Source organism: Amblyraja radiata, chromosome 22, assembly GCF_010909765.2.
Source record: "Amblyraja radiata isolate CabotCenter1 chromosome 22, sAmbRad1.1.pri, whole genome shotgun sequence".
Classification (NCBI taxonomy): domain Eukaryota; kingdom Metazoa; phylum Chordata; class Chondrichthyes; order Rajiformes; family Rajidae; genus Amblyraja; species Amblyraja radiata.
Genome location: NC_045977.1, coordinates 14,493,325 through 14,599,303, shown reverse-complemented (window position 1 = coordinate 14,599,303; position 105,979 = coordinate 14,493,325). Strand labels below are relative to the sequence as shown.

The following is a 105,979-nucleotide window of genomic DNA, read 5'->3' as shown; positions in this document are numbered from 1 at the left end:
AGGTCCCCGCATCTTACAAGAAGGCCGGCCTGGGCCATGGTCTAAAAAGACTCATGTTTGAATACCGGGCCTTCGAGCTTTCACCAGTTCTGCTGGTGGGTGCGTAGGGGTGCTGTCTTTGGCTGTAGTGTTTGTTGGAGTCCATTTTATTAGTCCAGTAGGTTCTTTTGTTCCTGCACCCCTTGCACACTTGTCTTTCCTTCTGCGGACCCCTCTTCCAGGTCAGCCCAGGACTGACCCGCAGTGCTCCCCTCTGATGAGGTAGCAGCACTGTGCAGCCCTTCAAGAGGTACAGCTGTGGGTTTATCATAGGGCCCACAGTGACCCGACTCCATCTCCCGGAGTCTGTCACATTGGAGCAAATGCTCCACACACCGTTCCATCCGGCTCCAGCGCTCTCGGTCGCTGGCCGCCCGCGGTTGTTCAAAGTCGGACTCCTCTGAGTCCACGACCTTGTTTGTTTTTGTGTCTAGCCTTTCCGCCCGGCTGCGTGGATCTGGCCGGTGCGGAGGCGACATCGGGCACAGCTGATCCCACTATCGGTGATCCGAGTGCCGCTGGCTGCTGCTGGCTGCCCGCTGCTCCGCGGTCCTCCCTCACCAGCTTTGTCCTTACTGCCGTGGAGTGGATCTGGCCGGTGCGGAGGCGACATTGGGCACAGCTGATCCCATCTAGCCCACCAGCTTTGTCGCAGCCCGTTGGTTTCTCCACCTGTAATTGGCATGGTAAAAACACAAAAAGACCGCAGCTCTTATCTGCAGGTCCAGGTTTAAATTGTCGCTACGGGGGAACGTCGTTCCACCCCGTCTCCTGCCGTTTTCGACTTGTCCAAAAAGTCGACGGCCCCATTTGAATAGTCTCCCGCCCGGCCGTGGTGTTCTGGCCAACGCGGGACCAAACGTCAGCACAGCTGATCCCTTACGGGGCTTGTGCCTTCAGCTGCTGCTGGCTCCCGCAACTTCGCGGTCCTCCCCAGCCAGCTTCACTCGCAGCACTTGTGGACACTATTTTGTCCAGCTTCCCCCCCTGTGTAAAAACAGCACGGGGACAAAAACTACCGCAGAGTAAATCACTTACCTGCAGGTCGCGGTTTCAAACTTACCGCTGCGGGGGACACTCCACCCCGCCTGTCGTTTTGCAAGCGTGAAGCAATATGACACGCATGCGTCCTGGCGGGGTTCTTCACGTAGTCACTCACGTGACTCCGAAGTAAAATCAACGTTGCGGGGGAACAGTTTGTGTTAATAAATTATAATTCTGAAAATGAGGAGAAGATTTTTACCAAAGAACTTTTATTTTTACGAGGATGTTTCCGTAACCGGCTTCCGTCTCCGCAATAATATCTTTGCTCCGCTATGGGATCTTTGGTGCGGAGACGGAAGCCGGTTACGGAAATGGGGCCGAAAATCACCCATGAATCTGCCCATGACCTTACCACGTCTTTTTCGTTGAGTGGGCTATCTTGCTTGCTATAGGATCTTTGGTCCTGACCTCCCATCTACCTCATTGGAGACCTTCGAACTATCTTTAATCGGACTTTACTGGACTTTATCTTGCACTAAACGTTATAATCTTTATCCTGTATCTGTACACTGTTGACGGCTTGATTGTAATCATGTATAGTCTTTTTGCTGACTGGATAGCATGCAACAAAAATGCTTTTCACTGTACCACGGTACATGTGACAATAATAAACTAAACTAATAATGCTATCAATTTGTTATTTTGTGGTTAAATGTATTTACCAATTTTGATACCAGAACCTATCCCTCTATTTTCCTTCGATGTAAATATTTGAGTTACTTTGTTTCAACTACTATGTTTTTCTGGACATTAACCTTCATGTAAGTCGAAATGTCACTGTATTAGGTGGTTTGTGTTTGTGTTCCAAGGCTGCAACAAACCTTTGTAATGACATTAATTGCCAGCCTGTGATTTTCCTTTTACTGCATCTGGAACCACGTTTTCTTCTGATTTATAACCATTGCGCCGTGAATCATTGTGCGCTTTGCAAAATTTTAATGTTGTCACCAAGGCAGAAGACAAAATTGAAATTAAAGAGCTAAATGTTTCAGTCTGAAATTTTAATTGGCTTCAGTGAAAATTGTAAATTATCCCCAGTGTGTAGGAAAGTGCCAGTGTAAGGGGATAGCTGGTTGGATCGGAGGTGGGCCGAAGGGCCTGTTTCCGTGGTATCCCTAAACTAAACTAAATGCTGTCAGTTCTCTGGAAACTTCATTCGCAGGATTTTCTTCTGTGTTAACGTATTTCAGTTGCACAACATTAGTAACTCCCAATGCTCTTTCCATTGGCAGATCGTCTTTGTCCAAATCCAACTCTCCGGTTTCTTTGGCTCTATCATCTAGCGGAATGCTTTCACAATTGTCGCTGTTCCACTTGGAAAGTGTGAATCCTCCCTTATTGCAAAGAGAAGTCAGATGTTCTACTGGTAGAATTGCTTCCTGCTCAGTAGACATGGATTTTAAGCAATCATCCTTGTAGAAATTATTCTTTAAATAGATTCTTCTTTCATGAAATTTACTATTCTCGCCAAACCCGAGTTCAAATTCTGGGTACGTTGCTCTGCCATACGACGATTATTCGGCAGATTAACACTTTCTTGTTTGAAGGGTAGTGACAAGACTGCCTCGAGGCTGTTGCCTTACTTCAGGGACCGGCCGATCATCGCCAAATACGAAGGGCTGAAGGCCCTGCTGCTCCACACTTTCGGTCTCAGTCGCAGAGACATAGCGGAGAAGATACTGCACATGGACAGTGTCGGTGATCGGCGGCCATCCACCATCATGGCCAAGATGTTGGCCCTGATGGTCGGGCACCGCCCATGTCTGCTCTTCAAACAGGCGTTCCTGGAGCAGATACCTGACGAAGTCCAACTAATGCTCGCCGGAGCTGATTTCAGCGACCTCCAGTACCTTGCGGAGAGAGCCGATGAATTGTGGGCACACAGACGGCGGGACATTTGTGCTTTCATCCGCTCCCGTCACGGCGCGGGTGCAACCAAGACGACATCGGGAGGAAGAAGCCCAGCCCAGCGCCTAAGAAGCATCGCCGCTTCCAGTGGTTTACAGCCAACGTCGTTGGTGCTACTACCTACCATCAGTGCTACGGACCCGAAGCCCGAAGATGCCGGAGCCTCTGCTCGTTTCAGGGAAATTCCACGTCCGATCGTCCATAGAGGCGAACGCGATCAGCCCAAACGAACACCTCTACGTCCGTGATAGCCACTCCGGCCACTGTTTCCTGGTGGACTCTGGTGCCATTGCCAGCATCCTGCCTCCGAGTACCCAAGATACTCGCGTCGGTAAGGTAGGACCCGTCCTCTCGGTTGTTAACGGGAGCGACATTCGCACTTACGGTACGCGGACACTGGACTTAAATTTAGACTCCCACCCGTATAGGTGGAAGTTCACCATTGCTGAAGTCGCCCAACCGATCCTGGGGGCCGATTTCTTGCGCGCGTTCTCCCTGTTAGTCGATGTGCGAGGCGGGCGCATGGTCCCTGTGTCGGAACTGTGCCCTGCCAAGCCGCGTAATCCGTCCACGCCCCTACAGCAACTTGACGAGGTAGCTGAGATCCAGCAACCTTTCGCAGCCCTGCTCGCCGAATTCCCAGGGTTGCTCACGCCCTGGTTCGACGGGGCCACGTCCCGTCTTGGCGTGGTCCACCACATTGCCACCGAGGGTCCACCAGTACAGCCCGTGCGCGCCGCCTCCCGCCCGATAAACTGCACATCTGCAAAAGTTTTTATAGATATGTGAAAAGAAAGAGATTAGTTAAAACAAATGTAGGTCCCTTGCAGTCAGAAACAGGTGAGTTGATCATGGGGAACAAGGATATGGCGGACCAATTGAATAACTACTTTGGTTCCGTCTTCACTAAGGAAGACATAAATAATCTGCCGGAAATAGCAGGGGACCGCGGGTCAAAGGAGTTGGAGGAATTGAGTGAAATCCAGGTTAGCCGAGAAGTGGTGTTGGGTAAATTGAATGGATTAAAGGCCGATAAATCCCCAGGGCCAGATAGGCTGCATCCCAGAGTACTTAAGGAAGTAGCTCCAGAAATAGTGGATGCATTAGTAATAATCTTTCAAAACTCTTTAGATTCTGGAGTAGTTCCTGAGGATTGGTGGGTAGCAAACGTAACCCCACTTTTTAAGAAGGGAGGGAGAGAGAAAACGGGGAATTACAGACCAGTTAGTCTAACATCGGTAGTGGGGAAACTGCTAGAGTCAGTTATTAAAGATGGGATAGCAGCACATTTGGAAAGTGGTGAAATCATTGGACAAAGTCAGCATGGATTTACAAAAGGTAAATCATGTCTGACGAATCTTATAGAATTTTTCGAGGATGTAACTAGTAGCGTGGATAGGGGAGAACCAGTGGATGTGGTGTATCTGGACTTCCAGAAGGCTTTCGACAAGGTCCCACATAAGAGATTAGTATACAAACTTAAAGGACACGGCATTGGGGGTTCAGTATTGATGTGGATAGAGAACTGGCTGGCAAACAGGAAGCAAAGAGTAGGAGTAAACGGGTCCTTTTCACAATGGCAGGCAGTGACTAGTGGGGTACCGCAAGGCTCAGTGCTGGGACCCCAGCTATTTACAATATATATTAATTATCTGGATGAGGGAATTGAAGGCAATACCTCCAAGTTTGCGGATGACACTAAGCTGGGGGGCAGTGTTAGCTGTGAGGAGGATGCTAGGAGACTGCAAGGTGACTTGGATAGGCTGGGTGAGTGGGCAAATGTTTGGCAGATGCAGTATAATGTGGATAAATGTGAGGTTATCCATTTTGGTGGCAAAAACAGGAAAGCAGACTATTATCTAAATGGTGGCCGACTAGGAAAAGGGGAGATGCAGCGAGACCTGGGTGTCATGGTACACCAGTCATTGAAAGTAGGCATGCAGGTGCAGCAGGCAGTGAAGAAAGCGAATGGTATGTTAGCTTTCATAGCAAAAGGATTTGAGTATAGGAGCAGGGAGGTTCTACTGCGGTTGTACAGGGTCTTGGTGAGACCACACCTGGAGTATTGCGTACAGTTTTGGTCTCCAAATCTGAGGAAGGACATTATTGCCATAGAGGGAGTGCAGAGAAGGTTCACCAGACTGATTCCTGGGATGTCAGGACTGTCTTATGAAGAAAGACTGGATAGACTTGGTTTATACTCTCTAGAATTTAGGAGATTGAGAGGGGATCTTATAGAAACTTACAAAATTCTTAAGGGGTTGGACAGGCTAGATGCAGGAAGATTGCTCCCGATGTTGGGGAAGTCCAGGACAAGGGGTCACAGCTTAAGGATAAGGGGGAAATCCTTTAAAACCGAGATGAGAAGAACTTTTTTCACACAGAGAGTGGTGAATCTCTGGAACTCTCTGCCACAGAGGGTAGTCGAGGCCAGTTCATTGGCTATATTTAAGAGGGAGTTAGATGTGGCCCTTGTGGCTAAGGGGATCAGAGGGTATGGAGAGAAGGCATGTACGGGATACTGAGTTGGATGATCAGCCATGATCATATTGAATGGCGGTGCAGGCTCGAAGGGCCGAATGGCCTACTCCTGCACCTAATTTTTATGTTTCTATGTTTCCAGCTTATGTAAGACATGGGGATTGTCTGGCGGTCGGATAGCCCTTGGGCTTCCTCGCTGCACATGGTGCCCAAAGCGTCCAGGGGTTGGAGACCTTGCGGTGATTACAGACGTTTAAACGCGGTAACCACAGCAGATCGGTACCCAGTCCCAAACATCCAGGATTTCTCGACTCATCTGGAGGGCGCAACCTTTTTCTCGACGGTCGACCTTATTCGCGGGTATAATCAAATTCCAGTCCATCCCGACGAGGTCCCTAAGACGGCCACCATCACCCCTTTCGGCCTTTTCAAATGGCTAAGAATGCCCTTTGGCCCGAAGAACGCTGCTCAGGCGTTCCAACGGCTAACGGATCAGGTCGGTCGGGGTTTGCCGTTCATATTAATCTACCTCAATGATATTCTGGTGGCCAGCAGCTCGCAGGCAGAGCACGTTAGGCACCTCCGCCTGCTTTTTGAATGGCTGCGCGACCACGGGTTGGTGATCAACCCCGTGAAGTGCCAGTTCGGATTGCGTTCCATTTCCTTTTTGGGTCACAGCATCACCTGCCACGGTGCACAGCTGCTGCCCGAGAAGGTCGACGCTATCCGTCGCTTCCCGAGGCCTCTATCTGTCAAGGGCCTACAGGAGTTTATCGGAATGGTTAATTTCTACCGCCGATTCGTCCCGTCAGCAGCCGCCATTGTGCGCCCATTGTTCCAATGCCTGGCCGGTAAGGCTAAGGACCTGATCTGGTCCAAGGAGGTGGAGAAGGCGTTCGAGGGGGCTAAGACAGCATTGGTCAACGCCACTATGCTGGAACACCCAAGGGCATCAGCCCAAACGGCCCTCACCGTGGACGCATCCGACGTCGCAGTAGGTGCCGTCCTCAAACAACGAGTAGGTAGCCGCTGGGTGCCATTAGCATTTTTCAGCAGGCAGCAGCAAGCCCCCGAATTTAAGTATAGCGCTTTCGATCGGGAACTGCTCACGCTCTACCTAGCGATCCGCCATTTCTGTTACTTCCTAGAGGGGCGCGCGTTCACCACATTCACGGACCACAATCCGCTCACGTTCGCTTTGATCAAGGTGTCCGATCCCTGGTCTGCCAGGCAACAGAGGCACCTCGCCTACATTTCCACATTCACATCTGATATTCGGCATGTGGCGGGGAAGCTGAACGTTGTGGCTGACGCGTTGTCCCGTCCGGCAGCACCCAATGTCTCCGCTTTAAGTCTAGGCGTGGATTATGAGGAGCTGGCTGCTGCCCAGCAGGTAGATGCCGGTATGGAGGTTTACCGCAATGCTGAATCAGGACAAGCTGGCTAAGGTGCCCTGTGGCGCCGCCGGCGTGTGGGTCCTTTGCGATGTCTCCACGGGCAAAGCCTGCCCCATTGTCCCGGTTGCCTGGAGGCGTTGGATTTTCGACACCATCCACAGCCTAGCGCACCCGTCCATTCGCGCCACCTCTGCCTTGGTTGTGGCCAAGTTCGTCTGGCATGGGTTACGGAAGCAGGTTGCAGCATGGGCCCTTCTTGCATCCCCTGCCAGACTTCCAAGGAACAGAGACATGTGCGCCCGCCCGTGCAGGATTTCGCTGTCCCGGACGGCAGGTTCCTGCACATCCATGTCGACGTGGTGGGTCCCTTGCCGTGTTCGCGCGGGGCTACTCGCCTACTGACTATCGTGGACAGGTTTACCAGGTGGGCGGAGGCGATACCGTTAACGGACATCTGACATTGGATCGCTCGTTTCGGGGTTCCTTCCGATATCACAACTGATCGAGGGGCCCAGTTCACGTCTTCCCTGTGGAGTGGTATAGCGCAGCTGTATGGCGCGAAGCTGCACCAGACCACCGCGTATCACCCAGTGTCCACCAGTTTGGTTGAGCATTTCCACAGGCACCTCAAGTCGGCGTTGAAAGCTCGACTCACTGGCCCAGATTGGGCCGACCAGTTACCTTGGGTTGCCTAGGTATCAGAACCACGCCTTTGGAGGACCTCAACGCCTCCTCAGCTGAGCTGGTTTACGGCTCGGTTTTGCGAGTACCTGGGGATTTTCTGCCCATTCCCGGGATCAGGATGTCCCGGCTTGGGCAGTGTTAGCTGACCTTCGCGAGTGGGCGCGCGCTTTGGTATGGATCAGGATGTCCTGGCATGGTTCGTCCGCGGTGCATGTGCCTACTATGTTACGGGATTGTGCTTATGTTTTCCTTTGTAGGGATGCTCACCGCTCGCCGTTACAGCGGGTGTACGCAGGTCCGTACAGGGTGCTGAGGACTGGTGCCTCGACGTTTACGTTGGACATGGGTGGCAAGGAGGAGTACGTCTCCGTGAGCCGCCTTAAGCCAGCACACGTCGACGAGGATAGCCCGGTGGCGGTGGCCACTCCGCGGCGTAGAGGATGTCCACCGGCCGTTGTGCCGCCCTCTGCACCTGTTATCCCCGGTTATGTTTCACCGGTGCCCTCTGTTATGCCCATCCCTCGTTCACGTTCTTCGCGTCCCTCCGGTTCTGTTTTGCCAGCCCCCACTGTTATGCTCGCCTCGGACCATGCGTTCCGGTCGAACCATCCGCTTACCCGTGCGTTTCCGTACCGCGGATTCTGGGGGGGGGAGGGCATGTAGCAGCGCCTGCTGGCACCGCAGGTATTGAACCCAGCGTTCGGAAGCTGCGGTCACGTGACTCGGGAGGGGCTGCTAGTTTTGGCGCGGTTTTGGTTTTGCGCGGCAGTTCAGTGCTGACCACCGTTGGGGCCAGACGTGTTGCGAGAGCCTGTGACCTGAGAAGTGATTTTCTGAATAAAAATACGTTTGAAAACTCAGTTGTCTTTCTTGCGACCGCTAAAAGTTGTCGTTTCGGTTCGAGACCCTTCTTCGGACTGATGTGGTGGGGGGTGTGGGGGGGGGGCAGGGAGAAGAAAGGAAGAGGCGGGGCAGGGAGAAGAAAGGAAGAGGCGGAGACAGTAGGCTGTGGGAGAGCTGGGGAGGGGAGGGGAAGGAGGGAAAAAGCAAGGACTACCTGAAATTGGAGAAGTCAATGTTCATCGCGCTGGGGTGAAAACTACCCAAGCGAAATATGAGGTGCTGCTCCTCCAATTTGCGGTGAGACTCACTCTGGCCATGGAGGAGACCCAGGACAGAAAGGTCGTTCATTTACCCTATCTAGTTCTCTCATGATCTTTCTATGCCTCTACAAGATCACCCTCAGCCTCCCGTTCACTAAGAATTAAAGTCCAAACCAGCTCAACCTCTCCCAAAAGCTCAGGCCCTCGAATCCTGGCAACATCCTGGTAAATCTCTGCATCCTTTCTAGCTTTCCTCTGCCTTATTATTGCATCTTTTTTACTGACAAACACTCTACATCGTTACTATTCCAACTCAGATAGCCACTATTTTCCTCAAATGTGCGTAATGTTTACGCCTCCTCTTTACCATTCTCCCTGAATATTTTTTAACAATCGAGCATCCGTTCCTATTAAAGCACATGGTTCTTCACGGCCAATACTAAATAAATGATAGGTTGTTTGTGGGCTGCGCCTTGAAACTGACAAACAAACACAAACTCAAGTTGAAATAGACCCCAGACAGCAATTAAATTATACTGGTCGTCTAAAATAATTTCTGATCTTAAAGGCGCAGGTTATTTTTTAACATAGTTTATAGGCAATATACTAGCTCCTCTATTATCTTTGGGTTATAGTCTACCTTAACAGCGGAATTTTTTTTTTCATCTCGAGTCTTGTGATTATGAAATTTATGATCTAATTGAAGCAATGTTTACGATCAACAAGTATTTTAATGTGCTGTTTGCAATGTAATATCATGGATGTAATGTGTTTTTTGGCTCTTGAGACCATTTTATGATTTTTTGATCTTAATAATTTACCCATTGAAAAAGATTCTGAGCGTGCATTAAACATTCGTGGTATCTGCATTGAACGAACTGAAAGTGAAGACTTTACGACGAGATGCCTGCCTGAAGGCGCGACTGGCACGATTTCAGGAAACAACGATGGAAACTTGTTGTAGAGGTAATTTCATGTGTATGTTTCCGTCTGCGGTTTAAATTACAAGCTGAGAAGGAGGAGAATTAATGTTGGCTCCCGGTTTCGATTTGCCTCTTTTATTTGTCCAGTGTTACTTGCATGTTTTGTGCTCTCTATCGCTCTGTAGGTGGCAGTTGTTAACTGACAACGAAGCAAGGGGGACGAACGACACATTTCTGATTTTAGGAGAGAAAGGAAAGAAAATAAGGTGTATGGAGAAAGCAGGGCTGCATGAACCACAGTGAGGACAAAAGACCTGAGACTGTGAACAGGCAAGTGCATTCTTATATCACTGTTAATAGAAAGAAAGGGGTCAAATTGGGCGTGTTTGTGCGACTCCGGGTAGTTTTATTTTTGCATTGAACGAGATGTAGAGAAAGGGGGGGGGGTTTAAAAAAACAAAAGTTTGTGGCTGCAAAGAGGTGGCCTGGGGAAGTTGCAGCGGGTGCTGGTCCAGGAGAGGGTCGCTCACTCACTCACTCCTTCCTGGGCCTGAAAGATTCCTCCACACTCCCCGCCGAAAAGCTGGAGCCTAATTTTATTTTAAAAGAGAGAAAGGCCGTGGGTGAGCAGGGAGCCTGGGCCTCGGGTTGTGGGATGCGGTGGGTGCCGGGGAGGGAGGTGCCTGGTGCCGCTGCTCCGGCCCATGGGCTGGAACAACATGTATAATATATCAATATGTATTTGTGAGTACGTTTGTATGTGTGTATATACACGAACCACTGAACATTTTTGTTCTCTCCCGTCTATTATATTGTTTACAGAGGACTATGTTTACATATTCTGTTGTGCTGCTGTAAGTAAGAATGTCATTGTTCTTCTTGACCACAGATATGGAACTCCGCTCTAATATCTTTGCCCTTGATTCTCGACACTTGCCCAGCCATCGACTGCTGTGCAACCCAGTGACATTGCCGCTGAGCTCGGTTAAAATATACATTTTAACCTGTGCATATTTACATTGTGCTCCTTAAAAAAAATGAAGACACGCAAGTCCTCCCCCCACACACCCCCCACACACACACACACACAAACAAGAAATGCAAATTCACGTTTTTGCATCTTGTGTTTGTTGCTTAAATGTGATTTGAAATGAACCCCAACCGTGGCTTTTTAAAGCAGTTCATTTTTTGTAGGTAATGACTGAATAAGCCTGTGGGATAGGATGTGGGAGTGTGGTATATCTAGATTTTCAAGACACACTTAATAAACAATCAGCACAAGGTGTCACCTCATAACAACAGGGTGGGGGTAATATATAGACGGAACGTTATACATAGAGGTAAGATTGATTAGTAAAAGCAGAAGAGGAATGGATGGTGTACAAGTTGGCAGAGAGTGGTGCCACAGGGGTGTACTGGATCCTGGACCATTCACAGAGTAATTTTAATGACTGATGCTAAAGCAGGGTATACGGAGTTGTTACACTATATGTTTTCATTTAAGTTTGTGACAATACAGAGTTGGGTGGGAAAGAGGTGATGTAAAGAGATATTGACAGTGGCTAGAAAGCAGTCGATAGAGCATTGTAGAGGTAGGAAGAATGGCAAAAACGATTTTTAGAAACATGGTATGAAGCTTGTAAATACTATTGCTTGATGGGCTAGCAAATTATATGGATCAAATTAACATTTGGGTCCAGCAATAGAACCAGAAAATGTTGGAAATGCTCAGTAGGTTTGGTGGTGTCTGCAGAACATGAACAGTATAGCGTGCAGCTGGGAATGCAAATTGTAGAATGGCCTTTACTGCAAGACTGTAAGAAGGTCATGCTGCAATGGTTACAGGACTATTTTTTGAGATCATACTTCAGTGCTATGAATTTCTTCCTCAAGAAGGATTAATTTGCCTTGATGATAGTGCAGCTGTCGAATGATTGTTGGGATGACAGAATTGGCGCAAGAGGAGTGATTCAAGGGGTTGGTCGGTATTAGAAGAATGGTCTCATTGAGATGTCCAAGATTCAGAATTTACCTTGTGACTAGTGGTGTGCCTCAGGGTTCAGTGTTGGGCCCATTATTGATTGTCATCTAGATCAATGATTTGGATGGGGACGTACAAGGCATGATTAGTAAGTTTGTAGATTACGCTAAAGTGGGTGGTAGTGTAGATAGTGAAGATGGTTGTCAAAATTTGCAGCAGGATCGTGATCGGCTGAGCAGGTGGGCTGAAGAATGGTTGATGGAGTTTAATACAGAGAAGTGCGAGGTGTTGCATTTTGGGAAGTCTAACATGGGCAGGACCTACACAGTGAATGGCAGGGCTCTGGGGAGTGTGGCAGAGCAGAGGGATCTGGGAGTGTAGGTACATAGTTCCTTGTGGCCTTTCTTGAAAGTAGCATCACAGGTAGACAGGGTAGTGAAGAATGGCCAGCATCAAGCAGTGAATAGAGTTTAGAAATGGGAAGGTCATGTTATGGTTGTACACATCGGTGAGCTCACATTTAGTATATTGTGTTCACATTTGAATTTGTCCCTGAGCCACTTGATAGATAAAGAGGTAGATTTTAAAGACCACCCCAAAGGGGGGTGGGATAGTGAGTCACAGGTTGAGAAAATATATTCCATACTCTATGGCTTTGCCAAATGATACGGGGCCAGAAACTAAGAGCAAAGGTACTGAAGTATTGTAAGCCAGGAGGTGGTTAGTGAGAAAGGGAAGGTGAGGTCAATCTATGGTACTTTATTGTTACATGTACTGAAGTACAGTGAAATTCATTTTTGTATACAGTTCAGTACAAGTATCACTATACATTAGCACTGAGCTACATCTTCGATAAGCATCTCAGAGACAGTATAAGTGTATGGCAGTATTTAATTGAGACAGTATACAGAGTCGCCAGATTTGGCACCATTTTCAAGTCCCAGTTGTTATAGGTATAGAGTTCTTAACCTGACCATGAAGGCCTGTTGTCCTGGTGGTGTTGCAGGGTCTACCTGGCCAAGCATAGCCATTGGTGTTATACACCACCGCTCTGTGCCTTTGCAGCCCGTGTCCGGTCCACGTTCTAAGGCTCTTGGAGGGGTGCCCGGTCCAACCGAGCCCGAGGCCTGCCCCTCCATAGAGGCACCGCATTGCCTCCCACACCAGGTCTGTTTAATGGCCCTCTGTCCAACTCTGACTCCCTCCTCTCTGGTCCATGGAGTGAGCATTGAAAACCAGGATGAGAAATTTGGCATTGGTATGCGGGTCAGTGTTCACAGGAGCATTGAATGAACACAACTTGGTGCTAGTTTGGCTACAGACACTGGAACTTCTAGGAGCTCAAACTTATTAGTGATGCAAGATGTATCCTGCATCAGTGTGGCACTTTAGCATTAATAATAGTTATAGCAGGTGTGCTTTAAATGAGTTCAATTCCTGTCTGCTTTCATCCTGACAGGATGTTAATGTTATCTTGCAATCAAACATTTATCCTTGATGTTTGTTCAGAGAAGTGTATGTTTTTTATAAGCCTTTATTCCTTTACTGTATAATTACTGTCGCATGCACTGCTATACTGTGGAAAAACTCTTGTGTGCTTTCCTGACGTATCATGCTGGTAGTGCAAAATAGGGTAAGGATACGGTGCAGAATATAGTGTTGCAGCTATAGAGAAAGTGAAGATAAACCAAGTGCAAGGGCTGTAACGAGGTAGATTGGAAGAATAGTTCTCATACCAAGCAATGATGCATCCCGATAGCGTGCTTTCTTTAGTGAATGTGGAGAAATTGATGTAGTTGGAGACATGCTGACTTTCCTTAGTCTGATGTACAGAAAGGCCACATCAAGACTTTAATAGATGAGGTTGGAGGTGCATGCAAGCCTCTGTGTCACCTGGATGGGCTGATGGGATCCCTGAATGGAGATGACAGAGGAGATGTAGGGATAGTGCATCTTCTGCAGTTTTAAGGCAAAGTGCCTTGTGTGGGGTAGGTGGTGAGTGAACCAATGAATCACCGAGGGAGTGGTCTCAGTTGAAAGCAGAAAGGGGTGAGGATGGGAATATGTGACTGGTGGAATTTTGGATAATTAAGTGTTGGAGGCTGGCACGGTGAAAGGTAAGGATCTAGAGAAACTCCATATGTGTTTTGCCTGGAGGGAGATGGATGGTGGTAGTGTACAGTGTGATCGCTGGTCGATGCAGTCTTGGTGGGTCTGTTCCCATGCTGTATCTCTAAAGAAAAGGAGGTGAAAGTTCCATTGTGAAAGTAATGGAGTTTTCATTGGAACATAGTTATGATTTAAAGAGATGATGATAAGGTAGATGATGGGGTGGATTATGTATAAACACTGCTGTAATTTCTACATGGTGTAGTGTAACCAAAATGTATAAAAATGGTCTATCATAAAATCTGACAATGTACACTTTAACCACGTGTGATTTTTTTTTTCTATTACAAGTCTCAAATTGTGGAGTACAGAGGCAAATAAATAAAAATGGGTCTTTGTCCCAAATATTATGGAGGGCGCTGTATATAGTCGCAAAGGGCTTGAGCTTGCTGAACTGTATTATATCTTGGAATGCAATACTGCATAACATTTGCAGGATACTTTACATCAAGAATAATTTGTAAGTGCATGATTTTTAAAAATCAATTCGCTGTTTTTTTCTGGAGTTTATTGTGAGGCAGGTTTCAAACTAGGAGGAGGACTAGCAAGAAGTCAATGATTAGAAGCATTTCGGAAGGAGGTGTCAGTTTTATGACGTGATAGTATTGATCGGTGCCATCATTTAATGCATATTGTAAGGACAAAGGCTCTGTTCTGCTAATGAAATCTTTTTTCTTCTTCTGGATTTAATGGATCCCCTTAATTGTCTGGCATGTCACAATGATGATCACTAAAAGACGTTTTACTTCAATTTTGTGTTTTGCGAATCTGGGAATTCGGCATCAACTATGAAAAAGCTTTTGTGATGTGCTAACATGGCTGGAACTCGAGAGGACTCATAATTAACAGGATCGACTGCTGGAAGTGGTTGGGTAGCAGGAATGAACTGTCGGGATGCTAATCAGAACATTTACTATAATTTTTTGTATTGAAGATTGAAGCTGCAAATGGGGATGTAAGATTTGAGTTTCTTGGTCAGTGGCAAGAGACGGCAGTATCTCAACAAAGGTTTGTGACTGGTTAACTTGAATATGAACAGAAATCTGGTCAGATTCTGATTAGCACTGGGAAGGCTGCAGAGGAGATTTGCCAAAATGTTGCCAGGAATTGGATGACCACTGTGCACAACACCTATGTTCATAATAGCAGAATTAGGCCATTCGGCCCATCAAGTTACTCCACCATTCAATCATGGCTGATCTCTCTTTCCCTCTCAACTCCATTCTCCTGCCTTCTCCCCATAACCCCTGGCACCTGTCTGCAAGAGTTACTTTTAACTTTCTTTTGCTTGCATTATTTAACACTCTATCCCACCCATACTCTGACTTATCTTTTCACCTGCATTGTTACAGTGAGGCTCAATGTAAGTTTGAGGATCAGCACCACATCTTCCATTTTGAGTACATTTGATAAACTCATTATCAAATAGACTCAGTATCTATTTTACTGCTGTCATCCAACTATGAGTTTGGTTCAGCATTTCCCTCTTCATTACGGCAGTCTGACGCATTGGAATGTATCCACACAGTCGTGCTGTTAGCAAACCAATGATGTAAAAGAAACGTAAACATTCTCAGCCATTAACCCATTTTACCTGGAACAGCTATTCCCTTTGTCATAACCATGCCTCCTGTCTCCTTCTCTTAGATCTTTTAAACTACCTATTTTATCTCTTATCCCTAATTCTGAATGTTAACTTTTTTTCTCTTTCCATAGATCCTGCCTGACTAGCCGATTGTCTCAATTTATATCAGATTTTCAGCATTTTTTTGATTTTCACTAATTCTTGTTTGAACCTATTTTCCTTTTGATTTACGTTCATTTGTCTTATGTGTGTGAGGAGATTAGTTTTACAAACTGCTTTAAATAAAGACTGTGTTGCACAATTGGAAGCCAATAAAGATAATTATTGTTCTGTGATATTTATTTCCTGTAACAGGTAACATAATCTTTTTGATAAATGATATCTGCACTGTATTAACAGCTCATAGTTTTACTGGCCTGCTGGTGGTCTCTAGCATTTTCATTTGATTTATTTTGTTATCTGTAAATGACATGAACTTAGAAAGATATTTGCTTATTCTAGTCTAGATGACATTTTGCATTATGATTAAGAACTTATTGCAATATATTCTCTCTTTCTGGGGTATTTTTTAAATATTGCACATTATAAAGGGCAGCAAAGTGACAATGTTAATAGAGCTATTGCTTCACAATGCCAGAGACCTAATTCATCCTGACTGTGGGTGATGACTATGTGCTGTTTACATATTCTTCCTGAGACTGGGTTAGTTTTCCCCGGAGTTCTCCAATGATGCATAGGCTAGTAGGTCAATTAGCCAATGTAAATTGCCCTTGGTATATGGGTGAGTGGTAGAATATGGGGGTCATTGATGAGCTTATGAGGAGAATAAAGAATAGGATTAATGTAGGATTAGTGTAAATGGGTAGTTGATGTAGACTAGGTGGACTGTAGAACCTGTTTCAGTTCCATATGACTATATATTCCTTGTCTTGAAAAAGATTTGAATGGTGAAGAGCTATGATGTGTACATCCGATTTTGATTAATTTGGATAATGAGTTTATACATTAAGAGATGAGGGATTTCATCTACAAGTTTAAGATGGAAACGCTCGAGTGATTCTCCTTGTGGCAAAGAAAATCATGAGATTTAATGGAGGTATACAAGTCCTCCCCAGGATACGGCTGGGTTCCTCCTGTGAACTGTTCTTAATCCGAACAGTTCGCGAGTTGGGAAAGCAGCTGCTAGCTGAGTTTCCACATGGCAGAACACACCCGCAGCCCTACAAAAGCCAGCAAATCCATCTTGCTGGTCTCCCAAATGCTTGCTCGAATGTATGAACTGGGCAAAAATTGGCAGTTTGAAGATGGATAGAACACCGTTGTACTGTATGTTGTACTGTACTGTAACAATTCTAACTCTCCAAGTAGAACAGATGAATGTATAGATGTAAGAATTTTCATAGTTGTATATTATTAACATACTTGTGATATCAACATGCTGCCAGCATGTCAAAATATGTAATACATCTTTTCCAGTGCATTCAGTGCAGTGGAACCGTGCCTCTGGTTCTGTTAATACCAATCCCTCTTGGACACAAATGAAAAACAATCTATTATTGTTTGGTTTTGATTTGGTGATCAATTTCTGTCTCTGTTCCTATTTGTTTAAATCATATATATCAGAATTTGGGAAAGGATCCTTCATCTATTGCTTTGTAATGAATGGTAAAAAATGTCTTGCCATTGATTGTACAAAGTAAGTTGAATGCTATACTACCCTGTCAGATGTAAGGTTATCCAAAGTCATGCTTTATTCAGTGAAGGTGGAGTCATGTCTCTTCAGATCTTTTCCACCATCACTGAGTGACGTTGAAGTCAGATAGTACCTTAAAACATAGCATATGTTGAAATTTTTTTTATTTAGTTCAGCTTTTGTTTTAGCATTCTGATGTAGCTGGGCTACATCAATTTATAAATCACTGATGATGTGTTACATTGATTAAGGGTTATTGTTCTTCATTTGAAAGAATTGGTCAAGAAGGACTCTGTCTCTTCTATATTTCTACATTAGTAGAATTTATGAAATGCACGGGATAAATTGTCTCTAATCTTGGACAACCCATGAATTATTTTCAAAGTTTGATGCTTATTTTGCTGCTTCAGAATATTTTCAGTATATATTACTTGAAAACATGTGCAGACCAGTTGCTTGGAGTATTCCAGAAAATATTCAATCTCTCGTTTCTATAGTCTGGGATTTCCCACTTGTTTTTAAAGGATATTTATCGTACTAAGATGAGTATGATGACCTGACTCCATGTTTGGTAGCACTTGCATCCACCATAATGAAGTGCTTGAAGAACTTAATTATGGCGTGGATCAACTCATGCCACAGAAATTACCCAGGACTGCTTCAATTTGCCTAGTGTCACAATGGGTCAACAACAGATGCTATCTCACAGGTTGCTATTCATTGACCACAGCTCGATATCCAACACCACTACCCCTTCCAAACTCCTCACCAGGTTTTGTGACCTGGGCTTCTGTACCTCCATTTGTGACAGAATCCTTGACATTATCATTGACAGACTTCAAATAGTGTGGATTGGTAACAACACTGTCTCCTCACTGACCATTGATGCATGTATACTTCAAAGCAATATGCCTAGCCTCTTTCTCTACTCTCTTTACACCCATGACTGTGGCTAAGTGCAGCTCCAACGCCATCTACAAGTTCACCGATGATCCAACTGTTCTTGGCCAAATCATGGGTTCAGGAAAATAGTAAAATACCTGGTTGAGTGGTGCTGCAACAACAACCTTTTGCTCAATATCAATAAAACCAAGGACCCACCGTGGAATTCAGAATGAGGAAGTTTGGAGACCACCCATGGAGGTTGGCAATGGAGAGGGTTAGCAGATTCCTGGGTGTTAACATTTTGGATAATCCATCCTAGGCCCAGCTCATAGATGTAATCATGATGAAGGTGCATCAGCACTACTATTTTCTTATAAATTTAAAGTGATTTAGTATGTCACTGAATATTCTAACAAACTTTTACAGTTGTACTGCAGAAAGTATCCTTGTGGGTTTTATGATGGAATAGTACTCAATTTCAATGACTTCAATACATAAGCAGAAAGTTTGTGTTGTTGTTATGGGTTATACAAGCACGTTTGTATTTAAGTTAAGCTTCTTAAAGTCTTGAGCAAATTTTTGTGTGATTTATTGTCTCTCTTTCCACTTTAGAATCTGCATTGTTGGAGGAAGTGGGCATGGAGGATAACATGACCAATGTTTCCAAGGACAGGAGTAATAGGTGGGAGAAAATACAGGAAGGATTACAATTTATCCAGTGAGTATGATAACTTTCAGATTCATGGTACAGTTCTTTGAAGTATTGGATCAAACTGTTTGTCACTTGATGTACTGTAGCATTCTGTACTTGAATAGTGATTATATATGTTGCTGCTTTTGTTTGGCAGCAGAGCTAGCAGAATGTTAGCTATTTTCTATTATATTTAAATAATTATTATTTTCTATTATGCATGACATCTAGGAGCAAGGCTTCAGGCTACTTCAATGTCCTGGGAAATTTGAGTGATCAATAGTTGACAGTGCTGCTGGTGTTGTTAAATTTTCAATAAAGCTTAAAACATAAATGTGAAAATAATATTCAGTCAATAATATTCACTCAGTCATATAGTTACTAATCAGTGTGCCCAAATTTGGCTTGTGATCAAATCTGAATATTTGGAATAAATAGGACATTTAACTACATGGTATTGTCCCAAATCATAAGGTCAATTAGAAACATAGAAAACTTGGTGCAGGATAAGGCCATTCGGCCCTTCGAGCCATTCAATAGGATCATGGCTGATCATCTAAAATCAGTACCCCGTTCTTGTTTTTTCACCATATTCTTTGATACCTTTAGCCCTAAGAGTTAAATCTAACTCTCTCTTGAAAACATCCAGTGAATTGGCCTCCACTGCCTACTGTGGAGAATTCCACAGATTAACAACTCTCTGGGTGAAGACGTTTTTTCTCATCTCAATCCTAAATGGCCTCCCCCTTATACATAAACTGTGACCCCTGGATCTGGACTCTACTAACATCGGGAACATTTTTCCTGCATCTAGCCTGTCCAATCCTTTAAGAATTGTATGTGTTTCAAAAAGATTCCCGATCATCCTTCTAAATCCCAGTGAATACAAGCCCAGTTGACCTGTTCTTTCATCATATGCAGTTCCGCTATCTCGGGAATTAACCTGGTGAACCTATGCGGCACTCCCTCAATAGCAATAATGTCCTTCCTCAAATTAGGCGACCAAAATTGCACACAATTGCAGTCTCACCAGGGCCCTGTACAACTGAGTAGGACCTCTTTGCTGCTAAACTCAAATCATCTCGCAATGACGAACAAAATGTCATTAGCTTTCTTCACTGCCTGCTATACCTGCATGCTTCCTTTCAGTGACTGATGTACAAGCACACCCAGGTCTCGTTGCACCTCCCGTTTCCTAATCTAATACCATTCAGATGATAATCTGCCTTCCTGTTCTTGCCACCAAAGTGGATAACCTCACATTTATCCACATTATACTGCATCTGCCATGCATTTGTCCACTCACCCAGCCTATCCAAGTCACCCTGCAGCCTCATAGCATCCTCATCGCAGCTCACACCTCCACCCAGCTTTGTGTCATCCGCAAACTTGGAGATGTCGCATTTAATTATCTTGTCTAATATACTTGGTTGTTAATATTGTTTCATGTGCCATCATGCTTCCTTTTCCTATGGAGTACTGTTATCAGAACCAATTACATAAAACCAACATTATCAAGACTGAAAGCTTCTTGTATAATGAAATATTACATCGCAGGTAGTCATGAAGCTATGCTCTAATTATTTAGAACTATGCCATATTTAACATTCACTTTGTTGTTATTAAATGGTATTTTATATTCCACATCATTTACGAGTATCAGAATTTGGCAGAAAATCCTTTTTGTTTGGCATGCAATGTTAGGAAACAAGATAATTTAGAAATGACAGGGCAAAAAAGCACGTGTAAATTAACAATGAAAAACAAAATAAATGGATGTGGCTCTAATTATTATGTAATATGTGGCAAACTATTTTATTGAAGTGGGATATTATGTTTAATATTTAAACAGAACAATTTTTTTGCTTGTTAATCAAGCAATTTTATGCATTAAATGTGTTTTCTATCCAATCCGATTACTAGTGCGCACTATTGTCAACGTTCCTTTATTGACATTTATATTGTGTCTTGAGCTATATTGGAAGTTGAGATGAATTGATCCTCGATGGAATTTTATTGTCAATGGAAGATTGTGTTCTTTATTGCAAAGAATAATTTTAGAGAACTACTTGTGTGCAATGATGATAAAATAAACAAGACACACATTATCTATGTGTATAGTTAAACATGGAAAAGAAGTAGGTGCAGTAGGATTTGCTCTGCTGTTCCTTGATGCTACTTAGCTACTCGATGAGATGCACAGCATTTGTGTACAATGAAATTAAATTGTTACCCCTAGCCGGTTGCTACTAAACTCAGGATAAAAAAGTTTACTGTTTAAAAATTGTCATGAAAATGTTTTACCCCATTTGGGTGCAGAGTCTTATCTTTCAAATTTTAATTGTCATTTGTCTGCTTTTAATCTCTCAATGCCACATTTTGTCTCTTTCACTTTCTGTATGTGATTTTTACATTGAATTAAATATTCTTCCTAGTTATGACTTAATTAAACAATAAAGACTCTAGACTTTTTTAAAGACAAAGTGAGAGAGAAAGAAATAGCGAAAATGTTGCGTGTTCTAATCCTAAACAATCCTGCTTCTTTGTGAGAAGGACATGCACTAATAATAGTGGGTGTAACTTCTCAAATTATGTTGGCTGCAGCATGCCTAAAGGGCCTGTCCCACTTGGCCATCATTTACGCGACAGGCTGGTAGTCAAGCGTGTCTTCATGCGTCCGCACAGCCGTCTGGAGCGCGTGATGTCATTTGAAGATAGACACAAAATGCAAGAGTAATTCAGCAGGACCGGCAGCATCTCTGGAGAGAAGGAATGGATGATGTTTCGGGTCAAGACACTTTTTCAGTCTGAAGAAAGGTCCCGACCTGAAACGTCACCCATTGCTTCTCTCCAGAGATGCTGCCGGTCCCGCTGAGTTACTCCTGCATTTTATATCTCCAATTGTCTTGGCCCCGCTCTGGGAGTAGGAGTGGGGGCGGATCCGGATCCGCAACGGCCGTGAGCCCCAGGTCGAGCTCGGCGATCGCTTGCCTGCTTCTGCTGCTGTTGGAGGTGAGACGTTGTGCCGCGCCAGGGTGTCCCACTTGGCCGTCATTTACTCGACAGGCCGGTGGGGCGCGAAGATTTCGTGCAGAATAAAATCCTGGAGCGTTGCGCGACACCGCGCGCAACTCCGCACTCCTCCGCGCCACTCCATGTGCCCGTCCCGCGCTACCCACACGCTACCAGGTCGCGTAAATGGCATGCAAATGATGGCCCTTAAGAGTCAGTGCTGTTTGTTTCCTGATACAAAATGTATGTTCCTTTTATATTTTAATACATATATAAAAATATACCTACTAATATCTATTTTAGTATAATAATGCATGTTATTGAACTCCAATAGTAGAATAATGAATTTCCAAAACTTCTTCATTTCTACCTTTTGTATACATTGAAAATTATATTGTCACCAAACATCCTTCCCAATCCCAGCTGTAATTACTATTGAATGACTGTGTTCTTTCCTTTCCCTCCCTTTCCGCTTTGAATCACTTTTGAAGCCACCTTGTGCTTGCAGTAGTTGTGTCGCAAAAAGATCACACCTGGGGTATTGTGTGCAGTTTTGGTCTCCAAATTTGAGGAAGGACATTCTTGCTATTCAGGGAGTGCAGCGTAGGTTCACAAGGTTAATTCCTAGGATGGCGGGACTGTCATGTTGAAAGAATGGAGCGGCTAGGCTTGTATACTCTGGAATTTAGAAGGATGGGAGTGGATCTTATTGAAACATATAAGATTATTAAGGGTTTGGACACGCTAGATGCAGGAAACATGTTCCCGATGTTGGGGGAGTCTAGACCCAGGGGCCACAGTTTAAGAATAAGGGGTAAGCCATTTAGAACGGAGATGAGGAAAAACTTTTTCACGCAGAGGGTTGTGAATCTGTGGAATTCTCTGCCTCAGAAGGCAGTGGAGGCCAATTCTCTGTATGCTCTCAAGAGAGAGTTGGATAGAGCTCTTAAAGATAGCGGCATCAGGGTATATGAGGGAAAGGCAGGAACGCGGCACTGAGTGTGGATGATCAGTCATGATCACAGTGAATGGCTCGAAGGTCCGAATGCTCTACTCCTGCATCTATTGTCTATTGTTTATTGTCATCAGGTTTACTGTGTGCGTGAGGTAAATATTCAACAGCGTTAATAATAAAATTGCAATTAAAGTAATTGAGACCAATGTTCAGATTGCCGGTGAGTAACCAAAGTTTGCCAGTCATACACCACTGGGAGTACATTGTTTTGTTCTCGCAATGTGTTCCTGGGTGCAACCTTCCAACAAGTGGAATGCAGAACAATGAGGCTCTGCTTGCTGCTTGATCTGTTGAGTTACTCCAGAATGGTGTATTTTCTGTTTCTTTGGTGCTTAAAGGCAAACTATTATATTTGTTATGTTATTATTGTTAGATAGTGTTCAATTGTCTTCACAGAGTATTATTTTTCCAAATTTCGTAGAAATGGCTTTTTTTTATAGCGTCTTTCATGTCCTGAGAACACTGCCACATATTTTACAATGAATGGAAGTACTTCAAGCACTGCTGTCATGTAGGAACATGAAAATGAGGAATTAAATTAAAAAAAAAGATACTCCCTGTTTGCGAACATTTATTCTCTCTTAGATTATTTTAAAATATGTAATATTATAGATCATGTGTGCATGTACAGTTGGAATGGTTAATGAAAGCTAACAATTTACCCTTTTTGATAGAAATTATTAAAGGTGGAAGCTTGGAGAAATTATATTTTAGATTTTGGCAAAATATTTAAATGATATAAATGATTCATTCATAACGTCGGAATGCCAAGAACAAGAACAAGAATGCAAATGGATGGCTTTGAATAGAGCTTTGTTGACGTGGCATGGAGTTATTAAAGGAGTGCCAAAGGGTTCAGTGCTGGGACTATTGCTGTTAACAATTATAGGTCTTTTGGATGGGAGACTGAAACAGAACTGGGTTAAATTTGTAAATGAACCTGGATTGGTATGGATATAAAACTGTGGGGATGAGATGAACCAAATGAAAGGGATCTGAGGTATATTGGAAAGAAATACTTTTCAGTGGCAAATAGAAATTAGACCAACATGGGAAAGTATGTGGGGAATTATATAAATGCTCGTGAGCGGCAGTATCACAGGGAACATTAAAATCAATAGTGCAGATTGTTTGGAATGACAGTGACTTCTTAATCAAATCTTGTTGCATGTGAAAAATTCAACACATACTCAGTTTGTACAAGGTATTGTCATAACTAGAATAGTGTACAATGCTGGTGATTATACTGCAAAATCCAGGTTTTACTTTTTGAAATGGTGCAGGAAAGGGTAAACTGATTGATATTTGTATTTAGGATTTGTACTTTGTTCTAAGGAATTGACTGAACAGGAGATGCCACTTGAATATTGATATTCAATAAGACTGATAAGACTTATAAGACTATAAGACTGATAAACGGACTTTGCCCCCCTGCCAAAGTATCGCGCACCAACCACCAACCTGGACACACTGCAGCAGAGCCACTGCCGATCGGAACGCCTGTTGATGTTTAGTAGAGAGTAGAGTGTTTAATTTCTTCATGATATATGTATTTTTATTTCTATTTATTTTTTACTGCACACTGATTGAGCAACGTTTTTTTGTTTCCTCTGGGTATGTGAGTACTTAGGAAAATGACAATAAATATATACTATACTATAATATTGAAGCATGGGGCTTTCATGTACTGAAACAAATGAAAATGTGACATGTCTAGAGGAAAGAAATGTACAGATATAGATTAACTACCTGGAAGAGGATTAGAATAATCAATCCAAGGAGACTGTAAAAGCATTTTAAAGGGGAAGTGGATAAAGAAGTGGTGCAGCGGTAGAGTTGCTGCCTTACAGCACCAGAGAGCCGGGTTCCATCCTGACTATGTATGGGTGCTGTCTGTACGGAGTTTGTAGGTTCTCCCGTGATCTGCGTGGGTTTTCTCCAGGAGCTCCGAATTACTCCCACATTCCAAAGACGTACAGGTTTGTAGGGTAATTGGCTTGGTAAAATTGTCCCTAGTGTGTGTAAGATAGTGTTAGTGTGCGGGGATCGCTGGTTGGCACGGACTCGGTGGGCCAAAGGGCCTGTTTCCATGCTGTATCTCAAAACAAAGCAAAACTCAAATGAGCAGTGTTATTTTTAATGAGGTCAAATGACTGCAGTTTCTTGCCTCAGCCTGTATTTTCCTATATGATGACTTGTCTGAATCAGTTACATGACTGCATTTAATTTGAATAATTGTTGAACTTTAGGAATTTTAGAGCTTTAGAACTTTACTCTTGGAAAATAAGGGTTTTTTTGTAAATAATAAATAATAATAATACATTTATTTGTATAGCACATTTAAAAACAACTCGCGTTGACCAAAGTGCTTCACATCAGTGCAGATACTAATTTGATTATACAACGGTAGACAGACCCAACAATACATACATAAACTGTTTACAGTGCCCCCTCAGAGGGGCTCAAAAATGCTAGGGAGTAGTAATAGGTTTTGAATCGTGATTTAAATGAGTCGATGGTGGGTGCATTTCTGATGTGGAACGGGATGCTATTCCACAGTCTAGGTGCTGCAACCGCAAAAGTGCGGTCACCCCTGAGCTTAAACCTAGACCACGGGATAGTCAGTAGCCCCAAGTCGGCTGACCTGAGGGACCTGGAGGTAGAATGGTGGGTTAGAAGATTTTTGATATGGGGGGGGTGGGGTGTGGGGGGGGGGGGGGGGGTGGGGTGGGGTGGTGGGTGGGGGGGGGGGGGTGGGGGGGGGGGGTGGGGGGGGTGGGGGGGTGGGGGGGGGGGGGGACAAGCCCGTTAAGGGCTTTGTATATGTATAAGAGGAGCTTGAAGTTGATTCTGTACTGTACTGGGAGCCAGTGGAGAGAGGCCAGGATCGGGGTGATGTGGTCCCTTTTATGGGTACCCGTCAGAAGTCTTGCTGTTTTGGACCAATTGCAGGCGGGACAGGGATGATTGGCTAATGCCAGTGTATAGGGAGTTGCAGTAGTCAAGGCGGGAAGATGAATGCGGGATGATTTTTTCAAGGTCGTTGAATTTGAGGAATGATTTGATTTTAGCTACTGTACGAAGCTGGAAGAAACCAGCTTTTACCACAGAGTTGACTTGCTTGTCAAACTTCAATGTGGAGTCAAATATCACAACAAGGTTTTTGACGTGCGGTTTGACGAAGGAGGTTAGGCTTCCAAGGCTGCCTGTTATCGTTTTGATGGAGTCGGAGGGCAGAGTAGGATGACCTCCGACTTGCTCTCGTTAAGTTGGAGGAAGTTCTGTGCCATCCAACATTTTAAGTCATCAAGGCAGTGCATGAGGCTGTTTAAATTAGACCAGTTGTTGGGTTTCAGGGGGAGATAGAGCTGTGTATCATCTGCATAGCAGTGGAAAGAAATGCCATGCCTTTGGATGACTTGGTCGAGGGGGAGCATATACAGAGAGAAGAGAATGGGGCCTAGGATGGAGCCTTTTGGAACCCTGCAGAAAAGGCTAGCTGGGGAAGAGAAAGAATTGCCTATGTTAGTAGAGAAACTCCTATTTTTTAAGTAGGAAACGAACCAGCTCAGGGCAATACCATCAACTCCAACCCCGTACCGGAGACGGTCAATTAGGATGGTGTGGTCCACTGTATCAAACGCTGCACTGAGGCCGAGAAGGAGCAGGATTGCACAGTCGCTGGAGTCGATGGCAAGAAGGAGGTCGTTGTGTACCTTCAACAAGGCAGACTCTATGCTGTGGTGGGCCCTGAAACCTGATTGGAAACTTTCCAGTATTGAATTTTGGTGTAGATTAGGCATTAGTTGGTCTAGAATTACCTTTTCAAGGACTTTTGAGAGGAAAGGCAGTTTGGAAATAGGTCTGTAGTTACTAGGTAAGGTGGGGTCTAGGTTAGGTTTTTTTCAGGAGGGGCTGGTCCACTGCGTGCTTGAAACAGATTGGAACAGTACCAGTGGCCAGAGAACTGTTGATGATCGAGAGGATACTAGGACCGACTATTGCAAAGACATCCTTCCGAAGGGCAGTGGGAACAATGTCAAGGGGGCAGGTTGCAGGTTTCATAGTGGAGACAAGCTTTACAAGGGAGGATAGAGTAACGGGTCGGAAGAAGTCTAATTTAGAAGAACAGATCAAAGAGACAGCTAGGTCACAGGTGGGATGGGGAAATATTCGTTCTTATGTTCTCAACTTCACTGGTGAAAAAAGTAGAGAATTCTTCGCACTTGGCAGGGGACCCAGCTAAGCTGGTACTGGGGGTGGGACATATGAGAGAGATAATAGTACTAAATAGGACCTTGGAATTTGGAGCGTTTTTGGAAATAGGGTTGGAAAAGTATTGTATTCTCGCAAACTTTACTGCTTCCCGGTATTTGAGAAGATTGTTTCTCAGAAATTTGAAGGAAATTTGAAGCTTATCACATTGTAACACTGCTCAGCGTTGTAATTTAATATTTTAGTCTATAGGGTGATTTCACGAAAGGTCACTGGAGCGTAGATCCGCACCCACGTGACCGAAAATTTTAACTGGAGTACATGCGTCACTTCCGGTACATGTTAGTGAATGGGAAAACACGCACTTTCACACCCGTTAAAAACATCGAAAACGGCCCGTTTTTGAGCAGCAATTAACTGTACCAGTCGAGGTGACCGTGAGGAACAGTGACCTAAATTTACAGTTAAAAAAAAGATAGAAACTAAGGTAAATTCAAGAGGGAGCTGAAGGTGTAAATACAGCGGAAGTGCTAGCGGACATTTGCTGTGGAGATTTAAAGATCGAAAATATCGGGAATTATCGCGTTTGCTCGCTGCATTTCATCAAAAGTGGCATTATTGACTTTTTATCTTTATTCATTTGTTATATGAAAAGTATTAAAAGTTAAAAATCCGTCAGTAAAATTGCAAAATCGCCCATGGTTCTCAGGTGGGTTTTAACATGCAAAATGAAAACGCTTCTGAAGCTCCATTTACCATTTAAATAATCGTAAACTATCAATGCGTTTTGAAATAAATTTTACTGAGATGCAAGCTAAGGAATGGGAACGCCATGCACGTGCAACAAGAAGAGAGTATTAAAGCAGATTTGGTTGCAGCTCAAGCATCTATAGGTCTGCAAGTTGATGGCGTTCTTGTGCACATTGTCTATCCTGCTCACAGTGGGTGCCCAAGCAGGATTGTTGACATCATTCCATGCTGCAGGCTTGCCTGTTATTAGATGATAAATAAATAAATAAGTAGTTTGGGTGATTGTGCAGGCTTTAAACAAGAAACATTGAGAAATATATTTTGGCAAATAATAAAATGTCCTGCTTTTGTCCAACTAACAGCGGACAATTATCCCATTTATCAATTTATTTCAAAACGCATTGATAGTTTACGATTATTTAAATGGTAAATGGAGCTTCAGAAGCGTTTTCATTTTGCATGTTAAAACCCACCTGAGAACCATGGGCGATTTTGCAATTTTACTGACGGATTTTTAACTTTTAATACTTTTCATATAACAAATGAATAAAGATAATGTCAATAATGCCACTTTTGATGAAAAGCAGCGAGCAAACGCGATAATTCCCGATATTTTCGATCTTTAAATCTCCACGGCAAATGTCCGCTAGCACTTCCGCTGTATTTACACCTTCAGCTCCCTCTTGAATTTACCTTAGTTTCTATCTTTTTTTTGGACTGTAAATTTAGGTAGCTGTTCCTCACGGTCACCCCGACTGGCACAGTTAATTGCTGCTCAAACACGGGCCGTTTTCGATGCTTTTAACGGGTGTGAAAGTGCGTGTTTTCCCATTCATTAACATGTACCGGAAGTGACGCATGTACTCCAGTTAAAATCTTCGGTCACGTGGGTGCGGATCTACGCTCCAGTGACCTTTCGTGAAATCACCCTATATACTTGTATGCATGATAAACAGACTTAAAGAGAAAAATCTCAATGGTCTGGAATGTCCAGGCAATGGTGAGCCACCCACTTTGTCTTCTTCTCTTCCTATCAGGTCTGTAATTACCTGGAACTGATCTTGTGGCAGCTTTGTGAAAGAAGCTGGCTGTCATGTGGTCAGCCAGGGCTTGTGCACTGATGCTCTCTCCTCATGAATGGGTATCTCATGAAAATACATAAACAAGTCTGAGAATAAATGCTTTCTTGGCAAAGGCACAGCCCCAGGCTGAATCTGCCAGACCTATAATATAATGGGAATGTTATAAGTGTCTCTGACGTTCAACGGAATTGAAGAATGGGCTTGTAGTTTTACTGGTAATTCGAGTTTCACTGTACCTTAATTGGTACACGTGACAATAAACTGACCTTTGAGCATTGTCGGAGTGCAGACAAAATATAGCACCATATGTGTGTCCTGTGGATATTGGTATTAGTTTATTATTATCGCATGACCTGAGGCCTTGCAGTGCATAAGCCCTGGTTGGGCACACTTCAGCTAGCTTCTTTCAGGAAGCTTTGGTTTGCATGCTATCTATTAATTCAGAGCATACTATACATGAGTACAATTAAGCCATACACAAGTACAACAGGTAGTGCAGAGAAAAATAGAAGAGTGCAGAAAATAGTGATACAGCAGGGTAACAATACAATAACAGGAAAAAGGCCAGTATCTGTAATGAAGGTAGGTTGGAAAGTTAAGGCTACCTCTTAACTTACGGGAGGACTGTTCAGTGGTCTGATAACAGAGGTAGGCATCTGTTCCTCAATTTGGTTGTACGTGCTTTTAAGTTTTTGTATCTCCTGCCTGACGGGAGAGGGGAGAAGAGAGAATGACTGGGGTGAAAAGGGTTCTGGATTATGTTTTCAAGAAGGAACTGCAGATGCTGGAAGATCGAAGGTACACAAAATTGCTGGAGAAACTCAGCGGGTGCAGCAGCAGCATCTATGGTGCGAAGGAAATAGGCGACGTTTCGGGCCGAAACCTTTCTTCAGACTGATGGGGGGTGGGGGGGAGAAGGAAGGAAAAGGGGAGGAGGAGGAGCCCGAGGGCGGGCGGATGGGAGGGTGGGAGGAGACAGCTAGAGGGTTGAGGAAGGGGAGGAGACAGCAAGGACTAGCAAAATTGGGAGAATTCAATGTTAATGCCATCTGGACGCAAGGTCCCCAGACGGAATATGAGGTGCTGTTCCTCCAATTTCCGCTGTTGCTCACTCTGGCAATGGAAGAGACCCAGGACAGAGAGGTCGGATTGGGAATGGGAGGGGGAGTTGAAGTGCTGAGCCACTGGGAGGTCAGGTTGGTTATTGCGGACTGAGCGGAGGTGTTCGGCGAAACGATCGCCCAACCTCTGCTTAGTCTCCCCGATGTAAATCAGCTGACATCTAGAGCAGCGGATGCAGTAGATGAGGTTGGAGGAGATACAGGTGAACCTTTGTCGCACCTGGAACGACTGCTTGGGTCCTTGAATGGAGTCGAGGGGGGAGGTGAAGGGACAGGTGTTGCATTTCTTGCGGTTGCAACGGAAAACGGAAAAATTCTGGATTATGTTTGCTGTTTTCCTGAGGTAGTGTGAAATATAGATTGAGTTTATGGTTGGAAGTCTGGTTTGCGTGATGGACTGGGCTACATCCACAACTCTGGAATTTCTTCCCGTCTTGGGAAAATGGTTCCCAAACTAAGTTGCGCTGCAACTCAATAGGGTCCTTTCTATGATGCATCTGTAGAAGTTGGTAAGAGTTGTTTGAGAAGTGCCAAACTTCCTGAGTCTCCTGAAGAAGTAAAGGCATTCGATTTTTGATTTTAGACTTTGGAGAAAAGATGCAACGTGGAAATAGGCCCTTTGGACCATCGAGTTTGTGCTGACCAGTAATCAGCCTGTAATCACTATCCCACATACTAGAGACAATTTACATTTTCTACCAAAGCCAATTAACATACAAACCTATATGTCTTTGGAGCGTGGGAGGAAACCGGAGCACCTGGAGAAAACCTATCCGGTCACAGGAAGAACGTGCAAACTCAGTACAGACAGCACCCATAGTCAGGATCGAACCCTGGTCTCCGGTGCTATAAGGCAGCAACCTAACTGCTGCATCGCTGTTGAAGTTCACAACCATTTCCACTTCAGCACGATCAGTACTGATTGGAGCATGTATTCCACCATGCTTCCTAAAGTCAATAACTAGCTTTTTTGACTTCCTAACATTGAGGGAGAGGTTAGGATAGGATAGGATAGGATAGGATAGCCTTTTATTGTCATCCAGACCGAAGTCTGAACGAAATTTAAGCAGTCATACATACAATAAAAAAACAACAATAAACACATATTAACATCCACCACAGTGAGTCCACCCAACATCTCCTCACTGTGATGGAGGCAAAAGTCTTAGGGCTGCAGTCTCTTCCCTCCTCTTCTCCTTCTGCGCTGAGGCGATACCCCCCGGGCGGTTGTTGTCTTGACATCGTATTACTAAGAGCTCTAAGTGCATCCTGTACTCATTGTTCGGCATCTGGCCCACGACAGTGGTGTTGTCTGCAAACTTATAGCAGAATTTGGCTGCACAGTTGTGCGAGTAAAGCAAGGAGCTGAGACCTCCTCTCTGTGGAGTACGTTAGTGAGAATTGTTATGGGGGATATTTTGTTATCTATCGTCACGGATCGTGGTCTGTTTGGACAGAAAGACAAGGATGCGGTAGCAGAGAAGGGTGCTGTCTCTTTGATCCAGGAGTTTGGAGATGAGTTTGGATGGGATTGTGCTGCTGAGGGCAGAGATACAGTTAATAAATAGGAGTCTGACATAGTATCCCTTTATTGCATTGTACTTTGTAATCGAGGTTCAAATCATTTTGGACTTCCTAACTACATCGTTACATGGAGAGACTCGGCTTGTACATGCTAGAATTTATAAGATTGAGGGGGGATCTTATAGAAACTTACAAAATTCTTAAGGGGTTGGACAGACTAGATGCAGGAAGATTGTTTCCGATGTTGGGGAAGTCCAGAACAAGGGGTCACAGTTTAAGGATAAGGGGGAAGTCTTTGAGGACCGAGATAAGAAAAACATTTTTCACACAGAGAGTGGTGAATCTGTGGAATTCTCTGCCACAGAAGGTAGTTGAGGCCAGTTCATTGGCTATATTTAAGAGGGAGTTAGTTGTGGCCCTTGTGGCTAAGGGGATCAGGGGGTATGGAGAGAAGGCAGGTACGGGATACTGAGTTGGATGATCAGCCATGATCATATTGAATGGCAGTGCAGGCTCGAAGGGCCGAATGGCCTACTCCTGCACCTAATTTCTATGTTTCTATGTTACACAGTTCTTGTACTCTAAGAATAGCTTATTTGTTACCTCTGCCCATGACTTCTTTGTTACCTCTGCCCATTACTTTTTTTGGCTGTTCATTTGATAATGGAGAGAAAACATTTGAAAATAAATAGAACTTTTCGGTTAATTACTCACTATATAATAAATATAGCTCTCCACTTCTATTTCAAGTTGTGCCTAGCCCTACCCAACTGATTTGTTTATTGTTTGATGTGAAAAATCTTTGATCATTAGTAACGGCTGTGTTACTTTTCCTCGGAAGAAGCTTTGGAATTCGACAGATTTCCACTTTCTCCATAGTAATTGCATGGCATTCTTAAAGGTCATGGTGATCACCTAAACCTCCCGTGGATATAGAACGTTTACAACATTCCAGCTCTTGAATAGTTATTGTAATACATTTTTCAATACAATTAAATTAAGGGTAATTGGAATTTCTCTGCATATACACATGTTAAGGTTTATATTCTACTTTAAAGCAGCTGTACCTAACTGTCTACAGCTGATCTTACCATTTCGGTCATATACCAACTATTTCAAGCATCACATGCATTTCTTCAACACCAATTCTCCTTTCTGGCTCATCTTTGTGGAGCTGTCTTTGTTTTTATGTTGTTCTGTCCCAATTTAGCCTGCACAACTCCAATGACAACTTTGCACAGCAGCACAGTAGTGCAGCGGTAGAGTTGCTGCCTCACACCTCCTGGTTGATCCTGACTTTGGGTGCTGTCTGTGTGGACTTTGCATATTCTGCCTGTGACTGTGGGGTTTCTTCCTGGTGATCCGGTTTTGTCCCACATCCCAAAGACGTGCAGGTTTATAGGTTAATAATTGGCCTTTGGGTATAAGGAGTGGATGTGAAAGTTACATAGACTTGTGTGAACGTCTGAAGAAGGGTTTCGGCCCGAAACATCGCCTATTTCCTTCGCTCCATAGATGCTGCTGCACCCGCTGAGTTTCCCCAGCAATTTTGTGTACCTAGTGTGAACAATGGTCAGTGTGGATTCGATGGGCCGCAGGGCCTGATTCCATGCTGTATCTCTAGGGTGTCTGATGTTGTGAGACCCGATGACCCCAGGTCACATCACTGAGGATGCATCCCAGCGCATCTAGAAGATGTATCTTTCACATGCATGTCAAGTATAGCTATCTCTATCTCTCAATTGCCTGTCCCATTCACTCTATGCCATCAGGCATTTAACAGTTAGAGAAATCACCAATTGTAGGACAACCTTTGAGCCCAGGACGTTGAATTTTTCTTCTAGGTCACCATGGCCTTCCTCTCCTCCTGGCCAGGTCCAGTGGCTCCACAAGATTGTTTGTTATTTTGCCATTTTAGTTTGGCTCTTTTGGTTTAGATGCCTACGTTCATTTCCATTTACGGTATAGTGCTGTTGCAATCTTCATTCACATTTTAGTCAGCGATCGATCGTTCTAATAGAATAATGATTTTGTTTAGTCGGTTTTCCTTTACACAACACAGACTCGTTCATAAGAAAATCTCTTTTGGTGGCAAAATTGGTTAACGCACACCCACACTTTCCCATTTCTCTCTGTTATTTTTCCTCCAAGCATCAGTCCAATTCTATTGTGAAATCCACCCACTGCCCTTCCATATGGTGCATTCACTTGTGAATTCTGCTTTTTTTTTTTTTTTTTTAAACCTCTTTTAAAATTAAAAAAAATGTCTATGCCTTTTCATTATTGATTTAACACCCTTTGGAATATTTTCTCTGTATTCCATCTCAACATTTTACAATAATTCGAATTCATCAGATTTCATATTGGCCATCTATACTTTAAGGCTGACGCAAAATGCTGGAGTAACTCAGCCGGACAGGCAGCATCTCGGGAGAGGAGGAGAACTTCTTCAAAGTAAATGTACCTTGAGGAGATTTTGCAATGGAGCAGACAAAATGTGCAGGAAAGAACTGCAGATGCTGGTTTGAATTGAAGGTAGACACAAAATGCTAGAGTAACTCAGCAGGACAGGCGGGATCTCTGGAGAGGAGGAGAACTGTAAGGCTTTTGTGCTAGAACTTTGTGCTAGACAAAAGCCTCCTCTTGAATGTCATAAGAACTAAGGAGCTGATTGTTGACTTTAGAAGGGCACAACATCCGAGGACGTACACGCCACTGGAGATAAATGGGGCGACAGTGGATAGTGTGAGCTGCTTTAAATACACGAGAGTCCACATCACAGAGGATCTGACATGGACAACACACGCTGCCGCACTGGTGAATAAGGCAAGGCAGCGCCTTTACCACCTCGGGCAGCAGAGGAAATTCAGAGTATCTCTGAGGATCCTCCAGTGCTTCTAGTTTGGGACTGTAGAGAGCATCTTGTCTGACAACATCACAATCTGATTTGAGAACTGCTCTGCCCAGGACAGGAAGGCTTTGCAGAGAGTAGTGTGTTCGGCCGAACGCACTATGGGAACGACACTCATCCCCCTGCAGGTCCTATACATCAGAAGGTGCAGATCCAGAGCCAGTAACATTATTGGGGGACCCCTACCACCCCAGCAACGGACTGTTCCAGCTGCTATAGTTAGGCAAACACCTCCGCTGTCATGCCGTGAAAACAGAGAGGATGAGACGGAGTTTCTTCCCACAGGCCATCAGGACTGTAAACTCTTATCTCAGCAGGGACTAATTTACTGTACTAATTTACTGTTGTGTTGTGTCTTTTTAAAATTGTTGGGTTTTTTCTAACATGTAAATACTGATTCTGTTCTGTAGTTTTTGCACAATCCGCAGGCATTGCCACTTTCATTTCACTGAACATCTTGTATGTGTATGTGACAAATAAACTTGACTCGACTTTACTTGTGTCATTATTAAGATACAAATGTAATATGCAAGAAATATTTACATAGTGATCGCATGTTTTCTGATGGTTCTTGATGCCCAGGTGTAGCTCTCGGAGTTCATTCTTGAGTTTGGTCAGTGCACACTCATTTGCCTTTTGTCACTACAGCTGACTTTTATTATTATACATGCATACTCACCTAATAATTTGACTGCGAGAGTCTTTTCCAGTCCAGAAACTCTAAAGTAGCCAAAATGCTGGAGAAACTCAGCGGGTTTCCTTCGCTCCATAGATGCTGCTGCACCCGTTGAGTTTCTCCAGCATTTTTGTGTACCTTCGATTTTTCCAGCATCTGCAGTTCCTTCTTAAACTCTAAAGTAGCCCACTGACAATGGGGCAGTTTAAATCCAGGATATGTACAACTAAGTGGACAATCTGTTTAGTCATGCATTATTCCTTTTTTATATCCTCTTATTTACTTTTCCCCTTTTTTTCTTTTTCCTGCATTCTGCCTTTGATTTGGTCTTCTCCCCTCTATACATCTTTATTGCCTTGAGTCTAATGGTAAGATCACCATTTACAATAAAGTTCAACACGTTTTATGTTAAGCAATTTTTGCTCAAAAAAAGCCTTCTTAAAATTAGTTGTGTATGAAGCTAAGTAATACTCTTATTGATAAAAATATAATATCACTGAATAAAGATTTAAGAAATGTTTTATTTTTGTTCTACATTTTCTGAAGGGCACTGGAAAGTGCTGATGGGTACAAAAGGCAATTGTATCATTTCCCATTCATGGGGGAAATGGAGCCAGAAAGGTTTGTGTGAATCAGTTAAATAAAAAGGTGGTTTTCTTTTTCAGGTCTACATTACCCTACCCTGGACCAGATGGGGAGTACGAGGTAAAATAAACGTCTTTACAATATTATAATGTGTATTCAGCTAATGTCTTCCTCGGTTATTTATTCCTAATTGCTTCCCCAATTAAGGCTGGACAAGAAGTGCCAGTCCTGCCAATGACATTAATGTCCTATGAATGGAGAAATAAATAATATCACTGTTAAATTTATGGTGGTGGAGGTAAACACTACTAAGGCTGATGAGAATTCGAAACTTGCATAAATTATGTAGTGTAATAAATCAGAGCATATAGTAATTTGGGGACAGATACAGTATAATTCCTACTCTTGACTGCTTTGTAAATGAGAAAGATAGATGGAAAATGATACCTGGCATGAGTGGCTATTGGATGTTCTATCCATTCATTCAAACTGGTGCTTATAGTAAGATAGACACAAAATGCTGGAGTAACTCAGCGGGACTGGCAGCATCTCTGGAGAGAACGAATGGGTGACGTTTCGGGTCGAGAACCTTATTCAGACCATTTTGACAATTTTCCAAACGGGTCTGCAACCCATGCCAATTAGTTTTCAATTCACCATGACTAGGAACGGAAAACCTGGTTCTCATCTCCCTTGTTGTGTTCCATCTCGTTTTGAAGTATGTCATCCAATAAGAAACTTGAGCACGCAGTTTGATGGTCTGCTTCTCTGCTTGAGCATTATATAATTTAAAGATTTATGAGTCAGATTGCAAAAATTAGATGGAGCAAATCCATTGCAACAGACTTTGTTTTTTAACTGACGTTCTGGCATGTTTTCCAATCAGGTAATGTGTGAAAATGAAAATCAAATCTCATAGGCAGGAAATTAAAGGGTAATGGCAGCAAACATAATTATTGAGGAAAAAATTAATCAGCATTTCAGATTAATGGTTTGATTTGCCAAGAAAGTGAACCATTTATGCTCTGAATTGCTAATGGGAATAATAGATTTATCAGCAATGCGATCTCTCTGGAGTATATATTGCAAACTAATTCTCTCCCAGGATTTCAACCTCTCGGGGTTAACACATTTGAAACCTGCATTGTGATCACCAACAAAGAGGAAGAAATAAACGATTAGTGTGGTCGATAATGGTTTACGACTCTTTTCTGAACTGAAGCCTATTATGTGTTACCTCCTGAGACGGTTAATGCCTAATGATCATTTCTCATTTGGTCTGCCCAGTCCATTATCGGCTCTGACCTTCCTTCCATTGAGGGGATTTATCGCAGTCGCCGCCTCAAAAAGGTTGGCAGTATCATCAAAGACCCACAACGTCCTGGCCACACACTCATCTCCCTGCTACCTTCAGGTAGAAGGTACAGGAGCCTGAAGACTGCAACAACCAGGTTCAGGAATAGCTCCTTCCCCACAGCCATCAGGCTATTAAACCTGGCTCGGACAAAACTTTGATTATTACACAATACACAATACAATTTATTTGTCACTTGAACCTCATAGAGGCTCAAATGAAATGTTGTTTCTGCAGTCATACACACATGAAAAAAAAGACCCAAGACACAACACAATTTACACAGACATCCATCACAGCGCATCTCCTCCTCGCTGTGATGGAAGGCAAAAAAACTTATCTCTCCCCTGCACTCCCCATTCCCCTCCCGATGTCAGAGTCAAAGCCCCCGGCGGGCGATGGCAATTGTCCCGCGGCCATTAACGCCTCGCCGGGTGATGCAAGGCCGCGCTCCGGGTCTTGTTAGAGCCCCCGGCGGGCGCTAGCAAAGTCCCGCAGCCGTTGAAGCCATGCCGGGCGATGATGTCAGGTCCCGCTCCAAGTCATCCTCGACCCCGCTACTCGGGCGGGAGAAGTCGCCGTTGCGGAAGCCCCGAAAAGCGGTCTCCCAGCAGGGACCCGCGGGCTCCCGATATTACTGTCTGCCAGACCTGCGGTAAGCCTCCGAATCTCCGGGGGTCGGGCCACAGCAGCGCGCCACCACCGCTCCTTCCGCTCCGAACTCGGCCAGCTCCATGATGGTGAGTAGGTCCGCAGGCTCTGCGACTGGAGCCCCAGGTCGTTCCTGCTGGAGGCCGCTCCACGTTGCAGCCCCAACGACAACGGAGACCCGACCGGGAAAAGGTCGGGTTCTCCGTGCAGGGGATAGATTTTAAAAGTTTCCCCCCCCCACCCCCCGCCCCCATTATACACACACACACACACACACAAACCCCATCAAAAAATAAAAATAAAAACTACATTTAAACGGGACAAAAAATAACAAAAAAACAGACGGACTGCAAAGGCCGCTGCGACGTGACTAACCAATTATCTGTTATTTGCACTTTATCATTTTATTTATTCATGTGTGTATATATTTATATTATAGTATATGGACACATTGATCTGTTTTGTAGTAAATGCCTATTATGTTCTGTGTGCTGAAGCAAAGCAAGAATTTCATTGTCCTATCAGGGACACATGACAATAAACTCACTTGAACTTGGACTTGAAGGACAAGAAATATTGGTTGAGGATCCATACTGGCTAACCCAATGATACTTTATCACAGGAAAACTATTATGAGTGGCGAGTTGTATAAGCAGAGTTATTTAATCAGACCTTTTCTAGACGTGCAACCTAATGTTTTCAATTTCTTTATAGATATTTCTTCAAGAACTTGTGAAAAACCTATATGATGAGGGAAATGATAAGTTCCGAGAAGGCAACTGGGCAGAAGCTGTGAATCAATATACTGAAGCCTTAAATGTGGCTGATTATGCATCTGAAGAAATCAATATTGTGGATGGCGTCATAGAGAAACTTTATGCAAATCGTGCAGCATGTTATCTGAATATGGTAAGATTGTTTTAATTGTAACATGGGTTGAATTGCCCATTGACAAACTATCGAAATGGCTTTGGGAAGAATTAAGACTTCTCAATTATTGCAATGGCAAATCTATCGTGTAATTTTGGTTCAAAGAAATCTGGGTGTAAAGATGAACCCTCATTTGTTTTTGAAGATAGACGCAAAGTGCTGGAGTCACTCAGTGGGACAGGCAGCATCTCTGGAGAAAATTGATGGGTCACCCTTCCTTTCTCTCCCAAGATGCTGCCTGTCCCACTGAGTTACTTCAGCACTATGTTTCTATCTTTGATATAATCCAGCATCTGCATTCTACACTTTTTTTGCTTGGGTGTGTACTTTTTGACACTAGTGATCCCAGTTCTGTTCCTTCCTTGGTCCAAGCAATGACTCTTCCAACAAGATCATGAACTAATTTTACGGCGAATACTTTATTTTCACTGCAGAGTTTTGTTGAATGTTAAAACAAATTATGTTCATCGTCCACATAATGTTTTTATTTTGTGCTATTTGTGATTTCAGGGTCTCTATAATCAAGTACTAGAGGATTGTGACAAAGCTTTGCAACTGAATCATAATAATTACAGAGTGCTCTTTCGAAAAGGGAAATCCTTGAAAGAATTAGGAAGGCAGAAAGAAGCCTATGATGTTGTTGTAAAGTGTTCACTAGCTGTGCCACATGTAAGAGAAACGCCATTTACATTTCCATATGTTGTCCAATAACTATATTCTCAAATATGCTTTTGAACCTGTTAATACTGCTATTTAATTTTAATGTATTTTGTGAAACAATCTTATGTGAAAATACAGATAAGATATTATTTCATGTTCAGAATTTGCATTCCTTTCAACATATGATTTTATTTAACCCATTGAATCTATAGCTGGCATTCCAGGCAATCTCATTTGTCCAATCTCTCTATTTATCTTCCTGTAACCACTTCACCTATTCTCTCTCTCGTATCCAAAATCTCCATCTAATTCAACTGCTGTCAACCTATACTGGAGAAAATGTATTTCTTTACCCCCAGTATAGGTCAATTTTACATCTGCCTGTTTAAATGTCAGCCGATCTCTGGACATGGGAGGAAACTGGGAGCATATGCGAGAAATCTATATGGTTACAGAAAGACCAGCACACAATAAAATAGCAGGTGTAGACCTTCAAGCCTGCCCCACCAGTTAATATGATCACTGAAGATTTTAGAGATACAGCACGGAAACAGACCCTTTGGCTCACCGTGTCCACACCAACCAGCGATCACCCCGTACACTGATACTATCCTACACACTAGGGACAATTTTACCGAAGCCAATTAACCAACAAACCTGTACGTCTTTGGAGTGTGGGAGGAAAAGCCACATAGTCACTGGGAGAATGTACCATCCCTGTATACCATACAGACGGCACCCGTAGTCAGGATCAAACCTGGTCTCTGGCGCTGTAAGGCAGCAACTCTACAGTTGCGCCACTGTGCCGCCCCAATGACACTGTGACATCTATGTTGTCTCAACTCCTTTCTGTGCTACTTCTCCATACCTTCTTCCTCAATCTATCAAATATTTATCTATCTCCACTTTAAATACCTGCAATGATCCAGCTGCCACCACCCTTTGGAGCCGAGAATGCCATACATTGACCACAATCTGCAAGAGCAAATCTTTATGCACCTCTGTTTTAAAGACATGCCACTCATCTTTTAGTTATATCCCTGTTCAAGATTTTCCCACTAGTGAAAATGTTCTAACAACCCCCTGTCAAGTCCTCTTAGGATCTTGTTTTTGAATAAGGTTACCTCTCATTCTCCTGAACAAGAAATGCAAGCCCAAACTATTTAGTCGGTCAGTCTCTATATGCCAACTCACTCACCTCAGGAATTAGACTGGTGAATGTCCACTTATACTATCTTCAATGATACCAAGTATTTTTTTCAGGCAAGGGGGATAAAAAAACTACTCAGTATTCCAGAAACAACATCCAGTGCCCTGTACAATTGCCACAAAACCTGTTTTTTTTTTTTTTAAATTCCAACCCTTTTGCAATAAAGGCCAAAATGCCATTTTCCTTCTTGTTGGAACTATCTGGCAGTTTTTTGTGATTCCTCTTACTGATTCATCCCAAGAATATCTCCACTCACTGTGTCTCACTTGAGTTGCTATCAGAACTGGCCAAGTCTGATGAAAGACCTGTAATATCATGAATCGTACATGTACCGAGGTGCAGTGAAAAGCTTTTGTTGCATGCTAATCAGTCAGAGGAAAGAGAATGGGGGAGGACCTCATTGAAACGTACAGAAAAGTGAAAGGCTTGGATAGAGTGGATGTGGAGAGAATGTTTCCACTAGTGGGAGAGTCTAGGACTAGAGGTCATAGCCTCAGAATTAAAGGATGTTCTTTCAGAAAGGAGATGAGGAGGAGTTTCTTTAGTCAGAGGGTGGTGAATCTGTGGAATTCTTTCCCACAGGCTGCGGAGGCAAAGTCAGTGGATATATTTAAGGCAGAGATAGATAGATTCTTGATTAGTACGAGTGTTTGAGGTTATGGGAAGAAGGCAGGAGAATGGGGTTAGGAGGGAGAGATAGATCAGCCATGATTGAATGGCGTAGACTTGATGGTCTGAATGGCCTAATTCTGCTCCTATCACATATAAACTCATGAACAATACATGATTATACTCGAACAATCCAGTGTATGATACATGATAAAGGGAATATTGTGAATAACATTTAGTGCAAGATAAAGTCCAAGGGTCTCTGTTGTGTCTTCGGGTTTGATTTCCTGATAATAACGACACAATTCAGGTTGTTTCAGTTGCCTTAATTTACTCCTTTATTCAGCTCCTTGCCTGTGTGGCGTAGTGATACTGAAAGTGCTTACATACCTAATCACAGTGTGTGTGTGTGTGGTGAGTGTGCCTGATACAAAGTAGTGCAAAGTAGTGCAGGAGGTTGGGACTGCTACAATGAATATGTAGCATATGTAACATCCCCTCTTCTCAAAAGAAAGGAACAAAAATTAGTGACACTAGAGGATTGCCAGAGCGAGGGTGGCAATCCTGTAGCAGATACCGTGGGATTATTCTGCCCACATTCATGGCATTCTGCTTTCTACTATACTACACAACAAAATATATAATGGCAGCTTGTTTTCTTTCAGGTAGTGCGTAACCAGTCAAGAGTCATGTCTTGGCGTGACTTGTCCCTTCCAGTGCTAGCGATAACGCGCTGGGGGTAAGATGTTGCTCCTGGATCTAGTGGATCTGGTTGTTGCCTGCAGTGTTGCACTCGATGTATTGGTAACTTGTTGAGTTGTTTCCTGGCCATTGGTTGGTGCTGGTTGACTATATGACTCACAGGTAGCAGTTTGTGAGAATGTGTTGTCATCAATGGCAGGTGTTGCTGCTGCTGTGGGTGGTGTCCTAGGAGTTGCTGGTGTTGTCTTTGAAGTTGCAGGTGTTGACATTTCAGGTGTCGGGGGGATGTGAATTCTGTTTCGTCTCAACTGCCTGCCCGGTTCTGTCTCTATGATATATGATTTTGGGGTTCCAGCCCTGTTGGTGATTTGTGCTGGGGTCCATTTCTTTGTTGTTGGATCCTGAGCATGTACGTTTTGGCCTTGAAATAGTTCAGGCAAGTACTGTGCATTTTTGTTGTATTGTTTCAGCCCCTCCTCCTGGGCAGCTGCCAATTTTGCCCTTGTTTCTTCTTGGTCGATAGGGGGTTGGATTTTGCTTGGCAGGGTGGTTTTGTATTTCCTGCCATTTAGCATTTCTGCAGGAGACTTCATGTCAGCCTTTAGTGGAGTTGCCCGTAAGGATAAAAGTGCCAGGTTTGGATCCTCCTTTGCCTCTCGGCATTTTATTAGTGTTTTCTTGGCTGTCTGTACTTGCCTTTCAATAAACCCATGGCCCTTTGGGTAATGTGGTGAAGATGTTGTGATTTTGAACCCGTATTCGGTGGCCAGCTCTCTGAATTCCCGAGATGTGAATTGGGTTCCATTGTCACATACGATCTGCTCAGGTATTCCTTGCTCTGCAAACAACCCTCTAACAATTGACACAATTGTTTTAGCTTTCAAGTCCTTTATGTTTCTCACAAATGGGAATTTGGAGTAGTAGCAGGCCATAATCAAATACCATTGCTGGTTCTCTGTGAACAGGTCTGCTCCGATGGTTTGCCATGGCCGGCTTGGGATATCACTGGGTGTCATTTCCTCCTTCTGTTGTGAATTCCTGTATTTTTGGCATATGTGGCATGTAGATACCAGCTTTTCTATGTCCTTGTACATGCCTATCCAGTACACAGCGGATTTAGCACGGAGTCTGCACTTTTCCATTCCTAAGTGTCCCTGGTGGATCTTTTCGAGGATTTCTTTTTTCATGGACTTGGGTATGATGATTCGTGATCCGGCCATCAGGACTCCATTCTCTACCGAAATATCATCACGGATGGTCCAGTATTCGCGGAGGATAGGCTGAACTTGTTGTCTCTTTTCTGGCCACCCCTGTATTACCATTTGGGTGAGGAGCTGGAGTTCTTCATCTCTGGCTGTTTCCTCTTTGATCTGTTCCAGCTTCACGCTTGTCACACTCACAATGTGGTGGATCTTTATGCTCAGCCCTTCCATCTCTTGTTTGTCATGTGTTGATAGTCTGGATAGGGCGTCAGCTAGCAGCAGGTCTTTTCCTGGCTTGTATCTGATGTTGTAGTCGTAGCTCTGAAGCCTCAGTAATAGTCTCTGTAGTCTGGCTGGTGCTTTGGTGAGGTTTTTTTTTTTGATTTGTTCTAGAGGGCGGTGGTCTGTTTCGATGTCGAAATACCTTCCATATAGGTAAGTGTGAAATTTCTCGCAGCCATAGACTACTGCTAAGAGTTCTCTCTCTATGTTTGCGTACCTTGATTCTGTAGGAGTGAGTGCTTTGGATGCATACGCAATAGGTCGGCCATTTTGTATCAGTACTGCTCCAACTCCTCTCATGGAGGCATCAACTTGGAGTGTTACAGGTTTCTGTCTGTCATAGTACTGCAGGATCGTTTCTTTGCTGATGAGTTGTTTTAATTTCCCAAAATCTTGGCTATGTGAAGCACACCAATCAAATTCAGCGTCGTCTTTCATCAATTCACGGAGATTTGCTGTGTGATTAGCAAGCTTAGGTATGAAGACTCCCATGTATTGTATGAGCCCTAGGAAACTTCTTAGCTGTTTCTTGTCTTTGGGTTCCTCCATGTGGTTGATAGCATCCACTTTTGTAGGGTCCGGTTTCACTCCTTCTGCAGAGTAAATCAGTCCAAAGAATTTGCACTCCCTTTCTTTGATTATGCATTTGTCTGCATTGAGCTTTATGCCGGCTCTTCGAGTTTTTTCCATAGCCTCATGGAGGTTGTAATCATGCGTGTTTTCATCTCTGCCGTATACTTGGATATCATCTGCTATCCCGATTGCCCCTTTACAGCCTTTGTATGTTTCATCTATTTTCCGCTGGAAGACATCTTGACTCACCTTCAGCCTGAATGGGAGCCTGTTGAATCTGAATCTGCCAAATGGCGTGTTGAAAGTGGTGAGCATTGATGACTTCCGGTCTATTTTGATGTTCCAATATCCATTGCTAGCATCCAGCTTGCTGAACACCTTGGAACCGGCCAGTGCTGGTGTGATCTCTTCAAGGGTTGGAGTTGGATAATGGTCGCGCTTCAATGCATTGTTCAGATCCCTGGGATCAAGGCATATCCTTAGTTTTCCGTTTGGCTTTTCTTTGATAACAATTGAATTTACCCAATCAGTTGGTTTAGTTATTGCTGTGATGATGCCCTTTTCTTCCATTTCGTTTAGTTGTTCCCTTAGCCTCTCTTTCAGTTCAAGGGGAACACGGCGGGGTGGGTGGATCACTGGTTTCACACTGGGGTCTACTGTGATATGGTATTCGTATTCCTCAAAACAACCAACGGTATCGTCAAAACACTCTGGGTACATGTCCATCAATTCTTCTTTGTTCCTGATGGGCGGCCGGTTTTTGATGGGTATGTTTCTGTCAATTCTGCAGGAGTTTGTCTTGATTTCATGGTTGATTGACACAATCTTCAGTCTTTGGCACGTGTCCAGGCCGAGAATAGCAGGTCCTTTCGATTTAGTGATGTAGAAGGGGCATTTCACTTCTTTCCCTTTGTATGTTCCTGCTATGATTGTTTTGCCTAGCTGTGGGATTATGGAACCTCCGTATGCAGCTAGGACTACATCGCTACTTCTGAGGATTCCTTTCCTGACGCTGCCATCTTTTGTCATGTGTTCAGGGAATATCTTTCCGTAAAGATTGACTGGTAAGATATTGCTCTGGGCTCCAGTATCAATTTTGAGCCTTAGATTAATCGTTGTTCTTTTCTTTCCCACTTTTTTCTGTAGTTGTATTATAGTATATGCTTCATCTCTGTTGCTATGTGGTTTGTTGTTTCCCATTTCGTGGACGTCAATGGTCCCAACGGCAAGGAATTCTTCCTCAGAGGTATCTGAGGTTATCTCCTCTTCCTGTTGGACATGTGCGTGTATTTGTTTCCTTCTCGTATTTCTATCGTTCTTTGACCATTGCTGCTTTGGCTTGGTGCTGTATGATTTTGTTGACCTACACCTTTTCTTCCAGTGGTTAGGCCTCCCACAGGAGTTGCAGGTAGTCCCGTATGCTGGGCACTCCCTGCGATCATCAAATGCATGCTCTGTACCGCAGTTCCAGCAGCTTCTTTGGCTTGCTTGTTTGTTTGCATGCCTAGAAAATGTCTGCTTTGGAGCCTTTAAGGTGGAGCCAGGGTCACGTTTTGAGAGAGCGTCTATATTCACTCTGGTGCTGCTCTGAGATGAGCCAACTTGAAGGCAGAGGGAGGACATTTGTTTCCTTGTGGCTTCGAAAGCTCTGGCAGCATCTACGGCGTCTTTTAGGTTGAGGGTGTCTTTCCCTATTAGGGACTTTTGGACCTCTTGGTGGGCGCACCCCCATATTAGCTGGTCGACAATTCTGTCATCTTCATCACCAAATCTGCATTTCTTGGCCATGTTCCTTAGTCTCGACAGGAAAGTGTCGGTTGTTTCTTGTGGGTCTTGTCTTAGCCCTTGGAACTCATACCGATGGATTCTGTGGTTTGATTTGGGCTCCATATGGTTCGCAAACCTTTCAAGGACTATTCCCGGATTATTGCAGTCGGGCTCTGTTAAGCTCCAACTGTTAAAAATGTCTAGACCCTTCTCCCCGAGCCATAGTAAAATATAACTGACCTTCTCTTCATCTGCAGTTCCTTTCAGGAAGCTTTTGAATGCCAGCTGGCTCTTTTGTTTGAATTTCTTGAACGCCTCCACCACATCATTGGCGTCCCAGTTCATCGTAGGGTGGAGGCTCATTGCTGCTGTGGAGGCCGCCATCTTGTGTTGTTAGGCGGGTGCACAAAAAAAATCAATTTCTCTGCAGCCGCTGTTCCTAATTCACAATAGCGATTCACAATAGCGCGGTTTTTTACTCGAAAGTCACCGCTGCCACCATGTTGTGTCTTCGGGTTTGATTTCCTGATAATAACGACACAATTCAGGTTGTTTCAGTTGCCTTAATTTACTCCTTTATTCAGCTCCTTGCCTGTGTGGCGTAGTGATACTGAAAGTGCTTACATACCTAATCACAGTGTGTGTGTGTGTGGTGAGTGTGCCTGATACAAAGTAGTGCAAAGTAGTGCAGGAGGTTGGGACTGCTACAATGAATATGTAGCATATGTAACAGTCTCCAATGAGGTAGATAGTAGTTCAGGGCAGCTCTCTAGTTGTTGATAGGATGAGTCAATTGCCTGATAACAACTGGGAAGAAACTGTCTGGAGATCTGCGTTTTCAAACTTCTATACCTTTTGCCCGATTATAGGAGGGTGTGACTCGTCCTTGATTATGCTGGTGGCCTTGCCCAGGCAGCGTGAGGTGTAAATGAAGTCAATGTTAACACTGCCTTTATCTCTCCAGAGATGCTGCCTGTTCCACAGAATGTTATTTTAGATTTTAAAGGTTTTGATTCTTTCCAGCTGTTTTCTCTCCTTATCTTCATTATCTCCTCCAGAAGTAGTTCTTGTGAGTAACAAGCTTTCGCACTCTGTGTCAGCCAGCACCATCGCTGTTCTCTATTACAGATATATCTAACATTATTCTGTTTCTATCGAATTTTAGTCGTCTAATATGGAACCATCTAACTTTTCTTAACTGAATGGCTTTTAAACACAAAACTAAAAGTTCCTGTTTAAATTTATATTTCAGGATGATGTTGTAATAAAATTAACCCAGGAGTTGGCTCAGAAATTAGGATTAAAAATTCGGAAAGCTTATGTTCGAGCACAGGTGAACACGTTCTATCCTAATTTTCTTGCAATTAACTCCAATTTAAATCTTTGTACTCTTATTGTTAATTGAATGTTTGTCTTTATCTTGCAGCCTCCAATAATTGCTGCCAGTTCCAGTATTTCTGCTGAATCTTCTAAACAAGTATGGTGTTCTTGTTGGCATGCCTAATTGTTCTCTATTGTTTGTGTTAAATATGCCTGGGGGATTTTGCCGTTAACTGCTTCATTAGTGTATGTTTACTCTGAAGTTCTCTTGTTTTAATACATTGGGTGATATAAAATGTCAGGGGAATAGTATTGTGATAAGAATAGACTTTGATGCCTCATTTTACTTGTAGCATTGAAACTTTTTTTTTAAAAGGACTGCTTCGTAAATTTCAATAAACAACGTCAAAGAAACAGCCAAATATATTTCCAAGCAGCACTGTGGGTCTTCTGACTATTACACGTACCAGGCAAAAGCCTCGACAGAAAATCATTATCTAATTCCTGCCTCGGGTATTGAGCAATGCTGGCAAATGCCATCCTGTTCTCATAGTTGTTAGAATTGGAGAGGTGTTAAATTACAAGGACATAAAACCTGGCTAAATAAAAAAGATTTAATTTTTGGGCTGTTCATTGGCAAAGTGTACTGCCTAGGTGAAGTTTACTCGATTGTATGCAAAAACAATGAATTTAACTGTACCTAGGTACATATGATAAAAGCGTATCATTGAATAAATGACAGCTTCCATTACTGATCCCGCATTGTCTCAAGGAGTTGTGGTCAGACATTATTTTGAACTCTTGCAGTACTTCTAATAATGGTTCTTCACATAATGCTGGTGGATAGGTAGATCCAGGGTTGGCAACGTTGAAGAAAGGGCAATATATTTCCAATAAATGATGGTGTGTGACCTGGAGAGGAATTCTCTACTACTGAGATGGTGGAGACTAGATCTTGAGGTATATTTAAAGTAGAGATATGTGAATATTTGAAATATCGAGGAATTGAAACTCGTAGGAATAGAAGAAAGTTGAGCCAGTTGCAGATAGCCATGATCAGATTAAATGGTGGGCAGGCTTGAGGGGACTGGTGACCTACCCTTGCTGTTTTCTTGTGTTCTTGTGGATGTGGAGGCTTGATCATTGACTTCATGCAAATGTGTGGTCAGTAGATTTTTAGCTGGTGGAGAAATGGGGAAACTGAAAAATAATATTGAGATAGGTATCAGCCATGAACTTGTTGAATTGGTGAAGCTGGTTATGGGGCAAAAGGCTGTTTCCTGCTCCTATTTCATGTAATAATACTGATGATGGTAATAAGGGCAATCTGAAGAAGCGTCCTGACCCGAAACGTCACCTATCCGTGTTCTCCAGGGATGCTGCCTGACCCACTGAGTTACTCCGGCATTTTGTGCCTTCCCATGTCATAATTGTGGTTGGCAATTCAAATTTTCACATTATTGCCTGCCAGTAATTGGTTCAAAAGCATAAATTTGAAAGCAGAAGAGATAAATAATAAAAATGATGTCATGGGATAATCAAGGAATTTTTAAAATGTACAACACATTAGAATGTAAAGCTGCTTTTTAATGTGAGTATAGTTATTACCCATGATTACAGAACAATTTAATTTCCTCTCTATTTTTCTCTCTAGGCCATTAATGGTTTGGATTCAGTTGAAGACATTGAAACAGGTACAATAAATTTGATTTCATATTCCTGCAAGCTCTGCAGAAGAAGCAGTTGTACGACAGTTTCCCCATTGATGATATATGCATGGGAGGTCATTCAATTATATCTATGGGCAGAGAATTGGCAGATGGGGTTTCAACTGGGCAAGTGAGGGTTGTTGCATTTTGGAAAGTCTGTCCATTTCCCTCCACAAGTAATGCCCGACTTGCTGAGAGTTCCTCCAGCACAGTGATTTTTTTTAACTCAAGATTCCAAGTCTCTGTGTTTGCATTTTTCCGGGATGCTGTCAAGCTTAGAGCGTATTAGCTATAAAGAGAAGTTGGACAAACTTGGATTGTTTTCTCTTTATTTTACAAAGAGTCTGAAACAGACTACTGTGGTGTTGATGGAAGCAGTTCGGATAGTGGCATTTAGGAGCCTTTTAAATCAGCACACAAATATGCAGGGGATGTATCATGTGTAGGCAGTATGCAGAAGAGATTAGTATAATTTTACATCATATTCAGCATAGATACGGTCAACCAAAGGGCCTGATCCTGCCCCCCGTTTCTGTTCTATAAACAGTTTTCTGAATTTTGATGGTGAAAAAAGGTGGACACACAGAAATGGCTACTATTTAGTAAAATACCCTTATGAAATGTTTTCCCTTTCAATATTAACTTTTCTGAGATTAAACATATTGCATCCTCTTTCGTTGTAGATTTCCCAGGATTAAGTCGGGAATCTCCAGTTTCCGTACCTGAATCGTTGGATGAAATCCCTCAAGCTACATGTGAATCGGCACCTGTTCTAGTTGCTTCCAATTCTGCCTCGCCTACGGTACATCTGTCAGAGAAAAGCGTTCCTCCCACGGCTGCAGTAATGAATGGAGGAGGGGTTACTTATCCAGTGCCTGAGGCATGTGTAGACTTTACTGATGGAGACAAGATAGGAGAGGACCTGGATGAGCTGCTTGATTCAATGTCTACTATGGAAGAAACTCCAATGGTATAAGTTACTGAACTGTATTCTTGATAGACTCGGCTTGTACATGCTAGAATTTAGAAGATTGAGGGGGGATTTTATAGAAACTTACAAAATTCTTAAGGGGTTGGACAGGCTAGATGCAGGAAGATTATTCCCGATGTTGGGGAAGTCCAGAACTAGGGGTCACAGTTTAAGGATAAGTGGAAGTCTTTTAGGACCGAGATGAGAAAATCATTTTTTACAGTGGTGAATCTGTGGAATTCTCTGCCACAGAAGGTAGTTGAGGCCAGTTCATTGGCTATATTTAAGAGGGAGTTAGATGTGGCCCTTGTGGCTAAAGGGATCAAGGGGTATGGAGAGAAGGCAGGGATGGGATACTGAGTTGGATGAACAGCCATGATCATATTGAATGGCGGTGCAGGCTCGAAGGGCCGAATGGCCTACTCCTGCACCTATTTTCTATGTAAAGGATAGATGCCTGACCCACTGAGTTACTCCAGCACTTTGTGTCTTTTTTAAAAACATAAACCAGCACCTGCAGTTCCTTGTTTCTGCATTTCAACATTTGGGTTTTTGTCTTTTCAACACCTACAACTTCTGTTTAAGTTCTGGAGAGCATTTTTGAACCAGAATTTATCTGGATATTGCCAAGTAACGGAATTAGAAGAGTGCCCTGTTATTGGTGAAGGTCATTGTTTAAACTGTTGTACCTATAGAGAACTACAATTGGCCTTGTTATTCCTGAACAATGCTAGGTGGTTGTGTTTGATTTTTTTGTTGGATGCTGTCCAGTAATTGAGATGGTCTCTGTGGTCATTATTTTTTGGGGACCAGTGTGTGCTTTGTGTTACCTGTGCTCCAAAAACAACGGACGGTTGGTTTCAATCTATGCACATGAATAATAGATTTTTTGCTAGCAGTTCCAGAGTCCTGCTAATTCCCATGCCGGGTATTGTGGCATAATTCCTCTTCTGGAGAAGACATCCCAGTTTCAACAATTTTCTAGTATTTATAATTTCTTTAGTTGCCGATTTCTGGTGATGGGCAACCACTGCAGCTGTAGCGTTTTCTCTGGGGACACAATATAGAAGATGCACCCAAAGTGGATGTCACATTATGTATGGAAACGCAAGTTTCAAATCTTATAAAGATGAAACAAAAAGGACACCAAGTACTGGAGTAACTTAACGGGTCAGGCGGCTTCGTTGGAGAACATTGCTAGTTGATGCTACAGTACGTGTCGCGATCCTTCTTCAGACTCGTATGCCTTTACAGAGCATGTTTAGGAACTGCAGTAGACATATCATTGCATGTTTAATGTGACTTCTAAGTGTTCTGTGAACGTGCACTCAAAGTAACAAAATAGACCACCAATTTGAGGATTTTTATTTAAATGCTCATAAAATGCAATTGGAAACGCTTTAAAGGCTGGATTTATATCCTTTGAGACGGTGAGGAGACCTGATGGAAGTATACAGAATGAAGGGGGGAGTAGATAAGGTGAATAGTGAGACCGTGTAGGTTTGAGAGGAAAAGTAAAAGAATTGGGGTGATCTGTGGCTTTTTTTAATCAGTCAGAAGGTAGTTACAATCCAGAATGCACTGTGAGAAGGTGGTGGTGGCAGGTACGCCTACAACAAATAAACACTTGAATTGCCAAGGCTTAGAAGGCTACAAACCAAGTTCTGGTAAATGGGATTGGTGTAGATAGTTACCGGGTTGTTGGCTTGGACATGGTGGATGGAAGAGCTTGTTTCTGTGCCATGTGATTCTATATGTATGCAACCAGCTCTTCTTGAAATTCTGCCATCTTTTTAGTTGCTCCTTACATCTCCAGGACCAAGTGCCAATTACAGTGTCTCCTGTCAAATTCTGCAAAGGGGGCTTTCATTTTGTTAACCAAAATAACCTTGTACAGCCAGTTACTAATTTGGTGCAATGAATCTATTTGATGTTGGGATCATACTTGTGGTGGCAGATTATGAAACTTGTTTTGTTCTTGAAAGTGCAATTTACATGAGTCTCGTTGTTACTGTATTTGTGATGCCAACCTGATGATAAACTTGTCGGACAGTGCAATCAAGTGTTGTTAAAGCTGCACTTGTTTAGGCAAGTGGAGAACTTGCCTAAACAAATCACCACATGACTTTATATGACACATTGAGCAAAGAATGTCTGCCTGCTAAAATGTATAGGTAAAATATCTTGGTATCATTTAAGTACAGGCAGGAAATTCAACAGTTGTGCTGCCAAGTATTCACTGGAATTAGCATTTCCAAGGATTTGCTGTTTGAGTTGTGTTAATTCCCAACAAGTTAAAACTAAAGTAAATAACGTTATGATCTAAAATGTAACTGGAGCACCCACATAAATCCTCTAAGAGATAGTGCCCTCTCATGAATGAATTGCCATCTGACTTTCTCAACACTTACTACCCATCTGCAAGGCACAAGCTGGGAATGTAATTTAGAACTCTTCACTTGCCTGCAGTTCCTGCAAAATCCAATGGTACTTTATTGTCACATGTACCGAGGTACAGGGAAATGTATTTTTGCATACAGTTCCGTGCCAGTATTGCTATACATAAGCACATCTTAGACAAAGTTCAAGTGTATAAAAATAGTACACTGAGACAATATACAAGAGTCGCTAGGTAAGACACCATTCTCAAGTCCCAGTTAATTTCTGGTAATTTGAGTAGAAAACAACCAGGTCAGGTCGGGTCGGGTCGAGACCCTGCATCAGGGCAAAAGACCTGTAATGTTGTCCATTCCTTTGCTTCCACTGCCTGACTGAATTCCTCCAGCAGTTTGTTTTTGGCTCCAGATCACGCCATCGTCAGTCTCTTGCCTTTATTCTTTAATTCACCATTTTGTTGTGCATAAATTGACTGGCGTGTTGCAAAATTACAGTGACTGCATTTCACAAATGATTTGCCGAATGTGAATTGCTTTGGGATACATGTAAAGCGCTATATGCTGATACAAATTCTGTACATGACTCATTGTTTGTAATTTATTTTCTTCTTATCCACAACAACCTGATGTATTTTACATCTTTTATCACAGGAACCCGTGAATCTTAAGGGAAGCATTTCATCCAGCTTGCCAGACAAACAGCCTTCTGTCTTACCACTTCAAGTTACAAGTAGTAATGTTCCTTCAGTAACTCTACCATCAGTCTATTCATTAACTATGAATATGCTACCATATGATAATTTTGGCTCCAGGATGGATTCTTTAGACTCATTACCTATTATGGAATCTCAAAGAGGTAAGAATATCGAGTACACTTGGGCAGTGAATTTCCATAATTTTTTTTTAACATGTAATAAAAATTATTATCCTCATCCAGTGCAAATGTTCTTCTGCTCAGTTGAGTGTTCACTATGCTTTGTAATGGTGCCAATTTGTTTGCATGTGCTTACTGGAGCTGTTAATGCAATGGGGTCCTTGCATCATGATTGGGGGATTATCATTGTGGCTCTCAGCTTCAGCTTGCTTTCATAGGTCGAGAAATTCAGTGTAAAAATTGGGGTGCCAAGTTGCAGCAATACAAAGCGTTGGTTAGGCCGCGCTTGGAAGGGCATGTATGCTACTGCTCACCACACTACGGGCAAGATACAGTAGGATTTGAGAGAGTGCAGAAGAGGTTCATCTGGATTTTGACAAGAATGAACGGCTGTAATTATAAGGAGAGATTGCATACACTGGGTTTGCTCCCACTAGAACATGGGAGGCTGAGGGTGACCATAGAGGTTTATAATTATGAGTGACATAGATAGGATAGGTAGTCAGTGGGTCATTCTGCCTGTGTGCAAAGGATCTGCAGACAAAAAGTGCTGGAGTCACTCAGCGGGTCAAGCAGCATCTCTGGAGAAAAGGCATGGATGACATTTTGGGTCTTTCTTCCCAAGCCCTCTAGTCATTCTGCCTGTTGGGTCTACTCCGCTAACATTATGATCCTTTTATCATTAGAATACACCAACCTCCTCCAATATATTTAATGAATTAGCCTTTTGTAAAGAATTCCAGAGCTCCACCTTCTTTAAGTGACAAAAAATTCTCCTGATCTTGGTTGTAAATCTATTTAGAGATGGTTTAAGGAATGTCCCATTGGATCATCCTGGGTATGGAAGGGTTGTCTTGTGAGGAAAGTTTGAACTGGTTGGGTTCTTACTCTTTGATGTTGTGAAGAATGACTGGTGACCTTATGGAACACAATAAAATTCTTGGAGGGGAATGGTAAATCCCCTCATGGGAGAATCTGTAGAAAAAGTCATTTCTTATACTAGATTTAACAGAATTCTTGAAGGCTACATCTTTTTTTTCTGTGAAAAGAAACAACAACGGTTCAAAATTTAATGATTAATTTCCCCCACCATAAAAATTTCCATTTATTTTGTTAAAATTAAGAGTGATTTTTAAATTATTTTTAAACAAAGGGATTTGAGACTATTGATTTTCAGACTTTTATTTTACAGCTCTTTCTTTGCACAGCTGAAATCAATACAGTGTATATTATATAGTGCAATATTAGTATTTTCACACGTTGTCATATTTTCTCTTTGGAAGCAAAACCGTTGACTATTGGAACGGGGGCTGGAGCACGAGGACACAGTGGTACCATTTCTTATGTGTCTGTGAGTGCATTTATAATTTTCACTTGTCTTATAAAATTTATAGTAACGAGTGGTGACATTTGATAGAAAAACGACATCAGACCAATTAAACAAAATGAATTATTGAAAACTATAAAATAAATTTAAATGGTGAGCTAAAAATAACAAATAATTCAATTGTCCGATAAAGATAAAGTGTTGGACAATCACCTTTGGGTGGGAACTGGTAGAAATGTTTAAAAGGGATACATAAAGCAACACTTGGATTAAAAAGTGTAAGGGTGAGATGATAAGGCTTTGTTTTATTTTAATGACAATCCTTATGCATAGGACTGCAGTGTACATTACATTAAATGTACACAATTTACTGGTTGACTTGCTTCTGGGCTCCTGCTTCGTGAATGTCCACGAATGCTGAACATAAGATCACAAAAAGGATGCAGCAGAAATTTAGGCATTTAATCGTCATGAAGGAGGGTGGAAATGTGACCTTTAAAAAATAAAAAATAAAATAAAAAATTGATGCAGGAATAATGTGACCAAATAAATTAATTTCAAAGTTGTTGCAATTGGTCAGAGAAATGGTAACCACAAATGAAATATTATTTCTTCCTACCACTCCTCAAATATAAGATAATAAAAGGAGAGTTAAAAATGACTTAATTACAACAGGTTATTAGGATGTGGACTATACCACTCAGGAGAATTGAAGTAATACTTCTCAACATATTTGAAAAGTAAATTTCTTTGGAAGGTAAACGGAGTAAGGGTAATGAAATGGAAATGAAGAGTTCTTCAGAGAAACCTTCGTTGAACCAAATTTTCTCTATGCACTATTAAATTAGTTTTTTCTAGGAAGCACTTTGCGATGATCTGATCATGTCCCAGTTGCTTTACTTTCGACTTGAGAGTTGCTCTGTCAATTCAATTAATTTTTCTTTGCAGCATCGGTCTTCCTCTCTGATTCTGCGATAGGGGACATGAAAAGAATGTGAGACAGATAAGGAAAGCGACAGGCAAGCAGAGGTGAAAGTGTGAGAAGCAAAGAGCTTGTTAGAAAGAAAGGCAACAAGCATTACCAAAATGGGTTATGGGTTAATTATGAAACAGTTGTAAGGAATAGTTTACTGACATTTTTCTAGCCCTCAAGCCCATCTGTGGAACAATACCCTGGTAAATAAATGGAGGCAGAGGACAAGAGTAAAATTCTAAGCGAGTGTTGAATCCTGGGGGAAAAAGGCCATAACAATTGGGGTTTTTTTGTAGTGCATTTTTGTCTTGCCTTTTGTAGATTAATTTGCTAGCCTGGGTATTTAAGGAATTTCGTTTTTTTACTTTTGATTGACACAATTAATAATAATTCAAAAAATGCCTCGGCAGTGGATAATCCGAATCCCCTCCTGTTAGCAGGGACGTCATGGAGTGATACTGCGTGGAAACAGGCCCTTCGGCTCAACTTGCCCACACCGCCCACTACACTAATCCCACCTGCCCGCATTTGGTCCATATCCCTCCAAACCTGTCCTATCCATGTACCTGTTTCTTATATGTTGAGATAGTCCCTGCCTCAACTACCTCCTCTGGTAGCTTGTTCCATATACCCAACACACTTTGTGTGGAAAAAGTTACCCCTCAGATTCCTATTAAAATCTTTTCCCTTTCACCTTAAACCTATGTCCTCTGGTCTTTGATTGACCTACTCTGGGCAAGAGAGTCTGTGCATCTACCCGATCTATTCCTCTCATGATTTATCCAGCTCAATAAGATCACCCCTCATCCTCCTGTGCTCCAAGGAATAGAGTCTCAGCCTACTCAACCTATCCCTGTAGCTCAGTTGCTCTAGCCCTGGCAACATCCTTGTAAATCTTCTCTGTACCTTTTACAGCTTGACAACATCTTTCTTATAACATGGTGCCCAGAACTGAACACAGTACTCTAAATGCGGCCTCACCAACGTCTTATTAGAAACATAGAAACATAGTAAAATTAGCGCAGGAATAGGCCATTCGGCCTTTCGAGCCAGCATCACCATTCAATATGTTCATGGATGATCGTTTAAAATCAGTACCCCGTTTCGGCTTTTTCCCCATATCCCTGATTCCTTTAGCCCTAAGATCGAAATCTAACTCTCTCTTGAAAACATCCAGTGAATTGGCCTCCACTGCCTTCTGTGGCAGAGAATTCCACAGATTCACAACCCTCTGGGTGAAAATGGGTTTTCCTCATCTCAGTCCTAAATGGCCTACCCTTTATTCTTAAACTGTGACCCCTGGTTCTGGGCTCCCCCAACATCGGGAACATTTTTCCTTCATCTAGCCTGCAATAAACCCTTTAAGAATTTTATATGTTTCCATAAGATCCCTCTCATCCTTCTAAATTCCAGTGAATACAAGCCCAGTCGACCCATTCTTTCATCATATGTCAGTCCCGCCATCCCGGGAATTAACCTGGTGAACGTACGCTGCACTCCCTCAATAGCAATAATGTCCTTCCTCAAATTAGGAGATCAAAATTGCACACAATACTCCAGGTGCAGTCTCACCAGGGCCCTGTACAACTGCAGTAGGACCTCTTTACTGCTAAACTCAAATCCTCTTGCGATGAAGACCAACATGCAATTACCTTTCTTCACTGCCTGCTGTAGCTGCATGCTACTTTCAGTGACTGATGTACAAGCACACCCAGGTCTCGTTGCACTCCCTTTTCTTAATCTGATACCATTCAGATAATAATCTGCCTTCCTGTTCTTACCACCAAAGTGGATAACCTCACATGTATCCACATTATACTGCATCTGCCATGCATCTGTCCACTCACCCAACCTATCCATGTCACCCATCTGCCATAGCATCCTCTTCGCAGCTCACACTGCCATCCAGTTTTGTGTCATCCGCAAACTTGGAGAGGTTATATTTAATTCCCTCGTCTAAATCGTTAATATATATTGTAAACAACTGGGGTCCCAGCACTGAGCCTTGCGGCACCCTACTAGTTACTGCCTGCCATTCTGAAAAGGACCCGTTAATTCCTACCCTTTGCTTTCTGCCTGCCAACCAGTTCTCTATCCATGTCAAATACCCTACCTCCAATACCATGTGCTCTAATTTTGCGCACTAATCTCTTGTGTGGGACCTTGTCAAAGGCTTTTTGAAAGTCCTGATACACCACATCCACTGGCTCTCCCTTATCCATTCTACTTGTTACATCCTCTTTAAAAAGTCCAAAAGATTAGTCAAGCACGGTCTCCCCTTCATAAACCCATGCTGACTTTGACCGATTCCGTCACCGCTTTCCAAATGTGCTGCTATAACATCTTTAATAAGCGTCTCCAGCATCTTCACCACTATCGATGTAAGGCTAAATGGTCTATAATTCCCCATTTTCTCTTTCCCTCCTTTCTTAAAAAAGTGTTGTTACATTGGCTACATTCCAGTCCACAGGAACTGATCCAGAATCGAGAGAACATTGGAAAATTATCACCAATGCATCCACGGTTTCTAGGGCCACCTCCATGTGTACTCTGGGATGCAGACCATCAGACCCTGAGAATTTATCTGCCTTCAGTCCCAACAGTTTACCTGACACCATTTCCTGACTAATGTGGATTCAACTGCAACATGACCTCCCAACTTCTGTACTCATTATTATGGCATTTTCTGTATCTTTCAATAGAGGCAACTTCAACGCTAATGCTGGAACTTCAAATGTTTTTGGTTTTCCAAAAACGTATTCTAAATGAATTCTAATTTAGTCAAATAAGCATAGGATGCATTGATTTTTACCTTGAAAGTAAATCGTATTTTTATAACCTACTGATGGTTGTTAAATCCTGCTTGTGGGAGTACAGTTAATCCGCGCATTACGGAGGTGATGTTTCGTAATGTGAACCTTTGATTAATAATTTGGCAAATTTGCTGTTATTTTGGCATTTTATTATTTTGATTTGAGCTAGAAAGGGTGCAGAGATTTACGAGAATGGTGCCAGGACTTGAGGGCCTGAGCTATAGGGAGAGGTTGGGCAGACTAGGGCTGTATACCTTGGAGTGCAGGAGGATGAGGGTTGATCTTATAGAGGTGTGTAAGATCATGAGTGGAATAGATTGGGTAGATGCATAGTCTTTTACCCAGAATAGGGGAATCCAAAAACCAGAGGACATATGTTTAAGGTGAGAGGGGAAAGATTGAATAGGAATCTGAAAAGCAACTTTTTCCACACAGAGAGTAATGGAATGAGCTGCCAGAGGAGATATTTAAACATTTAAAAGACATTTGGACAGGTACGTGGACAGGAAAGGTTTAGAGAGATATGGGCCAAACGTGGGCAGGTGGAACTAGTGTAAATGGAGCAGCTTGTTCAGTATGGACAGGTTGGGCTGCAGAGCCTGTTTTCATGCTGTAAGACTCTGGTTCTGTAATTAGTGAGGTAGGTTTGAAGGGCCAGAAAACCTTTTGTTTTGCCTAATTCTTGTGTTTTTTGCTGTGCCTGAATTTGACTGTGTCAGCTGATGTTGGGATGGTCCATGTCTCACAGAACTCATTGTTGATGGTTGATTGTTCGGATAACATTTTTAAGAAGGAGTTGCGTGGAAACCTGACCAGGCAAGAACGTCAGCTTGTCAGGTTTTCTCCCTTGATAGGGAAATGTTGAATTGTATTACAACAATTTAGTACTTTTTGTTGTGATCATGATTATTAATTGAATTTAAATTTCCAAGCTGTGATGGTGGAACTTGAATTCTTGCCTTTGGATTTGTGATCCAGTAATTAGCTACTGTGCCACATTCATCACCATGTTTCCACTGGTGGGATAGTCGAGGACCAGAGGACATAGCCTCGGAATAACACAAAGTACCTTTAGAAAGGAGGTGAGGAATTTATTTAGAGTGTGGTGAACTTGTGGAATTTATTGCCACAGACGACTGTGGAGGCCAAGTCTGGGTATTTTTAAGGTGCAGATTGACAGATTCTTGATTAGTACAGGTGTTATGGGGAGGAGGCAAGAGAATGGGGTGGAGAGGGAAAGATAGATCAGTCATAATTGAATGGCAGAGTAGACTCGAATGGCCAAATTCTGCTCCTATGACATGAACTTATGAAAAGTCTTAAAAAGGAATTATTTAGAATTCTCATTATTGTGCTTTGACATATTTTCTGAGATCTCTTAAGTTTCAATTTTAAATGAAAAAAAAAATCTGATTTAAAAAATACATTAAATTATTATAATTCACTAATTATTGAAGTATTTTTCTGTTTATAATTTAGAATATAATAAGCCACTCACTAGCTGTAAAATGTGTCATAAAAAGAACTACACTCATTTTTATCATTGAAAATGTTTTTGTCATTTATTTCAAGCTTAAAATTCACAAACTGTTTATCGACTGTTAATATTCTATATTTTGTTTCTCAGCAAAATAGTGCAAGTAGTCTTTTTGTTAATAACAGCAATATAGGAGTTGTTGGTCAAAACGGGAGTGCCTTTTCAAGAGGAACAGAAATGGGAACAACTGAATTATCCACACAACTGGCTGGTGGAAAACCACTGTCAGAAACGCATGAATTTAAACAGGCCTGTCTGTCTTGTTTCAAAATAGGTGAGAAAAAACGAAGTTGTATTATTTAAATCTTTTCTGTTAATGAAATAAATATTATAAATAAAATATGTAGGAAGAAGCTGTGGATGCTGATTTAAACCAAAAGATAGACACAAAGCTGGAGTAACTCAGCGGGTCAGGCAGCATCACTGGAGAAAAGGAATAGGTGACGTTTCGTAAGCTTCATCTATTTCTTTTCTCCAGAGATACTGCCCGACCTACTAAGTTACTCCAGCTTTTGTTGTCTATTTTCATTATATATGAAATACTATTTGCATGACTCCTTTTGCATTTGAGCTGTACCACTTTGTTTCTCTGCCCATAGACAGGCATTTCACTCATCAGGGAACTGGGAATGTTTTTTTAAAGCATTTCTGTAGTGTGTGAGATGAGGAACTTTCATACATTAGATAAAATAACTCAAACTTGCAGTTAATTTCCAGTGGGCAATGGCAGCCACACATGAAAACTTTGATCTGGAAATAAAGTTGGTGAACTAATATGCAGTGATTTTCTTTCTTGAATTACTGATATTAAAAAAATAGTGAACATTGACCTTGGACAATCTATTCTGTTGCAGCTGAAATGGCCAAGAATTCTCACAGGTAATGATGGTCAGGCAAAATTGCGCACCTATTTAAAAAAAAAAATGTTTGCTGTGTTTTTCTGCCCCATTTCCAAAGGTTCTCTCTATTTTGCCTTGTGTGGTTCATCATAATCCCATGATTTAAGGGTCTTTATTATCATTTTAATCATTACTTTCTCACTCCAATGTAGTATATTAGCGTAACCAACGCAAGGAATCTAAAGAGAGATAGAAAGAGAGCTATCCTTTGGTGGAAAAAATTCTCGACAAATCTTGTAATAAAACTGCTGAAAATAATGAGAACGATAGAAATATTGCAAGATGCACGTAATTATATTAAAGAATAAAACATATTGTATGCCAAGAAGGAACCAAAAAACATCTGTTGTTATTCTGTAGCTTTGTGACATGTAACATGGTTAATCTCACATCAAATTTATTATTCATTTGGCACCAAGAAATTAATTATATAGTTAATGTAATTTACAATAATGTGGAAATACTTGATTTGTCAGTTCTAGCATGGAATAGTTAATTTAAATATTATAAACTTGTTGTGCATAAATTATATAGTACAGATCTATCCAGTGTTCTAACAGAACCTTGTCAGTGAACAGATGGCAACAACAGTTATGTGATTCTTTTACCAGGTACAGTAAATGAGCAATGGGTGGTTTAGGTTATTGGGCAAAAGCTTGAGTACAATGCACATTTGTTGCTGAAGACAAGTTGTTTAGCCAGTTGTGTGTTCTAAACAATTTGTATTTAAATCTGCTTAGTTAAACGCCAGGACAGCAAATTTCAATCGACTTTTACATATATTGGGGTGTCCGAAACGTTGCTCAAAGCATTGAAAAAAACATTGATAAAATTGCACTATATTCATCTTAGAAATAGTTTTGTATGGATGAGAAAAATGATGTACTATATCATGACCAAAAGTTGTCTTAATGTACTGTCATAAAATAAATCACAATACTGGTATTTGTCAAATGAAGGAAATCTTTAAATGTTAAATTCTCATAATTTATTTGCCTGACGGGCTGAAGTTTTAAATTAGAATTGGGACAATACTGTACTATGTAGGAAATAGGATGTTACCACTGGATGAGGCCATTTTTAAAGAACTACTTTATAATTTCACACTTCCCACTGCTTTTTAGATCCCAAAGAATTGACTTGCACCTATACCGGAGAAGGGGAACATAAATGTAAGAAGGATATTTTAATTGGTAGGTTGAAGAATTTGGAAGAGGGGTCTTGGAAGAAGATACGACCTAGACCAACCAAGAATCAGTATGTGGGACCCTATTACATATGTAAAGGTGAGGAATTATTAGATGGTACTTACATATAATATGTGGAATCATGGTAGCTTCCCAAATGAGTTTTGGCAAGCCAAATCTGATGAAATCGTACACTATTGGCTACCTTGTGCATTTGCTGATGACTGATATCAGCTTTCTAATAAACCAAGTTATATTATCAGGGCTGCCAACTCTCACGCTTTGAGCGTGAGACTCACGCCCTCAAGCAAACTCTCACGCCCTCATGCTGATCAGAAATTTCTCATGCTCAGTGGTGAGAAATTTTGTGATCAATGAAAATTTAAAAACTCGGATAAACTGCATGGTCCGCGGGTGTTGGAGAGCCGGGGCTGAGGGAGCGATGGGAGAAGAACCAGCAGCGGGAACAGATGCGGGGAGCCGGGACTGGTGAGTGTTTGCGGTGCTGTCGAGTGTTTGCGGGGCTGATGAGTCGCTCGCTGCAGCTCTGGCCATGGAGCACTCCGGACAGTGTGAGTGTCCCGGGCCGCGGAGCCATCTGAAGCGTTGTGCCACTGCTGCGAGAGTCTGTGCCGAAGGGACAGACTCTCAAAGGGAGGTGGAGAGAGAGAGAGAGGGGAAGGAGACAGGGAGACAGTGGGGGGAGAGAGAGGGGAGAGACCGAGGGGGCGTGATTGGAGAGAGAGAAGAGGGAGAGGGGGGGAGAGAGGGAAGAAAGAGAGGGGTGTGAGGGAAGAGAGTGGGGGTGGAGAGGGTAGGAGAGAATGGGAGAAAGGGGGAAGAGAGAGGGGGAAAGAGAAATGGGGCAAAGAGAAAGAGGAGATAGAGACAGAGGAGAAAGAGAGAGGGGAGAGTGAGGTGGGATGGGGAGAGAGGGAGAGAGATGAGAGGGAGGGGGGGAAGAGAGAGAGAGGTGAGAGGAGAGACAGAGATAGAGGGGAGAGTGTGTAGAGAGGGAGAGATAGAGAGGGAGGGAGAGAGAGAGAGAGAGGGGGGAGGGAGAGAGAGGGGGAGGGGGGAGAGAGACGAGGGGGAGAGAGAAGAAAGAGAGGGGGAGAGAGTTAGGGGAAAGAGGGGAGATAGAGTTAGGGGAAAGAGAAGGAAGAGGGGGGAGAGAGGAGAGAGGGGACGAGAGGGGACGAGAGGGGAAGAGGAGGGAGAGAGGGGAAGAGGAGGGAGAGAGGGGAAGAGGAGGGAGATAGAGTTAGGGGAAAGGGAGGGAGAGTTAAAGGAAAAGAGAGGAGAGGGGACGAGAGAGAGGGGGAAGAGAGGGAGGGGGGGAGAGAGGTGGAGAGAGAGGGGAGAGAGAGGAGAGAGCGGAAGGAAGAGAGAGAGAGAGAGGGGGAGAGAAGAGAGAGGGATAGAGAGGCAGGGCTGCCAACTCCCATGCATTGAGCGTGAGAATCACGCATTTCACCAAATTCTCACGCTGATCACAAATTTATCTCGCTCTGTTGTGAGAAATTCTGTGATCAACGAAAATTTCAAAACACATATCAACTGCATGGGCCGCGGGTGTTGGAAGCAGAAGCAGCGGCGGGGACAGATGCGGACGGGGAGCGGGGCTGGCGAGTGCCGGGCTGGCGAGTCGCTCACTGCAGCTCCGGCCATGGAGCAGCCTCAGTGCAAGAGTCTCTGTGCCGAATTCGCCCAGGTGACCGGCATGGATCAGGCTGCGGTTCGGTGCATCCTGGAGGACAACCAGTGGCTGCTGGAAGTAAGTACCAAGCACTGGGTAGATACGGTGGAAGATAGTGGACCTCAAATGCGGGTGGTTGGTGAAAGCATCCTGCTTGCCTGCTAGATTTTCACTTACTGTAACCGCAGGAAAAATGTTCCCGATGTTGGGGGCGTTCAGAACCATGGGTCACAGTTTAAGAATAAAGGGGGAGCCAGTTAGGACTGAGATGAGAACAGACTTTCTTCACGCAGAGAGTTGTGAATCTGTGGAATTCTCTGCCACAGAAGGCAGTGCAGGCCAATTCACTGGGCTAACGACATCAAGGGATATGGGGAAAAAACAGGAAAGAGGTACTGATTTTAGTGAATAGCCATGATCATATTGAATGGCAGTGCTGGCTCGAAGGGCCGATGGCCTATTCCTGCACCTATTTTCTATGTTTCAATGCTTGAGTATATGGCAGTAAAACTCGATCACTTGATTTTGAAGCATTCATGCATGGTGGAGGTATAATGTAGTCATAGTGATACAGTGTGAAAACAGGCCCTTCGGTGCAACTTGCCCACACCTGCCAACATGTCCCAACTACGCCACCTGCTTTTGGTCCATATCCCTCCAAACCTGTCCTATCCATGTATCAGTCTAATTTTTTCTTAAATGTTGGGATGGTCCCTGCCTCAACTACCTCCTCTGGCAGATTGTTCCATACACCCATCCCCCTTTGTGTGGATAAAGTTACCCCTTAAAAAGTTACCTCTTAAAAATACTTCATACAAAAAATATTGAAATCATACTTCTACAGAGCACTAAAACATGATTTTAATACATCAAATTTCAAAAGTTTCCTACCCTGGGAGAGGGGACACCCTTCTTCCACACCCTCTCCCCACTCGGTTGCTCCACTCCCTCACCGGGTACCCCCAAGGTTAGTGATCAGTGATCGCACAGCCTCCCCCCTTTCAAAAACGCTTCAATCCAATTTAAAGCATATATATTGCATTCAAGTGTAAGTTAAAGGACTCGCTACAGTATGCACCATATTGCACAATTTCAAGCTGAAAAATGCAAGTGTTCTGTACCAATGGGAGAGGGACACCCTCCTTTCGGACCGCGAGAAGGGGCTTCTTCCTGGTGTGCAGGTTAGTCATACACCTACCGACCCATGTTGTGTCTCTCTGTGTTTTGCTCTCTCTCTCCCTCCCTCTCTCTCTCGCGCTCTCCCGCTCCCCATCTCGTCTCTCTCTAGCTCTCCCACTCCCTCTCTATCACCCTGTCGCCTCAGCATTCCCGGAATCATTGACGTTTAGCGGTAGACAAAAATGCTGGTGAAACCCAGCGGGTGAGGCAGCCGCCTGGCCCGCTGAGTTCCTCCAGCACTCTGTGTTTTTTGTTTGGCTCTGAAGTTGAAGGTGGCTCAGCGGGACGGGCAGCGGCTCTGGGGAGAGGGTTGCGTTTCTGGTCGAGACCCTTCTTCAGACAGTCACAAGTACTCTCACCGACGAGAGTTCAATTCAGTCTGAAGAAGGGTCTTCTCTCGAGAGTCGCTGCGCTGCCTGTCCTGCTGAGTTACTCCAGCTTTATGTCTATCTTCAATTTCAGAGAAATACAATTTCTCACGGGGGGGGCTTATAACGTCTCTAAACCCCTCTGAGACCCTCTGAACACCTCTAAACCCCCTCTATTCCCCCCCCTATTCCCCTCTATAACACTTCTGAACACTTCTAAACCCATCTGAAGCCCTTTAAACATCTCTAAACTGTTTAAACCCCTCTAAACAAGGAGGCTGCAAGGTGACTTGGATAGGCTGGGTGAGTGGGCATGGCAGATGCAGTATAATGTGAATAAATGTGAGGTTACCCACTTAGGTGGCTAAAACAGGAAAGTAGACTATTATCTGAATGGTGGCCGATTAGGAAAAGGGGAGATGCAACGAGACCTGGGTGTCATGGTACACCAGTCATTGAAAGTAGGCACGCAGGTGCAGCAGGCCGTGAAGAAAGCGAATGGTATGTTAGCATTCATAGCAAAAGGATTTGAGTATAGGAGCAGAGAGGTTCTACTGCAGTTGTACAGGGTCTTGGTGAGACCACACCTGGAGTATTGCGTACAGTTTTGGGCTCCTAATCTGAGGAAGGATATTCTTGCCATAGAGGGAGTACAGAGAAGGTTCACCAGACTGATTCCTGGGATGTCAGGACTTTCATATGAAGAAAGACTGGATAGACTCGGCTTGTACTCGCTAAAATTTAGAAGATTGAGGGGGAACTTATAGAAACGCACAAAATTCTTAAGCGGTTGGACAGGCTAGATGCAGGAAGATTGTTCCCGATGTTGAGGAAGTCCAGAACAAGGGGTCACAGTTTAAGGATAAAGGGGAAATCTTTTAGGACTGAGATGAGAAAAACATTTTTTACACAGAGAGTGGTGAATCTCTGGAATTCTCTGCCACAGAATGTAGTTGAGGCCAGTTCGTTGGCTATATTTAAGAGGGAGTTAGATGTGGCCCTTGTGGCTAAAGGAATCGGGGGGTATGGAGAGAAAGCAGGTACAGGATACTGAGTTGGATGATCAGCCATGATCATATTGAATGGCGGTGCAAACTCAAAGGGCCGAATAACCTACTCGTGCACCTTGTTTCTATGACTGCGTCCAACTGCTGTCTGGTTCGTTGATCGGTTTGATGGATATGAACTGTTTTGGGAGAGAAAAATGCTCACGGCAGACCAAACGTGTTAAACAGAAATTGCTCAGATATTGAGCTTTACACCAAAGATCCTATAGCGGATCTTTGCTTTACACAGTGAGAAATCATGTGAAATAATCACTGAACTTAATTTTAAATGAATGTACCTGCATGTTATACTGTTTAATTTGGAGATACAACCAGAGAGTCTACTGAGTTCACACCGACCAGCGATTATTGTTTTCCTATTTGACAATTTTATTTGGCGGCCAATCAATCGCTGTCTCTAAGGGGGTTGCATCCAATCACCAACCAGCTTGCCTTATAATTCCCGTCCAATCAGCCGCTGTCTCCAAGGGCATTGTGTCCAATCACATAATGCAGTTTAATGGTAATTAGCTGCTACGGTAAAGGTTGGAAGCCAGCGGAGCTACTGACAGTCAAACGGGAGGGGGCAGGAGAGATTCACACAGTGTTTAATCCATAGCATCTAGTGTACAATTTCATCATATATACTAAATAACTGGGCTGACAGACCTTGGCTTGGAATCTGGGGTTCACCAAAATTGTTCCCAATTGGGCCCCGCACCCCCTAAGGCCGGCCCTGTCCCTCGGGCTTGGTCTCTCGCAATTTCTCACTCCCAACTCTCACCCAATGTTGGCAGCCCTGTATCATTTTGTTTTGTATTGCAATATTTATCATGAATGCTGTTAATTCCCAGAGATGTACAGCAGGAATTAACTTTTTTGGAATGTGGATGTTGCAATCAAGGCTAGCATTTATTGCCCAAACCTGGTTATCAGGAAGATGATGTCTCTTTTTCTTTAGTGAATGTGAGGATTGAATGACAGTGTGCTGTGGTGCATGGAATGCAGGATAAAGTGCTGAAGTGACCCCCATTTCTGAGGAGGGATGTGCTGGTGTTGGAGAGGGCCCAGAAAATGTTTGAGAATTATCCCAGAGATGATTGGGTTAATGTATGATGAACGTTTGACAGCACTGGGCCTGTAATGGCTGGAATTTAGAAGGATGAGGGGACACCCCATTGAAACTTGCCAAATAATGAAAGGCCTGGATAGAGTAGATATGGAGAGGATGTTTCCACTAATGGGAGAGTCTATGACCAGAGGGCACAGCCTCAGAATAAAAGGATATACCTTTTCAAAGGAGATGAGGAGGAATTTCTTTAGTCAGAGGGTGAGGAATCTGTGGAATTCAATGTCACAGACAGCTGTGGAGGCTAAGTCGATGGATATTTTGAATGGGGAGATTGGCAGATTCTTGATTAGTGAGGGTGTCAAAGGTTATGGCGAGTGGGTGGGAGATTTGGGTTGAGAGGGAAAGATCGATCAGCCATGATTGAATGATGGGGTAGATGGGCTGAATGGCCATGATCACCAACTGTACTTCCTAGTCTCCAGCTGTAATGACTCCTCCCCCACCACGGTCATACTTGTGTGCTGAAGAATGAGACTACCCATGCAATGACTTGTCCATTTAAAATTCTGGACAGGTTTCTTCCACCAAAACCAAAAACTTGTAAACCATACATTGTAATTCACAATAATAAGCAGCTTTCATCTTGCCACACATTTTTATAACCCTTCAATAGAGCTTCTCTAGGCTTTTGTTCATTTATCCCAATTTTTCATATTGTTGGCGTCGTCTATTTTATACTTGTACCTTAGAACATTTCTGTGATGAATACTCCAAACATATGTCATTGTCTTTGTATTGACCTGTTTCCTATGGTATCAAATCAATGAATTGGTAATTATTTTCTGTTCTAATATTCATCAAAATGAAAAAGGCATTTAGGCAGGTGCATGGATGGAAAAGGTTTAATGGGATATAGGCCAAATGGGGCAGGTGGGTCAAGTGTAGATGTGTCATCTTGGTTGACATGGACAAGTTAGGTCAAAAGGCGTTTCCATGCTGTATAAAAATTTAACATAATTAAATGTTGTAAAGTTATTTGATTTTAACTCCTCCTTGAATATAAGCAGCATGGTTTCCACCCAGATGTGTTTGTATTTTAATGTTGCTGTTTTATCGTTGTAACTTATACTCAATAGTGTCATCAAGATTTAAATTTTTTAAATTATTTTAGATCTTGAAACCAGATTGTAAACTCATCACAGGAAACATTAGATGTGATCTATTGCTTCAAATCCAGATTAGAGTCTGGAAATTCTGATTATACAGTGTAGTGTGTGTAACAAATCAACTTTTTTTTTCATCTCATCGACACAAACAGTGTTTATATTTTGTCTTGCATTAGAGGGAGCATGCTAAAAGTTATATGGGCAGTAAAAAAGCCATTTATGTTTTTGCATATTTGAATACAAATGTCTGGTTGGCAGATTAAAGTTATTTTGTTGTTTTTTTCAGAGGTTGCTGCAGGGGAAGTGTGTAGATATCCTGGTCACTGCACATTTGCGTATTGTCAAGAGGAAATAGATGTATGGTCCCTAGAACGCAAAGGAGAATTGAACCGTGAGCTGCTGTTTGAACCTTTGGGAAATATCAGGAAAATTAACGTAACTGTTGCCAAAATTCTGCAGGAACACCATGGCATGTTTATGTTTCTTTGTGAGGTATGTTAGATATATTTAATAATGCCCTATTTTATTACTTTACATCTGGCACTGTACATACAGTATTCGACATTTGTTATTTTTCAAAAGGCATTTTAGTGAATGGAGAATGAGTGAGAATGTCTTTGAAAATTTGTCAGTAACAAGACTTTTTTTCGTAGCCTGTGATATTTGGTGGAACATTAATTTGAGAAACCAATGAACAAAAACAACTCTGAGCTTTACCAGCCATTTAAACTAAGGTTGACAAGTACGTTCAAGTAAAGGGGACTATGTGAGATCCATCAGCAATGGATTTTTAATACAATACAATACAATTTTATTGTCATTTGAGCCTCAGTGAGGCTCAAACGAAATTCTGTTTCCACAGCCATACAAACAAAGACAATTCCTAGACATACACACAATTTAGTTCACACAAACATCCATCACAGTGAACCCACTGTGATGGAAGGCAAAGTATTTTCTCTCCCCTATTCTCCATGTCTCTCCCGATGTCCAAGCCCCAGGCGGGCGATGATAAGTCCCACGGACATTTTAGGCCGTGCTGGGCGATTTACGACCCCGCTCCCGGTCTAAAAGTCTCGAAGTTGGAGCCCCCGGCGGGCGCTGGCATGTCCCACGGCCATGAAGCCGTGCCGGGCGATGTATGACCCCGCTCCGGGTCGTTCCATCCCCGCGACACGGGCTGGAGAAGTCGCGTTGCGGGAGCTCCGGGAAGCGGTCTCTCTCTCCCCCGGACCCGCGAGCTCCCGATGTCCCAGTCCACCGGACCTGCGGCTGCGTTGCTGGAGCCTCCGAGCCCCAGGAGTCGAGTCGCAGCAGCGAGTCACCACCGCTCTCCACGCTCCGAGGCCGGCCAGCCCCACGATGGTGAGTAGTCCGCAGCTCCGCAGTCTCCCGAGCCCCCGGGTCGTTCAGGTTGAAGGCCGCTCCACGGTGCTAGGCCCCAACGACAACGGAGACCCGACAGGGAAAAGGTCGGGTCTCCCAGACAGGGAAGAGATTTAAACAGTTTCCCCCTGCCCCCCCCCCCCCCCCCCCCCCCCCCCCCACATATACACATTTAAAACCAGTATTAAAAAACACCAACACTACATTTAACTAGACAAAAAAAAAAAAAGACAGACAGGCTGCAACGGGTGAGTCGCGCCGCCATCCCAAGTAATTCACACTAGAGATTAAAACAATTGTAGCATACTTCCCCTGCTAATTATTTTTTGTCTTTTTTGGGATGGCTTGGGAGAGTAACAGGTGCATACTCGAGAGTTAAATTGTGCAACAGCTGTGCAATTGAGCTGTGTGAAGAATTGGCATGAATTCAAATAATTTCTCTTTCCCAGCAATCTCTGCATTCCCTTCAATGAGTTTAATAGTTGGCACCCAACATCCATAACAAGAATTATTCCTGACACACTGTAACCTTTATTAAGAGTTTATTATAGCACATGGCACACACGTCCCAGCACTGACTGCATCCAGCCTTCAGGCGTACCGGGACCAAGTGGGAGGAAACAAAGGGAGGATATCACATTTATACTAATATGATGGGGCGTGGTTAATGGTGATGAGGTAGCTACATTATAGGTTGCATGCATAAACCATCTACAATTACGATTACTAGACTTGAACTTATGTAATGAATTTTCTTCTCTGGCACCTGTTAAGGTTGCTTATTTATTTATTACACAGTGTTCATTCCCTTTTAGTCTTGGGGAAGAAAGTTCTTAGAAAGATCAGATCGTAAACCCCACTGTTTATGGTGATCTTGATTGTCAGTTTTAAGGACTCTGCATTTGACATGATGCAGAATTGGCAAGTATCTGTGCCATTCTAAACTTATGTACCTTGAAGCAGAGGTAAATGATATTTGTAAGCGGGTCTCCATGTTGAGAGAAACTATTATACAATAGACAATAGGTGCAGGAGTAGGCCATTCGGCCCTTCGAGCCAGCACCACCATTCAATGTGATCATGGCTGATCATCCCCAATCAGTACCCCGTTCCTGCCTTCTCCCCATTTCCCCTGACTCCGCTATTTTTAAGAGCCCTATCTAGCTTTCTCTTGAAAGCATCCAGAGAACCTGCCTCCACCGCCCTCTGAGGCAGAGAATTCCACAGACTCACCACTCTCTGTGAGAAAAAGTGTTTCCTCGTCTCTGTTCTAAATGGCTTGCTCCTTATTGTTGAACTGTGGCCCCTGGTTCTGGACTCCCCCAACATTGGGAACATGTTTCCTGCCTCTAGCGTGTCCAAACCCTTAACAATCTTATATGTTTCAATAAGATATCCTCTCATCCTTCTAAACTCCAGAGTGTACAAGCCCAGCTGCTCCATTCTCTCAGCATATGACAGTCCCGGGAATTAACCTTGTAAACCTATGCTGCACTCCCTCAATAGCAAGAATGTCCTTCCTCAAATTAGGGGACCAAAACTGTACACAATACTCCAGGTTTGTACAAAGCTAATTTAATTCCCACTCATTTTTGACAGAAGCTTTTTAATTACAATTTTATTTATTTTTTGTGCTGAGTTTGAATAGATCAACAACATAACAGTACAGCACAGGAGCAGGTCTTTCGGGTCACAATGTTTATGCCGAATATCATGCCAAGTTAAATTAATCATCTCCGTCTGCTCATGATCCATTTCCTGCATATCCACATACCTATCTAAAAGCCTCTTAAATGCTACTACAGTATCTGCTTCCACTTTCCCTAATAGCACATTCCAGCCATCTACCACACTCTGTCTCTAAATAAAATTGTCCACACATCTCCTTTTAAACGTTCCCCTCTGACAAAACTGTGCTGCCTGGTCTTTGACATTTCCACCCTGAGGGAAAGGTTCTGACCTCTTATCCTATCCGCCTATCATCAATTTATATACTTCCATCAGGTCTCCCCTCAACCCTGCTCCAGAGGAAACAATTCAAATTTGTCCAACCTTTCCTAATAGATGATACCCTCCAATCCAGGCAGCATTTTGGTAAACCTTCACTGCGCTCTCTCAAGCCTTCACACTCTTCCTGTAATAGAGTGACCAGAACTACACGCAATACTCCAAATCCAGCCTAACCAAAGTTGTATAAGGCAGCAACATAATGTCTAACTCTTGTACTCAATGCGCGGATGATATGGATGATTATCAGTTATGGTTTAAACCAGGGGTCGGCAACCTTGTTCTGCATAGGGGCCAGTACGCATGTCTGTGAACGGGTGGCGCGCCACATCTATCTCCGCCATTGCGGCCGTCGACGCAGGCCTCCTTGCGCCACCGCGCCTGGGCGCAGCAGCCTCGGGCCCGGGAGGTACCAGAGATGATGGAAGTCTGCGGGCCGGATAATTACAGGGAAAAAAATCCGCCTGCGGGCCAGATGATTTAGGGATATGGGCCGCATTCGGCCCGGGGGCCGTAGGTTGCCGACCCCTGGTTTAAACAATACTCTTAATGCATGATAAAGCACGTTCCAACATGAATAGTAATTATGTAATTGACTGTTGTCTTCTATTTAATTGAAGATCTGTTTTGATAACAAGCCCAGAATGATACACAAACACAACAAGGATAACCAAGCCTTCTGTTCCAATCCCGATGCCAAGCATTTATTTAATAGGAACAAGTAAGTACATTCAGTGCTGATACTGCAAAGGCCATTGATGGAGCTAATGATTAGAATGGGTGTCGGGGGCTATGGGGAGAAGGCAGGAGAATGGGGTTATGAGGGAGCGATAAATCAGCATGATTGAATGACAGAGTAGACTTGATGGGCCGAATTCTGCTCCCATCATTTCTGACCTTATGGAGCTGTAACCAATCCACCTTTTTTTAATTTTCAAGAAATCTGATGTATTTTATGTTTGCTGTGTTTGGACAGTTATGTTGATCATCCATGGAATATTTGATTATGTTTTTTCCATAACCACCCACCCCTAAACCTTTCCAAAATCAAATTCATTTATTATTTTTGGAGCTAAATGGTTATGGCATTTAGTACTTTTTTAGATCAGGAAGCATAGTAATATGAATGAATATAAATATAGATTATATCTATTGATTGATACTTTATTATTTACGTGGCATGTCAATGAAATTATTTGTTTTGCATTGCATACACAAAGCATGCAAGGAGCCACCATTTAAAATTATAATTTTAATATTACAAATAGTAATCGTAGATAAGTGAATAAGAATGTCTGAGTAACTCATTTTTAAAAGAAAAAAGAATAATGAAGATGGATATGCAGACAACTTGATTGCCTTGCAGACAATGCACAATTTCCAAATGCTCATTTCTATGTAGCATGCAGATAAAAGTTGAGCAAACATGAATCTAGCCCGGTTGGAATCACATGCATGCTAACCTGAAACCTAAAACAGCTGACTAAAACATCAAAAAAGGATTTATATTTATTCCCATAACCATCGACTCCTAAACCTTTCCAAAATCAAATTTGGTTTGATCAGAAGCTGTCTTGAAATAGCGTTCCACAAATTGCATAGCAAAGGAATATGATCAATAATTTTGTTTTGTTACAGCGGGCAACTGTGATAATGCTTTGTTATATTCGTTCTCAGTTAAAAGTCCGATTACAGCTGCTATACTTTCTACATTTCCACAATGACATGGCAGGAATATTCTCTTCCGATTGATGGTTTAGCCCTTTTCTGCACCATTTACTGCTTTTTTGCTCCACGTGTTACTTTGTGCAGTTTGCATTGCCTGTCACTCCTCCAAGTCTCTGCTGGCACTTTATGTTCTGATCTCCTTGATTTTTAATGGCTTCCTAGCCATCTTTGCACAATCTTGGTAGATGAAGGTCGATTCCAGATAAGTTTGTCGCCTTCCGTTTCCGTATTCTACTATTAGTTCACACTGATTTCTTCTTTTGTTATTGATCCTGTTTTTTTTTTTTTAATTTAATGAGCTGCTATAGCTGCCCTCCTCCTTTTGCTAATTCGTGTTAAATGTTTTGGATGCAAAACTATAATTGTTTGAACTTCCAAGGTAAGTGAGTTAACATCTGTCCCTTTTCAGCAATGCCTAAGACATATGGGGATTTCCAAAAGTGAGGTTCAGTAAAGCGGCCTTTTCACGGGGCGAGTTGACGCAAGATGTCACCAGAGTGAAGAGGTCGTGGTCCAGCACGAGTCTCGCATGATATAACGGCAGTAGATAAAGAGTTCCCACGGTACTCGGCATTTCTGCTATTTGTGCGAGTGACTTGTCCGTTTCCCGAGCTTTCCCGTTAAATCTTGAATGAACATCGTGAACTACACGTGACACAAATGATGTAACTTTTTTTTTCACACACTATATATATCCTCCCTTGGTTGAATTGGCTCATTTGGAGACATATTTTACTGTGTATGTGGGAGACACAGATGGACTGAGCACAGTCAGGGCCGGTTTTAAGCCGATTTGACCGATTGCCCCCAATTGGGCCCCGCGCCTAATGGGGGCCCCGCACTAATGTTCCGTATTTCGTACGGAAATACGAATTCTCCTTGTTAAATAAAGATTATATTTTTTAATTCGCCATGCGGATTTTTTTTTTAAACGACCATGTATAACAACCGCTGCACGGCCATCAGACACAAACGATTTGTTAACTAGTACTGTTAGCACTTCTTAACATGAAGTTGTTAACAAGTTGTTATATCAATCTGCATCCATCCACATTCCTCAGTAAATGTTATTGTGTTTTGAATGAGTATTAATGACGCCGTGTTCCTTTGTATAAAATTCACGCGGCGTCATAAATACTTGTTTAAAACACAATTACATTTACTGAGGAATGTAGATCGATGACACATTGAGAATTTCTTTAAACTCACCATCATGAGTGAGGGCCCCGGACCGCGAGAAGGGGCTTCTTCCTGGTGGGCAGGTTAGTCATTCACCTACCGACCCACGTTGTGTCTCTCTGTGCTTTGCTCTCTCTCTCCCTCCTTCTCTCTCTCCCGCTCACCATCTCGTCTCTCTCTAGCTCTCCCACTCCCTCTCTATCACCCTGTCTCCTCAGCATTCCCAGAATCATTGACGTTTAGCGGTAGACAAAAATGCTGGAGAAACCCAGCGGGTGAGGCAGCCGCCTTGACCGCTGAGTTCCTCCAGCACTCTGTGTTTTTTGTTTGGCTCTGAAGTTGAAGGTGGCTCAGCGGGACGGGCATGGGCTCTGGGGAGAGGGTTGCGTTTCTGGTCGAGACCCGTCTTCAGACAATCACAAGTACTCTCACCGACGAGAGTTCAATTCAGTCTGAAGAAGGGTCTTCTCTCCAGAGTCGCTGCGCTGCCTGTCCTGCTGAGTTACTCCAGCTTTATGTCTATCTTCAATTTCAGAGAAATACAATTTCTCACGGGGGGCTTATAACGTCTCTAAACCCCTCTGGGACCCTCTGAACACCTCTAAACCCCGTCTATCCCCCCCCCCCCCCCTATTTCCCTCTACAACACTTCTGAACACTTCTAAACCTATCTGAAGCCCTCTAAACATCTCTAAACCGTTTAAACCCCTCTAAACTAGGAGGCTACAAGGTGACTTGTATAGGCTGGGTGAGTGGGCAAATGCATGGCAGATGCAGTATAATGTGGATAAATGTGAGGTTACCCACTTTGGTGGCAAAAACAGGAAAGTAGACTTTTATCTGAATGGTGGCCGATTAGGCAAAGGGGAGATGCAACGAGACCTGGGTGTCATGGTACACCAGTCATTGAAAGTAGGCATGCAGGTGCAGCAGGCAGTGAAGAAAGCGAATGGTATGTTAGCATTCATAGCAAAATGATTTGAGTATAGGAGCAGGGAGGTTCTACTGCAGTTGTACAGGGTCTTGGTGAGACCACACCAGGAGTATTGCGTACAGTTTTGGTCTCCTAATCTGAGGAAATACATTCTTGCCATAGAGGGAGTACAGAGAAGGTTCACCAGACTGATTCCTGGGATGTCAGGACTTTCATATGAAGAAAGACTGGATAGACTCGGCTTGCACTCGCTAAAATTTAGAAGATTGAGGGGGATCTTATAGAAACTTACAAAATTCTTAAGGAGTTGGACAGGCTAGATGCAGGAAGATTGTTCCCGATGTTGGGGAAGTCCAGAACAAGGGGTCACAGTTTAAGGATAAAGAGGAAATCTTTTAGGACTGAGATGAGAAAAACATTTTTTACACAGAGAGTGGTGAATCTCTGGAATTCTCTGGCACAGAATGTAGTTGAGGCCAGTTCGTTGGCTATATTTAAGAGGGAGTTAGATGTGGCCCTTGTGGCTAAAGGAATCAGGGGGTACGGAGAGAAGGCAGGTACAGGATACTGAGTTGGATGATCAGCCATGATCATATTGAATGGCTGTGCAGGCTCGAAGGGCCAAATGGTCTACTCCCGCACCTATTGTCTATGGTTCTATGACTGCGTCCAACTGCTGTCTGGTTCGTTGATCGGTTTGCTAGATGTGAACTATTTTGGGAGAGAAAAATGCTCACGGCAGACCAAACGTGTTAAACAGAAATTGGTCAGACATTGAGCTTTACACAGTGAGAAATCATGTGAAATAATCACTGAATTTTAAATGAATGTACCTGCATGTTATACTGTTTAGTTTGGAGATACAACCAGATAGTCTGGTTGATACAACCAGATTAGTTTGGAGATACAACCAGATAGTCTGGTTGATACAACCAGATTAGTTTGGAGATACAACCAGATCCACTGAGTTCGCACCGACCCGCGATTTTTGTTACAGATTTGACAATTTTGTTTGGCGGCCAATCAATCGTTGTCTCTAAGGGGGTTGCATCCAATCACCAACCAGCTTGCTTTAAAATTCCCGTCCAATCACAAATAGATCTCCTCCCGTCCAATCAGCCGCTGTCTCCAAGGGCATTGTGTCCAATCACATAATGCAGTTTAATGGTAATTAGCTGCTACGGTAAAGGTTGGAAGCAGCGGAGCTACTGACAGTCAAACGGGAGGGAGCGGGAGAGATTCACACAGTGTATAATCCATCACACCCTAGTGTACAATTTCATAATATATACTAAATAACTGGGCTGACACACCTTGGCTGGGAATCTGGGGTTCACCAAAATTGTTCCCAATTGGGCCCCGCACCCCCTAAGGCCGGCCCTGAGAGTAGGGGCCCCGCCATCAGTTTTCTAATTGGGCCCCGCAATTCCTAGCACCGGCCCTGAGCACAGTACCTCGGTCTTACTGTGTGTGGGAGAGGGAGAAAGAGACGTACACTCACAGAGGCAGAGTCTCTCAGCCTGTGTAAGAGGGAGGGAGAGAGAGAGAGAGGCACACACAAGGTGGATGTGAAATCTCACCTGCCTGTTTCAGTGACAGACACCCGCCGTCAGTAAATGAAGACACCCCCATCTGTCTCCCCCTCCTCTCCCTCGACTCCCCCACCTTTCTCTCCCAACTCCAGTCCCGTCCCGACCCCCTGGGAAACTGAATAGAGCAACAGTCAACTGCTGCCTGTGCGCTGATATGACAATAAAGGCTACTTTACTTTACTGAGTTAAAGAGTTCCCACGGTAGACTGTAAAACTGGGACCCTGGTTCTGGACTCCCCCAACACCGGAACCCTTCTTCAGACAGCCTAATCGGAATTGAGTCTGAAGATGTGTCTCGTCCCGAAACATCAGCTTTTTTTCTCCAGAGATGCTGCTTGACTCGCTGAGTTACTCCAGCTTTTTGTGTCTGTCTTCGGTTTAAACCAGCATGTACAGTTCACTCCTTACACGGGTCTCTGTACAACATTGATTGGTAGCGTTCCGAACCCCTGGACCCGAGGACTCCGACCTGTATCTCTCAAAGAAGTACATGTGAAAAATTTCTCACGGACCATAAAAATGCGTAACCTTTCAGTAAAGTCCCTTTTAAAGTCCCTTTTAAAGATTATAGTTATTTTCTTGAATCTCATTAACATAACTCATGAATAAGTTGATGTCCATATGCGGATGCAAATCTTTATTTTTATTTATTTTTTAAATTCAATCCCACATAAGATAATTTTTACTCACCTTCTGTTCCCTCTGTCCAGCTTCCGGGTTCACCGTTCGCAGGAGTTCCCACGGTACCCGCAAGAGTTATTACGGATATCGCACTGGCCACTACGTTCATATAATGTTGCAATACTCAACCACAAGTGTACAAGTCACTCTTGGAGAAATTCAAACTTTCTTGAATTTTCTCCCGAGTGACCAAGTTACACGATGACCTGCCATTAGCGCTACGGTGGTCCACGGTGGTCCACGAATGCCGCACTGTTATCGCACGAGGTTCCCACGATGTTAAACTCCGGTTAACTCTTGCGTCAAATCGCCCCGTGAAAAGGCCGCTTTAAGCATTGGTAACAGAATTAAAAAGGAAATCTATTTTCATTGAATTTCTACAAATAAGATTTTTTCATACTTGCCTATTTGGTCTCTTGCTGTTCAAACAAATATCTTCAGACCAGAAATGTTAATTCTGTTTCTTTCCCCCCGGATGCAGGATGTTTTTAACATTTTTTGATATATTTCAGATGTGCAGCATCTGTTTTTATTTACTTTGCCAAGCTGTGTGGTAAAGTACTCTGACCTACATTGATCAGGTTAGAGAGTCTGCCTGTGGGATATGTAGTTCCATTGCAGTATGGGAACTTGTAAATGTTTTCCACTGCTGGGGACATAACCATGCAAAATCCAGAAATTGTAATGTAAGGCTCGGCTCTCTGTGGTGGATTTAAGATATCATTATATCATGTCAACAGGCCTCAACATTTGTACATGAAATGAAGGAGTAAATGATAAGGCGCCAACCATAATGCAGGAAATGTGATTAGTTTAGTAATACAGCGCAAAGACAGGCCCTTCGGCCCACCATGTCTGTGCTGACCAGCGATCCTCATACACTGCCACTATCCTACACACTGGGAACAGTGTTACAATTTTTACCGAAGCCAATTAACCGACGAACCTGTACATCCTTGGAATGTGGGAGGAAACCGGAGCTCCTGGAGAAAACCCACGTGGTTATGGGGAGAACGTGCAAACCCCGTACAGACACCACCCATAGTTAGGATAGAACCTGGGTCTCTGGCACTCTCCCGCTGCGCCACCATGCTGCCCTTAACCTACACAAAGCCCTGATAAACCTATACAATTGCAAATTTTGCAGGCTTGAAATAATCATGCTTGTAGAGATAGTTCTTCTATAATGAGATAGTTGCATAATTAAGAAACCTTGTTTTATAGAAAGTCATGTTATAAAGACAATTGTGTCAATGGGGGTTAGAGGCTTGAGGATTTCGGATTCGCAATAACAGTTTTATTTTTCTTGCAAGATTTTCAAAATTAAGTCTTTTCAATAGCAATGAATTTATTTTTGTTCTTGCAAGCTAAAAATATTAAAGGTTATATGTTACATTGCTTAGTGGAATGCAATTGCACGATTGTCAAGAGAAATGACTGCTTGTCATTTTCAGTGGCCATCCATGATTAAAATAGCAGCTGTGATCCTCGGAGACAATCAAAGTTTTACGGAAACTTTGCCCCATAAGCTGACTAAATCCAAGACATTTTTTTTTCTGCCTATGAATTTCCAAAGTAACTTATAAATGGTGCTGTATTTCCAAATTGTAATTGTGTTATAACCTACGTGGCCCGTATTTAATACAAATAACGTTCCCTAATTCCTCACTCAATTCATATGCTGAGAGAATGGAGCGGCTGGGCTTGTATGCTCTGGAGTTTAGAAGGATGAGAAGGGATCTTATTGAAACATAAAATTATTAAGGGTTTGGACACGCTAGAGGCAGGAAACATGTTCCCAATGTTGGGGGGAGTCCAGAACCAGGGGCCCCAGTTTAAGAATATGGAGTAAGCCATTTAGAACAGAGACGAGGAAACTCTTTTTCTCACAGAGAGTGGTGAGTCTGTGGAATTCTCTCCCTCAGAGGGCAGTGGAGGCCGGTTCTCTGAATACTTTCAAGAGAGAGCTAGATAGGGCTCTTAAAGATAGCGGAGTCAGGGGATATGGGGAGAAGGCAGGAACGGGTTACTGATTGGGGATGATCAGCCATGATCACATTGAATGGCGGTGCTGGCTCGAAGGACCAAATGGCCTCCTACTGCACTTATTGTCTATTGTCTATCTAATAATTGTATGTAAACATGTATTAAAACAGTACTCTCTGTGCTATTTTAATGTTTGCTTGAGCTATTTCTGCTTGTTTTTTTAAATTACTGAAATATACCATGGCTTTCTTTATATAGAACCCTCTTATCTTTTAAATAGGTGCCTCGTTCACATTTTTCGAGAGACAACAGTGAAATATTCTAAAATTCGCCCTTTTGAAAACACCAAACAGCTTGATCTCTGCCGGCATGAAGTGCGCTTTGGTTGTCATAGAGAAGAAGATTGTTTCTATGCACACAGTCTAGCTGAACTGAAAGTCTGGATGATGCAACGAGATACAAGTAGGTGCTGTAACACAGGAGAATGTTTTCTCTTGAAGTTCTGCTCTTTTTCTGCATTCCTCTGAGGTTATCAATTTGTTGAAGTATTAGTCGTTCTATTTGTCATATGTAATTCTGGTATCTGTTCCGATTATATATAATTTCCCCTTTTTTAGCTAAGAGCCAAGCTCCTGGACCACGCTGTGTTTCTATGGTCAAACATTTGTCTACCTCGCTTCTTTAAGGGAGCCACATATGCTAACTTCCAATCCTCTGATACCCTCCTGGAATTCAATGAGTTTAGAAAAGTCAACTATTGTGTCCACCATCCTTCAGCTTTCCTTTAAAACTCCTGAGTACTCAAGGACTTGGCTCCCTTTTAATCTCATACTTTGTCCCCTATGAATGGGAATTTTACAAGTTCTCCATGCTAATTGAAATTAGTTCCTCGCACTACTTGAATCAGACCTAGTTTTGTCTACTCAGCTAAATCATTTATATGGATTATGAACAGTTGGCCCCAAGCACCTGTCTGTGGAATGGTCTCTGACTGCTGACTTGCTCCCACTCTGACTGTTAACCAATTCTCAATCAACTGCTCTACATCGGAGTCAACTGATCTACATCGGTGAGGCTAAGCGCAGGCTTGGTGATCGCTTCGCCCAACACCTCCGCACAGTTCGCATTAACCAACCTGATCTCCTGGTGGCTCAGCACTTCAACTCCCCCTCCCATTCCAAATTTGACCTTTCTGTCCTGGGCCTCCATGAAGAAGGGTTTTGGCCCGAAACGTTGCCTATTTCCTTCGCTCCATAGATGCTGCCGAACCCGCTGAGTTTCTCCAGCATTTTTGTCTACCAGCGGTAAGAACATTGACTTCTCCAATTTCAGGTAATCCTTGCTTTCTCCCTCCTTCCCCTCCCCTTCCCAGCTCTCCCACAGCCCACTGTCTCCACCTCTTCCTTTCTTCTTCCCACCCCCCCCACTCCCACATCAGTCTGAAGAAGGGTCTTGACCCGAAATGTCACCTATTACTTCGCTCCATAGATGCTGCCTCACCCGCTGAGTTTCTCCAGCATTTTTGTCTACCTTCAATTTTTCCAGCATCGGCAGTTCTTTCTTAAATATTTTTACTCTGATGTAAATTCCTTTATCTGACTAGATCTTTGGTTCTCTAATATTTCTTGCAGTTGTCTTTTGTATCTTTGGTGAAGACAAACACAGAGGATCGGTTTAATTTCTCGTCCATTTCTGTATTCCCCATTATAAATCCCCCATTTGAAAGACCTCTGAAGTTTATCAAATCATTTTAGAAGTGTTTCACCCATGAAGAGAATTATTAATTTTTCTTCCTATTGGCTTGTGGCAAATTCTGAACAGCAAGATGATTTTAAATTCAGGTGCATTCATTAAAGTGGAGATTGACAGAATCATGATTTGTATTGATGTCAAAGGTAATGGGGTTGAGAGGGAAAGATAGATAAGCCATTGAATGATGGAGTAGAGTTGTCTTATGAAGTTAAGATGGAGTAAACCTACTGTAAGATCTCAATCATATTTTGTCAATGTGCCCAGTGATCAATATGGAGTTAATTTGCATTGTAGGGACCTCCATTTATTGGAGTGCTTGTCGGAATGAATGGTGATTCTGTTTTAAATCCATTCCCTCCTATCAATGTTGCAGTTTTTGGATTGTTAATTTGTTCATTGTTCAATGTTCATTGCTATTGCTCTGCAGTACTGATTTAATTTAGGTGTAAATGATTTTAATCTGGGATTCTGTTATTGTAATTTATATAATGCGAACAAATACTTGTTGTAAAGTATTTTGAAGCACTACATTTGAAGTTTGTTGCATGGATTATTCCAATTGGTTGCCACTGTTAGCTTTACTGTAATTTAACATATTGCCATTATAACCATCCCTCAATGCGATGAAATTTAATAATAATAATTGCTCCATTTTAGCACATGAGCAGAATGTGGAAGTATAAATCTCAGTAGCAAATTGGGGATTATAAAGGTTTAGGACAAGGGTTCCCATGTTATTTCACTTATTTACGAACAACTAATGATGGACAGATACCGGTTTACCAGAACCAAACACAGTCAGTCAATGAGAAAAAATATGTACAAATCCAAAATCAACAAATGTGTAGGCGAATTAACCCCAGGTTAATTGTTCAATGTTCATTGCTATTGCTCTGCAGTACTGATTTAATTCAGTACTGGGTTTCGGCCCGAAACGTCGCCTATTTCCTTCGCTCCATAGATGCTGCTGCACCCGCTGAGTTTCCCCAGCAATTTTGTGTACCCTAGAATATAATAATACCTTTGTGTACGTTTATCTTAATAGCCCAAGCTTGATAAAGGAATTTGCATGTTGCTAATTGATTTGTTTAAAGTATATGCTACTGGCAAAAGACTTGGGTATATGATAATTATAAACATTTCAAAAAAAGAAAATCAAATCAGGGCGGCACAGTGGCGTGGCGGTCGAGTTGCTGCTTTACAGCGCAGGAGACTGGTTCCGTGTATTTCTTACACGTGCTGACTGTATGAAGTTTGTATGTTCTCCCTGTGACAGTGGGTTTTCTCCAGGTGCTCCGGTTTCCTCCCACACTCCAAAGACGGTTTTTAGGTTGATTGGCTTTGGTAAAATTGTAAATTGTCCCTAGTGTGTCGGATAGTGTTGGTGTATGGGGTGATCGCTCAGTGGGCTGACGGACCTGTTTCCGTGCTGTATCTCTGAAGATATCGAGCTTATTTATGTGTAATTTATATTTTAAGAACAATTATTATAGTTTTATTTTATGTGTTCCTTTTTGTGTGTATGTATGTTTGAAACTTTCAGTTGAAATTTTATATTATTATTAAATTCTCATTGCCAGATATAACTCATGAAGCAATTACTCAGGAATCGAAGAAGTATTGGCAGATCATGGAAGCAAGTGTCCAGGCAGGGCAGGTAAACCTCCCCAAATGTATCTGAGTATGTTTCTCAGGGAACGTTATTTGATGTGTGAATTCAGTTTAGATCGCAACTCACATGGACTGATTAACATAGTAGATTAAGGGAATAAAAATGTGGAGTTCCAGGAAATGTAGGCTAATGTTCCACTGACTGTTCAGCTGTCCATGGTCTGAGAATAGCTGACTATGTAGAATGTCAGAAGTTATTTGGCAGATAAGATCCCCTTTTTAGTGAGGGAGTTCTGCAGTGCAGAGAATAATGAGTATTCTTCATATGATTGTCTTACAAACTTGCTATCTTGTAATGACAATTGGCTGACAAAGGTTTTCGGGAAGTAAAAGACAGCGGTGGTGTGCATTGAAACAAATGAAAATGTTAACTGTGAAGAGAAAATTGGATGCATATACCCAAATACAATTGAGTCTCAAATTTTTAAATCATTTATTTGGTTCTTTAATATTTTTGTGATAACCTGTGTATGCATATTTGTAATAAAAATTCTGTTCATAAACTTGTCACCCTATGATTGATCACGTTGGATTTACTCCTAAAAGAATAATTATAAGCAAATGGAAGACGATTTACTATACGTTAATGGATTATAAACAGCTATTTTTGCAGAATATTAACTGTCATACACATCTCAATGTAACAGTGATCTTTTTCACAGTTTGACCTGTTTGCTCCTTTTCTCTTGTACATATTCTTAATCCAATCTAGAAATGCAGTAAAATTGGGTTTATAACTTGATCCAGTCAATTGCTGTTTAAACCATGTGCTTCAGAACTCAAGATGGACCCTTGAATATAATTTCAAATACGTACATTTGTTCCTACACCACGAATATGTGAAATGAACATTGCAGTTACACGATGGAGTGCCAGTTGTTCTAAGCTGACTACACCCATTTCTGTGGAATTTCAGAAAAAGGAGAAGCCTCCAAACTGCTGTGCACCCATTTCTGCTGTTCTATTGCAGTCTCGCATGGATTCCTGGTAACGTAGGCCTACAAACCTCTGAAATTTTGCCACAGACTGGTGTCCTGGAAATTTAGGATTTCCAAGTGTGTGTGTGTGTCGTTATCGAAGCAGATATTGCACACTCCACTATTACCAGTGTTGCTAAATTATATAGGTAGGTGGGTGGGGTCTAAGTGTTAAAATTACTCTGGAAATTAGCATTTTTACTTGATTGCGGTTGCTTGATACAATAGTCAAACCATTCATTTTATGTAGGCCGGAACAATTGCTAACTAATACCAGATGGTAAATTCTCACAGAATTATATAATAATAATAATAATGGATGGGATTTATATAGCGCCTTTCTAATACTCAAGGCGCTTTACATCGCATTATTCATTCACTCCTCAGTCACACTCGGTGGTGGTAAGCTACTTCTGTAGCCACAGCTGCCCTGGGGCAGACTGACGGAAGCGTGGCTGCCAATCTGCGCCTACGGCCCCTCCGACCACCACCAATCACTCACACACATTCACACACATTCACACACAGGCAAAGGTGGGTGAAATGTCTATATCACTAGTGAAATATCACTATATCACTATAGTGAAATATCACTAGTTTTACCGCAGTCAAGAGCATGCCTTCACACTTTGAATTCGGTCAGTAATGTAATTTAAAACCACCCATTTTGAGATTAGAGGGAGGTGATAAATCCCAACTGTGCCTAATTATTCAGATACTGAAAGCAATTGCAATAGTTGAAAAGGATTGCCCTCTCCCACTCATATTTCTTCATTATAAGTTATTGGAATTCTAGAAATTTTAGCACAGAGGGAACATTCAGTTCATCCATTAATTTTTGCTGGATACTACCCAGTATTGAAGATGTCTCATCTAACTATGAATGGTTGGGGAGAAGGCAGGATAATGGGGTTGAGGGAAAGATACCTATCAGCCATGATTGAATGGCTAAGTAGTCTTGATGGGCAGAATGGCCTAATTCTGCTCCTATAACATGGGAACTTTTTTTTCCTAATATTAAACCCTGCTGCAGGAGTTTAACTAGCAGGATTATTTCGGACACCATAATGTTGGAAAACATTAAACTGATGAACCATGCACATACTATTGAATTTAGACTTTAGGGATACAGCACGGAAACAGGCCCATCGGCCCACCGAGTCCGCGACGACCAGCGATTACCCTTTACATTAACACTATCCGACACACACTTCACATTTTTTTTACCGTAACCAATTAACGTAGAAACCTGTACATCTTTGGAGTATGGGGAGGAAACCAGATCACCTGGAGAAAACCCACACAGCCGCAGAGAGAAAATACAAACTCCGTACAGACAGCATCCATGGTCAGGATCAAACCCGGGTCCCTGATGCTGTAAGGCAGCAACTCTACCGCTGAACCACTATGTCATCCTATCTTATAGTATTGTTTTGTCTGATTTGAAGTGAATGGTCAGTGATTTGTTTTTTTAAATTATTTTTAAGGTACCTGTTGGTGTATCGAAATTTAAGAACCCCAACTTAAAGCTCATGTTTGTTTGTGGACAATGCTGGGGTAATGGACAGGTCAGTGAGCCAGACAAGAACAGAAAATACTGCAATACTAAAGCAAGACATCTGTAAGTAGTTAGATCATCGTTGTTAAATGAGGATTCTTGAGTAATTGCACTGTAGCATTATAGATATTTGTGCAATAATTTATTTATTGCTTTTATTGTAACATGTAAATTTCAAAGTATGTTTGGATTGTGCAAGAAACTGTGACCATTTAAAGCAGGGATTAGATTAGCTGCAGTGGGTATGATATTATAATTTGTTACTTCATTAAAATTATGACACTAGATAATAACCTGATGCTTGAAGTAGAAATGTTTTCTGAATATAAATTTGCTACAGTTATTTCTCTGATTAGTGTTACAATGACATTGGGCCATAATGATAGGTGAATAAACAGCATCCATTGAATTGCATTTGCCTTAGTTGATACAACAGCAATTATGTTTCCACCCCCCATTCATAATTGGTGTGCATCGGCATTCTCGACTCACTCGTGATATACGAGAGAACAGGGCAAGTTGGATCTGAACTAATCTCATTGAAGGATTTTGAAAGAAATGGTGCAAAGACAGAACAGCATCCTTAAATTAGAATGATGCATTATAATTGAATTGGATATAAAAAAGAAATTGAGAGATACGGAAAAATGGCAATAGAGATGTGGGGAAAATTGTGCAAAAATGTAGGAAAACAAAATCTAAATCTTCAACAACTAGATTTGATGGACTGAAACTTTAGCAGTTAATTTTCAATAATTTGCAATCAGTAACATGTCAGTTGAAAGCTGCTTTGATATGAAGCTGCATGGCTTTATTTCCTATGGCAAAATTGCTTTATGCTAGCATGGAAATAAGGAGATACTTGCCAGTGATGATATTGGAATGGAGGGGCAGAGTGAAGATAATTGTAAGGCATTGTATATCTGCAGCAACACTTTGATTACTACAATCTACTGCACATTTATCTCATCTGAGTGAGACATGACATTAATGCATAAATAATACAGTGCTAGTGGCCTTGCTGTTACATTAAATAGTTTTGAGACTTCATATATAATAAATTAGTGGGTCCTGATATACAGTGTAGCCATAGGTTAGGGCAGCTTGGTTATTCGTCCTCACAAATTCACAAATCATTACCAAAGAATTTAAAACACAAATTAAAAAAATTGACTCTTAAGGAATTTGTGGGGGTGGTGGAAAGTTAACTAAACACAATACAAAAGAAGAAACAAATGTTGTCTATTTTTGTCAAGGGTTCATGTTATGTAACATTGCAATAAGGCTGTTTACTAGGAACAAGATGTCCATAACACAGGAGTGTACAGTGGTAGTATTGGAGGCAGTCCAAATGTGATTCACAGGACTAATTTTGGGGATGAGAGTATTGTCCTATCATGAGAGGCTGAATAGGTTGGGGTCTGTGTTCTTTAGAGTGTTGAAGACATGAGGGTGATTTCATTGAAACATATAACATCAGTTGAGGTTGTGACAGGATTTTCACCGCTGGGAGGGTCTTGAACGAGAGGCTTAGTTTCGAGTTGAAGGGCTTGTTGTTTAAACCTGTGAAACTCTTTCTCCCAGAGGGTAATGAATCACCACAATTATCTATCTCCAAAAATTTGTGGAGGCCAACCCATTTGAAGTATTTAAAGCAGAGATGGATACAATTTTTAACCATCGGGGAACTGAGAACTTTTAGGGACTGGTATAAAAGGAGGATTGAGATTAGGGACAGATCCGTCATGTTCATCTTGAATGGCAGGACAGACTTGGAAGGCACCGTGGCAAAATCCTGTTCTTATTTTATGTGTTCAGAGAACACTAAATTCCTGTTTCTTCCCCTGACCCAAGATGTGGAGCTTGTTTGTCAAATAGGAAAATACATAGCAGTACCTGGAGTTTTTAAGAAGGAACTGCAAATGCTGGAAAATCAAAGGTACACAAAACTTCAGACTTCAGTCTGAAGAAGGGTTTCGGCCCGAAACGTTGCCTATTTCCTTCGCTCCATAGATGCTGCTGCACCCGCTGAGTTTCTCCAGCATTTTTGTGTACCCTGGAGTTTTTAATATTGACTTTATCAAAGCACCAGTCATAACTATCTGCTGTACTTTAATTATCATGGTAAAAAATACCAATATGTAATAGCCATATGCTACTGGAAATGAAATATTGTAATATCTTTGCAAACATGTTTTTTAAAACCTGTTAAAGTTGGACCAAAGAGCGTCGTGTGCTTCTAGTGATGTCCAATGAACGTAAAAAGTGGACAACTATACGCCCTTTGCCATCAAAGAAACCAATTCCACAACAATTTGATGTAAGTGTTTTTATTATGATCATTAAATACGTAAATATCAATGCAAATTAAGCATCTTTAGTTTCATCTTTCTGTTACAGTTATGCGTGCATATAGCTAAAGGAAAGAAATGTGGGTACATTGGGAACTGCTCCTTTGCCCACAGTCTCGAAGAAAAAGACATGTGGACCTATATGAAAGACAATAACCGTAAGTGCAGACAAAAACTTTACTTATCTCTGTACTTTTCAAAACAGCTTTAAAACCTGTAATCATGTAAATCAAGTATTATTCTTAAGAGTAATCCTTTTTTAATTGTTAAGCAGCACAGGAACAGGCCCTTGGCCCACAATGTCCGTGCTGAACATGCTGCAAGTAAAACTAATCACATCTGCCAGCATGTGATCCAAATCCCTCCATTACCTGCATATGCATGTACCTATCCAAAAGCCTCTGGAATGCCACTGTCGTTTCTGCCTCCACCACCACTCGAAAGAGAGAGCGAGAGAGAGAGAGAGCAAGACACTTCTGCTATGGGGCCTACAATTACTGTGATTTCCACAGACATATTTTTCCTATTCAAAATACCGTACAGTTCATACTTTGGACCTACAGCGTGTAAACAGGCCCTTCGGCCCACCGGGGACACATAGGGGACAATGCATGTACAATTTACAGAAGCCAATTAACCTACAAACCTGCACGGCTTTGGAGTGTGGAAGGAAACCAGAGCAACTGCAGAAAACCCACACGGTCACAGGGAGAATGTACATACTCCGTACAGACAGCATCTGGGGTCTGGTGCTGTAAGGCAACACTGGTCTCTGGTGCTGTAAGGCAACAACTCTATCGCTGAGCCACTGTGCCGCTCATTGGAACGTACAGTATAAATCAAAGTGCTATGATACCATCTCATTCATAAAAATATAAGAAACAGCAGCCAGGGTAGGCAGTACGGTGTTGCGAGCATGCTGCACCGTTGTACAAGGTCAAGGCTGCTCCTGTATTTTGAGTTGCTTTTCCGTCTGATCATCGCATACTATAATCCTTTCAGTGTTCAATAGTCGAAAATTAAAAAGTTTAACTGCTGCTGCTTGGTCACCTTCTAAATTTCATTCTAATTATACAATTTTAATTTTAATTATCAGTCTTAGATATGGAACAGCTATATGAAAAGTGGCTGAAGAGCCACGAGCCAGAGAAAGAAGAAACAGCTTCTGTACCAAAGGAAAATGGGAAGCAGATACACATGCCTACGGACTATGCTGACCTTGTGGTAAGTGATTGATTAATAGTAAGTACTTAACAGATCGTTTGCTGGTTCTGAGCAGATTTATTTTAAAAGTGATAAAAAAGAATGCAAACTTAATTTTGCAATATTGACCGATGGTATAATGATACATTCACAATTTAATTTATGCAACATACTGTAAATTTGAAGTACTTTATTGTCCATCATAGCCCATAAACTTACTTGGTTGCAACTACTTAAAATCTCAATAGTCTAGTTGCTATCAAAGAAAAATTGGCCATACAGCTGGTTTATAACTTTGTGCTAGGTGTGCATATTATTGATGAATTCACCTCTGAATACTAATGACTACTGCACTCATTCATTCTGGAATCATTTTAGCTGAAGGTTAATCTCCACTTGGTATCAACAAACTCTATTTCTTCCTCATTACTAGGATGTCAAAATAAAGTGCATTTTTATTTAAAATCTATGCAACTGAATGGCTTGACGGACATGAAACAGATGCAGACAACTGGGTCTAGCTCAATTCAGTTACTTGGTTGGGGGGACAAGTTGGGCTGAAGAGCTTGTTTCATACTGTACAACCGATTATGCGGTATATTAAACAAATTCGAAACAAAGATTTGCAATCTATGAAAGGAATATTCTCTCTTGGCTTGCTTGGTGATGTGACCCTCAAGATGCTTCCCAACCTCAAATCTTTCCAGGTTGTATGTGAATTTTTGATTCAAAAAGTTATCTTTATACTTTTGCTTACAATTTTTTCTTATTAAATTACTCTTTAATACGACACATTGGTAACGAGAAAGCGATGACGTTTAATTTTACCAGAACTAGCTACATTTGGAAATTAACTTTCAACTAATAATGATCACAATGATGCATGAATTCAGAAGTCGTACTACTAAACACATTCGGAGGTGTAAATTCCAACTTAATATTTAAGAAGTATTTAGACAAACGTTTGAATTGGCAAGCATTGAAAGCCACAGACAGAGTGCTAGTAAACAGGATTAGCACAGATACATATAGATTATAGATTATTATTAGAGTATGGTATAGATAATTAGCCCCCATTGCCACATCTTTGTCGTAAACGTCCAGTCTCTACCAGGAAGGTCTCAACAGCTCTGGTTCTCCCTTGAACAGAGGCCCAATCAATTTCTCTCTGCTAACACTCACCTCCGCCTGGCGGGGCGGAACGTCCTAACGCTCAACAATTTCTCTTCAATCCTCGTCTATACCTTCTGTCTTTTCATCTCTGGCCTTTGTCCAACCATCTGCCTGTCAACAACTCCCCTCACCAGTATCCACCTATTACCTGCTAGGCTTTGTCCTGCCCTCTCTTCCAGCTTTCTCGCCCCCCCCCCCCCCCACCTCACAATCAGTCTGGCGAAGGATCACGACCCAAAATGTCACTTATCCATGTTCTCCAGAGATGCTGCTGCCCCACTGTGTTACTATAGCACTGTTTTTTTGCAAATCAGCATCTGCTATTTCGAAACTTACTTGGTGTTGCAATTGATGTGGGAGGCTACATGGCCTGTTTTTGTACTATAAAGCTCAATGGTATTCAGGATGGTATAACTTGGTGTTCTCACTAGTAAATGGTACAATTTGAGATTTTAATATTGAAGAAAAATATCCAAATCCCACTTAATCTTTCTGTTTTTAGACTGAAATGAATGTTTTTCTAAAATTGACTGATTCCAACTGTTCTGAGCTTCTGCTCTGCCTGGTTAGCGCTCCCATCCATTTTCCAGAAACATTGTATTGATTTTATTCATTTATTAGCCATTATACGTTTTCTCCAGACAAAAAAAAAGATAGTGTTTGCTCTTATCTCCTTTTGCTCCTACTTTTAATGCTCCTTCCTTCCAGTTGTTGTATTTTTAACGCTGCAATGCCTTTAAAGGAAATTACTATTGATTTTTCTCCCAAAGACTGGCTATCATTGTTGGCTGTGTGGGAAGAACTGCAACAGCGAGAAACAGTGGCAGCAGCATATAACCTCGGAGAAACACAAAGAGAAAGTTTTTAGCTGTGAAGATGATCAAAACTGCTGGCAACATCGCTTTCCAACAGGACAATTCATTGTTTGCGAAATGTAAGTATCAGTTTAATGCATGTTTTATACAATATATCATAAAATTGGTTTTGTCTTAAAGTTATTTCAGTCATTCAATTAACCAAAACCATATCTGAGTAAAGATTCAATGTTTTTTAACCATTCAGTCTTTACAATAGACAATAGGTGTAGGAGAAGGCCATTCGGCCCAGCACCGCCATTCACTGTGATCATGGCTGATCATCCACAATCAGTACCCCGTTCATGCCTTCTCCCCATATCCCTGACGCTATCTCGGGAATTAAGCTTGTGAACCTTTACTCCGATTGTAATGGCAGCAATAATATTTTAATAAAATAAAACTACATACAGCATCATATACATACAGAACCATGCACTCCATGATTCTCTAATATACATTATGCATCTTTCATGGAGCAGTCACAGTTAATGCCATTGCAAACAATGCTGTGTGATTGGTACACACAATTGCTGGGGAAACTCAGCAGGTGCAGCAGCATCTATGGAGCGAAGGAAATAGGCGACGTTTCGGGCCGAAACCCGAATGCTGTGTGATTATTACCTGTCAATTCCTTGATGCCCATTTCTTTCAATTGGCCACGTGTTGTGAATATGTCCTGCATTGCAAAATTTATTGTCACATTTAATGAGCTTTATTGCTTAATGTTACTTCCATTACTGTTTTCATTAAATTAATTGCCAGTGAGGGACAGTCATTTTTTAAATCCTATTAGTGCACCCACAATAAACAGAATTATGTCCAAATTGATGCAAAAATCATTACCAAGTAGGGATTTTAAGAATTATAATAATAATATTGGAATTGTGATTTAAAAAAATATTTAAATGCCAAATACTACATTGGTTGTTCAATTCTAATTCGATGCAATTATCCACATCTTGTGTTTCCCGGTTTTGTGGTGGATTTGTGTCTCCTTTGTGATGTCCACCCCCTCACCAAACATCTGCATCACTGGTTTTATATATATATCCTATACAAATACTATTTGGACTTTAGAGATACAGCAGCGATCAGCAATCACCCCGTACACTAGCACTCTCCTACACACTAAGGCCAATTTTTACAGAAGCCAATTAACCTACAAACCTGCACATCTCTGGAAAGTGAGAGGAAACCAGAGCACCCGGAGAAAACCCGCGTGGTCACAGGGAGAGCGTACAAACTCCATACAGACAGCACCCGTAGTCAGGATCGAAGCCGGATCTCTGCTGCTGTAAGCAGCAACTCTACCGCTGTGCCACCCAAAATTAAGATTTGCCCAATATTTCAAAGCAATTTGTTAAGAAAAATAAACTATTAATTAGTTTAATGTGTTTATGTTGATTGCAGGCACCTGGCTGGTACTTGTGTGGATAAAGAGAATTGCCAACTTGCCCATAGTGAAGCAGAATTGCAAGAATGGATGGATCGAAGAGAAGTTCTAAAACAGAAACTAGCCAAAGCCAGAAAAGACCATTTGATTGCCCCAGATGATGACGACTTCGGCAAATTTGATTTTTTGATTAAAGAATTAAATTAATATAATAATCATGGAATGTTCACATTATCAGATATGTATTGGAAATTGCCATCTCAATTGAAACTGAAGCTAAGAAGCATATAGCAGTAATTCTTTGAATTACCTCCTGCTTTACTTTCCTACAGTAATGATTGCTGTGGTCTTGTGAAAGTGGCATATGGTAGAGGGCAGGAGCGCGGAGGTATTCCCTGCACGTTGGCACAGTATTGTATGGCCATTGACGATGTTCGTGAAAGCTGCTACCTTATTTCAAGATGACACGCAGCTCAACAATACAAATGGGAAATATTGCAATGGAACACATTTTTATGATACTCTTTATAATGTCATAGGAATACACTTCAAATCTCCTAGAGATATAGGAAAAGCTTAAGATTTTTATGAATATGACTCAAAGATTATTGTCGTAAGCACATTGAGTTTGCAAAATAGGAAGAGCAGAGGAATTGGGATCAATAATGCGGAAAAGCAATTTTGAAAGATTTTAATGGTTCAGAGATGCAAAGTTATCATAATTGAATGTGTTAGAACAATAGGATACTATTTATGATAAATTTTCTTTCTTCTTGAATAATACACTTTAAACAAAGTCATTCATCAGTATACAGGATGAATGGATATACATTTTACCAGCATCCTCTATTGGCAATAGGGAAATGGGTGTTAAAGAACAGCATAAAATAATTTGGTTTCTGGACTAAAACCTATTATGTTTTGGTTTTATATATATTGCTTGCTATTTAAATGTTGATTTCCTTTTAAAATTACGTGAACTGCCAGTTGGCAAAAATTATATGGACCAATAATGTCATTAATAAAGAATATGAAATGGTTTACATTTTATACATTGTTAGAGTGAATATTATCATGCCTTGGAATTATATTCTCCTTTTTACCTGCTTTAAAAATCTATCTTTTTCTAACTCTTTTATAATGCCATGCTTTGTATTTGTGCCTTATTTTTTGTCCCATTCCAACTTGCACCCATCCATATCAGTGTATCATCTGCTAACCCACCGTCCCTCCTGGTTCACCTGGGACGGTAAGTTGATAAGACGCAGGAGCAGAATTAGGCTATTCGGCCCATCGCGTCTACTCTGTCGTTTAATCATGGCTGATCTATTTTTCCCTCTCAACCCCATTCTCCTGCATTTCCCCCCATAACCCTTGACACCCGTACTAAGCAAGAATCTGTCAATCCCTGGCTTAAAAAATACCCAATGACTTGGCCTCCACAGCCGTCTGTGGCAATGAATTGCAGATTCACCACCCTCTGACTGAAGAAATTCCTCCTCATCTCCTTTCTAAAGGTACCTCCCTTTATTCTGAGGCTTTGCCCTCTGGTCTGAGACTCTCTCACTAGTGGAAACATCCTCTCCACATCCACTCAATCCAGGCCTTTCACTATACGATACGACAAAACTTTATTCATCCCCAGAGGGAAATTGGTCTGCCAACAGTCACAACACACAAGGTGCATATTCAAATTAAAAGTGCAAAAAAAAAGAAAAGGACAAGGGACTGTTGGCTGGCCTCCTGCTGTGTGAACAGAGCATTCACCGAACGAACCAGAACGAACAAACAAACGAACGCAGGCTTATCCCCTGGGCAGAGGATTCTAAACTAGAGTGCCCCCCACCCCCACGCCACGCCGGGTCCTCCATTGTTCTTAACGGCGGTACCCACACGCCGGGTCCCCATCATCGGGTGGATCGGCCGCACACACACGGCTCCCCGGGACTATTCTGTAAGTTTCAATGAGATTCTTCTTCATCGTTCTAAACTCCAGTGAGTACAGGCCCAGTGCCGGCAAACGCCCATCATACGTTAACCCAGTCATTTCCAGGATCATTCTTGTAAACCTCCTGTGAACACACTCCAATGCCAGCACATTGTTCCTCAGATATGGAGCCCAAAACTGCTCACAAGTGCCTGGGTTCAGCTGGAAACAGCATGTTTACAGTGCAGCATCATGTGAGTGCATGTTTACAACGTTTGGAAGAACAGATGCGGCAGAGAGGAAATGCTGAAAATACTCAGCAGTTTTGGCAGTATCAAAGAAGAAAGAAATTGGTTTCACATTGATGACATTTCTTTGGAAAGGTTAAAAATAAAAAATGAAGCCACTTATAAGTTGCAGAAAAGGGGGGGGGTAATTAAAAAGAGTCAAGGAGAGAACACAAAGTGCTGGAGTAACTCAGCGGGTCAGGCAGCACCTCTGGAGAACATGGACCATGGGTATCCATGTTCTTCAGATATGCTGCCTGTGTCAGAGTTACTCCGGCACTTTGTGTCCTTTTTTCATAAACCAGCATCTGCAGTTCTTTGTAGGAAAGAACTGCAGATGCTGGTTTAAATTGAAGGTGGACACAAAATGCTGGAGTAACTCAGCGGGACAGGCAGCATCTCTGGAGAGAAGGAATGGGCGACGGTTCGGGTCGAGACCCTTCTTTGTTTCTATAGTCAGCGAGGATCTTGCAAAGGATGGAGACGAGGAGAGTGGGAATGGCACAAATGATTGCAGTGATGGTTGTATGTGAGTGGATGATAGGTGGTCTGTGGAGTGCCAAACATGGAAAGATAAAATTACTTGCTAAAATAAAAATTAACACTATAAAATGTTGAATTGCTGGAGGAGCCTTGGATAATTCAAGCTGGGAGCACTAGCAGTGCCACCTAGTGTTGAATTGGTACGGATGATGTGTAATTGCAGTTGGCCAAAAAATCTGAAACATTAAATAGAGACTCTTTATTTAAATAAAGTATCTATATACAAAAAATCAGCAGAATGCACAGTAACATCAACTGTTTATACACCAAAAAGTATCCTGTGCAGTCCTGGTCGCCATATTACAAGAAGGATGTGATTACCAGAATGCTGCCTGGCTTAGAGGGTTTCAAGTACAGGGAGAGGTTGAAGTGGCTTGAATTGTCAAACACGAGGACATAGCTATAAGATGAGAAGGGGTAGATTTTTTACACAGAAAGTTGGGGGGGGGGGGGGCTGGAATTGGAGGCTGGAATTGGAGGCTGGAATGCATTCCTCGGGGTAGTGTGGAGGCAAATATGATAGTGGCATTTGAGAGATTTTCAGATGGGCATATGGAAGTACAGGAAAGAGATAAGGATCATGTACAGACAGATTGGATCAATTTAGCTTGGCATCACATTTAGCACAAACATTTGGGGCCGATGGGCCTGTTCCTGTGCTGTACTGTTCTATGTTTTATATCTAACCAATGTGCCTCTTGACTCACCACATAGCAATGAGTCAGATTAAGAAATTATGAGTTGGCACCGATACTACTGTTGTCAAGCCTTCCTAATGAGTTGGAACTGAAGAGAAATGTAGTCCCCTGTCTGCTTTCCGCAGAGACCGCTCCCTTCGTAACTCCCTGGTCAATTCGTCCCTTCCCTCCCAAACCACCACCTCTCCAGGCACTTTCTCTTGCAACTGCAAGAAATGCTACACTTGTCGCTTTACCTCCCCCCCTTGACTCCATTCAAGGACACAAGCAGTCTTTCCAGGTGCAGCAGAGGTTCACCTGCACCTCCTCCAACCTCATCTATTGCATCCGCTGCTCTAGATGTCAGCTGCTCAGTGAGACCAAGCGTAGGCTTGGTGATCGCTTCGCCGAACATCCTCCGCTCAGTTCGCAATAACCAACCTGATCTCTGGTGGCTCAGCACTTCAACTCCCCCTCCCATTCCGAATCTGACCTTTCTGTCCTGGGCCTCCTCCATGGCCAGAGTGAGGACCACCGTAAATTGGAGGAGCAGCACCTCATATTTCGCTTGGGCAGTCTGCACCCCAGCGGTATGAACCAAAGATCTTATAGCGGAGCAAGATAGGCTACTCCTGCGAAATGCAATGGACTGACGTGTAGTACGCTATGGAGGGGATCATGGGCATTTTTCCACGCCCATTTTAGTAACCTGAGCCTACCTGACCCGACCCGACTCGCAGTGTAATCAATGTTGTGGGGCAAAAGTTTGTGTGGGTTAGATTCATAAATCTGTCAGTTCATACTTCTTGTCAACAATAACATTTGATTCTGGTAATTGTCTTTTTTAATGTTTTTTAAATCATTTATTTTTAAATGGTCCACAAGCAGTGTTTGAGTTGATTTTGTAGTAACCGGAACCGACCCGACTCGCAGGGTGATTGACATTGCGGGGGAACTTTTTGTGCGTGATATAGGGTTAGATTCATAATTCTGTTAGTTCATAATTCTGTTAATTCTTGTTAAAGAATAAAATGTTTATAAACACACATACATGAAAATTATATAAATGTATATAATCATATAACACACACAATTATATTTCTTCTGATCCAATAATGAACTTTATTTCAGACTAGACAAGGGACATTAAATAAGAAACATTGTAAATAAGAAACATTGTAAACCTCCCCGCAGCTTCACACACACTAGGCCTTATCCCCCCCGGCACTCCCTCGCCTGCCCCCTCACTACAATGTCTCCCCCCCTCCTATGCCCCTCTCCCTCTCCCGTTGCCCCGGGCCCCGCACTCCCTCTCCCCGCTGCCCGCACTCTCTCTCCCCGCTGCCCCGGGCCCCACACTCCTTCTCCCCGCTGCCCCGCACTCCTTCTCCCCGCTGCCCCGCACTCTCTCTCCCCGCTGCACCGGGCCCCACACTCCTTCTCCCCGCTGCCCCGCACTCTCTCTCCCCGCTGCACCGGGCCCCGCACTCCTTCTCCCCGCACTCTCTCTCCCCGCTGCACCGGGCCCCGCACTCCTTCTCCCCGCTGCCCCGCACTCTCTCTCCCTGCTGCACCGGGCCCCGCACTCCTTCTCCCCGCTGCCCCGCACTCTCTCTCCCCGCTGCACCGGGCCCCGCACTCCTTCTCCCCGCTGCCCCGCACTCTCTCTCCCCGCTGCCCCGCACTCTCTCTCCCCGCTGCCCCGCACACTCTCTCCCCGCTGCCCCGCACTCTCTCTCCTCGCTGCCCCGGGCCCCACACTCCTTCTCCCCGCTGCCCCGGGCCCTGCACTCCTTCTCCGCGCTGCGGATCCAATCTTTGGCCGGAAGCAAGAGGGCGGAGCAAAATGGCGGAACAAGATGGCGGGGGCAGGTTGCTAAAATGAGTCATAAAATCGCCCATGAATCCGCCCATGAGCGTACTACACGTTTGCGTGAGAGTAATCCATCTTGCTCCGCTATAGGATCTTTGGTATGAACATTGACTTCTCTAATTTCAGATAGTCCCTACTTTCTCCTCCCCTTCTCAGCTCTCCTTCAGCCCACTGGCTCCTCCTCTTCCTTTCTTTGTCCCGCCCAACCTCACATCAGTCTGAAGAAGGGACACAAAATTGCTGGGGAAACTCAGCGGGTGCAGCAGCATCTATGGAGCGAAGGAAATGGGCGACGTTTCGGGCCGAAACCCTTCTTCAGACTGAAGAAGGGTTTCGGCCCGAAACGTCGCCTATTTCCTTCGCTCCATAGATGCTGCTGCACCCGCTGAGTTTCCCCAGCAATTTTGTGTACCTTCGATATTCCAGCATCTGCAGTTCCCTTTTGAACAGTCTGAAGAAGGGTTTCGACCAGAAACGTTGCCTAGTTCCTTCGCTCCATAGATGCTGCCTCACCCGCTGAGTTTCTCCAGCATTTTTGTCTACAAAATGTAATCGCCTCTTTAGCTGCATCACAATTATAGATTCCAAATCATACAGCACAGACATTTATTTTTGCCCAACATTACCATTTGACCACATCCAAGAATCAGTCATGGGTGAGTTGAGTTCTTTGGTCGTTATAATAAATGACAAATAATATGGATTTCTTAATGGAATTTACAGATTTTTAAAGGCATCATCTATATATCATCTATAGAAGGCAGGAACGGGGTACTGATTGGGGATGATCAGCCATGATCACATTGAATGGCGGTGCTGGCTCGAAGGGCCGAATGGCCTACTCCTGCACCTATTGTCTATTGTCTATATTTTTAAATCCTTCCATAAACTCACCCTTCCCAATCTCTAATCCAGGAAGTGTTCAAAAGGGAACTGCAGATGCTGGAATATCGAAGGTACACAAAATTGCTGGAGGAACTCAGCGGGTGCAGCAGCATCTATGGAGCGAAGGAAATAGGCGACGTTTCGGGCCGAAACCCTTCTTCAGACTGAAGTGTAGTCTGAAGAAGGGTTTCGGCCCGAAACGTCGCCTATTTCCTTCGCTCCATAGATGCTGCTGCACCCGCTGAGTTCCTCCAGCAATTTTGTGTACCTCTAATCCAGGAAATCTGTTTTCTGCCAATTCTGGTCTCTCAATTATCCTTGAATACACTATTGCTCCACTATTGATCCTTAGTGAACTCTGGAATTCCTATCTATAAAATTGGTCTTGCTAACTTCTTCCTCGTTTCAGACCTGGCCTTTCAGAAAGCCTGGCCTTTCAGTCAAGCAAAGATAGACACACAATGCTGGAGTAACTCAGCCGGTCAGGCAGCATCTCTGGAGAAGAGGAATAGGCGACGTTTCGTTCAGAGACCCTTCTCAGACATAAGGAAGGGTCCTGACGCGAACATAGCCTATTCCTTTTCTCCAAAGATGCTGCCAGACCTGCTGAATAACTCCAGCATTGTGTGTCTATCTTCGGTGTAAACCAGCAACTGCACTTCCTTCCTACACTTTTAGTCAGGCATTTGGTCACCCGATTCCAACTCTGTCCTGATTGTGCAGCTCTTTTTTTTGTTGTAATTGCTCCTTAAAAGCAATTGCCATGTTATGTATATGTCATGCAATGATATAAAAATGGAAGGCCATGTGTGATGGTTTAAATAATTTGAAAGTGCGACAATAGAAAATGTGTATTTAACTTCTTAATGCTATAAATCATGGTAACTATTCAAAGGGATCAAGACAGGTTTGAGATGTATAATAGTTCTTGACAGGGCCAGCTATAGCAGTGCCCAAAAAGCTGGTTGCATCTAAGATGACGAATGATTGATGACAAAGTTTGATGACGAACGATTTTGCCAATGGATGCTTCACCACGTGTGTATTAACCACAGCAGGCCATCAAATTTATTCTTGACACCACCTTTCTTTAATGTAACCAGGAAATAAACTGCTGGAGGAAATCAGTGGGTAAAGCGGCATCTATGGAGGGAAATAGGCAGATGATGGTTCAAGTTGGGTTGGGACCCTCTGACCGATGCAGTCGAGGGGAGAAAGCTGATAGCGGTAAGTGGAATGGGTGAGGCAAGAGCTGGCAATTAAGAGGTGTCATCTGGTAGGGAGGGACTGATTGGCAGATAAATCAGGTGGGGGTGAGAAGTTGCAGATGGCGACCAAGACTGGAGGTGATAAGTTGCTAAGCCAAAAGCACGCAAATAGTGAAATCTGAAAAGGAAGGTGGGGAGAAAAATGTAAAAAGAGAGGGAGGAATGGGGGATATAAAGGAATAGGGTGATGAATGAATGGAGGAGAAAGCAACGGGCTAAGTGGAGTGGAAAGAAAGATGTGCGCGAGGTCATGAGAAGCTAGGTGAAACTTGAATGCAACTTCCACCACCATGGAATGCAGTGCTGGGGAATAAACACTATCGCCAACTCATACACCATACTCAACATGATTGGACATTCCTGTTCTTCACTGGGTTAGAAACTTCTATACCTGATGCCATTATGGGATCTTTGGCACCACAATGAATCGAGGTAAAATTCATCATCACATCTTGGCACAATGAAGGATATAATAGTAACTTTAAAGGAAATACCCTCTATATGAACACAAATTATTAAAACATGACAAAGATTGTAGTATCTCAATCACTTTGTAACTAGGTTACATGTTATTAATTCCAACTTTGATAGCAAGAATCAAATTTACTTTAACTCATTAATCTGATCTGCACAAGATGGAGATATGAGTTTGTATTGCAACATGAATTATATTTTAGTTAGTTTCAGTTTTGTTTATTGTTGTGTACTGAGCTATAGTGAAAAGCTTTTGCTGTGTGCTAGCCAGTCAGCGGAAAGACTACATGATTATAATCAAACCATCCACAGTGTACAGATACATGTTAAGGGAATAATGTTTAGATAAAGGGAATGACGTTATGTAAAAGCACTTGAGTTTGACTTCTTACATTGCTGGAGTCTTCCTGCAATGATGCCAATTAAACTTGCTCAGTAATGTTTATGTTGTAAACTTGTGTTTAAACAGTTATTAATCTTATAGCATAAAGGTAGTTAGTTGCTAAAATATGAAACTAAAGTACAAAATTAAGAACCTGAAATTATAATAATATAGCATGTTAAACTGTTGCTCTGTCCTGAGTTCAGTTTGTTCATGTTTGACATAGAGTCTTACAGCGTGGAAACAGGCCCTTCGGCCCAACCTGCCCACGCCAACCAACATTCCCCATGTCCCACCTGTCTGCTTTTGGCCCATTTCCCTCTGAACCTACCCTATCCATGTACCTGTCTAAATGTTTCTTAAACATTGTGATAGTACTTGCCTCGACTACTTCTTCCAGTAGCTCGTTAAGTACACCCACCACCCTTTCTTTTGAGCTTTACTTTCTCATTCTATTTTGTTGTTTCCGTCAAACTACGTGTAATTTTAAACTAAAAAATGAAAATCAAAAACTGTTGGAACTCTGAAAAAGAAATATGACAGTGGAAACACTCAGCAGGTCAAATAACTTATGTGGTAAGAGAACCAGACATCATGTTTCCGGTTGAATACTCAGAACTGGCAAATTATTTTTGACCTAGAATGTTAATAGACAATAGGTGCAGGAGTAGGCCATTCGGCCCTTCGAGCCAGCACGTTAACTCGGTTTCTCTTTCCACAGATGCTGCTTGACCAGCTGAGTGTTTCCGGCATCTTCTATGTTAATTTTAAGTTTACAGTAACACTCTAACCAAGATATTCGGGACTTGGGTGCTGGACCAGCATATTTTCTCGCATAATTTTAATTAATCCCCAACCCATTTTAAATTCTTTTTTTTTCAGATGTTTGTTATTATGGTAAACTTTCTGCGTCCACTGGGAAATTTTAAGGAGGCCTAGGAAATGAGACCCTGGTTAGTTTAAAGACAGTGTGGGTGGGAAATGGGGCCTCAGCATGTCAGATGGGAGCATGGTAACCATGGCCCTGCTTAGTTTGGTTGAGTTTAGAGACACAGCATGTAAACAGGCCCACCCATTTGATATCTATATATATCAAATCAGTGGTCGAAGGTTCGGGGTATGTAATCCTATACTCCATTCACATAAACCAGACCATTTTCAGACTTTCAGAGCTGGCATTCACTTTGGAATACTGAAACACATTTTTTAAATGTATTCCCTATTCAGGAACAGTCAAAGGCTCACAAAGCCTGGGTATTGTCCATCTCTAACGGTCCTTGAGAAGCTGGCCATGAGGTGTTTTTCTGGTGAACATGCTCCCACAGTGCTGATGGATAGGGAGTGCCAGGATGACAATGAAGATCCAGCACCAAGTTTCCAAATCATGATGGGTGGCCACTTAAGTGGGGAATGCGAGTGATCCTAAAATAGGTATTGTCTAATTAACTTTAGTTTAATTTATTGTCACGTGTGCTGAGGTACAGTCAACTATCTGTGTGCTATCCAGTCAGCGGAAAGACAATACATGATTACTATTGAGCTGTTCAGTGTACAGATACAGGATAAAGGGAATAACATTTAGTGCAAGATAAGGTTCAGTAAAGTCCCATTAAAGATAGTTCAAAGGTTTTCAATGAGGTGGATGGTAGCATAGACCCACTCTCTAGTTGGTGATAGGATGGTTCAGTTGTCTGATTATGGTTGGGAAGAAACTGTCCCTGAATTTGGCGTTTGTGTTTTTACACTTCTGTACCTCTTGTCTGATGGGAGAGAGGAGAAGATGGAGTGACAGAGGTGAGACTCCTCCTTGATTATGCTGGTGGCCTTGCAAGGTAGCATGAATTATAGATGGAGTCAATGGAAGGAAGGTTGGTTTGTATGATGATATGGGCTGCTTCCACAATTCTCTATAATTTCTTGCTGTCTTGGATGGAGCTACTCCCAAACCATGAGTTGCTGTGATGCATCCCATGTTCCACGAGTTTGGAGAGGAACTTGGATGGGATAATGGTATTAAAAGCAGAGCTGTAGACTATGAATAGAAGTCTGATGTAGATGTCTCTCTTATTTAGGTGTTCCAGGGATGAGTGTCTGCCAGAGATGACATCAGCCATGGACCTGTTGTGGCGGCAGGCGAACTGCAGTGGGTTAAGGTTGCACGGTAGATTAGAATTAATGCATTCCATAACCAGCCTCTCAAAGCACTTAATAATGATGGACATTTTTGTTCAAAGGTCTTTTATTGTCACATGTACCAATTAAGGTACAGTGATATTCGATTTACCTTACAGCCAGACTGAAAAAAAACAAGACACACAACTACATAAAAGTTAACGTAAACATCCACCACAGCGGATTCCCCACATTCCTCTGTGATGGAAGGCAATAAAGTCTAATCACGCACGCACCACTGCTCTTTGTATGCTCAAGTTGGATGGTTTGCCCTGTCCACCCGCAGACTCCATCATTGGCATATCCTTATTTATAAGACTATCCTCGGTGTTCTTCCTTCATACCTGCAGAAGTATGTAATTCGAAAAAGCACAGGAACTTATCAGCTCCGCTCTGAGGACTTGTTCTTACTAACTGTACCTAAAGTCCGTACTGAACTGGGGAAACGGGCATTTAGTTATGCTGCTCCCTTCGCATGGAACCAGTTGCAGAATGAAATGAAACTTAAGGAGCTGGTTTCTATAAACAGATTTAAATCCCTTCTTAATGATGTTGAAGCGGGCTCTTCTGTCTGTACATGCTTTGTTTGATGATGTTCTGACTGTGACTCTATTTATATGTTCTCTGTTGTTTTTAAATTATTGTCTGTAACTGTGGAACTGTGCTGCTGCCTGTCTTGGCCAGGACTCTCTTGTAAAATAGATTTTTAATCTCAATGAGACTTCTCCTGGTTAAATAAAGGTTAAATAAAAATTAAAAATTAAATAATCTTCCGCGGTCCGGGCAGTCGAACCATCAGCAGTCGAGGCGATCGAAGCTCCTGCAGCTGGAGTTTCGAGATAACCAATTTGCAGCAGTTACTAATAATTACCTGTTTATTACACATTTTAAGAATATTTTTTCTGGAACTTGTTTTTCAGCTCAAAACAATTGGAGAATTAAGGAACTGCAAATGATGGTTACAGAAAAAGGACACAAAGTACTGGAGTAATTACCCAAAGTGGGGAATCCAGCATTTAAAAAAATCCAGAGATGCTGCCAGTCCTGCTGAGTTACTCCAGCATTTTGATGATGCTCTCTTGCACCCAATGCCTGGTCCTCCTTGGTAGTAGATATTGTGGGATTTGCAGATGCTGTCAAGAGTAGTTATGGTGAGTCACTGACATTTTGTAGACAGTACTCACTGCATTTTGTTGATGGTACACACTGTAGCCACAGAACACCTGTATGCCGTGGAAGGAATAATATTTAGGGTGGTTGATGAGATGGTATTCAAAGAGGCTGGATGCTTTATCGCTCTCTAGTTGTTGATAGGATGGTCCAGTTGCCTGATAACAGCTGGGAAGAAACTGTCCCTGAATCTAGATATATGCATTTTCACAATTCTGTACCTCTTGCCTGATGGGAGAGGGAAGAAGGGAGAGTGACTGGGATTTTGCTGATGGCCTTGCTGAGGCACCGTGAAGTGTAGATGGAGTCCATGGATGGGAGGTTGGTTTGCCTGATGGTCTGTGCCGCATCCCTTACTGTGCTACTGTGCTGAGTAAATCAGCAGGTCAGGTTGAGAAAGTGGATAGGTGACATTTTAGGTCAAGACCATTCTTCAGAGCTTCGGAGAAAGGGTCCCACGTTCTCCTGATATGCTGCCTGACCTGCTGCGTTACTCCAGCACTTTATAGAGTCTGAAGAAGAGTCCTGACCCGAAACGTCACCTATCCATGTTCTCCTGATATAGTGAGGCCCAATACAAATTGTAGGAACAGCACCTCATATTTCGCTTGGGCATCTTACAACTCAGCAGTGGCCCAGGGCCAGATAAGTTGCATCCCAGAGTACTTAAGCAAGTAGCCGCAGAAATAGTGGATGCATTAGTGATAATTTTTCAAAACTCTTTAGATTCTGGAGTAGTTCCTGAGGACTGGAGGGTAGCTAATGTAACCCCACTTTTTAAAAAGGGAGGGAGAGAGAAAACGGGGAATTACAGACCAGTTAGTCTAACATCGGTGGTGGGGAAAATTCTGGAGTCAGTTATTAAAGATGGGATAGCAACACATTTAGAAAGTGGTGAATTCATTGGACAAAGTTAGCATGGATTTATGAAAGGTAAATCATCTGACGAATCTTATAGAATTTTTCGAGGATGTAACTAGTAGAGTGGATAAGGGAGAACCAGTGGATTTGTTATATCTGGACTTTCAGAAGGCTTTCGACAAGGTCCCACATAAGAGATTAGTACACAAACTTAAAGCACATGGTATTGGGGGTTCAGTATTGATGTGGATAGAGAACTGGCTGGCAGACAGGAAGCAAAGAGTAGGAATAAACGGGTCCTTTTCAGAATGGCAGGCAGTGACTAGTGGGGTACCGCAAGGCTCAGTGCTGGGACCCCAGCTATTTACAATATATATTAATGATCTGGATGAGGGAATTGAATGCAACATCTCCAGGTTTGCAGATGACACGAAGCTGGGGGGCAGTGTTAGCTGTGAGGAGGATGCTAGGAGGCTGCAAGGTGACTTGGATAGGTTGGGTGAGTGGGCAAATGCATGGCAGATGCAGTATAATGTGGATAAATGCGAGGTTATCCACTTTGGTGGCAAAAACAGGAAAGTAGACTTTTATCTGAATGGTGGCCGATTAGGAAAAGGGGAGATGCAACGAGACCTGGGTGTCATGGTACACCAGTCATTAAAAGTAGGAATGCAGGTGCAGCAGGCAGTGAAGAAAGCAAATGGTATGTTAGCATTCATAGCAAAATGATTTGAGTATAAGAGCAGGGAGGTTCTACTGCAGTTGTACAGGGTCTTGGTGAGACCACACCTGGAGTATTGCGTACAGTTTTGGTCTCCTAATCTGAGGAAAGACATTCTTGCCATAGAGGGAGTACAGAGAAGGTTCACCAGACTGATTCCTGGGATGGCAGGACTTTCATATGAAGAAAGACTGGATAGACTCGGCTTGTACACACTAGAATTCAGAAGATTGAGGGGGTATCTTATAGAAACTTACAAAATTCTTAAGGGGTTGGACAGGCTAGATGCAGGAAGATTATTCCCGATGTTGGGGAAGTCCAGAACTAGGGATCACAGTTTAAGGATAAGAGGGAAGTCTTTT

General features: G+C 42.6%; 1 protein-coding gene across 3 annotated transcripts; it reads left to right on the top strand.

Annotated features, from left to right (window-relative positions):
- Positions 1-9,356: 9,356 nt before the first annotated feature.
- zc3h7a (zinc finger CCCH-type containing 7A) lies at positions 9,357-93,433 on the top strand. 3 transcript variants are annotated; one of them, XM_033040452.1, is made up of 24 exons: positions 9,358-9,622; positions 9,765-9,909; positions 18,505-18,610; positions 35,555-35,594; positions 38,194-38,388; positions 38,920-39,078; positions 46,667-46,747; positions 46,841-46,891; positions 48,389-48,428; positions 49,127-49,413; positions 52,461-52,665; positions 53,967-54,034; positions 59,424-59,607; positions 61,357-61,518; positions 68,236-68,441; positions 71,963-72,063; positions 79,723-79,904; positions 82,775-82,851; positions 85,330-85,463; positions 87,615-87,720; positions 87,801-87,909; positions 88,848-88,975; positions 90,898-91,061; positions 92,395-93,433. In XM_033040452.1, the coding sequence occupies exons 3-24, from the start codon at positions 18,531-18,533 to the stop codon at positions 92,582-92,584; spliced, it is 2,949 nt and encodes a 982-aa protein (XP_032896343.1). In that variant the 5' UTR covers positions 9,358-9,622; positions 9,765-9,909; positions 18,505-18,530; the 3' UTR covers positions 92,585-93,433. The 3 variants fall into 3 exon arrangements, with proteins under 3 accessions (XP_032896341.1, XP_032896343.1, XP_032896342.1); XM_033040450.1 differs by lacking the exon at positions 9,765-9,909 and having other exon boundaries at positions 9,357-9,622; XM_033040451.1 differs by lacking the exon at positions 9,358-9,622 and having other exon boundaries at positions 9,639-9,909.
- Positions 93,434-105,979: the final 12,546 nt, after the last annotated feature.

Coding starts and splice junctions, on each gene's coding strand:
- zc3h7a (XM_033040450.1), top strand. Junction 85,464..87,614: donor AATACTAAAGCAAGACATCT/GTAAGTAGTTAG, acceptor AACCTGTTAAAG/TTGGACCAAAGAGCGTCGTG. Junction 88,976..90,897: donor CGGACTATGCTGACCTTGTG/GTAAGTGATTGA, acceptor TTTCTCCCAAAG/ACTGGCTATCATTGTTGGCT.